At 38.8% G+C, this 113,509-nt stretch overlaps 7 protein-coding genes across 11 annotated transcripts; 1 reads left to right on the forward strand and 6 right to left on the reverse strand.

Annotated features, from left to right (window-relative positions):
• Nucleotides 1-3,828: 3,828 nt before the first annotated feature.
• LOC146329428 (butyrophilin subfamily 2 member A1-like) lies at nt 3,829-8,562 on the reverse strand. Its single transcript, XM_084712188.1, has 4 exons — nt 8,408-8,562; nt 5,800-6,114; nt 5,604-5,681; nt 3,829-4,018 (listed from the first exon to the last, which is right to left on the reverse strand). The coding sequence occupies exons 1-4, from the start codon at nt 8,463-8,465 to the stop codon at nt 3,846-3,848; spliced, it is 624 nt and encodes a 207-aa protein (XP_084568314.1). The 5' UTR covers nt 8,466-8,562; the 3' UTR covers nt 3,829-3,845.
• A 14,808-nt stretch (nt 8,563-23,370) lies between these two features.
• LOC146329429 (myelin-oligodendrocyte glycoprotein-like) lies at nt 23,371-26,855 on the reverse strand. The gene is made up of 2 exons (XM_084714424.1): nt 26,786-26,855; nt 23,371-23,741 (listed from the first exon to the last, which is right to left on the reverse strand). Exons 1-2 carry the CDS (start codon nt 26,853-26,855, stop codon nt 23,371-23,373), a joined length of 441 nt encoding a protein of 146 aa, XP_084570550.1.
• Nucleotides 26,856-41,738: 14,883 nt separating this feature from the next.
• Nucleotides 41,739-71,309, reverse strand: LOC146329430 (butyrophilin-like protein 2). Its single transcript, XM_084714425.1, has 12 exons — nt 71,161-71,309; nt 69,433-69,765; nt 69,235-69,324; nt 68,913-69,032; nt 67,822-67,920; nt 51,598-51,984; nt 51,360-51,440; nt 50,433-50,546; nt 49,351-49,461; nt 44,690-45,028; nt 43,159-43,239; nt 41,739-41,884 (listed from the first exon to the last, which is right to left on the reverse strand). The coding sequence occupies exons 1-12, from the start codon at nt 71,207-71,209 to the stop codon at nt 41,754-41,756; spliced, it is 1,935 nt and encodes a 644-aa protein (XP_084570551.1). The 5' UTR covers nt 71,210-71,309; the 3' UTR covers nt 41,739-41,753.
• LOC146329431 (uncharacterized) lies at nt 63,112-65,603 on the reverse strand. Of its 5 annotated transcripts, none has more exons than XR_014769815.1 (4): nt 65,448-65,603; nt 64,959-65,113; nt 64,287-64,709; nt 63,112-63,543 (listed from the first exon to the last, which is right to left on the reverse strand). XR_014769815.1 is itself a non-coding variant. In XM_084714686.1 (4 exons), exons 1-4 carry the CDS (start codon nt 63,872-63,874, stop codon nt 63,204-63,206), a joined length of 348 nt encoding a protein of 115 aa, XP_084570812.1. In that variant the 5' UTR covers nt 63,875-63,899; the 3' UTR covers nt 63,112-63,203. The 5 variants fall into 5 exon arrangements, 1 of the variants encoding a protein (XP_084570812.1); XR_014769814.1 differs by lacking the exon at nt 65,448-65,603 and adding an exon at nt 63,633-63,761 and having other exon boundaries at nt 64,612-64,709; nt 64,959-65,437; XR_014769813.1 differs by lacking the exon at nt 65,448-65,603 and having other exon boundaries at nt 64,287-64,433; nt 64,612-64,709; nt 64,959-65,437.
• A 6,492-nt stretch (nt 71,310-77,801) lies between the features above and the next one.
• wipf2a (WAS/WASL interacting protein family, member 2a) lies at nt 77,802-102,798 on the reverse strand. The gene is made up of 8 exons (XM_084714687.1): nt 102,301-102,798; nt 90,551-90,695; nt 89,068-89,200; nt 87,476-87,604; nt 85,337-86,008; nt 83,325-83,573; nt 79,594-79,695; nt 77,802-78,253 (listed from the first exon to the last, which is right to left on the reverse strand). Exons 2-8 carry the CDS (start codon nt 90,611-90,613, stop codon nt 78,210-78,212), a joined length of 1,392 nt encoding a protein of 463 aa, XP_084570813.1. The 5' UTR covers nt 90,614-90,695; nt 102,301-102,798; the 3' UTR covers nt 77,802-78,209.
• Nucleotides 102,799-104,211: 1,413 nt separating this feature from the next.
• Nucleotides 104,212-104,995, forward strand: mrpl21 (mitochondrial ribosomal protein L21). Its single transcript, XM_084714688.1, has one exon. It carries the CDS (start codon nt 104,249-104,251, stop codon nt 104,831-104,833), a length of 585 nt encoding a protein of 194 aa, XP_084570814.1. The 5' UTR covers nt 104,212-104,248; the 3' UTR covers nt 104,834-104,995.
• Nucleotides 104,996-108,550: 3,555 nt separating this feature from the next.
• On the reverse strand, nt 108,551-112,025 carry c3h6orf120 (chromosome 3 C6orf120 homolog). The gene is made up of 2 exons (XM_084714689.1): nt 111,897-112,025; nt 108,551-109,375 (listed from the first exon to the last, which is right to left on the reverse strand). The coding sequence occupies exon 2, from the start codon at nt 109,325-109,327 to the stop codon at nt 108,770-108,772; it is 558 nt and encodes a 185-aa protein (XP_084570815.1). The 5' UTR covers nt 109,328-109,375; nt 111,897-112,025; the 3' UTR covers nt 108,551-108,769.
• Nucleotides 112,026-113,509: the final 1,484 nt, after the last annotated feature.

Consider the following 113,509-nt stretch of genomic DNA (forward strand, 5'->3'; position numbering starts at 1 on the left):
CTTAAAATTCAAGTCTTCTGACTTCTGATGCATTTTTGAAGTGATGGGGGCCCGGTGGCTCGTTTGGTGGAGCATTCACCCCACTGCTGAGGCTGTGGGTTCGGCTCCTGCATGCGGCCCTTTGCCGCACATCGTTTCCTGTCGTATCTTCAGCTGTCCTATGAATTAAAGCTATAACAACCCCTAAAAATATTAAAAATAGAAATGTTTTTAAAGCTGCTCTCGTTGTGAGTCCAACCTCACAGGGAGGCTAAGGCTCTATGTTATCGGCAATATTAGAACAGCAGAGTAAGTTAAGTAATTAAAAGCAACATGCGCTTTGACTAGAGGCTGTATATATCTGTATTTATCAGTCGAGGTTTAGACTTTAAACCTGCTCCTGACTAGTTCTAAAGGTTTACATCCGGTCTTATGAAAAAGAAAGGTTAAGCCTAGATGGTGCAACCGACCCAACAATTAGGTTGGACTTAAAATGCCAAGTGAAGACTGGGGTTGGGCAACTGGATGAATATATGACCTATTCATTTTCAGTCCCAACATGGCGGCTCACACCTGACTCTCTGTAGAGACGCAGCACACGCTGCTAAAATTTCCATCTGTTTCAAGCCATGAGTATTTGGATCACAGCTCAACTAAAGAAAAACAAAGATATGAAACCAAACTACAGGTTTTGGGCACTTGCGATCGATATACAGCACCGCCACTGTATTTGAGTTATACATATAAGTTTTGTGTATTTTTGATCTGGATGGGTCGATAATGCTGCTGTTTAGGAGGTGACGGATAAGAAATTCTTCAGTCAAAGCAAAGGTAAGAACTATGAGGGGGGGGCTGAAAACGTCACAGGCTGACCATGATGCAACGATTGAATTTGATCAAATGTTTATTTTTCAACATAGTCTCCCTGCGGTCCACACATTTCTTCCGTCTGTGTTGCAGCTCTTGGATTCCTGTGGTATAGAAGCTCTTATCCTGATGCTCAAAAAAAGTCCTCAACAGCAGATACGCCCTCATCATCGGTCCGATGGTGCTTTGCAGCCAAGTGTTTTTTCATGTCGGGGAACAGAAAATAGATGGTGCCAAATCAGGAGAATATGGAGGTTGATCAACCAGTTCAAAGCCACAGTCACGCACAGCAGCCATCGCAACCACAGACTTTTGACTTGATTGCCTTTCGCAGCAGCCTCAGCATGTTGGCATAATGTTCTCCATTGATAGTTTGGCCTTTCTGAAGGTAGCCAATGAACACAATGCCCTTTGCATCCCAGAAGAGGCCATCACCTTCCCTGCCGACGGCACCACCTTGGCCTTCTTTGGAGGGGGAGGTGTTTCCACCACCGTTTGGTCTCTGGCTCAAAGTGGTGGACCCAGCATTCATCTTGGGTGAGGAAACGTTCCAGAAAACAACACCATGGTGCCAAATTTTATCCATATTCACGAAATGTCTGTAGTACTGCTTTTCAAAGTCCTGAATTACTTCTTCAGTGTGGGTTTATCTGGAAGGAAACAATGCAGTTAGTATCAGGAAATGTTGAATTTAGTACATGCCAAGTTTCATTGCTGTGGCATAACTCCTTCTCTAACATAATATCTCATGACATAAATCTAAACAAAACTTTTAATGGCACAAATCCAAAATCTCCTCCTTTCCGGGTTTTCTTTGTCAGACGGGATTCTGTAGAAACACAGCCCAGGTTTATCACCTCACCTCAGAGAACATTCAGTTCGTAAGCTGGTGGGCAGCTGAAGACAGCACTGTTTTGCCCATACAGACGTGACGTAACGTGAAAACTATAAATTGACGATGGGCTGAATACAGAATGGTGGAGAAAGTCAGAAGACTGACAGGTCTTGTTTCCATGTCTTTATTGGACATGTCCAGAGCTTATATAATGTTGGTGGACCATAGCTTCAGCACGTCACGGAGACGTGTTTCTGGTCCGCCCAAAAAGTCCTAATCACAGAAACATTATAGTTTTAAGGAGAAAAACTCCCTTTTTTCCTTCACAGACTTTAAGCTTGATTTTCTTGACTGGCACAGAAGATTTATTAAAAGTTCTTTTTTTATTACTGTGCATCTGGACCAAACGGACTCCATTATTATCTATTACTGCTGGTGTGTAGCACCGTCACTGGTCCATGTGGAGGTTTAACGGTTGTTTGTCTAGTAAATTCTTTAGTATAGTTGGTGACGCTAGTGTGGTTTGATTGAACAGCAGCCAGAAAGCCGACCATCACTCCACCTTGAAGACGATGTTTCTGCTCATCCTCGCTCATCCCCCTCTGTTGCTGCTGCTGCGGGGGGGTTCAGCTTCGCCAGTTTACACGATGCTTCGTCTGTGGTGCTTGTTCCTTTCTCCACCTGACACTCTTCGTTGTGGCCCTCTGAAAGAAGGAAAAGAAGTTTGTGACACTTGTTAAAGGATGTTGGAGGAAACAGAGGTAGAGAACAAACGGTTTCGCCTCTCACATCTCAGCAGCATGGGTGCAAACTTGATTTCCTCTGGTTTTCATAAAAGCAAAAAAGCCAGTGAGAACAGCAGGATGTTGTTAGAATTGATGGGTTCAAGTTCAAGAGTTCTTTATTCTTTTATCTGTATGAGCTGCAACATTTGATTAAACCACTCAGATGTATCAAAACGACCTCCTTCCTGCAGAGACTGTTCATCACTCCCAAACAGAAGTCTCAACTCATCTGTACCACTGCAGGAGCTGTGGAGAGGTCAAGTCTGACCACGCTTATGTCTTATGGTCGTACCACTGCGTTCAGACTTCCTGGAGGGAAGTCACAAAAATCATCTAGAAAATGTTCAATATTTGCACAACATTTGCAACCCTTTATCTTAGAAATAACCCTGACGGACCGAGTAAAAACATTTCCCTTCTAAAGATCTTGCTTGCAGTGAGCTAAATCTCCATCACGAAACACTGGCTCCAGAAAAATTACCCCACTACAGGCCTCTTTTATAATATTGTTAAACATTTACATATCTGTCCCTGTCTCCTCCTGTGTTCTGACCAACACAGAGACAGTCACATAGTGTTTCCAAAACCAGCTACGTAAAAAGAAAATCCTATGACAAGGGTCTACAACCTCCCGCTCCAGAGTTGCCTGTGGCCCTTCAGCTCCTCTCCAGTGGCTCCCTGTGACTTTGGCAATTAAAGAATAATATGGAATATATTCTTTTTTTTACATTTCAATTTTCATTTATCACCATTGAAGGTCTATCACTGTAAAAAATGAAAAAGTACATAAGGGCAAAATAGTGCAATAAAGTTTTGAGTTCTGAGCCAAACTCAAACTCAGAAGTTTTGAAAAAGTTTAACCAACTACAAATATTTTGTCGAGATAACTGACTTTTATTCTACTTAACTTCTCTAAGACCTCGTGTTTCAACAGTCACTCCCAATTTCACTGTTAAATCTGATACTATTATCACCATAAACTGCATGAATGCGGTGTGAGAACAGAAAACTTGGACGCCTGGTCTGAGGCAGTTTTAAATTTGTTTGCAAATTATAAAAAAAAAAAAATCAGGTAAAAAGAACCTTGATGAATCTCAGATTTGTGTGTAAAACATTCGTGCACATTGTTTAAACATAAATCTGCGCATGTTGTTGCATGTGGTCTGTTTACTCGAACCTTGTCTGAGGTTTTGTTTTGTTTCATTTTATTTCTTTTTTTCATTTTGTCAGTTTGTTGTTAAGATTGTGTGTCTTTGTTTTGTTTTTGTGTAAGGTGTTTCTTGTACATAATGAGAAATATAAATGAAAGCTTATGGACAGTTTGACAGTGGGAGCCCTGAGGCCCTCGGCTTCCTGAAAATAAGTCTGACCTCGCTTAATTAAACACCTCTGAGGACTTTAAATGTTGACAATAAAAAGCTTTGGAGCAGAAGTTTGTATTTTAACTTACGGATCATTCTTCTCCTCACAACCAGAACAGCAATGACCATGCAGGGAACAACGACAACAACGGGAATGACACCAGCACAGACAGCCCTCCAGTTCCCACCGTCTGAAAGAATATCAGTCACAGGAGACTTTTTACTACAGAATCACTTTTACTTTATTTTTATATATAGTATATTATATTTAATTTGCACGGCGTCCTTCAGCCACTGTGGGACGCTGCAGGATGAGACGACGGCCCTCGTGCGCACAATCCCCATGATGCATTGCAGACAGTTTGCAAAGGTTTGCTATTTTATGTTCCAAAATACAAACGTTACGTTTCAATGGCGATTTTAAGGTGCAGTAGTTATTTTCTGTTGGTGTTTGTTCACAAAATAGTGGTTAATGTTGGTCATTGTTATTTCTGTCAGTGAGAAGTCTCTTACATTTCAGCAATCAGCTCTCCAAACTCATGATACTGTAAAAGTATCTCAACGTAACACCATAATATTCCAATTTCTATAAGTATAGGGGTGCACAATCATTTATCAATCAGAAATTGATTAGGCTGCTGTGAGCTAGGAGTGGACAATACCAAAAACTTTACTTTTAATGTGACACCAAGTAAATTAAGGTCAAAATCACTGATACTTTTTATTATTAAAGCAATTATGTACTTCATGTATAGGAGGAGCAATGGGCCATTTATTATGAGGTGAATGTATTAAAAGGCTAAATATGCCTAAATGTAGGCATCCTTTCACTATTAAACAAAAAGGTTTATATTTCAGTCATTTTCATATTTCAGCTTTGAAATTATTTTTCAAAACAATTTCATTAAAATTAAGGAATTTATTTAGACAATATATTTCAGTGGGCTGGACATTTATTTTATTGTCTGATATTTAACTGCTCTGCTAAACAACAGCTATTGATGGGCAGTTAGCTTGAAAATGTAACATTAATCAATGCTGAAGGGTCTGAATGCAGAGGCCCCCCTCCTCCTCCTCCTCCTCTACCTCTTCCTCCTCCTCCTCCTCCTCCTCCTCCTCCTCCTCCTCCTCCTCTGTTGTGATGTTTTGTTTTGTGTTTGAACAAAGTTAGAACAAACTTCCTTCCCACACGTTTTCATTCACAGCTGTAAATTATCTCCAAATGAAGCTGCTCTTTCGTCCACCTGTCACTGTGGGAAGTATCAATATTTTGGGATCAATCTGCCTGCTGCCCCACTGTGAGCCAGACACAAATCCCTACTCTCTAATAACGTACTGGTCAGAAGTGTTCAGTATAGGTCACTTATACAGTTGATCACCCTTTCTGAATTGCCATGTGATGAATTTTTGGCTAATAATTTGTTGGCAATGTCTAAAACCTGGTTTTACAGTGAACCATACGTGCTGTTTAAAGGTTGCAGTGACAGCAGCCCCAAAAGTAGAAGAAGAGCAACAGAAACAACATGGATGTGCAGCACTGGGTGAATAAAGTCAGAGTAATATCATCATATCATCATATGAGCTGATGAGTAGAACTGAAAATGCAGTTTCTTGATGATTGCTTAAGAATTGCTAGGAATTGTTGAGTCAGAAGAGATTCCCCTTCAGAACTGGTTCTCGGTTCTGAACCCTCGTCAGATGATCTTGTGCTCAGAGAGAATTCAGGTTAAAAGCGAAACAAAACAGGTTTCATGAGAAACATTCAAAGATATTTACCGCGATCGTCCACCTCTTCAAGCGTAGGTCCAGTTGGGGTGGGATCACTCGTCTCTGTACCGCTTGTTTTCACTGCCTCTACGGACGGAGGTCTTATTTAGGCACAAAACTCTTCATTGTCTACAGTTTCATCATCATTTTTTGAATAAAAAATAAACTAAATTGATCTATGCAGTCTGAAACTGAACATGCTCACCCACAGTAAGGTCAATAACACAGCCAGTGCTTCGTTTTGGGACGTAGCACTTGTACGGTCCGCTGTCAGAGAGCTGTGCAGAGGAGATCTGCAGTTTGATGACTCCTCGCTTCAGGTCCTCGTGGTCGAGCGTCGTCCTGCCTCTGTACTGCTCTGTCTGTGCATCTGGCATGTCCCGTCCGTGTCGATATGTGTGGACGACATGCTTGTTGTCAGCTCTCTTCCAATCCACCGTCAAAGCAGACACGTCGACCGGAGGATCCAGGCGACACCGCAGAATCACATCATCACCTTCTGCTGCAGTGACACTCCCTCCTGATGAAACAAACGAGACGTTTGGATTGTTAAAATCCTCTGAAGTACAGCCATCTTTCCGCAGGCCCTCTTGATTTAAGATGTATTTTAAACCAGTGTGAAATTGGCTTTACTCATAGTTTAAATTTTCATTATTATCAGCTAAATGTACTGAAAGTAAAATTATTCATGTTGCAGTAAAATGTTCCTTATCAGTGTTATTATGTCTGATGTTTTCGGATCAATATTATTGCATTAATGTTGCTGCTGTAGATGTTTAAGGTTGATCTCACGTCAGCTACTTAGTCCTCTGCTGATTTGTTAATTTACAGCAATGCATCATGGTCAATAAGACCATCAAACGTCTGGAGTGTCACTGTCCTGTGAGAACCACAAATCTCTAAAAATACAAAAAAAAAAAGAAAAAAAAGAAAAAAGAAAAAGAAAAACGGCCTGTTTTCAGCTTTGTGGATTAATTAGAGCAGTATTTGCCTCTGAGATGTTGTGTGGTAGAATTATAAAGTTGAATAAAATTGAAATATTGAAGTAAACTACCTCAGTGTTTGATGTAAATGTACTCAGTTACAGTCCACCACTGATTACACTCTGGATTAAGATGGAAATTCATTGATTGACATTGACTGATTGATCAAATATTAAATTTAATTTAATTAACTGACTAATTACCAGGCAGCAGACCCAAACCTCAGTTTTAAGTTTTAGTAATTTCTACATCTTATATATTGTAACATTTATGTTAATGTTACAATTAACTGATCTTAAGATTCCAGACAATATATTTTATTTAAGGCTGTAACTAACAATTATTTTCATAGTCGATTATTTGATTAATAGTTGTTTGTTTTTAAAATCACAGAAAATGGTGAAAAATGTCAATCAGTGTGTCCCAAAGCCTAAGATGATTTCCTCAAATGTCTTGTTTTCATTCACAACCCAAAGAAATTCAGTTTACTGTCAATTATACAGTTTTAAGCGGACACCCTAAAGACAGGCATTCTGGGACAAAACATGAAACATGAAAAGTTAAGTGAAACAAACCCTGCAGATTAAACTACATAAAGAATCATTCTATTTTTTTCTTGTCCATCTTCAGCTGTATTATGAAGCAAAAACTCATTAATATCATTTTAGAGAAGATATAAAAGCTTACTTAATGTTTTTTTTTTTGTCTTCAACATAATGCATAAATGAATAAATAACTTCAAAACAACGTTGGCACACTTTTTTCTTAAACTAGAAATGTTAAGCTTTTAAATGAAATGCTGTTATTGACTTTAGAAGGCAGTACAATTTGAATGACTTTTTCTTTAAATTAATAAGTTCTTTGAAACTAACATAAACACGTAAATTCATGTTTGGTCACACAGAAAAAGGTCTAAACTTGTGTTTCTGCACAGATGGAAGTGATGTGAGGACAGTTAATCTCCATCATCACAGACGTCGCGAGTTTCACTTTGTTTTTGCGCATAAGAACGCAGGTTCACATGCAATATAATACAAAGTTCACAAATATACATTTTTCAATTATTTTAGTGATTAACAATGTTTTTATATGAGCAGAACTGTATCCATAGCAACGGTCTCTTATACAGAAATAACAGACGTTTTTCAAGCGGATGTGGCTGCAAATTCAGAAACAGACACGACCGAGCAACCCACGCTCTGCAAACTCTCATCAACTCATCAACTGAAATTAAACTTGACCTAAACTTCAGAGTTCATTTTTAATTTATAACTCTGCCAATAAGTAACGTCTCACAACGGACAGAAGTTTGGCTCGAGCCAAAACACGTGATGCACGTGGAGAAACTCGAAGTGTCTCAATGAATGACTTTCATTTCTAGCAACGGAAAGACAGTTGATGTTTTCACAACATCAACTACGCATCTGAACTGCAGTTTGTATGCGGCAAAAATAAAGACGAATTATACATTATTATTATTATTATTATTATTATTATTATTATTATTATTATTATTATACCGTAGAATTAAGATCAAAAACGGCGCGTAAAAGTGATGACTGGCTTCATAATCGCAGTGAGAATAAACGCTTAAATTCTGCAATATCTGCCGTTCAACTGGTTCAACAGGTTCAACCCACCAATCTCACCTCAAATAACCCACAATCACTGACTGGACCAAACTGACTGACGAGAGAAAACGTCGCCCATCTCAACTTCGTATTCTGACATTAAAATCATCTTCGGACTCCGTTTCGTCCATGAACGACTGTGTGCACGCGGATGAAGCCGTAAATAACATTAAAACAGCGAACAATCATAGAAACTCACCGGTGACCATTTCTGTAAGCGCTAAAATACTCAGGAGCTTCAGAAGAGCTGCTTCCATCGTTAAATCAACACAAGGAATCAGACACACAGCTGTCTGTGGCGTCTGTCCAACTGATCTGACACAACAAACCTGTCATATCCTGTGAGGCAACGACGTGAACAACGGTCCAACCACGTGGAGAGCAACAAGGAAACAAAAACTGACGTAGTGAAACAGGGGAGGACGGCTGCGTGTAGGGCTGCAACTAACAAATATTTTCATTATTAATTAATCTGTTGATCATTTTGCCAATTCGTCAAATGTTTGGTCCATAAAATGTCAGAAAATGTTGATCTCTGTTTCCCAAAGCCCGAGATGACGTCATCAGATGTTTTGTGGTTTTTCCACAACAAAAATATTCAGTTTACTGTCTGAGAGGACTAAAGAAAACTGGAAATATTCACGTTTGAGAAGCTGTAATCAAAGAAGTTGGACATTTTTTATTATATTAAGTAAAGAACAAACACCTTTAATGGAGTAAAAGAAGAAGATGAAGATGAAAGCAGAAGAGGACAACAGAAACAACAAAATAAAAATAAACGGGACTGCACCTACCGCTGCTGCTTTGAACCCTGAAGACTGAGAATGAAAGTGAAAATAATCTGAAAAAGTGATTGTTTCACTTTTCGCCCCTGCACACATGGAGCTTTGCATTTTATATATATATATACTTTTACTAACACATGCAATGAACCCTTCACCTGAGGAATAAGTGCAAAATCAAATCATCTTGCATCAGTATTTATCCCAGCTAGTATCTATCAGACAGCACCACTGGTTAATGGCTTAACTTGGCCGCCAAGGTGCCTAAAGATGAACAGTCTTTGTAGTCTGATCAGTAAATATGTGTGAAAACACCTCTGACGCAGCAGCATCAGGCCTGGATCCAGAACAAAATGACTGGGGGTGCATCTGAAATTAGGGGGGGGGGTGCACTTCTAGTATCTACAGCGCCGTCACTGACAGTAAGGAAAAATAGTAGGTGTTACAGTCTGACTGTGATCTCTGTGTCGCCAACAGATTTAGCAACTTTTCAGACCTTTTTAGTGACCCTTTTTAGCAACTTTACGCTAAATTTAGCATCTTATTCTGCAAACAGTGTAGGGTTCTCCCTCCTCCTCTTCTCCCCTTCCAGGCAGGTCAGCTATTGTTAGCTAACATTTTTACACAATATATTAATGTGATATAAAAGACAAACAAACAGGTCCAACTCCAAAATGGCATTTTGTGATTCAGTCAACAAGGATTTACTGACCATGCAAAATGCATGTTAATTATAATTGTTTTGACCACATACCAAAGCTGAAAGCTTGTGCACCTTCAAACATTTATAAACAACAGACCTGTTGCCTGTAAAATGACCAAAGTGAGCAATATTTCGATGCAACTACATGCCTAAAATGAAGGACAAACACACAACAGCTGAAAGCACAACGCACTGTAAACTGAAAACTGTTAGACCACCACATGAAAACTGAAGCTGATTTCTGCAGAAAACAGAGATAGAGAGACAAAAGGTGATTTCCCCCCTTCGTTCAGAGCGAGGTAAGGGGAAGTGTGTGAACACTCAGAATGACAGAAGTGTATTGTTTTCTGTGAACAAAAATGCTCAGGCGTTTTCCATGACCCTTCCTGACATTTCAGACTTTAAGGTATATGACTGTGAAAAAACAACTTACTAAAAGCTGGTGATAGAAGTCATTGTAGCTTATATGACATTGTCCAGCTTATAATGCTTTGTGTCTGATATGCAATGAGTTTCTTAGAAAAGTCTTACTGTGCTTAAATACTTATGGCCTATAGATTAATGAATACAGCTCTCGTCCACAGATTCTTGCTACAGAACCCACAGATACCAACGTATCGATTGGCTGAACAGAGATGATTTACAGACGTATCATGTGGCTATAAACTGCTTTTACAGTTGGCAGAAGTCATATCAAAATAAAGTCATATGTGAAATATTTTCATGATTCTATATCTAGTTATATTTCATTAATTAGCAAAGAGACCGAGGCTATAGAGCAGAAAATACAAGCCAATTATTTATTTTCTGACAGAGAACATTTTACTGCGACATGAATACTTTAATTTAAGTAAATTTATCTGATAATATTTACATACTTTTTCTTCAGCAAGGTTTTGTGAATGCAGGACTTTTACTTGCAGTCAAGTATTTTTACAGTGTGACAGTAGTATTTTTGCTTCAGTAAAGGATCTGAATACTTTTTACAGACCTGGTCACCACAGAGGAGTCACATCGTGTCCATATATTGTCTGGACAGACAGATGGACAGGCGGACAGACAGTGTGTGTGCTGCACATTGGCGGAAAGAGGGAACCAGTTACAGGAAGTCCGAGACATCTGTGACCAAGATGGTGAGAATCAAGATGATTTGAGTTGAGTTAAGGAGGAGCAGGTCAAACTCACAAACTCACAGCGTCACTGTTTCTGTGCAGATTGTGTGTCATAAGACTCCAGATGACAACAGGAGCAGCATCCGCTCGTGTAGTTTCACTGCCTTTGTACGTTTGTGGGTGGATGTGTGTGTGCAAGTGTGCATGCAGGTTCAGTATATGTGGTCGCCATTCTAACATGTAGCACCACGTAGTCTTTTGCATGAGTTTTCACAGTGTGAGACAGTGATCCCTCTGTTCAATTCCTGGATGCCTATAAAACTCCAGAGTAAAGTCTGACAGGGTGATGCAGGACTCGAATCGTCCTGAGGGGCTTCATTTAAAATACCGACCTGCTCACATCATCCTGCTTATTGCATGGTTTATTACAATATTAATTTTAAAATGATTTGATGGTTTTAGGATTTATTTTCTTGCTGTTTCAGAGTCTATGATGAGAACTGTGTCCATAGCAGCGGTCTGCTGTGCAGAAATAACAGACGTTGGAGTGCAGTAACTGACCAATTAGAATTGAGTATTTAACAAAGCCGTGTAATAAAACCTAATATCGCTGTTTGGCGTAACTTCAGACTCCACCAAATACATCAAAACAGTCTGTCAAAAGGCACTTTTTAGTCTCTCACTCTGGGAAAGTGGGAAATTTCTCCAAAAGTGTATCTCTGAATCTCTTTAACCAAATCACATATATTAAGGTTACTCAACTGAAATATTTTTTCACTTCCAGATATTTCAGCATCACCTTATATTATCTTGGAGTGTGTTATTGAAAAAAAAAATGAATGGGCCACTGTGTCGTTGTCTAACAGTCTGTACACTGTATGTATCGTGTCAGTGTCTCGTCCTCTGTCATACATGTTAATTAAAAAATGATTTAAAAAAATACGAGACAAAATAAGTGTATTTAGGTGGAATTGAAGGTTGAATTTCTTCCTCTAATCAGTGATGTGATATACACACTTTAAATACTTAGTAAAAGGTGCACTCTTGATATAAATCTTGAATTTGCTGAATTATTTCCCACATTATTTTATATATTTGGTGACCCAAATAAATTATGTAACGGTCCAACCCAGTGTTTGAGAATGACTCATTTAGAGAGTTGAATGCATGTCTATATGTGGAGTGTGGTGTGTGTGTGAGTGTGTGTGAGAGTGTGATGTGTGAGAGTGTGTGTGCGAGTGTGACCTTAAACCAGAAAACCTCAGGACGTTGGTTTGCAGTTACCGTTCTGTTGGCTGTTGAAAGACTTTTGAGGAACAGAGGTGACGAGCTGTGGGTTCTCACCTGAATGTTATTGTGTTCCGGTGTTGCATGTTCATACTAAAAAACTGCACACAAGATCTGTGACTCAGGAAACCGTGACGGTGGAAATCTCCAGAACCTTCTGTCTCTCATTAAACCAGCGTCATCCAGATACATATAAAGGTGTGACGACTCTGTGGTTCCTGTCAACCAGCTATTACCTCTGGGAAATAGATGTGTGTTTGATATGATTTCTTTACAGGAAAAATCCTTTTCTTGGTTTTCCTCTTGGTTGTTGACATTAATCACTGTAAAGAACAATTGATCAGCCAGTTTGTTACCAGTGATGGAAAGAAAACTGAAAATCTCTACTTAAATACAAGTACTGTTACATTACTACTCTAAGTGATGCTGTTTCATGCATCATTGATCATAGCATGCAAAGAGGTTTCTATTTCTCACACTCCTCAGTCACTCACTGATCACTACTCTGCTCCGTTGAGCTCTATGGTCACACTTTACAAACTTCTGTATGTCACGGTTTGCACCGACTCAGATGAAGAACATCCAACGTTCACACGGACACACTCACTTTTAGCGTCAAACACATTCTGGTGACTTCATACACATTCAGCTGTGGCTTTTCTGTGTCAACTTATAATGAAAATATCTTTCTTTCAAGGCTCAGGCACCAGGTGACAAGTCTATATGATGGGATATAATTCAGTAAGGCTCCTGAACAAGCGCGCACGTTTTCCAGGTGGACTGTGATTCATGAAGGGAACGTTTCCTTCAGGTGTGAGTATGAACAGTTTTTATCGATCTGATAATCTTTTGGCACATCAGCTTTAGTGTGCAAGTACTCTTTTTAAGAAATATCCTGCGCACTGTTTTTTTCCGTTTCCATGGTAACTGCGCCTGACTTACTGAGGGAAAACTTACGGATATTTCTTCTCTTCAGATCCAGAACAACGACGAGAACACAGGGAATGAAGGAAACGGTGGAGATGACGCCAGCCCTGACAGCCTCTGAAAGAAAATCAGAGAAGATTTTGAGTTTAGAAAAATGGACCTTTTTTTCTTTTTTTTAAATATGGAACTTTTTTTTTTTTTTTCTAGAAAAGATTCCTATTATTCTGAAAAGAGTTCTTTCTGGTCAAGAAATCTGAACTACCTGCACAGCGAGATGACAACAGGTGCATGTGTGAGTGCAGTTTCACCTGTGTTAATATACATTGAACGTTTAGACTTAAACTCGACATTTCGCACGATGCCTGTAAACATCATCTGACACTCAGAGAGAAAGAAAGGAAGGTGAAGTGAACTCAGAGATATTTATCAGAGACGTCCAGCTTGGTCACTTGCTGCGTTTGAGGTCTTGTTGTGTTTGGTGTATCCATCTTTGTCCCGTTCTTTTGGCCTCTTCTTACTGTTTAAAATGACAAAAACACTTTCAGAAAACACTGGCTAAGACATCTACTAGTAGTTAGACGAAGGGGGGACTCTTGGGAAAAATTGGTTGGCAAATATGTCTACTGGGCTACAGGTGACATGTTTCTCTGCATCTGAATCACAGAGAAGTAACTTCCTGGTGCTTACCAACACGGAGGTCAATGGTGCAACTGGCCGTCCAGTTTGGGACGTAGCATTTGTACTTTCCGCTGTCAGACGGTCGGACTGAGGTGATCTGGAGTGTCAGGGTTCCTTTTTTCATTGTTCTGCCTCTGTATTCACCAATCTGTGCATCAGGATTACGGATAATCGTAATTCATCTGCAACTTCATTATGACTATCTGTAATGACGAACCCCATACACATGAATGGGCAGAGTGACGTCATTTCTCCTGGTAAGAACGGCGTTGTGGATATCTGAAATGACAGCTGTGAACAGGAAGAACTGCAGCAATACAGATCCAGCTTAGCGATTAAATGTTAAAACAGTTTGCCATAGTGCTTAGGGGTATTAGTCAAAAAAAAACACACATTTTTTTTTACTTTTTAAATTTTTTTTTTTGTATTTCATCAACTTGGGCCATAAACAAAAATACCAAATACTCAATAACTGTTTTTTTTTTAACCCTTTAAATGCCATGCTTGTAATGTACACAAACCACATTTTTTTGATGCACAAAACACTTTTTTTCCCCCAATATACTACATAAAAATTGGTTTACTTATTTATTTATTTTTTTGATTTTTGCAAGCTAGCATATATCATTTAACAGCAACATTGGTTAATATGCATTATTAATTTTTGTACTAGGTCAAATATCCTAAAGTAAACTCAGTTATCAACCTGCTCAAAAAATGCACTCCTATAAATCAAGCCATTAAATATTACATATTGATTGATATTGATTTTTTGACTCTAATTGAATTTTGTTTTGTAAATCAAGGTCAGCCCTAATCATACATATCAAATACGCATTCATTTTACATTTTTTTAACCATTTAAATGCCATATTTTGATCATGTCACTATGTTTGTCGATGGAAAATACACAAAAAGATTTTTTTTTTCGAAATACATGAAAATTGGATTACTCTTTTTTTTTTTTTTTTTTTTCCAGGCTGGCATATGTCAATGATTAAGAACAACATTGGTTAATATGCATTATTTTTTGTACTAGGTCAAATATTCTAAAGTACTCACACCTATCAACCTTTGTGCATAAAATACACACCTATAAATCAAAGAGGATCAGCTAAAGCTTGTGAAAAATGTAACATTTTTAATAACAAAAATAAAACAATTACTAATTTGTCAACAAGAACAAGAACAAGGCACAACAACAACAAAAACTTCATTGAAAGCAGGAGCTGCAGACAGTGATGTAGTGCTCCCTGCAGACTGCCACTCCACATTTCCGGCAGGCGGAGACTACCTGCTTCCTGGTTGGGCACATTCTGCACCGCTTCCGTGACATCGTAAGCGGGGCACAATGAGGGGGGGTGGGGGGGGGATTGGACTTGTCGTGTGTTCGTGGTCTCATGGACACCAGTGGGGCAATGAGGCTCCTCCCCAGCTGCTCCAGGAAGAGCCGCCGGCGAAAGGATCTCTTCTGCTCCCAGGTTGGATTGATGGAGGTCCAGAGAACGAAGCCGTTGTAGGCACTGATGTCCAGCAGGTTGGAGAACAGCACCAGGGGCCAACGCCTGGTCCTCCTACGGCAGCTGTATGTAGCAACAAGCTGTAATATAAAAAAACAAAACAAAACACAAACACACAATGAATAAAAATGTTCTTTTCATCGTACACAATCACAGTTACAGAAAATGATGAATAGAAGACCTTTTAGACAAGCACATGAATTCAGAATAAAATAAAATAAAATACAGACACCTTATCCAAATTGTCTACAGCTCCTTTGCAGTGATTGTAGTCCAGGATTATCTTCGGCTTCCTCTTTGGATGGCTGCTCACCACCGGGTCCCGGTGCTTGGTGCTCAGGAGGAGCACGTTCTTCCCCAGCTTCGGCAAGTAGGACACCAAGGTGTGTGTCCGGGTGAATCCGAAGACGGAGGACAGAACGGCTCTCTTCTGCAGCTGCAGCAGGTGGGGGGGGAGGTCGGGTTTGCTCCGCCGGATCGTCCCGACGAGGGCGTTCTTCCTCTTTAGTAGCTCCTCAGCCAGGGCATATGAAGTAAAGAAATTGTCACAGGTGACAGTTACTCCTCTTAACCCCTCTGTCATCTCCAGGACAACTCTTTTCCCCTGGTTCCGCTCCGGCGGAGCCCCAGCCTCCTTCCCCGTGTACACCGACATCCGCCAGGCGTAGCTGGTGCCCACATCTGCTGTCACCCAGATCTTGAGGCCATACCTGGCTGGTTTTTTGGGCATGTATTGCCGAAATGAGCAGCGGCCCCGGTAAGGGACCAGCTGCTCATCCACGCAGACGTCAGTGCTGACGTTGAATAGCAGGGGGAGTCTCTCTGTCCACTTCTCCCACACCTCACGGATGGCCGCCAGCTTGTCTTCGCCACGACGCCGCGACCTGGATTGCCGGTCATCAAACTGGATCTTGGCGTTGATGAGCTGGAATCGCTTCAGTGACATGGTGGAGCGAAAAACGGACCGGCCGGTCCGTTCGTCCCACAAGCTGCGGGTTGCCTCGTTGCGGGAACGGTACACCCCCGCCAGCAGGAGGAGGCCGAAATACGCCCTCAACTCAATGGGGTCGGTGTTGGTCCAGTCCTTGATGAAGCGTTGTCCATGTTGGTTGGTGTAGTCCACGATCTTTTGGACTATCTCGTCAGTGAGATACAAGTTGAAACAGTCCTCCAGGTTGCTGACCCGGGCAACAGCATATCGGGTGGGTCCCGGGGTCATCCCGCTGGCCGCAGGAACGTAGCGTATGGTCTCATCATTGGAGGGGGCCCATTGAATCTCCCCACTCTTGGAGACCCATTCCCCGTGTGCCGCCGTCTCCTCATCCCCAGCGTCGGAGCACTCCATGGAGCTGGCAGATGACGACTCCGACGCTGGTGCCCAGTCCTTGTCGGCTGTGTCAGTGTCGTTGTCCACAGAATGGTTGTCGGAGTCGGTCTCCTCCTCCTTCAACACTTGCCGATCCGTCTCAGTGCTGACATCTCGCTCCATCTTGACAGGTAGGGATGCAAATTAATTAAGAAATGACCACTTCTCATCTGCTGCCCCTCTTCAGTCCCCGCTGCAGCCACAAAATCAGAGATTGTTTCGGTTTAGGTATGTACTCTGTGACTGTATGCTAAAGGTATATGTTGTGCCATTAAACAGGGGAACAGTAGTGGGGGAGGAGTGAGGAAAAAACACGCAGCTCTGTTGTTCACTCATCTGTATTGAATCATTCCTCACATAATGCATACAAAACTTATTTGCATTTAACCAGAGATACATTTCGTAAATTCAATATCAGTACCACAGGTATCATTAGAAATGTGTAACCTTTTAACTTCTCCTAAAATATTTAACTGATTTTTTAAACTTAAATTATTACATAACCAATGACTGGTGATATGTGTTTTTAGCGTATTAAGTTATTTCCACACGAACTATTCAAGAGTTAAACATTTATATCTCACTTTAAAAGCATTGCTGTAACAGTAGTTGGTTTAAAAGGGAAGACAGAAAAGGTAAACAGTCCAACATGGCCGCCGCACCGCAGTGTGGTCTGCAGGTCACACATCGTCTGAATTTACAAGAAGTCTTTCAACAATAAACCAGTGCAAAACATATCATTTCTTTCAGCTAACATCACAGTAACACAGAGCAAACTATTGCTAACGTGTTTTATAAAGTTAACCGTGGTTTGTGTGCGATACTTACCTTAAACAGGCGAACAGGAGTGAAGAAAACACACGAAGCTCCGTTTTTCCCTCGATGGTATTGATTGAGGAGGAGACTGATGTGTTGTTTGCGAACGAACCTTTGAAGCAGAAGAGGAGTTCCGACTCTCCAATCACACGCGAGGACAGGCTCGGATCATACCATTTTGTGAAGTAGGAAGGGGGGGCAGACGCTCTGAAGACCTGTAGTGGTACAGGCCAGGTACACAGAGCGACAGAGAGAGGGGTGCATCTGGAAAAAGTGAACTTTACTTTTCACTGATTTCTTCACTTAGTGAAATGAGCCAAAACCGAAAAAGAAGCAGCATCTGTCTGCATTTCAATGATATTAGAGACTTCAGAGCTGAGTGCAGAATTTGTAAACTGTGTGGTTGCTGTGGTTCTGTGTTCCGTTGTTCATTTAAAGGTTTGATTAAAACGTTTAACAATAGTAACTGTGTATTTTTTGTAACACAAAAAACGCGTAAAAATAAGGCTTTAAAAAAAAACACTGAATAAAAAATCGCTTATCAAAACACAAACCATTCATAATTGCTAAATTAGGCTAAAATAGGAGGCTCAGAGTGATACTAAGAGCCGGATCTCCTGAGGGAGCCAAGCCAAAAGAGCTGAATCGTTGAAAAGAGCTGGATTTCCCATCACTATTAGGAAGCAGAGCGCGTCTCCCTACTCGCCTCCCCGAGGCATTACAAACAGATCACTGAGCAATCGATCTACCGATCCACGGCTCTAAGGCATTACCAACAGAGCACAGAATAATCAACCTGAGGCTCTGCATCACCTGTCTTTGCTCGTCTACTTACCTGACAGGCTGCATACATAAACAACCATTGCTGGCCAAAAATATAATATAATGAATATAATGAATTGTGCACTAATATTTTGCTGGCAATGTCCAAAACTGGATGTTTTACAATGTATCATGCAGGCTGCATACAAGTTGCAATGACAGTAGCAGCAAAAGCAGAATTACCAATGAGCACAGCATTGACCCCTTTCAAAATAAAGGTCTGATAACAGTTTACTGGTTAGCAAAAATGCTACTAACTGTGTTTGCTGAATTTTTAATTTTTGGTACTTTCATGACGGCCTTGTGTGCCACGTGAAACCTTTCAGTGGGCCGCATTTTGTCCAGGCCTGGTGCAAATCATAACTGAGGTGCCACTGCCATCTGTATGATAATGTAGGAGAGCAGCACCATTCACACATGAGTTTTAGTACAATTTTTTAAATATTTGTACTTAAACATGGAAGGTTCTCTCCACCATTAGCCTCCCATTTTGTTCACTGGTAACGGTCCATTACACCCACAGTCATCTTCTGCTACTGACAGTTTAGCGCAGAACTTTTTTTCTGGGGAGCCACTTTTTAAAAATGACAAACCATCGTGACTCATTTCACAACTGGCTTTATCAATAAATCTTGGATAGAGTTAATCTGGGCAGAAATGAACATTCCTGGCCATTTTGCCTCATATTATCTTAAAGTGTGTTATTGAAAGACGTGTTTAATACTTACGTAATGCATTTAGGCTGAGTTAACAGATCATCTCATTGTTTTTTATTTCCTCTAGTCAGGAAAATAATATAGGAAAATTTCATAAAGGGGTCATTGTCTAACAGTGTGTACACTATATGTAGCATGTCAGTGCCTTGTTCTTTGTCATATATGTTAATTCAAAAATGCTAAAAGATAAAATAATACATGAGACAAAATGAGTGTATTTAGGTGGAATTAAAACTCTTATTTCTTCTTCTCTGATCAGTGATTTGATATACACATTTTTAAATAATTTATATAAGGTGTACTCTTGATATAAATCTTGAATTTGCTGAACTTTTTGGACTTGATAATAATGATATTAATGATGCTATAGTTTTTATCTTTGATTAAAGCAAACAAAATAAATGAATGAATAAATAAATAATAAGATGAAACACATGAGATATGGTTCTCAGGACTTTAAACCTGCTCATCATGATTAATTTTACTTTATATCTTAAAAAAGTTTTTTTTTAAATGATGAAGAATAATTTGTGAGAATAAATTTGTGCATAAATGAACGTTCCAGACCATTTTTACTGACATTTCTGCATCACCTTAAATGATCTTGACCCTCATTGTTTTATTTCCCCTCATCAGGGAAACAAAATGTGTTTATTTTAGCCTTCTTCATAAATGAGACAAAATAAGTGCATTTAGGCAGAATTAAAACAATCTAAACATTTCAAATACTTTATAATTATACCATGATGTATTACTGTGGGTAAAACATTATAAACAACATCATATAAACTTGGAAAAATGAGCTAAATCTTAAACATCTACAGAAGTGTAATGCAATGTACACATTAATGCAGCAGCAACATTAATCCAGTTATATTAAACGTTACATATAATAGTTAAACACTGACAGGAAATATTTTACTGCAACATGATACTTTTACTTTTCATACCTGAGTCTTATCTGAGTTTTATTTTGAAAGCAGGACTTTTGCTTGTAATGGAGTATTACATACATACATTATGTCATCACTGCATTTACTTTAAGTTTAATACTTTCTCCACAGTGTAGAATGATACAACAATGAATTTAAAACATAATTCCTGTGAAGCACAGACAGACATAAGTGGTTTACTTGGTTCCTTCTCCCAAAAATCCACTGTGAAAACATATCAAGTTCAAGAAAAGAAATGGTAGACCAAGTTAAACTAAACAAAAAATAGGAGTAAAAATAACATTTTACAAGGTAACATACAGACAAATAAAACAAAATACCCCATTGGCTGTGAACTGCTGCAAAAAACAGATTTATTGTGAATTTCCAGGCAGAGTTCACAGTAATCCATCCGACGCACAACTGACCAGCTGACCACTTGGCACGCGAGAGCAGCCCAGTCAGATTCAAAAGCAACTTAACTTACACAATAAAAGCACTGGTACTTTTGCAAAATAAAATAGTATTTTACAGAAAAATGCAGCTTAAATAAATTCTTAAATTAGTTCTGTTCATAGAAAAAGTAAACAAAATATACAACATAATGGCAACAATTACTAAAGAGTAACAGGGAAACTTAATATTATCACTAAATTCAGTTAATAGCGCTTATAGTACATGCTTTGCTTTGGCTGAAGTAGAAAATGAAATATAATACAGAGGTGGAGTGAGAAATCAGGGCCAGTTAATTATCTGCATGGACAGATACCATGTGAAGAAGGTGAGAAATTTGTTGTGATGCTTTTCTGATGATATGAATTAAATCTTTTAGTTCATGAAAATCCCACACAGCACTCCTGCTTCCTCTATCAGTTTAATAAATGAGCAGAGCCTTCACATTGTTGAATGTGTGTAGTTCAGCAGAGAGCTTTACTGTACTCTGACACGTCTGAGATACGTTTCACAGAAACCAGCTCGAGATTCAAGTTTTGATATGTTTTTTAAAGTGATGGAAAGCTGCTCTCATTATGTTTCCACTTTGACGTTAAGGTCACATATTATACAAAGTGCGCTTTTTCATGGCTTTTCACCCACATTCTCCGGCCTTTCTGACCTTTGTCTCAAGAAAAATCTAGGCACAGCCCTGTAAATGGAGTGGACGAAAGTTAGATTTCGTTAGATGTGCCTGATAAACTTGAGCGTAGGTGTCACTGAATCTATTTGTTCACCAATATAACTCCTCTTGTGGACATCAGAGCCCTTTATACAACAGAAAAATGGTTAGACATAATTTATATTTTGCTGTATCTGATTTGGTAAGGATATGCAGTTTCAAAGTTTCACTGCAGCGTGCTGAAGTACAATAATGACTGCAGTCAACCCTGGATTCTGATTGGTTAGAGGGTATAACGTGATGCCTGTGTCTGTTTGTTTAGTTTGAAAGCACACCAGTTGATTAATTATTTTGTTACCATCTGCAGAAGAAATTTATTTTGGTAAAACTGATGAAGCCAGTTAGATTTGGATTGATGATGTGATTAACGGCAGCCAGCGAACCGACCATCGCTTCACCGCTCAGACCATTTTTTCTGCAGGCCCCTCCAGGTCCTCACTCCCCTCTGCTGCTCCGGTGTTCAGCTTTTTCATTTCTTTTTGCTCCTTACACCGTCTGGGCCTCGTCCTACAAGCCTCTGAGAGAAAGGTAAGCAGATTGTGACACTTGATAAAGAAACAATGGTTAACTCAGGTTTTCGTCTTCACATAAAAAGGAGCGTTTGTTGCGGCATTTGACTCTTCTTCTGCACAAAGTGAAGTGTTCTGCTCACATGCATCGTGAGCAGAACACTTCAGTCAAGACGATCAAGTTATATATGTTTTTAGACTTTTTACCTACTGCAGCTTTAAGTACAGACATGAAAATATACTCATAAATGTACAAGTACCCAATAAAACTACTTAATTACAATAATTTGAGTGTTTGTAATTAGTTACTTTCACCTCTGTTCATTATAATGTATAAACAGTCATGGGTTGTTTTGCATTGATCATTAGGTTGAATATGGGCGTGTGGACACAACGAGAGGTTGATGAATCTGATTATCTTTTGGCACATGCCATTTTCAGCTTTAGTGTGCAAGTACACTACGTGCACTGTTTTATAAACGAGACCCAAGGCAAGTCTGAGGGATTTCTTTACAGTCAACCTTATTTAAACCTACTTAATGAAACAGTTTCCCCAAATAAGCCTGACTACTGAGAAAAACTCTTGCCCCATTTAACAGCCCTCAGGACATTAAAGGTTGTTAATATAAAGTTTGTATTTTAACTTACGGATATTTCTTCTCTTCAGAGTCAGAACAACAACGAGAACACAGAGAATTAAGGAAATTAAGGAAACACTGGAGATGATACCAGCCCTGACAGCCATCCTCTTTTCACCACCTGAAAGAAAATCAGAGAAGATTTGGAGTTTAGAAAAAAAAAAATTTAAGTGTGGTTCCTATTACTCTGAAAAGAGTTCTTTCCAGTCAAGAAATCTGAACTACCTGCACAGCGAGATGACAATAGATGCATGTGTGAGTGCGGTTTCACGTGTGTTAATTGTGTACAAACATAATTGCTCACATCAAACTTAAACTGAACATTTCACAGGACGCCTGTAAACATCATCTGACACTCAGAGAGAAAGAAAGGAAGGTGAAGTGAACTCAGAGATATTTACCAGAGACGTCCAGCTTGGTCACTTGCTGCGTTTGAGGTCTTGTTGTGTTTGGTGTTTCCATCTTTGTCCCGTTCTTTTGGCCTCTTCTTACTGTTTAAAATGACAAAAACACTTTCAGAAAACACTGGCTAAGACATCTACTAGTAGTTAGACGAAGGGGACCAGGCTTTGTCCACAGAGGCCATCTGCTAAGTGATGAGACGACACTGAGACAATAGTTTGATTGTTTTGACTTTCTGTGATCGATTTCCAGCGCCTTGACCAACACTGCAAAAAGTTTCAGATGCTTCACTTGCATTTTGGTAACTTTTAAAGAATGAAATCAAAAACATAATAACTACAAGGCAACAGCATTTTTATGGTAAATACTTTTAATTCTCAGGAAAGAATACAGAATAACGATGTGATGTGGACTTGGTTAGATCTCTTACATAAACTAATCTGAGTTACAGTTTTCTTTCATTTATGTTTTCATCCTGCTCCCAAAAGAAAATTGATGCAGCAGATTTGACAAAATGCATGTCCCTTTCCTGCACAAGTTTCCATAAGAAAGAGGAATACTTCTTAGTCTGGTTTGGTGTAGCTGTGCTGTCCAAGTGGAAACAATATACTTTCAGAGAAAAGATGAGAAAATAAATCATAAATCAGGAGAAACACAGGAGAATTTTGATTCCAGGAGGAAACAGGGAGAGGACAATGAAAAACTGGACTCTCTTGGGAAAAATTGGTTGGCAAATATGTCTACTGGACTACAGGTGACATGTTTCTCTGCATCTGAATCATAGAGAATGACCGTCATGGTGCTTACCAACACGGAGGTCAATGGTGCAACTGGCTGTCCAGTTTGGGACGTAGCATTTGTACTTTCCGCTGTCAGACGGTCGGACTGAGGTGATCTGGAGTGTCAGGGTTCCTTTTTTCAGGTCCTCGTGGTCGAGAGTTGTTCTGCCTCTGTATTCACTGATCTGTGCATCAGGATTGTCCTGCCTGTGTCGATAGGCGTGGACAATCCTGTTTCTGAGGTCAACTCTTTTCCAGTCGGCTGTAAAATTCTCCAGATTGACCCTGGGATCCAGGTGAGACTGAAAGGTCACATCATCACCTTCTTCTGCTTCGACTGTCTGAGTCGGGCAAATCGCACGATGCTCTCCTGGGAAAACAAACAGAACTTTTATTTAGATTGCTTTAAAGCTCCAAAAACAACAACTTGTCTCAGCTTTACTAAAAGTTTATGTGCATCGCACAGTTTTCACCCCCCCCATTCAAGAGGAATCAACTGCATAAACATATCTGTCGTCAAGTTTTGATTCCTTCCAGGCTCTTGTTATACTTCAGTGTCAATGCCACATTGTTATCAAAACAAAACAAACAAACAAACAAAAAAAAAAGCCTTTACAGTGTAATGCTTTTAATGTTAGATTGAGAAGGTGTGAGAGAAAGGTTTGGACTCATTCATCACTTTATTATTTTACATTTTTTTAATAATTTATAATTTATTTATTTATTTATAAGGGCTTACTGTATGGAGGTGGTGTATTGTATTAAATACACTGAAATAACAGCAGAGAAATGTGAGATTCATTCAGATCAATGACCATAAAAATAAAAAAATAAAAAGCAGAAAAATACAGCAGAAAACAGACCTTCAACAAAAGCCAGGTCAAAAGTCTTTTGTCTAAATATTGGCAGATATTAAAATTACATACATTACATACATTTACTTTAGTACAATTACAAATAAGCTACAATTTTGAGGTACTTGTGTATTTCCATGTTATTTTACTTTTTACAAGATATCTTCAACCCTCTCTTAATTCAAGATATCTACATTGTATTTTTTAGATATCTTCAATTGAGTTTTACCTAGTCAGGATAACACTGTAATTCAGATGTAGATATCTGCAGTGTAAGTTGTGGATATCTGCAACTTAATTATGTATTATCTGTAAAGACGAACTCCGTACACATGAAGGGGGGAAGTGACGTCATTTGTCCTAGTAGGAATGACGTTGTGGATATCTGAAATGTTATTTTTGAATAGGAAGAATTTAATTACGGATATCTTCAATACATTTCCAGACTAGATACGGCCATAGCTCTAACAGCCCTTGGTTTGGATAAAAAGAGTCTCAAACTGATGCTTCATTTAGTTTCTTCTTCTTCGCAGTAAAAACTAAATTTTAAATTTCAGATAATGTCAAGTGGTGAAATGTCTAAGCGCTGTCTTCTCCTGGTTTCAAAGGTTGCATTACAGTGAGGTGATGTACACTGTTCAAGCTGATATTTATCACGGTTATTTATTATGATTATCAAAAATATCAGTGTTAATATTTTGTGAGAGAACCAGTCAACATTCCAGCAAGTACACATCAATACGGAGGTGTTTGGTAAAAAACACAAAACAAACAAACAAAAACACTCACATGCTTCACATGCAGCCTCTGACCTGTCCAAACAATAAAGGACCCACAAATATATATTTATGTAAAAATAAAATGTGGGCGCGTTTATAAAAGCAACAATGAACAACAAAGTACTTACTCTACTTAAAATCAGGTTTATCCAGCCGCCAGTGTGTGTCTAAGAAACAAACTGACAGTAAAGATGAATGAACTTATAATGGAACATAAACTCACCCGAGATCATTTTAGTGAAAATAACCAGAAACACAAATATCCACCACATTATCAGGTCTGCTGAATCCGGAATGCGGTAAGTCTGTCTGTGCGCCCCTTTTTCTTCCTCTCTCTCTCTCTCTCACTCTCTCTCTCTCTCTCTCTCTCTCTCTCTCTCTCTCTCTCTCTCTCTCTCTCTCTCTCTCTCTCTCTCTCACTGTGTGTGTGTGTGTGTGTGTGTGTGTGTGTTTCATAGCGGGCGGACTTTATGCAAATTTCTCTCTCTCTCTCTCTCTCTCTCACTGTGTGTGTGTGTGTGTGTGTGTGTGTGTGTGTGTGTGTGTGTGTGTGTGTGTGTGTGTGTTTCATAGCGGGCGGACTTTATGCAAATTTCTCTCTCTCTCTCTCTCTCACTGTGTGTGTGTGTGTGTGTGTGTGTGTTTCATAGCGGGCGGACTTTATGCCAATTTCAACACAATTTGCATTTCATTTCCGGATTATTTTTGCCCAACTTCTTAAAATAAACTTTACTGTAAATACGTAAAAGAAAGTCGTGAGCTTTGAGTTGTAGATACTTAAAGATGTTACGACTAACTGGAGCCGAATATCATAACGTTGTGATCGGTGATCATTTTTCGCTGTTAAACAGCGGGACCTTCCCGGATCTCACACCGGGAGACAGACGCTGTTGTGCCGCGGGAAGCCCGACGTAGAGTCGGTAAGGAGGACTGGCCGAGTCGCAACTTTTCCACATGTAAGTTCGGGGATTTTTCTCATTAAAGTTGCTCAAAAACACTTCTTACACCACCGTCGTGGTAAACTAGAAAGACAATGTGATTTTTTTTTTTTTTTTTACTCGAAATCACATCAAATAATCACTAGCAGTAAACAGCGGGACCTACTCATCTCTCGCCGAGAGATGGTCGCTGTTTTCCGGTGTGAAGTGTGACGATGAGTCGGTATGAACGACTCAACTGGTCGCGACTTTTTTCACAGTGACAAGAAAAGTAGGTTTTCCTCTCTGTTTTCTAATGATTTTTTTTAATGTTTTTATTATACAAACTGGAAAATTAAAGTAAAACCTGTTTTAATATCATCACTTTTTAACATTAGGTGATGTGAGTGGGCGTCGCCCTCGTGCTCACAGCAACACTGATAACTTTATGGCAATGCATTCCCACGCATTGGGGGGGGGGGCGGCGACAAATTCACAAAATGCTATGTAATCTTTTAATTTTTTTCTTTTTTTTTTTTCAAATGTTTCTTGTTTCACCTATATTAATGCATGTCTAATATATGTATGTATATGTTTTATGATCTTAAGACTCTTCCTCTTGATATTCAAGAGGGAGAGGGAGAAGTGTTTAAAAGTTTAGACCCCAGGAAGTTTTTTTTTTGTTTTTTTTTTTACACTTTCAGAGTCCCTTTCGTCCATGCAAATTTTAAAAACTACATAAGTCCACCAGTAAATAACATCATATACCAGAGTAAAAGTTTGTCATCGTTCAAAGACAATGAGCACGTGGAACGTACGTAGAATATTAAACAGCAAGAATAAAACAAATAATAATAAACTTACCGGTAACTATTCCTGCAGTGATGGTGAGCCACAGTGAAACACTCAGGACCTTCACGAGACTCGCCTCCATTATCAAATGAATACAATGAGAATCTGGGCGGTTCTGACAGTTTCTGATCATTGAGAGTGACATTTGGCCCAACAGGTTTATTTTTTTTAAATCAGTCCTTAATGTTCCCTTACCGTAATGCCTATATATGTGCACCCCAAAACAAGTGAGGGCTAGATTGACCGTGTTTTTCGAAGTGGAGGCTGGCTTGATTGCAGCGGTCAACTGGAATATGATGCATGATTATGCTGATATATGCAAACGCAGTAGTGACGTATGGCGTGATGTGTGAACGTGAACTAAAACCGAAAACGAAACCCCCTCGTGACATTCAGACGGATAGAAACACAAATAAACAGTTAAAAATGGGTCAACAAAGCTGAAAATAGAGAAGTGAAATAGTAAAGGTCTGTTGTTTTTTTTACACCACAAAGACCGGATGTACATAAAAGTGACCAGCGCCGTACTTTATAATCACACTGTAAGTAACAAAGTAAAATCACAGTCTTGTTGATAAGCAGGTTTTGACATATAGCACGGAGTGGAGGTGAGATAGAGACACAGAGGGCAGCTCGTCTGTAAAAATATATTCCTCCACACTGCTCATCAGGTGTAATCCAAGTCTCCTAAAGCCCCGACATGCCAAGTTCACTTCACACACGTCATTTACACCATGTTTGTAGCCTGAAGCTTCATTGCAGATCCTTAACTTGGAGTCACGTTCAGGCGCACAGCATGCACAGAGCCGGTCCTGACCTCCACGGGCCCCGAGCAAAATTCTGCTAAGGGCCCCTTTTAACTGACCAGAGAGTCACACCTGACAGCCAAGCCCCTCCTCCTTTAAACCACTTTAAATCTGTCACTCTGAGAATAAGATCTATATAGAACAAAATGATGTACAAAAAAAAACACACAAAAAAAACCCCAACAACAACAATATTTATTGAATGGGATATTTTGTGTCGAGTGTTAAAATAAGTTAATATTGACATAAACAAAAATAAGAAATTTTAGCCAGTCAGTTTTAGTAAGTTACATCAAGTACTTTATTTATTTTGTACTTCACTTTAGTTCCATTTTATCCAACTCAATCCCTATTTATGATTGTTTTACATTTTTGGTTATTTTACATTTAATGATGCTTAATTTCAGGTTAGTTTACATTTTATTACACTTAATCTATTTTATTTTGTGCTTTTTGTTGTTGTTGTTGTTGAGGATGAAAAGTCCATGATATTTACATTAATGTTTGTACATTCCTCATTTGAACAATACTTAAAAACTTAAGGAACATGGCGGCAACATCAACGTAAAACATAAATGCCAATGTGGCGACTGTGTGTATATGTCTGTGGTCCTGAGCACACGTCTAACCAGCCAGATTAACTGAAACACCTGTGTGGGCGAACAGAGGGAACCATTTCCAGGAAGACTGACAGACGAACAGCTAAAAATGAGGATGTCAGTCTTAAAGGCTGAGTCATCTGTGACTAAGAATCAAGTTTATTGTCAGGTAGGATTTCACACACGAGGAACTCGTCTTGGTACTTTGGGGTGCACAAACATATTAAGCAGAAAAAAAAAAACATATGTAAGTACAAGAAGTATAAGCAGAAAAATTACAACAAAATAGGAAAAAATACTATAAAAATATGTAGTGTGTAAATAAAGGAGTTGCACAGATATTGTACTAAAGTTCATAATATGAAGTCGCCTATAAAATACACACACACAGTAAACTGAACACTGTGATAAATACACACATCAGATGTTTCTACACAAGACAAAGGCCACAAGAAGTGACTCAGCCAACAATTTACAGTTTCTTAACCTAAAGTTCAAAGTCACGTACACAAAACTATCGTTACGTAACCTTATTGAGTATTACTCAGATAATTTTCATGGTTTATAAGCAGCATGAGTCACAGATCCTTCAGCGGACTGCGATCAGTACAAACTTCAGAGAAAATATGGGCTGTGGTCAAACGATCTGTTGATCCTGTTTGAACTGTACCGTGAATCACACACACTGTAGAGAGATAAGTGTTAACATTTAATTGCTAGGATGGATATTGCAGATATCTGTAATTCAATTCTTCTTATTCAAAAATGACATTTCAGATATTCACAATGTTATTCTTACTAGGACAAATGATGTCACTTTTCCCCATTTATGTGTATGAGGTTCATCATTACAGACAGTCATAATGAAGTTGCAGATATATTGAATTACAACTATCCCTAATTCCATTTAGAGATATCTACAACATCATTTTGACTAGGCGTAATTCTAATTTCTAAAAAAGGCGAGGAACGACCAAAAACAATGAAGTTTGGTGGTTTGGTGTAAATTCTCTGACACATGGTTAAATTAAGCTTGACAGTTAACCTGCCACAGAGCAGGTTGGTCAAAAAAAACCAGGCTTTTCCTTTATCTACGGTGACTGAACAGCCTCAGCTGATAGGGAAAAAATCAAAACACACGTCAGAGTTTATGGAAACAGCACATTTAATAGAAAACATTAGAAAAGTGCTCCAGTGTTGTGGCAGTAAAAAAAAAGTTTATATACAGACAAACAGTAGAAAACAAAAACAGAGGTAAACCTGACACACACATGAACAGACATTCACTTAATTTAGATAATATCATGATCTGGTGTCCAGTAATGCCTGATATGTTCACCTACTATGTTCCACTGACAAAGTCGTTTCTAAATTAATTTATTGCAACACGTCAACATATAATAAAAATGGAGCGCTGCACTGATGATGTATTTCACCCTGAAGTTAGCGTCTCTCTGGTTCCCTCAACAAAACGCCACTGGGATTTTTCCATTGGATTAATGCAGAAAATAAAATTTGTGTTGAACAAAAGCTTTGTTCGGCAAGATAATCTTCACAAATTAACACTTGTGTTTTTTTTAAATGCAATCGGCAGAAGTAAAAAGCCACCACTATAAGGTCATCCCTGCTAAGTGGCGAGTGATTAGCGTGATGACGTTTAATGTCCACAACAAACACTGAAGACTCATTTAGCCACTCGTTAGCTTTAAAATTCACCAGTGGGGTTTTCACTTACATTTTACATTGTAGATCAAAGCTTGTTTTAACCACAGACCTTATTTCAAGCAAATTAAAAAAAACACTGACTGACTTGACTAAAGTGCTAATATGCTAACGCAAGGAAACCAAAAAAAAAAAAAAAAAAGAAGGAAAGGTCATTTCTAGAGACTTTAATGATAAATTGAATTAAAGATCTCAGGTCATTTTTATGCACCTGCTTCACATGTTATGACATGACACATCTGGTATCACTTGGTATGAGCAAAATCTTTTGGGTTTTTTTGTAATTATGATTAATTGATTGTTCATGTTGGCAATGGACAAATCGATTAAGGAAAGTGCTCACAATTTGCACCTCTGCTCATGACATCTCTCTACACCACGGTCTGGACGAATACCAGAATCGTGTGAAATTTATCTGCCACCCAACACGTAACCATAATAACACTAAAGAGCACGGCTGTCGAAGCTCACACCGCTTCCTAACTGGCCGGCGATGTGAACGAGTGAGCGAGGGAACGGCTGATTGGTTCAGTTTTTCTAAATGAGGGCAATAATTAAAGCCTAATAATGACAGACAGCTTTTAGTTCACCTCATCATATCCAGAACTAGTCAGAGGTCAAATCCCTGAGATTTCTGCACGGCTCTTGTTGTAGATTTTGGAGCCGCCTGTGGACAAAAGTGGCAGCAGATTGTTACGGTACCACCTGCATGTTGTTTTGCAGGCTGTTTGCAGCAGGTCCTTCACATCTTTGGTTGATTGTTCAGTCCCAAATGTTGCAGTTCAGTGCCGTTTCCACTTTCTCCTTTTCGCTCTCTCTGTCCTCTGAGGCACATCACACATTTATCTACAAGAACAGAAAAATCAGTTTTAACACCTCTGGAAACTCAAATCCATCACAGCCTTCAAACACTTAAAAACAACATTTTAGATGATTTTCAAAAAACTTGCTCTTGGTGTCATGTTGACAGGGAAACCGGCAGTTTGGGGTTGTAACATCAGAGTGTGCTGCTGTCTCCTTTGTTTCACCTCAGTGTGTGCTGTCACGTCCTTTCTGTTTACATTAGGGCCTGTTTTGTGGAGGATGATGAATGGCAAGAAAACATTTTAGTGACTGGCCTGATCAAGTTTAGCATCCACACTAGGGACGTGCCTGGTGACTCATTTCCCTGTCGATTAAACGCAAAATTTAATTTAGACTAGTCGACTAGTCTGACACTAAAAAAAACACTCAGGAAGCTGTTAAAATTAAGCAGCATTTATTAATTAAACACAGTCTACAATCAGCAAATCGTACTTTAAATTCTGCTGAAATGCGCGCTACTTCGCGCTGTGCAACACAAACATTACATATTAACCTACAAAACATGACAAGAACACACTAAATGCTTCAACCTTTCAGACCGAAGAGGATCACAGCGTCTGACCAGAGCTGATGCCAGTGTGGCTAAAGTTAGCAATGCTAGCAGCAGCAGCTGCTCTGCTTGCAAGTTAATGTCCAGTCGAGTGATTATATACCAGTTTATTTTGTCACAGTCTACGTTCAACATTGTTTCCATTTTCTAGATCGGTTTTATGAGCTGTCATCTGTCTGACTTTGCTGATATAAACATCTGGGGTTCCCTGGGCGATCGGGGCTTTTGTGCTTACAGTGTACAGCAAGAGGGGCTGCAGCCCTGAATAGTAGCGGGCCGCTGCATAACACCTTAGAGGCAACAGTTGCCTGGCATTGTGCATGAATGAAATATCAATAAATAGTCTCAACGACTAATATTTCTCATGCTGACTAGCGAGGTTGGCGACGTTTAATCATATAGTCGACTAACTGCGTGCATCCCTAATCCAGACTACATCAAAACAATCAAAGGATCTTTGACATCAGCTTTTACCAAACACACAGTACTGACTGCACATTGAAGTAAAACAACCCCGAGATAAATCCACAAACTACATGAACAGAAAGAGGAGACGCGTGTTCGACTTTCAACTCAAATGCAGTTTAAAGAACAAACCAAACATGCTGCTATAAGCATGATCTCAGTACATGTTTTGATATTGTGAAGTATTTGAGTTTGTATATCGACAGAATGGATGTTTTAAAACGACAAACGGACACAGAAAGACCAGTGATGGAAAAGAGACGAAAACATGCTGCTGAAAACTATTCAATAAAGATCAGCAATATCCAGGAGGAAACTGTCCACAGCAGCCTCATCGTTACAGTCTGCCTCGTCTTTACAACAGGATTTAAATGTATGGGAATTTTTATATGATATACGTTTTTTTTTTTTTTTAACTATACCAAAATGCTGGTCTGGATGCAGATTGTTTTGGTTTTAAAAATACCTGTGTACGTGAGGACGAGGCCTGAATCAACTCAACAACAAGGAACCTCAGACTCTTTTGACACAAACAGAAATTTTACTTTGCATAAATCAGTATCAGTTTAAGTGTACGCTATTTAAACCGCTTCATTTTGCCATCAGAAAGCCATTTATAACGGGAACTGAAGCCACCATCTGTGCTCTCCTCACAGTCACATGACTCATACAGTAACTTCACATCACAGGACATGAGATTTGCTGGTCTGCCGCTGCCTCGGGTAAAGCTGAACAATTTTGAAAAGATATCTAATTGTGATTATTTTGATTGATATTGCAACTACGATATGATTTGTGATATTGAGTGGGATGGCAACTTTTAAATAATTATTCTCATTTTCATTGAAAAAAACATTAAAATGATAATTGTGTAATTTCTGCAGGGATCTGTACCAAACAAAGATGTTTCCTTAAAGCCTGTATCACACTACATTACTTAACTTCTGTGTTGGTTGTTCTGTTTTTGAAACTGATTTCTAATAGTTATGGACTTTTTTCCAGTCAAATCTTTGTGGTTAATGAGAAACTAAAGTTTGATATTTTATATGCATTTTCACTATCTGAAGCCATATTTTCTGGCACCTTTAACACTTTTAGAGGAAGTTCATGTGGAAGGCTTGAATCATCCTGAAGGGGTTAATTTCACAATAATGACCTGCTTACTGCACATTATCCTGCTTATTACATGTTACCTAATAATTCAACACAAAATATTAATTTCAAAATGATTTTAGTGATCAACAATGTTTTTATTGTTTTTCCAGAGTCTCTGATCAGATCTGTGTCCATAGCAACGGTCTGTTCTTCATAGCAACAGTCTGTTATACAGAAACAACAGACCTTATATGCTGTAATTGACCAATCAGAATCGAGTATTTAACAAGCCATGTCATGAAAGAGTTTTTGTAACTTACGGATCCCTCCACATTTCCACATCAGAGCCAAGGCGAATCTAAAGAGAATGAAGAAAACGACGAGGACGATGAGAGTCAAAATGATGAGCGCCCATTTTCCAATACCTGAAAGAACATCAGAAGATATCAAGTTTAGAACAAGGACTCAATATGAACACAGTATTTTTCTGCCATAATAATGTTATTTATTCTACTGATCAGATTGAGTGTGCAGCTCACGGAGCCCCACATGACGCCCAACCTCACAGTTTTATTTGTCTTGACTTTGAAATAGTACAAAATGTCTCTGCAGCACTACAGTACTTCATTATAAAGCTTTAACACATTTTGTTTAACTAAACTTGGGTGTCAGTCCTATTGAAGCTTATGGGAGACGTACTGTATATTGTGCTATTTGGAAACAAACAGCAAATAAATGGAAGTGCAGAGTCACTCAAATCAGCCAGTATGTAATTCTCTGTGTGTTCCCTTTTATTTTTTTCCATGGGGACTTCTTTAAAGGTCATTCAGCGTGTGTAATTTCCAAGAAAGAAAACCAAAAAAAGAAGGAAGTACTCAAATGCTGTCCATTAAACCACAGGAAGTGGAGTCTCAATGTATAATTAATCACCTCTTCAGGTGATAATGTTAGATTATAAGACTGATCAGAGCTGAGAGACCGTGAGACTGTTTACAGAGTGTTAATTAAATCCTCTGCTGATGTTGTAATAAAGCTGTTATAACAGTCATCGTGACGACAGGATGCGTTGGTATTTGGGTTTTAATACATGTTTATGACAAAATGGTAACAGAACGTGTGCCAGTGTAAGAATGATAAGTCAGCAGGTTTAGTGATCATGTGGTGGCTGTGGTGTTTGTCACAACACACAAGCTCCTTTGGGAAATGAGCACCAACGACCAGCCAAGTGCTGGTGAAAGATGAAAGTGGTTATTTTAGACGTGAAAACACCCTCTGTTGTAGGGTGATATCAGAATATAAAAGCACAATAAAATAATACTTTTCTCTCCTCATTCTCATGATCCGCACACAGAGATCCAAGATTATACTGGAGAGAAAGCAGAAATCTCTCAACCGATATCTCAAAAACTCTACAGGTAAGAGGAAGAATATGCACTTTTGAATTTGGGGTGAACTGTACCTTTAAACTGCATATTTACACAAATCTCTGACAAAAATCTTATTGTACTCGGACATAAATAACCATTAGAAAAGCACAAAGTAATTAACATTAATTTACCGGGTTTGTTTGGCTCATCCAGTGGAGTTAAAGTTGTGCTGGAAACGTTTCCATTTGTCCCGTTCTGTTGGTCCTCGGTTACTGTTAAAAAAAAAAAAGACAAAAAGAAGAGACAAAAAGTCTTCAGAAAAACAAAAAACAATAAAGGGACCAGGTTGTGTTATTTACTCTGCCTGTGGCCAGAGGTTAAATACATCTGCAACATAAACACATCTTTTTAGACAAGAGAAAACTATAGGTGTGATTAGTATGTGTTATTTATTTTTAAAATCACATGATTGTATTTAAATAATGTCCTTTTAGAAAAGCAAAATATCCAGTTTAGAGCTGCAACAATTAATTGAAATTCATTATTAAATTAACTGCCAACTATTTTGATAATCAAGTAATCAGTTTGACTTGAAAAATATTTTTTTTGCTAGCTAACATTAGCTAAACAGTTAACAAAAACAATATATTTTTTTAAAGCTATTGTGTTAGTTAGCCATGAGGACTCAGCAGAGAAGATCTAACCTCTTCAAGACAGCCTTTATTTTTTCACAATACAGAAAAATAATTAAATGAAATAAAAAGATAAAATAAATGTGCATAAGATTTTATCTTAATTAGATGGAATTAATCTTATGTCTCAAAACTAGGTATGGACATAAGGCTCTTTTTCCATTTGACAAGATTGTGACAGGATTAATTAACTGAGAAAATAATCGACAGATTAATTGACAGGGAAAATTATAGTTAATTCAGCTGTTAAACTCAGATTCATAAATGTCTCCACTAGTTAGCGAGACAGTAGACAGTTTAATCAACATTGCACATCTTCTGCTTTTACAAATATTTATTTTTTTCTATATTGGGCATCTTTTAGCACAAGAAAATATTTCAGGATGAATAAAATAAAACCATCAGATCGGACTCCCCAGTATTAAGGACCGAAATCAGGGTCTGGGTTAAAAAAAAAAAAACAAAAACAAAAAAATCTTGATTGGAATAAACATTTTCATTAGTGTTACAGCTGGTCATTAACATCTGTAAGGTCCACTGTCACACAGCTGTACTGACAACAGCTGGAGTATACTACTGATATACCCAACAAGACTGACGCACATCTGGAACTCTCCATTCTGAACACATTTATATCATTTATATTGATAAACGGCTCTACGGCAGCTCTGATGGGACACGCTAGTGACACCACCTCAAATACTAAGGCCTTTTACATCATGATGTGACAGTTTGTGACGAGCTGCAGAGTAAAAGTCAAGTGCACATCTGTCCTGACTTCCGCTCCAACTCTGCGTTGAGATTTCCGTTATTATTACTTGAATATAAATGTAACAGCGACAGTAAAAACGCGTCTCACACTGATGTTTAGTTACATGTAGCCCGTGGATCACGTGTGTCCGTTTCCGTACGGGACACGAGACAAGCTGCTACTAAACTACTAACTAAACCTGTAAACATGGACTAGTCAACGCTGCAAACCTGTCGACATCAGCCAACAACATTATAACAATGTTATAAACCCAAAATATGCGAATGGACACAACTTCAGTTAAAGTTTTAAACCCGTGCTGTCAGTTTGCTGTCAGTTTGCTGTTAGCTAACTAACACAGGAGGCGTTAGAAACTTACCTGCTGCAAAGTTAACGCTCCACAGAAACAATAACGTCATCAGCAAACCCTTCGTCATCACTGCAAACGGTAAGGTGTAGTACTGCTGTAAACTGCGGGGTAAAAATAAATTATTGGTACAAAAGTTTCAAATGTTAGGATGAAATGTGAACTCTGCACGCGGGTGTTGTGTCTGGTGTTTAATTTACCTGGTTACTGTCGGTGTGTGTGTGTGTTCAGCAGCTGTCACCAGATTCGTCACACACAACACACGAAAATTGTTGTATAAGCGAGCACCACAAACCAGACACCTATGAAAACTCAGGTTTTAGAAAATATAATATTTGAAAGATCGCACTGGCGTCGATCTCACCAGAGGAAAGGTAATGACGTCTCCAGGTGCGCCGCTCTGCACCAGGAAGTAATGTACCACAACAGTCACTTGGTGGCGCATCAGCCCCACAAACTGAGGTCGACCTGCGTGTTGCTTTTTTGTTCTATAGTGCAGCCAAAGAACCACCAAAAACAATTAAATTCTCTGACACACATTTAAATTAAGCTTGACAGTTAACCTGCTACTGATCGGGCTGGTTCAGTGTTATCAGTTACCATGGTTACTGAACAGAGGAGCAGATCTTAAACTTAAATTAGCCAGACTTATCAAAACAAACCAGGCTTTTCCTTCATCCATGCTGACGGCACACCTTCAGCTGATAGGGACAAAATCAAAACACACGTCAGAGTTTATGAAAACGGCACATTTAATAGAAAACATTAGAAAAGTGCTCCAGTGTTGTGACAGTAAAAAAAACAAAACAGAGTTAATATATACAGACAAACAGTAGAAAGCAAAAACAGAGGTAAACCTGACACACACATGAACAGACATTCATTTAATTTAGATAATATCATGATCTGGTGTCCAGTAATGCCACTGGGATTTTTCCATCAGATTAATGTGGAAAAGAAGGAAAGGTCATTACTAGAGACTTTAATGATAAATTGAATTAAAAATTTTAATGCAAATTTTAATGCACACGCTTCACATGTTATGATATTCAATTATTCTGTATGTTTTATATATCGGCCTTAGCGTCTTTATGTTTCACAGGCTGTCAGAGAATGTGCAATATGTTGCTGAAGAAATAAAGTTTAAAAAAACACATCTGGTATGCTTTGGTATGAGCAAAATCTTTCGTTTTTTGTAATTATGATTAATTGATCATGTTGGCAATGGACGAATCGATTGAGGAAAGTGCTCACAATTTGCAACTCTGCTCCTTACATGTCTTTATACCACGGTCTGGGTGAATACTCTTCTCTGATTGGCTAGCAGGTGTGCATTAAAACCGTTCGGCTCAAGTTTAATCACTGTTTGAAATTCATTTGTTACCCAACATGGAACCATAATAACATTAAAAAGCACGGCTGGCGACGCTCTCATCGCTTCCTAACTGGAGGTGAGCGAGGGAACAGCTGATTGGTCAACAGTCCTTGAACTATATAGAAACAAGGCTGATTTAAGAAGATTACATTTGTTATGAATAAATAACTCAAGACACTTTATTTATTCATCTGCAGGGGGAGGAGTCTAAAGTGCACCGCTGTGATGTCGCTCAAATATTTGGACGGTTTTTCACTCACATCTCCTCTAGTTAAGAGGCGTTCAGCCAAGTTTGGTTGTAAAATTCACTAGAAGTATTCGTTGTCATGACAACAGTAAGCTCTTACTTCAAAACTTTCAATGTAGAGTGCAAAACTTTCAGCAAAAAAAGAAAAAAATTGGATGTTTTTATTTCATATTGTTGGTAGATGACCATGGTGTAAGGGAGGTAATGAACTTGTGTGTGTGTGTTAAACTGTGCAGACGGTTAAACACACACCTGCTCGATTATTCCTGACAAAGATCTCTGCTCAGCTTGGAGTCGGTTCTGTTGAAGCTCATGGGAGATGCACAGAGAGGCACACTAAAACCCAACATATCTACATTGTCTGACCTTTGTGCATCGCAAATTGTCTACAACATTTTTTTTTTCAATTTTGCTGTTCAAATAGGACGACTGACATGACATCTACCATGAGCTTCAACAGAGCTGATGCTGAAGTCTGGAGCAGAGTGTTTCCTTGATAATGACACCTACTAACATCAGAACAATAAAGGGCCTCATCCTCTGATCACCACGAGTTAATGATCTCCCAAACTATCATTTAAAAACCTGGATACTGATTTGGGGACACAGACCATGTATATATGCACAAAATATTCCAGTCGTTTTCCCTTATTCTGAAAAAACAACAGCATTTCTACTGAGCTGTTAACTTGGCACGAAATGAAAACGAATATTCCCGTTTTTGTGTCAGGTCCTGTTCATTAAATGCTGGTCTGGTTATGTCAGGTAACAACAGCTCCTCCAGTTATCATTTATAAGCATTTACAAAAATAGTTTGATAACCAGAGTTTAGCTGCCAGGACTGCACAATACGTTTAAAAAAAAAAAAAAAGACACATTAATTAACTATGATAATGTAACATTTGTCAGTCTGTACCAAACAAACATGGTTTCTTACACCAGAGGGCTGTACTCTACCAGGAAGTGAGGTTAATAAGTTAGTTAGGTATGTCAAGACTGAAGCCAGAGCCTTCAGTGTCACAAAGGTGGCTCTCTTAACCTGGCTTGATCACCATGGTAACTGATGCCGAGCTCATAACCTGGGCGTTAAATGATTCTTTTCCTGACGTTTTTTTTTTTTTTTAAATCAACGATAAAGATTCTCACGTGAGGTAAGATGTTATACATACACGTTACTAATGCCACAGAACAAATCCGATTACAGCAGTAATCCTGTCTACATCACGTTGTCATGGGAACCTCAGTTTGGTGACACAGGAAGTGGTTCTTTCCCCGTTTGTTTGAGGTACGTTTAAGTTTCCGTGTAATTTACATGCACACAGACAGAGCGAGGTCAGTGTGTTTCTCTCTCCCTGTCTGTCTGATCTGTTGACTTTCTTCACCAGCAGGATGTTCTATAAAGTCGCCCCAAAACAAAACTCACATTTTGTGTTTTTTTCTCTCCTTATACGTATATATTCACCTGCGATTCAGTTTTAACAGCAGCAGAGAAGCTGCACATGAAGGAGGCTTGTTGTTAATGACAGTTTATTAAAACAATTGAAATCAATGTGGTGCACCTGTAAGATTTTACAACACTAAAGTAAGTCTACACATTAGACAGAAGACTGTATGTTTCCTCTGTCATTCTCTCGAGCTGATTGAAATGCTGATTTAAATGCCAAAATTGGTGACAAACTTTACCTGGCTGTGAAGCACTGTGTGTGAAACATGAGGTAAGGGTTTGAATGTAAGGATTTACCACACATTCATTTATTTGTGGCAACCTGACACAATTAAAAAAAAAAAAAAAAGGTCTGCCACAAACAAATTTTCTATTTTTGTTCATGATTGATTTCGTCTTGAACGGAGATTGGCACCGATTGCTCTCGTGATCTTTTGCAGATCTGAGGTTCCTCTCTAGACACAACCCTCTCTATGCCTCTGTCTCTCATAAACTCCAGTGAAAAAAATTGAAAACGTGAGTTGTATTTTTGGGCGACTAGTCCATAAATTGACTATCATAACAGTCATTAGTTGCAGCCCTGTTGTCCAGCCAGCTCATGCAAACAAAGCCTGGTTGTGTCGAGCTTCCTTCATCATACAGCCCTCTGGAAAAGAAGATTTGTTGGCCAGCACCACAGTACTTACTATATATTACTTAACAATATAATACGATAACATTATTTACACACTCATTTCACCTTGATCAGAAAAAAATGGCAGCATCTTTGATCCGAATATTGCATTTGCCCATATTTCAATTGTATTACAATTAATTGTGCAGCCCTAAGCAGCAGAGAATATCTCTACTGAAGCACAGACTTTAAAGTTAACTGAACAATAGTATAAAGCCTAATAATGACAGACAGCTTTTAGTTCACCTCATCATATCCAGAACTAGTCAGAGGTCAAATCCCTGAGATTTCTGCACGGCTCTTGTTGTGCAGATTTTGGAGCCGCCTGTGGACAAAAGTGGCAGCAGATTGTTACGGTACCACCTGCATGTTGTTTTGCAGGCTGTTTGCAGCAGGTCCCTCCTGGTCCTTCACATCGTTGGTTGATTGTTGAGCTCCCAGATGTTGCAGTTCAGTGCCGTTTCCACTTTCTCCTTTTCTCTTCTTCCATCCTCTGAGGCACTTCACACATTTATCTACAAGAACAGAAAAAGAAGTTTTAACGCCTCTGGAAACTCAAATCCAGAATAGCCTTCAAACACTTAGAAACAACATTTTAGATTTTAGTTGCCTGGGCGATCAGGGCACACGCACTTAAAGCGTAGAGGAAGAGAGGCTGCCATCCAATGGGGCTGCAGCCCCGACTAGTGGCAGGCGGCTGCATAACACCTTAGAGGCAACAGTTGCCTGGCATTGTGCATGAATGAAATATCAATAAATAGTCTCAACGACTTGTATTTCTCGTGCCGATTAGCAAGGGTGGCGACAGTTAATCATGTAGTCGACTAATCCAGTCATACAGTAACTTCACATCACAGGACATGAGATTTGCTGGTCTGCCGCTGCCTCGGGTAAAGCTGAACAATTTTGAAAAGATATCTAATTGTGATTATTTTGATTGATATGGCAACTACGATATAATTTGTGATATTGAGTGGGATGGTAACTTTTAAATAATTATTCTCATTTTCATTGAAAAAAACATTAAAATGATAATTGTGTGATTTCTGCAGGGATCTGTACCAAACAAAGATGTTTCCTTAAAGCCTGTAGAATATGATGTGCAGGCCAGGACATCTCTGCAGCACACAAACAGTTTATTTTAAAATGATATTTTGACACACATTTCACCTCTATCAAATATTGCACCTCCTGCAATTTGAAAATTGCAACATACTGTGGCCATATTGTGATTTGGATAAAATTTGGATTAATTGTTCAGCCCTGGCATTGAGAGCTGACAAGTAACGTTAATGTGTCAATACAGCAAAGTCACACAGAATAACTATCTGAAGGAGACTCAGTCCAACAACTGCTGTGCTCTGTGAGGGCAAACTGTTTTTGTCATAGAGGTGTGGTGGATTTACATCCAGTAAAGCAGGAAGAATATTCTAAATAAAGCGCACACAAATATCTTTTTAGGTGTTTTCCCCTCAGATTCACTGTTGACCTCGTCTACAGCGCTTCATCACACTACATTACTTAACTTCTGTGTTGGTTGTTCGGTTTTTGAAACTGATTTCTAATAGTTATTGACTTTTTTTTCCAGTCAAATCTTTGTGGTTAATGAGAAACTAAAGTTTGATATTTTATATGCATTTTCACTATCTGAAGCCATATTTTCTGGCACCTTTAACACTTTTAGAGGAAGTTCATGTGGAAGGCTTGAATCATCCTGAAGGGGTTAATTTCACAATAATGACCTGCTTACTGCACATTATCCTGCTTATTACATGTTACCTAATAATTCAATACAAAATATTAATTTCAAAATAATTTTAGTGATCAACAATGTTTTTATTGTTTCTCCAGAGTCTCTGATCAGATCTGTGTCCATAGCAACGGTCTGTTCTTCATAGCAACAGTCTGTTATACAGAAACAACAGACCTTATATGCTGTAATTGACCAATCAAAATTGAGTATTTAACAAGCCATGTCATGAATAAGTTTTTGTAACTTACGGATCCCTCCACATTTCCACATCAGAACTCCAGTGGCAGTGATGATAACGAGGACAATGGCAGCGATGATGAAAGGCATCCAGGTTCCACCACCTGAAGTTTAGAACAAGGACTCAATATGAACACAGTATTTTTCTGCCATAATAATGTTATTTATTCTACTAATCAGATTGAGTGTGCAGCTCACGGAGCCCCACATGACGCCCAACCTCACAGTTCTATTTGTCTTGACTTTGAGATATCTGTCCACCCCAGTACAAAACATCTCTGCAACACTACAGTACTTCATTATAAAGCTGTTTGGTCACATTTTCTCTTTATTCACCATATTGTGATTTTGATAACAGTTGTACAGACCTTCTTTTAATGATGAACTGCTAAAATACACAAGATAAGACACAAGCACAACACAATTTGTTTAACTAAACTAGACTTTGGTGTAAATCCTATTGAAGCTTATGGGAGATGTACTGTATATTGTGCTGTCTGGAAACAAATACATGAATGTGCAGAGTCACTCAAATCAGTCAGTATGTAATTCTCTGTGTTTTCCCTTTTATTTTTTTTTTCCATGGGGACTTCTTTAAAGGTCATTCAGCATGTGTAATTTCCGAGGAAGAAAGAAGGAAGTGCTGCGTCTCAAACACTCTGTCCATTAAACGACAGGAAGTCTCGGTGCGTAGTTTCAGATCTGCTGCCATTTATAGCCTCTTCAGCCACATGTTAGATTATAAGACTGATCAGTGCAGGATGTGTTGGTATTTGTGTTTTATTATACATTTATGACACAATGGTGACAGAATGGTGTCAATGCAAGAATGACTGGGAGTGATTTCTGATGACTAAGGAGTCAGTGTCACCAGAAAATCAAGACACTGTTCTTCAAGAAAATCCACACACTTTGTTGTGAGCAGTTTCCTGTCTGAACTATTTTCTATCGTAGAAAGAAAATATCTCCAGAAGATTCCATCGCAGGGGGAGAAATTCTTTCTCACATAAAACTGCTCACAACAAGGTCTGGAGTTTTTTGAGTAACCAGGTCATGATTTCTCAAAAGAGAAACTGCTGTTAAGTTTTTCAAATGTAGTTGCGTGAAGCCGAGTGCCATCTACTTCCATTATATTGGAAAGACGGCAGAAATCTCTCAGCCGATATCTTTAAAACTCTACAACTCACATCAACACACAGATGACTTCCTCAGGTAAGAGGAAGAATATGCACTTTTGAATTTGGGGTGAGCTGTCCCTTTAAAATGCATATTTACACAAATCTGACAAAAATCTTATTGCACTCGAACATAAATAGCCATAAAACAACTGAATCTCAGGTTTCTGGGGAGCAGCACAAAGTAATTAACATTAATTTACCGGGTTCGTTTGGCTCATCCAGTGGAGTTAAAGTTGTGCTGGAAACGTTTCCATTTGTCCCGTTCTGTTGGTCCTTGATTACTGTTAAAAAAAAAAAAAAGACAAAAAGTCTTCAGAAAAACAAAACATTAAAAAAACTTCTAGTATTCAGAAGACAAAGGCACCAGGTTGTGTCATTTACTCTGCCTGTGGCCAGAGAGGTTGAACACATCTGCAAAACAAACATCTATTTAGACGAGAGAAAACTCTGAATGCAATTAAAAAAGTAAAAAAAACCCAACTTAATTTCATTTAAATAATGTCCTTTTAGAAAAGCAAAATATCCAATTTAGAGCTGCAACAATTAAGTGATCAGTTAATCAGTTTGGGTCATTTTTAAAGGAGAAAAAAAAAAGTCACAATTATCTCATTCCAGCATCTTACATGTGAAAAATTTTCTGGTTTCCTCTTCGACTTTGGGAAACACTGGTCTCTAAAATGGTGAAAATCTTCAAACAGGACAGACTTGCACGATAACTAAAAAGTTAAAACATTACATTGTTTGCTAGCTAATGTGAGCTAAGACGTTAACAAAAAGTTACATTATTTGCCAGCTAGAAGAAGATCGTCCTTTATCATTAATCCTTGGTTCAGCAATTATTTACACACATGTAGGTGTGAAGACACACATACAGATGTGAAAGAGGTGGCAGAGTGATGGATGCTGCTCAGAAACAGGCATCCAGCTGTTAAGGGGTTTGGCGTCTTGCTTAAGGAGAAGAACTGGCTGATCTCCAGCTATCAGTCCATAGTCTGGACTTTTGGTCTGAGCTGGACTTGACCTGATCACCCTCTGCTCCCTAAGCCAAGTCCTTATGTACCGAGCTACTGCTGCGAACATTAGCTAAACAGTTAACAAATACAATATTTTTTTAGCTGTGATGTCAGTTAGCCTCGTTAGCCTTTTCATGAGGACTCAGCAGAGAACCTCTTCTCCATTTAAAACTTATTTTGGCCAAATTAATGGAGGAATTAGATAATTTTACTCAACAATTTCATAAAGACAGCTTTTAATTTTTCGGAATAGAGAAAAATAATTAAATGAAATAAAACGCTAAAATAAATGTGCTTAAGGTTTTATCCAAATTAGATGGAATGAATGTTAAGTTTCAAAAAACAGATACAAATGTAGATCTATTTTTCAGTTGACAAGATTGTGACAGGATTAGTTAATCAATAAAATAATCAACAAATTAATTGACAATGAAATTACACTTAATTGCAGCCCGAATCCAGCTGTTAATCTTAAATTCATCAGCATCTCCACTGAAGAGTTTAACCAACATTGCAGATCTTCTGTTGTTTACATGCGTTTATTTTTTCTATATTGGGCTTCTTTTGGCACAAGAAAATCTTTCAACATGAATAAAATACAACCATCCGATCAGATTCCCCAGAATTAAGAACTGAAATCAGGGTCTGGGTTAAAAACTTGATCTGGATAAACCTTTTTATTACCAGAACAAAACTGTTTTAAATTCAGAGTACTTACCAACAGTGAGGACAGTGTTACAGCTGGTCGTTAGTTTTGAGACAAAACATCTGTAAGGTCCACTGTCAGACAGCTGTACTGACGACAGCTGGAGTGCCAGGTTTCCTCTGGTCAGGCCGTCATGGTTAACAGCTGCCCTGCCTCTGTACTGATCGATCTGTGCCTGCAGATTTTCTCTCTTATGACGATACGAGTAGACCACCTTGTTGAGGTCAACTCTTTTCCAGTCCACGGCATTATTCACCACGTTGGTGGGAGGATGCAGGTAACACTGGAGAACAATGTTCTCACCCTCCACTGCTTCAGTCGTTGGATTTGGGCAAACGGCATGAGGCACTCCTGGAAACAAACATTACAGGTACACAGCTCAAACACCTCTGAGAACAGCAATTGTCTCAAACAACAACAAAATTGATCTTTCTGGCAGTGCTTTAGATTTCAGTCCACATCGGTTGGCTGATGTCTACCAAACTGACATGTGAGGACGTCTGCAGCGAAACATCACCATGGATGAGAATATTGTTGCTCGGTCTGGAAGGGTCTTTGTTTCTGCACCACATGTCCATAACTTTGTGAACATGACATGGAGATGTAATTCAATGGCCAGCAGAAACAACTTTTCTCTTGCACACATCAAAATCACTTTTCAAACGACTCTACAGCAGCTCTGATGGGACACGCTAGTGACACCACCTCAAATACTAAAGCCTTCTAAATCATGATGTTACGATGGTAGATGTGTGTCAGACATGTTTTGGTCATGTTTACATTACTTCAAAATACACATGGAAAGTATTAAATCACCATCTGACCTTCTGTCATTCAAACAGACACTGCCCCGCTCAGATTAAGAATTAAATAACACGTTCTAGTGTCAATACTTTTGAATAAATGACATTTTTCTACTCCTACATGAATACACAAATTTATAGTAATGCTATCGCTTACTAATAGGGCTGCAATGGATCACAAAATGCTTGGTTTGGCTCGTACCAAGATCTTGAGTGATTTAATCATTTTTCAGATGAGGAAAAAAGAAAAGAGGTGGTTAAATTATTTTTAAAATGCACTTGGCTTTGATCTTTGTCTGTAGTCAACACCACTGTAATGTGATAATATTAACTGATATATAAATAACAAAAAAATACGTTATAATAATGATATACAGTTTACTTCGAATACTATTATACAATACTGTACTATGTATGTACTTATACAATAGTACTGTACTATGACTCAACTCGCAGCCATTGAGCACAGACACACTGACACAGACACACTGACACAGACACACTGACACAGAGAGTGAGTTGGTGAAGCTCTGCAGAAGTTAAGATAGGAAATATCACCAATGAGCTGCAGAGTAAAAGTTAAGTGCAACCTGTCCAGCCTTTCGCTGCAACTCTGCATCGAGATTTTGGGTATTATTACTTATAGAAAAGTGACATCGACAGTAAAACTGCGCGTCACAATATGATGGTTAACGTTTACATACATTCCGCGGATTGCATTGTAAACACTGACTAGTCAACGCTACAAACCTGTCAGCATCAGCCAACAGCACTGTATCAATGTTATAAACCCAAAATATGCTAATGGACACAACCATAGTTATAAACCCGTGTGATAGTTAGCCAACGCAGCTAACGCAGGAGGCGTTAGCAACTTAACCTACCTGCTGCAAAGTTAACGCTCCACAGAAAGATTAATGTTATCAGCAAACCCTTCATTATCACTGCAAACGAGCAGGATGCAGTATTGTTGTCAACCGCGGAGTAAAATAAGTTACTGTACTGTAATACGAGCAGGTCCAAAAGTTTCGTAACTTGAGTGTTATTTGTTCACGCCGGTCTAAATGAAAGAAAGTCCCACCTCAAAACACTAGCACGCTTGCCAGTTCGAGCTCGAGAAACGCCCAAAAACGGCCCAAATCATTTGGGTAATACAGAATGCAAATTAATTCATGAACGATAATAATATCCATATGGTTCATAACAATGTTTAAATATGGCATAATTAATCAATGTAAGTAGTCACACATGGGCTAGGAATGCAATTAGGAAGCTTCAATGCAACTATATAGGGCTATCAATATTATTTTAACAGTATTATCTATCGTAGGTTTTTTTTTAGGTTTCAGGGGGCCCAAGATTTCTGGCGGCGCCCCTGACTTTTTCCAATTCCACTGTCTTAAAAATAAAGAAAAATAAATAAAAGGGCAATGCAAATAACAGTAAATACTAGTGTTTCTCTAACTTTGTTAACGGCAACAAGCCTTGGCAGTACGTCCCCAGAGAGACGTTGACGCAATTCCATTCTGCGGAAAACCGCACAATCTGGCAACCCTGACAGCAGCCACCAGCGACGAGTGACGCATTCGTCATCGTCGACACGTCATTTGTGACATCATGCACAAGACGTGCATTTGATGTCCCAAAATAAGGCAAAATCATATTAAAGAGAATAAAAGAAACCAACGATTCAATCGAGTGTGTTATGCAGTATTAGAGATCTTAACGCTTTGTGTTACAGTTAATCTTAATGACACAGGATGAAAACTGAGATTCTTTCCAGCCAAATAATACACACAACCCCATTCACCGACATTACCTGAACACTGTGGTGAAACACTGTTGTACGTGTTTAAATCAATGCCAGACACTTCATATTTTGTGACACACAAAAGCAAAGAAATGATTTTTTTACCTGGTTCTGGAATTTCCGAAAAAAACCGGCGCGTCTTGACTCAGTGGGCGACTTCCCCTAAGGCTTCCTGGACTGCAGCTGCACGTGGCCTGTGTTCCGCTCAGTGCCCGCCCACTTTTAAGCGAATTTCGCGCCATTCGGCCTGTAGGGAACTCTGACGAGTGACGACACGAGACGACGACGACACGAGACGACGACGAGAGTTTTTCTTTTTCTTTTTCTTTTTTTTTAAAGACGACGATGGCGGCTGGAATAATGAAGTTTAACACTGATATGTACATCTAAGCACGTTGTTTGTACAGCAAACATCTGTACACGCAGATTGTTTACACAACCACTGGCTTGTATTGAGGTGGTACGAGCACAACACCAGCTGTAGGTACTGTATGGGAACTAACTGTAATTTGATTTGAATTGTTCTAATTCTGATTTTATGTACTCTTTATATTTATTTTGTAAGGGTCTGTCACCTGAGAGCTTCCAAAAGGTATGTGAGATATGTATATGTATAATTGTCTGTATATAATGATGTGTCTTTTTTGCAAATAAATCCTCTTCTCCTTTCATTCAGGTATTTATTTTTATAGGTAGTGAACGCCAGTACTAAATTGTTATTGTTTATAGCGACAGTTAAGTTAACAGCAGCAGTGTAAAAACTGTAGACCTGGATTTATTCCGTGTTAAGTGCAGTCATCATTGACACCAACATAACATAATTTGATTCACTTGACTTTGTGACTTCATGAAGATCCATGACGTCATGTTAAAATGGCTGGTGAAGTTTAACTGGCACCATCTAGTGGTGTTTTATAGGTCATGTATTGAATCTGCTCTCTTCTCTGATTGCTGGTACAGGCGGATAAAAATCACCTGAGCCATACTGTTAAAGGGATAGTTCACCCAAAAATGAAAATCAGCCTCATGCAGATTGAAGGTCAGGTTTAGCTTTTTATTCCACAAAACACAGCTGGAGTTTCACAGGAAAACAGTGTTGGAGTCTCCCAAACAATGGAAGTGAATGGTGACCAGTTTTCAGCCTTAAAAAAACAAAAGTGTAAAAACATAAAAATGCCTCCATACTGCTCACCTGGTTAAATAAGTCTCCTTTTAACAGCCTGAATATTCACTGTAGATCCTTCAGGTTGGAGCCACGTTCACGAGCACATGCTCACAGTCTGAACTGGGTGTGTGTGGTGTGACGGTGTGCAAACGGCATGTTGGGACTTGATTACACCAGACAAGCAGTATGGAGGCATTTTATGTTTTTTAGTGTGGCTGACAGGGTGATTGGTGTCCAACAGACCTCCATGGTGGATGTTTTTGACCAGCAGGAGTCCAGATCCATATCAGGGGACAAAACCCTTCCCTCAGACTGTAGATTTACTTTCCCTTGGTTCAGGTACAATCAGACTAAAAACTCCTCTGTCCCTTGTGCAAAAAAAAAAACTGCTAAATTTACACACATAATTTGATATTTTACTGAGTGTTGTGTGTTTTATTGTATTCTGTATATAACATGTATAGAAAGGAGTCATGTCTCTTTTTCTTGTCTGGACTTTGGTTGTTGGTACATGTTTTTATTCCTGTTGGGGTTTTTTCTGGTAATTGTTGCTCAGAATAAATTATCATCTTACAGTCAGAATCAGCTTTACTTTCAAGTATATGTACTCATACAAGGAATTACAAAATCTGACACTGATTTCTGATCACACACACACACACACACACACACAAATATATATATATTATTTAAACATAATAGATTAATTCAGTACAGTACAGTATAATTTAATTTCTCCAAAGAGGGATTAATAAGAGCATAAGAGCATAAAAGCTAACACACAAACAATCTGACAAAAACAATCAAACATAGATAAATAGACAGCCGTTCACACAACACAGTAACAGCTGAAGTATCATCATTGTGATGATGATGAATTGTTATCATATGAGGCCATTTTCTGCAGCGCTGTCCGGGTCTTCATCCTCCTCTGTTCTGGTCCTCAGGGTTTCCATCTCAGAAGCGTCCGGCTTCATCTCTTCTTGTTGTCTCTTCTTACAAACTCCTGTGAGAACATGAGAACCAGTTTGTGACTCCACATTTACAGAACTTAGGAAACTTTGTGTAAACTGCTAAGAATGTAGGTAGAAGAACCTGATAATGTAATATCACTGATATAATCACAGTAACATTAATATGTTCTGATATCAATAAGCTGAAGTTTTGTGCAGGAACAGATCTACTCGAAATGTTCAATAATATTTTCTCATATTTTTATTGACTTTACTCTTTATCTTTTTTCATCATGTGTTTTCTTGTGCACTAAAGTATCAGGTAAATTCCTTTAATGTCAAAACCTATTTGGTAATGCAGCTAATTTACCACATTACGGACAATTTATGGAAAATAATTACATGAAAAGGTGTTCAAGGCAACAAACTGTACGACAATGTAAAACTGTTCACATGCTTAAAGGAGCATTCTGTAATATATTTACTGAAATAAATCAAAATGACCAGGATACGTCATCAGAAATGAAGCTGATAGAGTTCAGACTGTAGAGTTGTTGCCTCTGTGACAACAACTCTACAGCCACGGTGTTCTCCTTTGAAATTTCTTTTCTGGTTTGTTTTTGTTTGTCTGTTTCACGTTAATTGGAGATCAAAATAATGTTGAATGATTAAGTATGAACTGAAAGTTTTCTGTTTGCATCAAATCCACAACTTCTGTGTCGTAATTATGAGTTCCATTTGAACGCAGCTTGTGTTCAGGACAACAGATTTAACTTTACATCAACAGACAAGTCAGTTATAATCAGCTGATCTACGGACAGTGGAGGACTCGTCCTCGCTTGTCAGTGTCAAGTTGATATCATCTTGTGCTCACATAGGTTCAGTTTCCCTCCAACCTGCCTGAGCTTCGACTTTCAGGGGGAAACAACTCGCTTCAACCACAGATTGTATATTTTGAACGCTGAAGTCTTGCTCCTTTAAGTATGATGCTGAATAAAGTTCTGTAGAAAAGTTTGTGACTTACGGATCTTTCCAAGTTTCACCAGGAGAGAAAAAACACCCACAGCAACAACAGCAAGAACGACACCAACAGCTCCACCAACAACTTTAAAACTGACAGCCTCCATCTCTGCAGCATCTGAAGGAATATCAGACAGAGTCGAGTTGAGAAGAAAGACTCCACAGGCAGATTATCTTTTACAAAGAGAGAATGTACAAAGTTTAGAAAACAGAGTCTCAAAATCACCACAAAACTAACTGTGATGGAAGCAGAAAATAATTGCAGGAATGTCTACTGTTTTCTGTCCTGTTATCACACCACTGTGAGTTTTTTTTTCTGACTTTGGTTCCAGCGCACTTTAAGGTAGTTAATTATATCATAATGAGTCAAACCATCAGTTAGTTGATGCTGAATTAATGTTAATATAAATATTACCTGGTTTCTTGTACATTGTACCTCTGAGTGATTTCAGTTTCTAATCCACATGAGACAAAATGATAATTTTCCTAGTTGTGGTTCAGAACATGTGGACTTATTCTTTGCTAATTTAACCTACTTACCTTGTGTTTTATATTCTGAGGCTCATAGTTCCAGAAATATATCAATATATTGTTAATATGTTGAAAATGCAGATATGAAACTATGTTACTGAAGACTAATACTATAATTTTATTTTCTCCTGTCTCCTTAAGAACCACACACACACACCTCCATACCCACATGTTCTCCTAAATATGTTCATCCCTGACCTGTAACTGTCCAACCAATGGTCATTAAAGTTTATTTGGACTGAACCTGCTCCTGCTCTCTGATCAGAGTCCCCGTCTTTAAAGGAGCCAGCAAGCAGCATCCCAGAGTCACCGACTCCATCACAACAGTGATACAAACAGGAGGAAGGTGATGAGCTGCAGCACACAAAGTGTCTGAGCGCATCTTAATGAATTAATTTACCTCGATCGTCGGGGCGAGTCACTGGTTTCACTGGAGGTCCAGATGTGCTGAAATCTCCTTTCTTTGTTCTGTTCTGTTGGTCTTTTTTCAAATGAGAAACAAAACTGTTGAGATCAGTTTTAAAATGATAAGATACAAACAAAAACATCAATTCATTATCTGCAGTTTCATCGTGAACATTTTGAATTTTAAAAAATTCCATAATTGATCTGTACAGTATTAAACTGAACATGCTCACCGACATGAACTTCAACTATACAACTGGCCTCCAGTTTTGGGACGTAACATCTGTACTGTCCGCTGTCAGACAGCTGTGCTGAAGAGATCTGCAGGGTCACGACTCCGTAGTCCAGGTCTTCATGGTTGAGAGTCGTCCTGCCTCTGTACTGAGGCGCCTGTTCAGCAGGGAGGTCATATTTACGTCGACAGGCGTGGACGACCTCGGTGGATCTCTTCCAATCGACTGTAAAAGCTGACAAGTCGACTGGGGGATCCAGACGACATTGTAGAAGGATGACATCACCTTCCACTGCTTCGATTGTTGGTTTGGGGCAGACGCCATGATACTGTCCTGAGAAAACACAAATGTACACAGAATAAACCTCTGAAGGAGACGCATCTTGTCAAGCATTTTAACACTGATAAGTTAAACAAATTGATCAGCTGTCAAGGTTTGATTCACTGTATCTTTTGACGTTTTTCAATTTTAACAGAGCAGCAATTTCAGATGTTTCCTCCAATGAAACAATAAAACTGAATAAACTGATCAACTGGCAAAGTTTGATACAAAATAACATCAGTGATCACATATAACTTGTGTTATAAAGATGGATGACAGCTGTGTGTCATCTATCTCTGGGTTTTCCATTCCAACAAGAAGCATCATCACCATCATCATGACCAGGGACTCAATATGATACAAACAAAATGGTGATACCCACAAGAAAAGTTTGATAATACAGTCACAAAAACAAATTATATTTTGTGGTGTAAAACTATTTACAGTACAACCACCCAACTCGAGTTATACAAGAATCTGCAGAAACACTGAATGATATTCAAATATGAGCTCTAAAGTATATCTGACCTGCCTAAATACCACTTTTTTCATTCCCTTCAAATCAGGCATTTCATTCCATCTAATTATCACCATTTCCTAAATCATCCTTCCAGCTCCCTGATTGGTTCTGTTCTCTCTTTAGATCTTGTCCAGAAGTGCCTCATCTCTGTTATTTGAAACTCCACTGGCACCCTTAACCCTAATCCAGCAGGTAACCCATCTGAAGCAGATATGGAAGCAGGAAATTGGTGTTTCAATAGCTGACAACCAGTGGAACCATCATCTTGACCTGGTGCTTTCTTCTTCTGTGTCCCAGACACAACTGGCAAAACTTTACCCAGATACCAGTAAAAGCTGCAACAGGTGCAAACAGTCACCCAGTGAGCAAACTCACAGGTTTGGTCCTCTCCAACATAAACTGCCCTCTGGTGTGAAATATTGAATATACTTGGGACAGTTTTTGGCTTGAACCTTAACCATGAACCTCTCATGGCCAGCACCTAATTTACAAATCCTAACTGTTGGCTAGATGCCTCATTTTATTTAAGTGGAAACATGCTCTTTTACAACACCTGGAGGGCCTTTATTGAATATCTCAATAAAGATATCATCCATCCAGATGACTCCCCCCTTGGTGTTTGTTTGCTGTGTTCTCTTTCTTTCAGTCCAAATTCAAATATTACAGATTACTGTGAGAGCCATGACTTGTGTCTTTTTAAATACATTTGACATGTTCAACACACTCTGTAGTTGAGTCAAGCTGGGCGACGTGGACAAAATCAAATGTCACAATATTTTTTACCAAACACCTTGATAGATAATTATATACACACATTAACAAGACTGTACGGATGACTATTGATGCTTTCACAAAATATATAAATACGATCAGATTTCTAATTACAAAAAAAAATCACCAGTAATGTGAATATAATGACTAAGTGTGTAAAGGCGAATGATAGAACAGCTAGAACAATCTGTTAATTACAACACTTTACTGTAATGCAGCCTTTAAAACCAGGAAAAGACAACACTTCTGCTTCATCATGATTCACAAATAGCCAAAATCTAAGACTATATCTAGTCTTGTATCACAATATCAAAATTACTCAGCCACAGCTTAAACTAACAATTGACTGACAAATGATTATTTTCTTGATTACTTGTCAGAAATGGTAAAATAATATCCACCACACTTCACTAGAGCTCAAAGACAGTGATATCCTCAAAGCTTAAAGAGCTTAAACTCCAACAGTTTACCACCACAGAGAACAAAAGGGAACCAGCAAGATTTGACAAGTATTGACTCATAATGAGCCACTGAGAATGTGGCATGTTCTGTGCAATTATGCTTTCAGTATGAATTTAGTGTGATATCTACCTTCAAACATCTGAGGCTCATCAGTGATGTCATCTCTTTATTCAGATATTGTTTCCACTATCATATTTCTTGGACTGTCATTTGTGGTGTTACACTGGATTGACTTTGTACAGGAAGTTTACCTGATGATAATTTCCACCTTCAGGACAGTAGGTCAAAATAACAAAGACAGACCAAACACTACAACACACTAAAGATAAAAACTTCAGAAAGAATTTGAAATGATGTCTCAGTGACTAAATCTGAACAATATCAAATAACAACCATTAAAAAGGCAGGTCTGATTAATATTATAGTGCTGAACCTCAAATATTCATATTACTTTTATAATTTGTGCTGCAGTAAATGCAAAAACACACAGGACACCATAAAAATAAACAGTCAACATGTCAAAAGTTTTACAAAGTACGAAAAAATTTGAATTAAGCAAACCAGACTCAGGTGAGGATTCACATTAATCACAAGTGATGCAGACGAAGAAGTCCCCAAAACAACAACAACAACAACAACAACAACAACAACAACAACAACAACAACAACAACAACGGAGCTTTAAAAATACCGACTTAACCCTCAGTGACTGTAATAATATTTGTTACACTCGTACCGTTAAGCGCAAAAAATGTGCTTTTTAAAAGCAAGCTATAAAAAATATTATACATTGATATTATATTCTACTTTCATTGAGCTATTTTTTTTTCACCTGCACGTGACCTAATTATTGATATCAAATAATAATTAATTTTTAAAGATTTTAACCCTTTAAATGCCATGTTTTTGTCATGATGCCACCATGTTTTTAGATGAAAAAAACAGAAAAAATGAATTATTTTCAATATACTACATGCAAAGTCAATTTTTTTGTGTTGAATTATTACAGCCTGGGATATGTCAATAATTACCAGCAACATTGATTTTTATGCATTATTATTTTTTGTGCAGTGTCAAATTGTTACACTCGTACCGTTAAGCGCAAAAAAATGTGCTTTTCATAAGATAGCTATGTAAAATATTATTCATTGATATTATATTCTACTTTCATTGAGCTAATTTTTTCACCTACATCTAACCTAAACGTTGATATAAAATAATAATTAATTTTTAAAGATTTTAACCCTTTAAATGCCAGGTTTTTGTCATGATGCCACCATGTTTTTAGATGAAAAAGCAGAAAAAATGAATTATTTTCAATATACTACATGCAAAGTGGACTTTTTTGTTTTGAATTATTACAGCCTGGGATATGTCAATAATTATCAGCAACATTGATTGTTATGCATTATTATTTTTTGTGCAATGTCAAATAGTTATACTCATACCACTAGCACATAAAATGCACTTTTTAAAAGCAAGCTATAAAAAAAAAAATTTGTGTTGACTTATTACAGGCTGGGATATGTCGATGATTAGCAGCAAGAGAGAGACTGTGTGTGTGTGTGTGTGTGTGTGTGTGTGTGTGTGTGTGTGTGTGTGAGTCAGATCAGATGAGACAGGCTGCAGACAACATGGCGGTGCACCTTGCAGGTTGGACAGCTCTCCCCCACATTTGCAGGAGCTGCGGACACTTTGCTCCTCAGACTCCGAGGTCGAGGCAGCCTGTCATCAAAATGCAGGCAGGTGTTGATTACCCTGAATGCGTTATGAATCGTGGTGGCCCGGATGATGGCCCGGTCGGTGTGTGTGGACATCCTTGAAGCTGCGCATTGACTCATATGCGCGAACGGTACACTGCAGCCTGCAGCAGCAGCAGCGCGATGTTTGCGCACGGGTCGGTGGCATCAATATTTTCAATATACTACATGCAAAGACATTTTTTTGTGTTGACTTATTACAGCCTGGGATATGTCGATGATTAGCAGCAAGAGAGAGACTGTGTGTGTATGTGTGTGTGAGGCAGAGGCTGCAGACAACATGGCGGTGCACCTTGCAGATTGGACAGCTCTTCCCCTCATTTTGCAGAAGCTGCGGACACGTTGCTCCTCAGACTCCGAGGTCGAGGCAGCATGTCATCAAAATGCAGGCAGGTGTTGATTAGCCTGAATGCGTTATGAATTGTGGTGGCCCGGATGTTGGCCCGGTCGGTGTGTGTGGACATCCCACAAGCTGTGTATTGACTGATATGCGCGAACTGTACACTGCAGCCTGCAGCAGCAGCGCGATGTTTGCTCACGTCGGTGACATCAATATCCTTGTTACGTCTCCCCTGCAATTTTGTGTGGTCTGTGACGAGCTTCAGACGTCATGTCATCGCTGATACATCGAAGCTGTCGACCAGGCTGCTGATTCTGGCGGTGGAGCAGCTGTGGAAACAACTCCGCGAAAAGCGACTTTGTCCTCTCGACGGCTGCATTTTTGATGTGGTTCAAAATGCCCGGTGTTTATATTTATTTGAAGCAGTGCATGCCTGTGTGTGTGGACGTTTGTGTAGATGTGTGTGGTGTGCATTTTTACGATCTAGTCTTTAGAGGAGCTTTGAATTTCTGCACAAAAACTACGCATGAAACAGTGAATGAAAACAGTGCCTCTTGAAAACCACTAGCACTTTGCTCATGATGTTATATGGTCATGCACACACATACACACACACACACACACACACACACACACGTACACGCAAATACACGCATACATGCACACACACTCACATACACACACACACCTCTCAGCGTTAAAGCTGAAGGGAGAGGGAGGGGGATATTGTGACAGTGCCACCTAGTGGAAATAACTTGTATTTTCTCCATATGCCAAATATGGTCAAAATGACGCCATCTGGTGGAGAGTAGTAAAAATGATCAATTCCAAGGCAAAAGTCCAGATTGACACCCAGAGATAATAAAATGCATGTATTATGCTTTAATGGAAGCAAGATCAAAAATTGCAGTTTGAATGGGTTTCAATGGTACATTTTTTGCGCTTAACAGTTCGAGTGTAACAATTGTTTCTACACAGTGTATTTTAGACTTTCTGCAGGAGCTGAGCTGGAAAATCCTGGCAAATTTCATGCCATATGCATGAACACAGCCAAAATTATCAAAAAATGAAGAATGAAAAGCGCGTAAAATGCGCTAAACAGTCACAGAGAGTTAATTTATTAATTCGACCAGAGTCGAAATGTCAAACTTACCCGCAGCAAACGATAAAACAGCCAGTAAAAAGAGGGCTGACAACATGATTGTTCTTCTTCTTCTTCTTCTTCGTGGTGTTTTATGGCGGTTGGCAAACAACGTTATGGTGCATTACCGCCACCAACTGGTATGGAGTGTGGATCGGGAATCTAATTTAACTCTACTAGCCCCCCCCCAAAAAAATAAAATAAAAATAATAAATAAATAAATAAATAAATAAATAAATAAATAAATAAATAAATAAATAAATAAAATAAAAATTAAAAAAGACATTGAAAGTTAGACAATTAAATACAACAGTTATATTCTCTTTATCAGATTTGTTCGTCTAAGGTACTGTAACAGTGCTTGATAACATTTCTCACTTGAACTTCTCTGTAAAATATCTCTTATGTCCAAATTCAACTTCATTTCTTTGAGGTTTGATATAAGTTCCCTTCTCTCACAATCATATTTTGGACAATGAATTATAACATGTTGAATAGTTTCCTCTTGACCACAAAAGTCACAGTTTCAGTTATGTTTGTTTATTTTCCAGAGTGTGCTATTAAAGGACCAGTGTGTAATAATTACAGGAATTTATGTACATAAATGAGATATATTATATATAAGTATGTTATTTATTATTATCAATCAACGTAAATTCATAATCGATATGTTCCCGTTACTTTAGAAATAACCATTTATAGTTACATACTGTCGGGTCGCCTTACGGAGATCATCATCCTGCGCCGTCTACGACAGCGCAGAGCGGACAAACTGCACTAACAGTGAGTCTTGGGAAGCCCATGGCGACCTTACGTAGACGCCGCAGCATAAACACGGAAGTAGACGGGGAGGATAGACGCGGGTGATCGCTGCCAGATCATTTAGCGTTGTGAACCTTGACTGGCACAGTTTTGACAAATGGAGGATCATACATACACTGTACCAGAACAAAAAGCAGCGGACAGTGAATCCCCGTCATCCAAGAAGCAGAGACACGAAGAAAGTAAACGCAAGCATGACAGGAAACGGCAAAAACACGAATCAACATCGGCATAGCGTTTACACGATGGAAATCGCAAATGGAGGACAAACGTTTTCACAGTGACGCCGAGGTTGCCTGCTTTCTGCTGGACAGGTAATTCATCCTACACACGTAATTGTAGTTTGTTGTGAGATAGCTTTCGCTCGCCATTTTGTCCGCTGACGGCCACCGTACTCTTGGTGAGAGAGGGGCGGTGTCGGGGTAAATCCTCTTAGTTGCAATCTAAGGTTTGAACGCTAGATGCCACTGGAAATCACACACTTCTCCTTTAAGTCCTGAATGGCCAAATCGTAATCTTGATATCAGAGTTTCCTCTCTGCGGGATCTTGAAGTTTTCCTCATCGCTCCTACTTTTCGTTGAATTCCATAAAGCCATCTGCCTGTTCTTTCTTCTTCCCATTGTTTTTGCCACCTTTCTTTTAACTTGTGCTTAATTATGGTCTTCATTTCTGATTTACTTAAAGGAACTAGTATATCGATGTCATTTTTTGTTGTTGCCTCCTTTGCACACATGTCAGCCATTTCATTCCCTCTCAGTCCTACATGAGCTGGTATCCATACCAATGTTATGCTCAGTCCCATCATTTTAATTCTGAATATTGTTTGTTGTATTTCTAATAAAATATCCTGTCTGCTGTCTGAGTGGCTGTTTTTCATGCTGATGACTGGTGAGCTGGAGTCAGAGCATATTATTGTTCTCAAAGGTCTCACCTCTTCAACCCACTGGACTGCTGCTAGTATAGCCATCATCTCCCCTGTGTGCACAGACAGCTCATTACTGATTCTCTTGCTTACTTTGATGTTAAATTTTGGAATTATAAATGAAATGCCAATTTTGTTATTTGAACTCTTGGAAGCATCTGTATATATTTGAATGAAATCATAATAGTTATTTCCTAAATAATCATTTATTAACTGTGGGTGTAAAATAAATCCCTTCTCTTTGTTCTTTTTGTTGAGCAGTGTGAGGTCAACACTGAGTTCTGGACGTATCCAAGGCTGTATTACTGAGAGTGGAACTGTTGGACTGATGTTTATTTCTGTTATGTCTAGTTCTTTTGCTTTTTCCTCTATTATCCACCCAAAGTATTTTGTTTCTCTCCTCTCTTTTTTTTCTCTGTTTCTCAGTGTAACTTGTGTTGGATGATCTTCATTATGTCCTTTTAAGTTAACCCAGTAACTCAGCTTTAACTGTACTCTCCTGAGTTCCAGTGTGGCATTTCCCCCATTTCAACTTGCAATGCTGATGTTGGAGTTGTTCTAATAGCACCTGTACACAATCTTAAAGCCTGATATTGAATATTGTCCAGTTTTTTTAAAGATGTATGTGCTGCAGATCCAAATGCGATACTCCCATAATCTAATACAGATCTTATTAGTCCTGTGTAAATGGTCTTTAATGCTGCTCTCTCTGACCCCCATTCACTTCCAACAAGACATCTCATCACATTTAAAACTTTCTTACATTTGTCAATTACTTTCTGAATATGTACTGACCATGTAATTTTCTCATCCAGCCACAATCCTAGAAATCTGAATTGCTTCACTCTTTCCAGCTCTTGATTATATAATTTCAGTTTTAAGTTACTGCCAACTCTTTTTCTTGTAAAGAACATTGTCTTTGTTTTCTCTACTGAGAATTTAAACCCCCATTTAAATGACCATTCTTCTATTTTAACAATAGACTCCTGTAACTTCTTCACAATAAATTCCAGGTTCCCACCTCTCTTCCAAATTGCCCCATCATCCGCAAACAGAGAGTATCCAATCCCACTCTCCAAACTCAAAAACACATCATTTATCATAATAGAGAATAACAAAGGACTTATTATACTGCCTTGAGGCGTTCCATTTTCAACAACAAAATTTCTTGAAAAACACTTGCCTATTCTTACTTGGATCGATCTTGTACATAAAAAGTCCTTGATCCACCTGTACATTGGGCCATTGATACCCAATTTACTCAATTTAATTAATAATCCCTCTTTCCACATCATGTCATATGCTTTTTCTATATCAAAAAAGACAGCCACTACACTTTCCTTACTAACTTGTGCTCTCCTTATTTCATGTTCCAAACATAAAGCAGGGTCCATGGTATTTCTGCCTTTCCTAAATCCACTCTGATATCTTGATATATACCCTTTGCTTTCTATATAATATATTAATCTTTCATTTATCATCCTCTCCATTACTTTGCAAATATTAGATGTTAGGGCAATAGGCCTATAATTTCCTGGGTTTGTGCTGTCCTTCCCTGGTTTAGGTATTGGCACAACCAGTGCTTCTTTCCAGTTCTGTGGTAATTTCCCTTTAACATGATTGTTATGACGCTGCGAATCTAATAACCCACGAACATATAGACGCATCCCGTCCTCCCTCCTTCCCGCCAAATTGTGATTCTGATGTCATGCACACTTGGGCAACGATAACCTCGCGAGATCGAGGCGGCCGCAGTTTGTAGAGCCAGGCGCCGCAGAGAGGGACCTGGCTGCAGGGAAGATGGCGGACAAGGGCGCCGCCATAGCTCTACTCCATAACGGAAGTCCAAACCGGAAGTCGGTCTTCTTCGTATATCTTGTCACTTATACGATGATACGAAGAGAGGCGGGTACTATTGTGGGGGCTGCGGTAACAGATGTTAAATGTGTCAAAAGGAGGATTTCTTCCATTTTAACGTCAATCAGCGATCAAGAACGCAGTTTATTTCTTCAGCTATGAGAATGACCTGCAGACTACAGGTAACCTACAGGTGATCTAACAGGATGTTCGTGTCTCTTCCTCTACTCTCTCGCAGGTCTGTTGAAAACCGCCCGACTTGACTGCAGACTTTCGTCTCCACCTCGCTGCCGCCTGATCTCATCTACTCTCCAGGCGAGGCGCAGTTCAACTCGAACGCACCTATTGATCCAGTTAATGATCAAGTCACCAAGACTGAAGCATTTGATGTCGCAAAATAAGGAACATATATATCTCATGCGCACTACATACAAATGGTAAATACTGTTGAATAAACTGAGTGTATACAGTGTGTGAGGATTTTAGCCCGGCTAAAATTTTTTGTTATGTTCCCACATGCACCATTTTTTATTTAAACAAGAAACATACAGCCTTCTTCTCTCAATACTATTGAGCACCACTACTACAAAACAGCAAAAAAATTAATCTTAGTCAAAATTTTGACTCATTCCAGCCAAATCATGCACACAACCATTTCACTAACGTTAACTGACCGGTGGTGTGAAACACTGTTGTACGAGTTTAAATCAACGCTGAAAACTTCACATTTTGTCAAACACAAAAGTAAATAAAGGTACTTTTACCTGATTCTGGAAATCCTGAACAGAGCCCCCATATTTTCACTCACTGTGCTGATACTCTTCTGCTCTTCCTTTTTTACTACAAATCTCCGCCCCCTTTCACCGATTTTCCCGCCATTCGGAGACTCTAGGAGCTCGCATTAGCTGACGAGCGCGCGAATGATTTCTTTTTTAAAATAACTTTATTTGAATCGACAAATTGACAAGAAATAGAATAGTATTGCTTCTTTTTCGGATGTCAAAGTCACGACATATTTATATTGACAGAGTTTTTTATAATAAGACGATGATGATGACTGAAATAATTAAGGTTAACTATGATATATAAATCTAAGCACGCTGTTGTATTGTAAACATGTATACACAGTTTTTTTTTTGTTTTTTTTTTTGTTTTTTGTTTTTTTCCAAAGCAAACTTTATTGTCATGTTGAAAACATACAATGTATACACGCAGGTTACACAACCACTGTACTGTACTGGGCCCCGTTTCCCAGAGCCTGTTATTTCTGTTATTATCTGTTATTTGATTCTAATGATTCTAATTTTGATTTAATGTACTCTTTATATTTATTTTCTAAGTGTCTGTAGTTCTGGTTGTGCGGCTGTTACACCCCAATTTCACCTGAGAGATTAACAAAGGTAGTCAAAAGTACCCGCCTGCAGGGAAGATGGCGGACAAGGGCGCCGCCATAGCTCTACTCCATACCGGAAGTCTAAACCGGAAGTTGATCTTTTTTTAAAAAGAAAACTTATTTAACGTATATAAAACGAGACGCGGATTGTTCACGCAACAATTCAACGTAAAAGCTCTACTCCATACCGGAAGTCCAAACCGGAAGTTGGTCTTTAAAAAACAAACAAACACTTTATTTAACGTATATAAAACGAGACAAGGGATTGTTCACACAACAATACAACGTAAAAGCTCTACTCCATACCGGAAGTCGGTCTTTAAAAAAAAAAAAAAAAGTCAGTGGTGGAAATATTACAGTCTTTATACAGTATGTAAAACTAAGATGTTAGCTAGTAGAAGCCTAAAATAATTACTAAGTGATAATATTAATGTTTCATTGATTTACAATTAATATTAAGACGTTATTAAACAACGTGAATACAATGTGTGTGTGTGTGTGTGTGTGTGGGGGGGGGGGGTTCTCACATCATTCACACTAGAACTGAACAATAATCACCTTCACATTAGCATGGTTAATGTAATTGTTATTTATGCTGAGTGTTAAAAAGGAGGCCAGCACTGTAAATAATTAGTGGTGATACGGTGTAAAGACTGTATTCCCCAGATATTATGCACGATCTTGTTTGCAGGAAGCTGGCATGCTCTCCCTACCTTTCCTGTATATGGCCCAGCCTGCCCACCAGATGATTCCTTCATTAAACACAGGACACACTCCCCACACATTATTTGCTCAAAAGCATAGGACAAAAGCTTAGCTAAATGATTTCAATCCTGCTGGTCGTTTCCTCACCCACTAGGGATCTTCCAGGATGAGAGAGGGGCATCATGAGCAACACAGTGGCCCCAGACAAGTGTAACTGCAACAGAACAGGGAGTTCCTGGGTCTGGAGAGGTGTTCATTTCCAGGTTTAACTATTAAATGAATGCAATAATTAGATTTTCCTATTGTCAGACTGTCAGTATTCTATTAATAATTAATAATTAATTTCTGAAATACAGTTAAACACATTACATTATCATGCTGACAACATTAAGAACTTGACTTGGACTTCTCTTTTTTGTGATAAAAGTTTTAATGCATTCATTTCCAAATCTTCCAAAATAGAAAAACAAACATACAAAGAAATAAAATCAAAAACAGGGGAAAAGTATGAACAACAATGGAGATGAGCAAATAAAACAGAACATGAAACAATGAAAAAACAAGACAAAACAATTAACAATAGAACAAAAACTAAATCAAGCTCCCACTGGCCATCATGATTTCTGCCTGCAGTCGGGTCATGCCTTCTTCTTCCAAGATTTTGATCAGCTTCTGAAAAACAGTTAAATGATCCAATCATACCTTGTGGTGCTCTAGAGAGTGCACTGTTTTGTTTATATGTTTTCCAAAGGAATAAAATATTGACCACAATAACCCAAAAATTCCCTTTCATTTCCCAAGCAAGCTAGATTGACCATCTTACCTCTGGGAGCATAACATCGAAGACAAAATCCAGGAGTCTTATCTCCCCTCTCTTTATTTGCGCTCCTACACATGTGACCTCCTCAATGACCCGCAGTAGCTCAAGGATCTATTGAAAAGAAAAGTACAAATCAATAAATTCATCTTTTATATGTTACATCTATGAGAAAACACACAACTGATGACATTTTAATTTACCCGCTGGTCACTAAAGTTCAGGGTCCTCAGTTTTAAGTGCCGTTTCAGATTAATTGAGGTGGATGGGTTCTGCCATAGGAACATCCTATTGGAACGGATCATTCCATTCATCAGATCATCGTGTAAGCTCTGAAACCAAAGGGTAAAGGGTGAACATGTAATCACTGATAAGACAATGTAATTACCAAGAACACAATCTATTTGAAAGTTACCTTGATCTCCCCCTCCTTGCTCAACAGCATCCATTATCCTGCAAAGATGGAAAAAAATGACTGCCAGCAGCTACTGCAGAATCATTTATCAGTAAGCATCTCCAGATTATAGACAGGAAGATACCTCCACCTGAAGTTCACCTGACATTTTGTGATAAAAATATTGTAATGCTTGTGGGTCAAAACTGTTATCTTCTTTAGAAAACTTTAAATTCTTTTGGGAACATTATGTTGGACATGGTTTTAGAGAGCAGACTTTTTTTTAACACTACCTGTGAAAACAGCTAATATTTGGGGTTAATAATTCCCCCCAAGCTGGCATTTTCTCATAGGGTTTAAATAAAGGTTCATTAAGCCTTTCTTTGAAAAGTGCAGGCTTAGTATGTCAGTGTTCATCTTTATTTTTGTGTGACACTACATACAGATATTTAAGTAGTAGTACCTTGCTCTGTCATTCATATCTGTGCATCCACAGTTGAATGAGTCATTGAGATGTTTATGGCACTTTCCGGCACAATCTTTGTGCAGCCAGACCTTGCACATTTGGCACTGCACCCATTCCAGAGACGCAGCATCTGGGTATAACAATCTAACCGCATAAAAGACTTTAACATTTTATGTTTGAAATTAAACACATACACTATCCAACTGTTATCCTTGTACAGTGCATGTGAAAGCATTTTCACAAATACAAAAGATAGTCACTTTCTTAAAAACAGTGAATAGGCCTTTAAGTGTTCAGTTCTTAAATTAACTTTTAAACCCACCTCTGTCCTGTGTTTTGTGATGTCTGGAAAACACAGAATGACTTTAGGTCAGCCATGTACAGTCGTTTGTTATCAGAGGCCGTCTCTGCCGTGGTTGCCTGAGCAAGTCAATTTGTAGAATTAGATCCATGCCTACCTGGCAAATATGTCATGAAAATTATAATCCAGATAATCTAGCATCAAGGACTCTAAAGACAACCGTGTGTTAAACTGCACTTTAAAGCAGTGCAACTCAATATAACACTGATTAAATTATGGCAAACTTATACATGCAAAAACACATTATCATTCAACATTACTGTTACATGTAAAATGATATGATCTCAGACAGATACTTATCATCATACCCTGGAAATGCACTGCATTTGCTGAGTGGTTTTCAAGGTTCCTCTGGATCACACTGTCAGTTTTAGTAATGAATTTGGGACAGAGAGGACAAACTCAGAGGATGACAAGACTGTGCGCTCCAGACTGGATTCTTTGGTTAAATAGAGGGGTGCATCTGAAAAAGGAGATGTCAAACAACATTGATATCTAGAAAACTTTACAGATCATAAGGTTAACACTACACGTGCTTCTTTTTGCTTATAATGTCCTCTCCTTCAGCGCTCGTTCTCACTACACGCTGTCCTGCTATCAATAAACGCAGGTGGCGATGTTGCACACTTTCTTTAGCTAAGCTAACGTTAGCACGGACCATCGAGTCGAGCGGAGAAACAACCTTCCCAACTCATGTCACTCATTACATACATTACATTTGTAGATAGCATAAAATTGTATCTTAGATCACACGCTATACGTTTTAGATAGAGGATAATTAACACTCTTTCGCTTACCTTTCTATCTCTTCGTATCTTCGTATCTACCGTCTGGACGCTCCGTCTTATAAGCGACAAGATATACGAAGAAGACCGACTTCCGGTTTGGACTTCCGGTATGGAGTAGAGCTATGGCGGCGCCCTTGTCCGCCATCTTCCCTGCAGCCAGGTCCCTCTCAAGGTAGTCAAAAGTAGTGTGTAAATGTATAAGTGTTTATATATATAATGGCATAATGTGACCCTTTCTTTGCATTTTTCGGCACAAAATGCTTCATTGTATTAATTTCTATAACTATTGACCTCCAATACTAAGCTAGTTATTGTTTATAGTAAATTACAATTCCAACAAAAAAGACTTAAGACTTAAAAAAGATAAAGATTTATGATAAAGCCTTACTTACACCATCTAGTGGTGAGCATCGGAAATTCTTTTAATGTATTAATTAAAGGCAGAGTTAACTTGTATCCTCACTAAGAATAAAAAATAATGACCACATGATGGGATCAAAAGTAGAGAGGGCAGAAATCCCCCCTTGGCAATTATCACTCAGAATAAATTATTATCTTATATCAGTCAGAATCACTTTATTGGCAGATATGTGTTCACATACAAGGAACTGAATTACATAATTTGGCTTTCATTTGCTCTCAGTACAGAAAGAAAGATAAAGACATAGTTTGTTTACACACATACACACACGCACACAAACAAATTAATAAATAAAATCAATTAAACAGGTACAAACTGTAGTTGGAATGTTGAAGCTTACAGTTAAAATGACCAAGAGTCACCTGAGGGCTGTACTACGAAGGAAGCTCAACACAGCCAGGCTTTCTTTGCATGATCTGGATCGACAAAACCTAAAACCTCAATCAGAGATAACGGGTATCATGATGGTGGTTATCAACTGACTTTGTTAATCAGGCTTTTGTCAAAATCATCAAGTTGCTATAATTATGAGCTGTGGAAAATATACTAAATACATTACAGCAAAAATCAACATTGTTGCTGCAAATAAAGCAGGAGAAGAAGAATGATGTCAGAAAACGACTGATGGACTAAATGTGGTCTAAATGCTGCCGTTTATTCTAACCTGAAAACTGCACATTAAACAATAAAACTCCATCCAGCAGATTTAAACATGATGAAGTCTGTCTGACTCTGTCCTTTGATGACAGAGACGAGGACATCACTGAAGTTTTTGACCAAACCAACGTAAAATGAGTGTAACTGATTTAAGATTGTCTGTGATAAATGATGATGAATTTTCTAATCAGTGATCTGAGCTGCAAAACCAGAGACAAAACAGATAACAGTAAAAAGTATTCAAAGTGTCTGTAGTTGTTTCATCATTATTTTAGTGTGTGGATTATATACGATGTCAATTTAAAGTGTTAATATGATCTGGAGCAAACAGGAAAAATGACTCTGCATCACCAAACAGAGGTTACCATGACAACATGATGCAGACAGTTTGTGCTGCTGTTACATTTTTACATTATATGGATTCGTTTGGTGATATAACGAACATACAGCTCAGCAGCTTTTCATTTTTAATGTCTTTCCTCAGCTTAAAAGCTATATTGCTCATAAACAACCTTGTTAGGTCCATAATTAGTTAAAGAACGGCGCGTTTTACAGACGATTTATTCTGAAACTCTGAACATAACCTGCTCTCGACCAGGTCATGAGTTTAGCATCAGTTACCATGGTGATCTAGCAGGTTAAAAGAGAGCCGCCTTTGTGACACTGAAAATCCTGGATTTAGACTCAACATAGCTCGCTAACCCATTAATCTTGCTTCGTAGTTACACCCCTCTGCAAACTGATTTTTAAAGTATTTTGTAATGAACTCCAGGTGCAAAGGAGGACATGACATTTCACAATAAGGGTTTTATAAATAAACAAACAGGTGAGTAGATCAAGCACCTCTGCCTGTAATCTAAAACTGATTAAAAATAAAGTTGCATCATCATGTCTCTTTCAGTGAATTCATCTATAAAATAATTATGTTATTACCACAACAGATTAATTTAGGTAGATTTAGTGTGTGGCTCTACAATATAATGTCTATATCAGGGTAAAGGATTTATATTAAATATTTATATTGAATCTGTATCACTGATGGTCTGTAGGAGGAAACTGTTCTTGTGTTAAAGCTTTAAAAAAGTGGTAGTAGTGCTGACAGTATAAAAGGTAACACACAAAAAACAAACATAGATATAAACACAGACAGCCATTCACACAACAATAACAACTGAAATGTACACAGACTGATAACTTGGTCCAATTTTAAAAAACATGCAGAATTATAGAATCACTGTAAATTCCTGTAGGGAAAAAGTAAAATATTCTTGATTCTGACATTTTGGTAAAGTGTTGCCTATAAACTGCTGTGTTGGTCTCCTCTGTTGTTCCGGGGCTCAGCTTTTCCCATCTTATAGTTGTTGTTGTTTGGCCTCATCTCTTCTCGTCTCCTCTTACAAACTCCTGTGAGAACATGGGAACCAGTTTGTGACTCCACATTTACACAACTTAGGAAACTTTGTGTAAACTGCTAAGAATGTAATAATAATCACAGTAACATTAAAATTGTCTGATATCAATAAGCAGCAGAGTTTTGTGCACTATACATGTTCAATAATATTTTATCAGATTTTTATTGACTTCACAGTACTTGCTTTTTATCATTTTTATTTTCTCTAACTGTGTTTTATTGTGCACCAAAGTATCAGGAAATTTCCTTTAATGTCAAAAATTTGGCAATACAGCTAATTCTGATTATTTACCACATTATGGACAATTTATGGAAAATAACTACATGAAAAGATGTTCAAAGCAATAAACTGTACGACACTATAAAACTGTTCACATGCTTAAAGGAGCAATCTGTAATATATTTACTGAAATAAATCAACATGACCAGGATACGTCATCAGAAATGAAGCTGATAGAGTTCAGACTGTAGAGTTGTTGTCACAGAGCCGCAGTGTTCTCCTTTGAAATTTCTTTTCTGGTTTGTTTTTGTTTGTCTGTTTCACGTTAATTGGAGATCAAATTAATGTTGAATGATTAAGTATGACACGACCTCGTGAACTGAAAGTTTTCTGTTTGCATCAAATCCACAACTTCTGTGTCATAATTATGAGTTCCATTTGAACGCAGCTTGTGTTCAGGACAACAGATTTAACTTTACATCAACAGACAAGTCAGTTATAATCAGCTAAGTTTAACGGTGAGCTTCTCTTGTGCTCGTGTCGGTTCAGTTTCCCTCCAACCTGCCTGAGCTTTGAGTTTCGGGGTGACAAAACTCGCTTCAACCACAGATTGTATATTTAATAGAGATTCAAACTATTTAACATCTATCTAACAACTATCTGTGCCTCCAACTCCCTATTTGGACTGCAGTCTTCATTTGTGAAACTCTTTGCTCCTTTAAGTATGATGCTGAATAAAATTCTGTAGAGAAGTTTGTGACTTACGGATCTTTCCAAGTTTCACCAGGATCAAAAGAACACCTCCAACAACAACAGCAACAGCAAGAACGGCACTAACAGCTCCACCAACAACTTTAAAACTGACAGCCTCCATCTCTGCAGCATCTGAAGGAATATCAGACAGAGTCGAGCTGAGAAGAAGGACGATGTGCTCATTTTTACAACGTTCATCTACGGTGTACTGCTCAGGATTTAAAGAAATAAAAAATTCACACAACTCCACAGTCAGATTATCTTGTACAAAGAGACAATGCAGAATGAAGTGTAACAAAGGCCGTTTTCTACAGAAATATTTAAAAACATTTACCTTGGTTGTCCGGGCGAGTCGCTTCCTCCACTGGAGGTCCAGATGTGTTGGAATCACTCGTCTTTGTCCTGTTCTGTTGGTCCTTTTTCACTGATTCAAATGAGAAACAAAACTGTTGAGGCCATTTTTCAAATAAAATACAAACAAAAAGATCAGACACAAAATTGATCCATACAGTATTAAACTGAACATGCTCACCAACAGTAACTTCAACTATACAACCGGCCTCCAGTTTTGGGACGTAACATCTGTATGGTCCGCTGTCAGACAGCTGTGCTGAGGAGATCAGCAGAGTCACGACTCCGTCGTCCAGGTCTTCATGGTTGAGACTCGTCCTGTTTCTGTACCGAGGCATCTGTGCATCAGGTTGGTCATATTTACGTCGACAGGCGTGGACGACCTTGTTGAATCTCTTCCAATCAACTGTCAAGGTTGACAAGTCGACCGGGGGATTCAGACGACATTGTAGACTGATGTCATCACCTTCCACTACCTCGATCGCTGGTTTGGGGCAGATGGCACGAAACTGTCCTGAGGAAACAAAGATTTACAGACTGAGCACCTCTGAAGGAGACGCTGACACAGCTGATGTCTTTCAATGTAATGCTGCTGACGCCTCAGGCCTTTCCCCGCAATAAATAATAAAGTTTAAAAAACATTGATCAGCTGTCAAGGTTTGATGCACCGAACATCTGTGATCCAGGATAACTGTTATTACAAAGATGGATAGCATCTGTCTGTTATATCTGGGTCTCCAGTCCATTTGAACTCATCAAAAGGTGAGACGAGAAATATAAGAAACGTTTATTTAACCATTAATTAAGAACAAATTTTTTATAGCATCTGCCTGGCAATGCAACCAGCTGTAGAAACTTGAGAAATGAGATCCAGATATTCAGAAGGTTACAGCTCCAGATAATCTGACAATCATAACTTCTGTCTACAGCTGCAAAGATGTATCGATGATCAGATTAATCACAAACTACTTTGATAATCGGTTTGAGTAATATTTAAATTAATTTCGGTATCTTTGGCCTGGGAGCAAAACAAAACATCTGAAGACGTCATCTTGGGCTTTGGGAAATATTGATCAACATTTTTTACCGTTTTCTAACACCAATTAATCGAGAAAATAATTGACCGGCTGACAATAAAAATATTCATTAGTTACAACACTACCTCTGTCTTCTGAAATAGCTTGTATTTGTCATTTTCAAGATGCTCAGTAGTCTAAAGTAAGGTTGCAACTAACCACAACTGTCATTATTAGAGCATCATAAAATTATTTTGTCAGAAAACAGCAAAACCATGTCTACCAAAGTGTACAGCCCAAGGTGACATCCTCTAATCACTTTTTGGACAAACACTTTAAAGCCACACATGATCAGATTACCAGCAGAGAAAACCTGCAAGAAGTCCTATTTATTTATTTATAAGAATATTTTTTGCTCTTTAAATCATCATTGTGTCTTTGGTGTGGTAACCTCGCCCGTCAGTATATAACAGTTACTGACACAGAACATGGCTGACATAACAAAGTTACAAAGATCCAGTGTACTACAATTACATATAAAATACCTGTGACAAATAATCAGGTTGTGAAGCTTGTAAGACACGTTATTACCTCTTGACACCCTGAGAAGTTGATTCTACTTATTTTTCTCGTGCCGCCCTTCGTGGTGTCATACTGGATTTATTTATGATATTTTATGTTACATAACTCCTTATTTTCACTCTCAGTACACCAAGTCAAAACAACAAGGATTGAACGCAAGACATTTGAACAAATATCTCATGAACAAAAAAACAAAACTACCGAACAAAAAGGCAGTAAGTGTGCATTCACCTGCTACATTATTTATCCTCTCAAAATGGCGATTGTGTAGCATTAGCTTTGTTTTAAAAACACTCAAAGTGTAAACTTACCCGCTACAAACGGTAAAATACAAAGTACTGTCACCAGTATCACGATCATTGTCACGGAAAGGTAGTAATTAAATGTGAGAACGTCGTTTTGACACCGATCCGGCGATTTAATGTTGTAGAAAGCTTTAAATTTTCCGCGAAAGAGTTACGTGAGAGGGAGGAGAATCCCAAACAGGAAGTCAAGAGGAAATGGGCGGGCTTTAATGCCGAACCAACACTAGGAGTTAGCGGCGTATAAGGTATTTAGTTGTTGTTCATTATAATAAAAAAAGGATCTACACATCAATGACAGGATATTATTATTATTATTATTAAACAAGGCATTTAACTTTGCACCGCTGTCTAGAAGGGAACCAGAGAAGGCTCTCGCGAGATTGATCATTTCAATCAAAAGCATGATCTTTACCTGATCTGAACCAAGGGTTTATTGTCCATAAAACTACCTAGAATTTAATCAGTTTTGTCGTTTTAAAATCAAACAGTTTGTTCAACGTTACAACAAAGAAATAACGCATACAAATCTCGCGAGAATTTCGCTAATCAAGGGTTCCCGTTTAAGACATGGCTGCAGAGCAGAGCCCACCTAGACCACACTGAACATCACCCTTTACTGATACGTTGCAACCCCCCCCCCCCCCATTTTTTCTGCTTTAATTCGTAATAATCTATTTTAATACATTTAGCGTTATTGTAAGATTAACTGGTTGCAGGTTTAGCTAGGCGAACCCAATAAACTTGAGTGCATTTATTAATCCCATTAAAATTTTGAATAATTTTTGGTAGCTCTATGACCCTGACGCTTGAAAATTCAGACAAATGGTCACTGAGGAAAATGAGACCTGAAAAACTGCAATACAACAAAAGGATAAAGTCTGCTTCAATACGGTTGTTTTTTCACCACTGCACATAACACCTCATCACATTTCCTGCACATGATGAATCTAAAGTTACTCCTGGACATATTATTTCCGACATAATTTGGTCACATGAAGCCTCCTTTGTAACAATCTTACAGAAAACTGCATACATCAGTATTTATAGTTTAACATTTAATTGAATAAATATTAAACACTTAAACTACGAGCACCATCCTCATTAGTCCAACAAATTAAGTAAAACCCTGCTGAACATTTGTTAAAATCCAAACCAAAACACTTAAGTTTAATTTAATTTAAAGATATAAGTTAGAATTTTACCCGATCGGAGACTTCCCAGTCCACATGCTGAAAGTTTGCAGTTTTGCAGTCACCAGATGTAGGTCAAACCCTCCTCGTGCGGAATTTAAAACGGTGACGAATTAGGTCACGTGATCCACTCAAGACTCCTCCCCTAACATTTTCCCGCGATTTGCGGGGCTTTCGCGCATTTCAGTGGCTGAAGACAACCGCGGGAGATTCAATAATGAACTTTTTGGCGGAATAATATTTCCCGCGAAATGTACTGTGTTTACTCCCGCACTTAAAGTAACGATCTTTCCACATTCTTTCATTTTAATGTACAGATGAGTCGAAAAAGAAAATAAGAAGGTCACCAGCCTGCAGAAAGTTATGACTGATTTGAGGTGAAACAGTTTCCAACTCTGATAAATATTAAAATAATTTTAATATGTGGGTCAGATTCAAAGTTTTAAAGAAGCCTGTTTTTCTACTACAGAAGTGTTTCTCAAACTCTGGAGAATGCCTCAGTGGCGAGGCATTAAGCCAGGTGGATGATCGGGGTAAAAATAGTGAAAGTAAGTTCAATGAATATGATTTATGAAGGGGTAATAAACAAACCTGCTCATGCAACCATGCTGACCTTTTTACTTTTATTTGCAGGGTGGGGAGTGAACTTTCTTTCAGTTTCTGAAGGGGGCAGGCCAGAAAAAGTTTAGGAACCAGTGAACTATCAGGACATCCATGAAAGATTATTAAGAGCACATGTGAAAAAAAGTGAGTTCTGAGTTTAAGGTAAGAATTTAGACTTTAAACTCAAGAATTTGATATAAATCAGGAGTTAATCAGGAGAACTGTGAAGAGGGGGTTTTCCCAGGAAGAATTCGTAGGAACGTCTCAGAGTCCACCAGGCTGACCGCACATCAATAAAATGTAATTAAGAAGAAAGTGGCATACTTTTTTCAAACCCCACTCAGAAAATTCTTTTTTCTTCACTCTGTTATTTATACACACCTGCATCCAGGTGTGCAGAGCAGTTAAAGGTCTTGCTGTCTTGTTCTGACTGACTGGTCTGTGCTGGACTTGAACTGGCCACTGTTCCCTACAGAGTGACCCCAGAAGATCACACTTTAACTCTTGTGCAGACATTTCCTCAACTTTAACGTAATATTTTAAAACTTTGACTTTGACTAAAACTTTTGCAACCAGAAAAACATCAAGTAACCAATTATTTTTACTCAAATATTGTATGAGAACAACTTTCGAAGACTGACACTTGATTATTTGCATTTTTTGTCCTGTAATTACCAGTTTAAGTTAAAATTTTTACACCAAAACACTGTAATGTAATGTAATGTAATGTAATGTAATGTAATGTAACGTCAAATTAAGATGCTCAGATGAAGTTTAACATTAACAGTAACACTCACATGCTACTTGTGTTTGTTAAACATCAACCTAAAATGACCATTATTGAGGCACAAGTTCACAAGTCGGGTAGAATTTAGCACTTTTATGTTGTTATATTGTTACTTTTACTTTATTTAATTATTTAAATTTGTTTTCTAATCACTGCCAGTGACAGACTCAGTCGAACTGGGGATGCACTGATCAGATACAATCAGTGTTGGTCTAATCCTGACTCAAAATCACTGGACTGGATGTTTGGGAAAACAAAAAAAGTACAATCGAATACAATCTATAAGCCTAAACTATTACGTAAACGTCCAGCGAAAGTTTGAGTGAAATGTTGTAAAGAAGACGGTCACAAATAAAAAATAAAAAAGTTTTAAATTTCATTTTGAATGTTTAAATGATGCTGATCGATCAGAAGTACATCTGCACAACTGCAGTAAAATCCCAACGTGGCCACGTGCAAAATCTCATTCTCCTGATGAAAGAAAACGTTTCTTTGGCGCAGACCTTTTTCAGTGAACATGAAAACTGAAATACAAAACTGAAAAAAAATGTAATTAAATATCGCAATTTCAGTCAAAATAATCGAAATCTGCAGAAATCAGAAAGGCAGCTAAAAGTTGTCGATGTGAAAAAGTTTAAATAAAAAGAAACATTCATGTTTGTGGGCGTTGTACTTCTTCCTTGATGGGAGCAGAATATTTGTTTCGAGTTTGATGTTTTTTAGACATTTAAGTTAAATAATATGTATCCATTTTTAGCTTAGTTGTTTAAGGGAGGGACAGAGATGTAATCAGATTTGTATCAGCAGATACTCATGTTGAATCATCGTTGTGTAAAACAGAATCAGAGCAGAAAGAGAAAACAAAAATGTCGTGCATCAGGTACCCTTTTTCCCCATATTTATTTGAAATTATTTCAAATGATAAAAACATGGTTGATTAACATGAAATGACCACAGGGTTTCTGCTCTTTAGAGTGGACAAGGTGAGAAGAGGAGGAGACAAATGTGTCGGGTCACCTGTGCGACAAGGTGAGCGTACATCCGTGACAGGAAGCGTTCTCCATTTTGTTGTTTTTGTGTCGTTGTCGACGTCATCCGCCAAGCCCGACCTGCCCTCACTACAGTACCCGATCTTCACAAAAGGATCCCCAAAATGTTGGCTCGTTGGTAAAACCTCACACGCATCCATTCAACTCATTCACCCTCATGGCCAAACATCCAGAGAAGTGCTACAGAGAGTCCGCTCTATCAGACCAAAGCTCACCGACTGGAACATCGTTATAATCATCTCTCTTTCCTATATTACAAGCTTTTTACAACATAAAAATAGATCATTAACTATGATTACCATATTCCTTAATGTAAATATACAATATTTATTGCATTTTCAAATAAACTTGTTTCTTATTTACTTTGTTGTCATCATCTCCCCCCTTAAAAACAAAAAAAAAAAACAAAAAAAAACAGAAAAAAACAAAAATCAAAGCACTGGTACCGATGAGAGTGACAACAGATTTGTGTAAGGCAAGGACCAGCAGGAGGCGCTGCATCACTGAGAATGAAGACTCTGACCTGAACAAGGATTTCAGTTTGTTCTGTTTTTTTCCTGCATGCCATCTTAGTTTGACTATGATGTAATTAGTGTTTTAAAGTCAAGCTTAAAGAAAAGTGTAGTAAAGAACCTCCATCTGCTTAATCTGGCACTTAAGTGTTCCTGTTTTTTTTTTTTTTTTTTTTTTGGTTAGCTGCTACCAACTACAATCTGTACAAACTGCTCCTTGCATAGCAATTAAACAATAAATCGTCTTTCTCTGGCCGCACAGTCCTTCTTAAGAAAAAAAAAACAAAAAAACAAAAACGGCCACCAGCAGCAAAAGTTAAATGATGGATTCAGAACAGAGCTGAGCTTTTTGACCGACTTCCCTGGAGAGAAAGTTTTGATAAATGATCCCTTATTAACACCTCCAAAAACTCTGCACTGCAAACCTGTAGCCGAGTCACATACACTTGGTCCAGTAAACATGATAATAATAATTTAGTGTTGGTCTCCACTGTGGAACCACAGGGAGTCTGGAGAAACATGCTGGCTGTGTGAACTACAGTTGGTCAGACACGTCAGGGAAAAAAAAGAGAAAACATAGGGATGAACCCTCTTAGTTTTTATAGTTTTTTTTTGTCACATTGATGTAATCCTTATCTCATAAGTGCATAAAAAAGCGCCATGCACAGTGTCTCGGTTTAGCAGTTAAAGGCATAGTTTGGATTATTTAAAGAGGGGTTGTATGAGGTACTCGTCCACAGTCGGTGTAGATGACGGACGACACGCCTACAGTTTGGAGAAGCAGCAGGAGAACTGGTCAGAGGGGAATTAGTGATTATTTTTATTTTGCGTCACTGTGTGCTGTCCTCCCAACATCAAACTGATTTTAACCTAAATGGAGCGGACAATGATGCACAGACAAGACGAGTCATTTGTGTATCCATCGGTGCATATTGTGCACGACAGACGTTACAAAACGAAAATGGCGTACAAGACTTGAAACAGGTGAGAGTTGACTGCAGAGGGAGGGTGAGGTTCAGCTTTGCACAGAAAAAGATGATAGAAATGTCCTTCAGATGGTTACCTTTAACTTCTTGAGCACATTTCAGACCCTGTAGTTTTTTGCTTTTACTTAAACAGAAACTGAATCAGCACTTCTAATTTTACCAGTCCTTTTTTTGGCACAAGCATCTGTTCTTCTACTTGAGAAAAGTGTGTGTGCTTTTGCCACCTCTGTAGGGGAGGGAAGCAATGTATGACTCCGGACAGGTTTGGAGAAAAACTTATTTCAGTCAACTAAAAATAACATCAGCAACAAAAAAACAATTTAAGTTCAAGCGTATAATTATGATATTTTCATTGCTGCACCTTGCTGTGAGACGGCCTTTATTGACAGGAGACAGCAGCCATAGAAGGCAAATATCATTCTCTCTAAACCAACCAAACTCCACAGGCGAAATCTGTAATTTTTCCTTGTAGAATACAGGAGTCACTGGTGTCGTGTTGCCTCCATTGATTAGTTTGTTGGTGTTATTGTCTGACTTTTGCGTTTTTAAAGGTTAGTTCAGATTCACAGAAGTCACACAATGACACAAACAAACTAGCAGATGGAGGCAGCGGTACACCAGCAGCTCCTGTGTAAAATTGCTGATTTTTCTTAAGGAGTCTGGTTAGTTTGGACAGAGTGAGATTTGCCTCATCAAACGGCAGTTCCTTGTCAAAAAAGGTTGTATGACGGCAAGGTGAGGCAGTGAAAACACTAAATATAGTGTACGCTTAACTGATATTGATCTTTTTAGGTGGTTAAAACATGTTTTGCTGCTGACGCTGTTCACAGCAGAACAACTGTTAGCTTCTTATACTCATACTCCTCCCGTTTCTCCAAAGTGAGGACATGTCGACTGCCATCTACACAGACTTTAGATAAGTACCTCATACAGCCCCACTTAAAAGAATCCAAACTATCCCTTTAAGCTGCCGTGCAACATTGCCTGAAGATGGAAATATAAAAACCCCCAGATAAAGGAAAATAGGAGTTATTAAAAAAAAGCAGGAAACAGTTCCACTCCAAATGTAAAAAATAAACAACCAGGCAAGGCTTCTGTCATCACTTGGCAAAACCTCCCAGTAATAAATTTTGTCCACGATCAATTGTATAAAGAACCTGTGTGGAAACTCTGTGCAGTTCACTTGACTCCACCCGCTTTTGGCACACTGACACAGAGATCTGATTCAAACGCACCCTCACCTGGCACTGCTGGAATGGCTATTCAAGACAAAAACTAACCAAAATAATAATATTAATAATAATAATAATAATAATAACAACTGTCAAAAAGCCCCACATTCATGGCATTATCAGTTCTGTGGGGAGTGTAATTCTCTCATCTGCTTCCATTGGTAGTGTTGAATTTTCCCCCACAAATTTATGCTGATACCAAAATAATAAAATCAAACAAAATAAAAAGATGTTATTCAGAATTATGAAAATCACCATTATTATCATGAATATGCATTTAAAAAAAAAAAACAAAACGATGGAATGCACAGATTTGGAAGTGTTCGGAGTTTGGTCCTGATATGTCAAACAGAAGCCTCTACGTGCAGACAGCAGAGGAGAAGTCGAGGTGGTCACAGTCAGAAAGGTCGAGTCTGTTTCTCGCCTCTGAGTGGTTTTTGTTCTCTTGTGCAAAGACAGAAGGTGACCGCTGAGTCGTGTCAAACCTGCGTGCTGTAGTAGTGTTTACTCTCGCCACTGTGCTTCCAGCTGGTGGTTTAGTGTTAGTGTGTCTGTGTGTCTGTGTGTGTGTGTGTGTGTGTGTGTGTGTTGTAGTGTGTTTGTGATTTGAGTGCTTCTTCACCACTCCCCCTCCACTCCCGCCGACCGTCCATCGAGTCGGCTGACTGAGAGTTCAAGTCCTGAGCTGAGGTATGTTCACCTCCCCACCGGCGGCGCTGGAGGAGCTCCTCTCATTGTGGCTGAGGGCAGAAGGAGAGACAGGGGTCATTACACGTCACTTTCTCCTCGTACAAAAACACACAGGTAGAAATGATTAACTCTGAAAAACGGGCTGTAAATTCCACACGGCTGCTGTGACACGAAAACCAGGGATGTTGTGGTTCACGGTCAATGTCCAGGAGATCCTGAGGGGTCTTTCACAGATTACCCCTCTTGGTTCATTTGTAAAAATCAGGGTTACTCACCCCACCCGACCCACAAATCACCAACTTTATACATAGCAGCACAACTGACCCTTGCTAAGCCTAAATAGCAACTGTCCAATCAGAGCTCAGCAACTGTAACTGGGGCTGTCAAACTTTCCATTTCTCTCCATGTTAAAGTTGTGCAGGAGGCTCAGAGAAGAGCGATACTCACGTCTTTTTTTAAAATTCTCTCAATTATGTGAAACACAACAGCACACGTGAGGTAAACGGACTACACTCTGTCTTCATCCACTCTAAAATAAGCTGTGAACGTTAGCGTGTTCGGCTAACTAACGCTAGCTTACTAGCTGCAGTAACTTTACCTCCTTGTTAGATCCCACTGCATCTGCATTTGTTTTGTGGGGGTTTGAGGAGGAGGATGTGGGCTGATGAAGAATCAAAGTGGGTCGACGACGATGCATCTCACTCTGGCTCGTTGTCTCAGGTCTAAGCTGAGTTAGCTTAGCTCTTATCCCGGCTGTCTTCTGCGATAGCTGTCATGTCATCTGGCTGAATGACCCGTCTCAAAATCCACTGCACTAATTGAGTCCCTGTGCTTCTTCTTCCCCACATTAATGAGCGTAGTTCTGTCATCTATCATGCAGATATACCTGCCGTATTTCACCATCTGACTAATCTAACTCACATCAGCTTTTGTTTATGTGTTTCAACAACAATAAAACCCAATTTCGATGTTAAATCTGCCACTGCTATCACCACAAACTGCATAAATGCAGTACGAGAATGAAAAGTTTTGCAGATGTAGCAACAGTAACTAAGGAGGGCGGTGCTTAGTGAAGGTCAAATGTCAGGGTCGTGCCGCACACGGTGGTTCAAACAGCTGAGAGGGTACAATACAAAATGTAACACGGCATGCAGCACAATAAGCTGCCCCACTGAGGCACCAAATCAAATAAAAACATAAATCATTAACTGGTCACCTGAAGATAATGACATGATTTTATTTTTCACACAGGGCAAATTAGCTGAACTTGTCTGACAACAACAGTGAGCAGTATGGAAATGTAAAAGTGCACGTAAGCAGCCAAGACAAGGAAAAGAACAAGTGAAAAGTGTGAAGAGCCGGAGACCGGTCTCCTCAGCTGCACTCGTACCCTTGTTGTTTTTGCTGGGGTAGACCTTGTTGAAATGCCTGTACTCCTCTGGAGGCGGAAGGTCCTCAATCGGGTGGAAGTTGAACTTGGATTCAAAATCATCTGAGGGAACAAGAAGAAGAAAAAACAGTGTTTTAAAATGAGCATTTACATGAAATTACTGGATTATTAGGCACACAAATCCAAACGCCACAGTCTACAATGAATGATGTTCACTTTTTGTTGACATTTCAACTACATGATTATTTTTAAGAGCGTTAGCTGGTGGTTGTGTACTGGACTGTTTTTTTTTTTTATCTGCGAAGCAACTTCAATATTCTGTGAACAGCGTAGTCAACGTCCATTTAAAACCAGTTATATTATTTAACCAAATATTAAAACTCCTAAAATATATATATTTTGCATCTTAAAGATACTTTAATACCAAGTATAAAGTAGCTTTCTGTCGCAGCGTCTGTCAAAACTTCTAAACCCCTAAACTACAAAAAATAACGACTAAAAACTACAAAAGCAACAGCTTTCCTCTGTACTCATTTTATCAATGTTTTCTTCAGATTTATCTGTCAATCTATATTTATTTATCATGAGAGAATCTGGTCATAATTCAAACAGTTTGGCAACAAAAAAGACAAACACAAAAGAACAAAATGCCTCCAAGTTTTATGCATTTTGTTGTTTGTGTGTTATACTGCAGTCAGAAAGCACGTTTGTTATACATCCACATCAGATAAACAGTGGAGGACCGAGAGGTGCAGTGAATCACAAAACTCACAGATCATACCACAGTTTTTTTTCCCACCTGTACAGATCATGGATCAACTACGCTCTGTTACACCGCTAGTTTTTCAGCCATTTTCAAAAGTAACTGGACACTTAAACAACCTAAATACAGTATTTATTTAGATTTTTCCTGTTTAACGGGATGGTTCACCCCAAAATCAAAAACCCACATTTTCCTCTTACCTACAGGTCTATTTATCTATCTAGATTTTGGGGGTTTGAGTTGCACAGTTTTTGAGATATCAGCTGTAGAGATGTCTGCCTTCTCTCCAGTATAATGGAACTATATGGCACTCGTCCTGTGGTGTCCAAAACCAGTGTCTCTTTCCAAAAATCGGACCCCATTATTCGAGATAATCCACAGACTTTGTTGTGAGCAGTTCCAGTAGATTCCTGAGGTAGTTTCGGTAGATTCTACTGCAGAGACAAAGTAGTTTTTCGTGAAACTTCTCACAACAAGGTCTGTGGATTATCCTGAGTAAAAGGGTTGATTTTTGCAGAGAGACGTTGCTGTTGAGTTTTTCCAAATGTACTTTTTAAGCACTTTGAGCTCCACAGCACTCGTGCCACCTAGTTCCATTACACTGGAAAGAAGGCAGACATCTCTACGTCGGATATTTCCAAAACTCTGCAACTCAAACCAAAATGATAAACAGCTCTACAGGCCAGAGGAAAAACCTATTTTTATATTCTGGGGTAAACTGTCCCTGAAAGTCCTTTGTGGGACAAAGAAATTCAGACTTTTGGCATCTTTCTTGATGATGAATGACATGCCTGCACTGCGGCCATCACTTCCTGTTTTGAACTCTTTTTGCCTTCCGTTTGATCTTCAGCAGTGAAACATGTGACCAGTTAGTCATGTGACTGACTGTGAACGCACCACTTGGTTACCTTGTCTGTCCTACACTGTCCACTGTACAGGAGGTAACAACCTAAAAACACCTTTAAAGCTCGAAATCAGGATTCTACCATCAAAGGTTTAGTGTTTAGTTTTCACTAAACATTCAACATGTTGACGTACACGAGACCAACACATCACTGTGGCAGTGTGTGTTCTTCTGCCTGAACAGGTACTACATGAACCTCAGACAGTAATCGAGGAACTGTTCCTCCCTTCCGGATTTGTTCCAGTACAACAGGAAAGAAAAAGGCTCATTTGCATGGCTGCAGTGGAATATTTGACTATCGACAGTCATTCATCATCATCACATCGAGATCAGCAACAAACCGCGTTAACAGCTCCTGTCGTTAAACGCACAGCTGAGGGCGATTAGAGAATAAATCTACAAATATACAAGCGTAAAAAGATAAGAGGCCGATGTTCAGCAGCAGTGTAACTGGTACATTTAAAAAGAAAACTTAGTGGTTTGCAGGGAGCTAAAATGTCAGGCGTCACAGCGTCTCATTTCATGCGGAAAACAGCAGCCAGTCCAACCCCTTAATTTTAAAAAGTCCGAACAGTTCGGGTTGTTTTATTTTCCCTCCGTCTCCTCACATTTGAAATCTTGTTCTGCCAGATTTTAGTTGTGGCACGTGCAAAATGCTGAAGAGTGGAAAGAAGTCTGGCTGCACAGTAACCCAGATATTTTGGGATATTTAAAGGGTCACTACACTGATTTTACACATCAAGTTCAGTTGATTCTAGAGCTGCAACAATTAATTGATTAAATCATTATTAAATTAATCACCAACTATTAGGATAATCGATTAATCAGTTTGAGAAATTTTTTAAAGAAATAATAGGTAAAATTTCTCATTTTATAGAGCAAACAACTATTAATCAAATAAACTAAATCCAATGTGCATTTACAGAGATTATTTTATCTTACAACATAAATGTAAAATCACTCACAAAATCCTCTACAGTTCAAACATATTTCAATATTTATATGATCATTTGTAAATCTGCATGCCATTCATATGGTTCTGGACTTCATGGCATAAAGGCCTATTTTAAGCCTTCTATTTATCGTGTAGCATTATTTATTCAATAATTATTTTAAAAAAATTTAACTACTCTTGACAACATTGTAGATTAAGTACAAAATATAAAGCAACTTAAGCTACAGCAATGTGACAAGATATTTGTACACAGAATTTTTAAAATCTGCCCATGTAGAAATGAACGGGATACTGTTATGATTTTAGCATCTAATTATTAGAAAATTTGTAGTGAAAGAGCAAGAAAGTAATGACAAATGAGAGCCTTTGTATTTTTAACAAAGGAAAATAAGAGAAACGTTCCTGTTTTTAAACAACCTTCATATTCATTCCAGTACAGATTTCTGAGTTAACAAGGTGTACTTGAATGCCGCGTCTGCACTCTGCTGTACAAAGTGTTGTATATTTCAGAGTTTATGAGATGCACCTGAATGCATCATGAAGTCCCTCTACCTGTGTGTGTGTGTGTGTGTGTTTGTGTGTGTGTGTGTGAAGACAGTGCAGCTCATCCCAGGTCTCCCAGGTCTTTGAACAGTTTTCTCCTTTGAACTGAGTGACTGTACTGTAATATGTCATGTAATTTTCTTTTCGTTAAAATGGATTTATAAAATTGGTATCAGAAAAAGTGTCGTTTGAGAACCAGTATCAAAATCAAGGTATTAATACTGATATGAAAAGATTTTGGAAAAATTATCCAGCCCTATATTTAACACTGTTAATCATATTAAAAAATAGTGTTAAAATATTTTTGTGCAATGATTCCTTCGGGAATTGTTGATGTTTGGACTTTTTTTTTTTTTTCCAGGAGCTTCGATCACATTTCAAACATTAGTCAACAACTGAATCAGTCATTCTGCTAACTATTTACACTTCTCTGCTCATTTGCAAATAGTCTCCATCCAATCTCAAATTGTCTGTAATCCCCTGAAAACTGTAGATGTTGATCCTAGTGATAAATAAAGTTGTCGATGGTGAAACCATGAATGGGGAGGAGGAACCCGATGACTCACCTATGATGGACTTGGAGGAGGAGATGGAGGAGTGGCCGTTCCGGATGGGTGGGGGCGGTGGAGGGGGTCCAGCCGGGGTTCGGGAGGAGGAGGATGATGATGAGACGGAGGAAGAGGAGGGAGGTGGAGGCGGTTTGCCCACTCGGCTGTGGGGCTCTGAGGTCGCGGAGCTGTGGACTCTGTACGGGGGTGGGGGAGGAGGGGCGTCCCGACCGCCGTTACGAGACCCAAGAGAGGGCGCCTGGGGAGCTGTGTAGGTAGACACACACACACACACACACACAGAGACACACACGATCAGGGTGACATGAAAGGTGTTACGCTCTATGTCAGACCTGGGCAAAATGTGGGTCATCATGGAAATTCCAAAAATTAAAAGTCTAACAAAGACAATAAGGATAATCAGGATCCCTACTTTCAGATGAAGTACACCACTTCTATGTGACACACACCGCTGACCTGCCATCACCCCCTAAAGATCCCCTGTTCCCCCTTTCAAAGAGAAAAAAAGGGTGTATGGTAGGGAGGGATGGAGTGAGGGGTGCTCTTTTATATTTATTTTTAAATGTCAGAAAATAAAAAAAAGCACATCAATCAACAGGGATGGCAACAAAGAAAGAAGCAGCAGACGTTTTGCAAACGTCTCGTAAAAGTAGTAGAGAAGCAGAGTGAGTGAAAGTGAAGAGGAATGCAGGAATATTCCACAGGGCTTCAGGAATGCAGAGAAACCAGGAGGCCTCGTGGCGAGTCGCTCCCTCGTCCAATCACAACACAGAGCTCTGGCTAACAAGTGCCTTCCTGTTTTGTGTGTTAACTCTGAATTCAAATTATGAATATGTTTCCAGTGAGCCATGAATGTGCTCCGGCCAGGAAATAAAATCATCATCTGGATTCATTTTATGAACCTACGGTATTAAATCCTCCAGTTTTCCTTTTTAGATCAACAAACACACACAGTGACCTCTAACTTTACACACTCGAACAACATGGAGGCATCTACTATGTGTCATCATCCACATATCATCTGCCCCATCAGGCTTACCAACAGAGAATACCTGCCCCACATGTTGAAATACTGTAATTTCCCGACTGTAGATCCAGTATTGGAAAAAAGAAACTCCTTTCCCAAAACACAGAAGCAGCTGTAGAAATCATAGGAAATAATAAACTACAGCATGTTATAAGCGTCTGTGCAGTCAGAGGAGGAGACAAACCACGTCCCTGCCCCCCCGTTCCACTTTCAGAAGCGACCTACAGCAAGGTGTGATCATGTGGTGCGAATGTTTCAGCGCAGTTTATTTCTTTCAGGCTGCGATGCACTTTGGAGGTTCAAAGATAACGAGTCAAAACTTGCTGTGGCCTCTGAATGAACATTCCTCCAGCTGATAGAGGAGATGGATGTTCTCTCCATCACTGGGACGGTTCGAATACTGAATCAGGTCACGCTTTCACATCAGAAAAAGAGGTGAGTTCAAGTTAAATAAATAATTAAAATAGACACCAGCTGCAGCAGCTCTGGGTCGGCTGGTCTCTAATCCAATCCCAGTTATATTGGTCTCAAGATATATGTTGTCCAATATGCACCAATATTAGAGCTGCAACATCTATTTGATTATTAAATTAATCACCAACTAAATTAATAATCAGTTTGAGTATTTTTTTTAATAAAAAAGTCAAAATTCTCTGATTTCAGCTTCTTCAATGTTAATATTTTCTAGTTTCTTTACTCCTCTGTTACAGTAAACTAAATATCTTTGGGTCATCTTAGGCATCTTTTGAAATAGTAATGAAATTGGCAGATTAATTGAAAATGAATATTTGCTACTTGCAGCCCTAATGGACATCGTCCGCCCGCTCAACCCTACGGCGTGACAGACTTCTTACGATACCAGAGTTTTAAACTTTGATCCGATCTTGATTTGTTTATCTTTTATTCATTTTGACGTGACCTCTGACCTTAAACAGACATGAATACCGATAGCTCTGCGCGTTTACAGTGCAGATGGTCGTACCTGCTCTGCGTCCAGGTGGCTCTCTGGCGGGTGGTGGTGGTCTGCCGCCCTGCTGGGAGGATGGAGACGATGAAGGAGGCGGGGGTGGAGCATGGCTGCGTCCTTGGCTGCCTCCTCCAGATGTGTGTTTTTTGTGCAGAGAGTTGTGCCTCTGTGGTAGCTCCGGAGCCCCGCCCCCATCTACGTGTGACGGCCCGTTGGAGACACCGCCTGACGTGTGCGGTCTGTATGGCGGGGGAGGTGGAGGAGCTGAAGAGCCGCCTGTCGGCGGTCTGCTGGAAGACTGAGGCGGCTTCACAGAGCTGGGAGGGGTGTGGCCTCTGTTAGGTGTCGGTGGGAGGGGCTTCTCTCTGCTGTGTGAGGAGGATGAGGAAGGTGCTTTTTGATTGGGGGTAGGTGGAGCGTTGCCACGGCCACCTCTGTTGAAGGGTGGAGGAGGAGGCGGGGCGGAGGTGCTGTGCTTCATCCCGCTGCCTGTGGAGGAGCTGCTGCTGCTGGAGGGGCGGGAGATATCAGGGAGCGACGGGCGGTGGGAGCGCTGCACCTCTGATGCAGACGGCTTGGTGGGTGGGGAGGGCGAGCTGGAGCGGCCCGTAGGGGGGCGAGGGGCCGCGGGCCGGGCCCCTGGGGGCCGCAGGGCGGATCTGCCCACCGAACCGCCGGCTGAACCATCTGGAAGGAGAACAGAGAGGTGGTGTTTAGAAGAAGAGACAAAAACAACGATTCATTTCATTATCAATTAATTTGTTAATATCAGTCAACTTATCGATAAATCCACTCATTGTTTCCTCTCTCATCAATTCTCTATCAAAGTGTGTAATATCAATGCATGATATGAATGCATGTGGTACAAAAATGGACATTTAATTTAATGAATTATTCTGATTACTTTGTTCACACAGCCGATGCAGAGTTCATCACAGGCTGCAGGACTCGACACAACCAGCAAAACAATCACTTTAGTCTTGTCTAGACTTAGAGATAAGATCATTACTACGCCACAGTACGGTTTTATAAATAACTACTTATACTTAATTCTCTTTAAGATCAGAATTGAGTCCAAGTCTGTTTTTTGAATGAGACTCCAAGTCAAAAATTAACTGTGATGGAAGGGGAGAAGGGTGACAGAAACGTCAGCTGTCGGCACAGAGACCCGCTGTGATTTTTATACCTGAGCCATGAGCAAGACGCACACTCTGACCGTGTGGAAATCTGATGTTTTCACTTCACACGTGACGAATACAGGCATTAAAACACGAGACTCACAGAGATTGATATCAGAATTTACTGTGGCACTGAACTGAAAACAAAAGGAACAAAGAGTCGAATCTTCATACTGAACAAATCCGATTCTACTGACAAAATTCCGACCTGGGTGCAGCCCTAAAAATCTGACTTCAACAAAGTAATACCATCTGATGTCATTACATCCAACCCTACTGCTCACTTATTGTTATTCATTTGACCCACATTATTCAAAACCTGACCGCTAAAAAGCTATTTTAAAAAAAATCACAGAATCAATAATCTGTTTTACATCTTCAACATTTAGCTTCTCACAACTGTATTAACGAGGTCGAAGGTCACAATTCACAGATTCTAACTATTAATATTTGATGTGTATAAAATAAGCAAGTTCTCGCCTTTCATTCATAATTCATATCACATGCTCCTCACTGCTTCAGCTCCGGCCTCCAGGACTGTACGTTTGGTCCAGATATATTCCAGATACGTAACTATGTTCGTACGTGGGTGATCCTACATTGTGGATGAATTTGTGATCTTTTTATAACAACAACATGATCATATAGAAACAGAAATAAAAGTAGAAAAAGCTTTCTTCTGCTTTCTCAGTTTATCTACTCTGTTTGTGTTCAGTTGTAGCTGAATAAACTACTGACAGATTATCAGTGACTGACGTAATATTAGACACGTTAGCTCACTCCCTTCGGAGGTGGACTTTGACTTCATATCAGGTTCTCGCTCTGGTTTATTTATTTACACACATGATAAGGACACAAAATGATGCAGCCTTTACACAAAGTATGCAAATTTGTGGCCAAACACTTTCAAACAAAAAGAATCACATTAGAAATAAAAAGATGATAAACAATAAATAAAACATAAAAATGTTTTTACCTCCAACTGGGCGTAATTTTGGCACACCTCCTTGGAAAAGGCCTCCCATTCCCATTGGCCCTCCGCCTCCAAAACCTCCACCACCACCTCCGCCTCCTCCTCCGCCCCCGCCGCCACCTCCTCCTGCCTCTGATGAAAAGATGAGACCCAAGTCAACATAGACAAATATGAAAGCAGAGCTAGAAATACATTTTAATATTCAAATATTTGAAGAGAACAGGAGTTATTTAACATCATGGTAGATGGAGCTGGACAGGTGTGCAGAAAAAGGGTGGATCACCTTTTACCAACAACATTTAAATCTGAGTTTATCAAGGAGGAAACGTGTTAAAATATCACTAAGAAAGCAGTGTGTGGAATTACTTCCTCCTTTCTATGCAAACATTCATACTTCCTTTTTTTATATATATAAAATTATATAAAAGCGACCGATGACCGGGACACGGAGTGCATGCAAGACCACAGCTCATTCCCAGCCAATTTTTCAAAATAATTTTTATCTTTATGATGTTACAATAATATCTCCATATTCAAATACCTGTCTTTTTGTTGAATCAAACACTTTTACTAATTAGAATAAGACTTTAAACTCGCCACCCTTTAATAAATCTTATTAAATCAGCAAAAGTCATTACAAACATTTCTTTACTGAAGATTAGCGAGCATTTTTAAAATATAACAAAAAGAAAGAAAATGATAAATGACAAAAAAAAAAAAAAAAAAAAAAAAAAGTAGAATTATTTAAAAAAAAAAATAATTTTAATCCAGTGGTCACTGACTGGCTCTTTCAGCTGCATCTTAAAGGCTGTGTCCACCAAAGCATGTCCAGGTCAGCGTATAAAAATTGTTCACAATGATAACGGTTTGTATTTACAGTCTCTTACAAACGGCAGCAGCATGACAAAGTGGTGAAAGTCTGTTTTATTGTGAAGAATTTACACGAAAAAGGGTTTTACAGCCACTAGACCGCTGACGTGCTGAATCAAATCGAGTCAAGTAAAGCCAGTACACGTGTTGGAAAAGGGGTAATCGATGCCATGTCCGTCCTCTCTCTCTCTCCCTCCCTTCCCTTCCCTTCATCAAGAACAAGAACCATAGTAAGTACTTTACATGGTGCCGACATGTTTACATTCAGCAGCCTATTTGTTGATAAAGTAAACTATCTGGGATATTAGGTGTTTACATGTAAGTTAACTGTTACTTCCTACATATTCTGTATCACAGCAGTAAAAGAGTGCCTGGCATTTTCCGCTGGGACACAACATTTTGGTAAACATTCCCTTACAGTCGTCATCAGCAGACACAGTTTGCTCAGTTGTTTCCAGCTTGTTGAAGACCATGAAATGCAGGTGAAAGCTCCTGCAAAAGCTAACCGGTGGACCCTGAGTTAAGTTTATTTTTGTCAGACCAAAATTTGAATGAACTTTTAAACTCAATTTGCAGAATAATTTGTTCAGCCGGTGCCTTATTTCAAAAACACATGAAATAATCACTGCTACTGACATATCAATAGTTGCGTTTCTCTGAATAAGCTCGCTCGCTGCCGTGTGTGTGTTCGTGTGTGTGCATGAAGTGAACTTTGTGTGACTCACTCTCTAGAATCGGAGCGCTCCGGTCATTGACCGCGGCGACCTTCTTGAGCCTGGTGCCTTTGCAGATGTCCGACAGCAGCGCTCCTCTGCCTTTCACCTCAGAGGAGCTCAGTTTGGGAGGAGTCGTGTTCGCCTGCGGAGGAGGTTCACAAATATGCAATCACACCTTCAGTTCCTCTGGTCTGAACCACAGCGGGGAGGTCTGTGGACTTTTGGGTTCATGCTGCACACTTAAAGAGGACCACGGCTTGTCAACAAAAGTCACATGACACAGTAGCTGAATTACTGAACAGCAGGTTAGAGAGATTTTGGCAGATTTTGACTCCAGTTCTTGAAACTACATATTTTGCTATAATTATCCTTCTCTGATGACACAACCAGGGGAACATGATCATCGTACCAGACTTCAGGTTGGACTCAGTTCAAGAATACGTAACTCCACTACAGATCTCGTAGACTAAGTATTTGATTCCATTTCTCCTCCTGGCTAAACAAATCAAACATGTCTCTGTAAGTGACTGTGCACTTCTCTCCTCCTATCTACACTAATCCAGCAAAACCACATTTACTATAGTGATTATAATCAGGTCTTTGCAAAACTGAGTCAAAGAACAGGCAGCTGCTCAGCTGTAATCTTCTACGGGTTCTGATTGGTACATTGAAGAAGTATGAAAGGAAACACAAAGAACTGACTCAACTACGTGTTAAACAGCATGAATGCAGGATTTAGTGCAGGGCTTTTGTATATATTATACAGGTGAAACTAATACCGTAGAAGCTGGTGTATATTTACAAGGGGTGTCAAAATTCTCATAATCCACAATTTGATTTGACTGTCAATTCTTTTAGCACTGACGATTGGACTAAGGTTGCAAATTTTGCGTGTTTTTCTTATTAGATAGTTAAAAACATTAATTAATAACCACTTAATCTTAATAAGTTAATATTAAGGTACAAAACATGTCTGTTCTCAGTTTAAGTTTCACATTAACATTAATTGCTGAAGGACAAACAATTTAAATGAACAGAATAATAACAACTGCTGCTCTCGTCCACCTGTCCTTATCAATAAATATCCCACCAAAGAAAAAAAAATACTGTGTCAGATTACCGCCTCTTCTGGACTAACAAGGCAAATCAAACCCTGTGAGAACTGGGAGCTCTGGAAAATACATTACCAGTTAATGCATTTCAGTTTATAATTTTTTTTCCTCTGCTCCTTTTTCGATCATAGAAAATGTATTATATTAGTGTACCATCTGTTTTGTGACACTAGTGATGAAAATACACTGAAATTAGCAAAATAAACAAAAACTTTTAATCACTTATGTTACACACGTCTCAACTGTAAGAATTTAACAGTCCTGTAGAAGAGATCAGCTACACCAAACTCCAAAATCCAACAAAATCTCCCACTTTCTGCACCTAAGTGATAAAATATTTGCAGTGTGATGTGCTGCGTGTTTTCAGTCTGGTCACTGACCTCACTGAAGGTGGGGGGAGGCGGGGGTCCTGGGGGAGGCGGGGGAGGGGGAGGAATAGGCATCCTGTCCCTCTGTTGGCACCTCTCTGTGTGGGGTAAGGACCGGTGACTTCACCGTCTCAGCTGGGACGACACACACTGACTCCTGCAAAACATTTCAGCCGATCAGACTCGATGATCTTTCAGATACGAGAACATCTGTAACAGTTCGGCCTCACTGCTGCGAAGCTTCACGCTGGAGGTCAGGTGTAAAAAATCCTGTTACCAATGAAGCAGCCACACGTGAATTATGAAATGTACACACTGCTGTGGCCAGCAAATATAAATAACTCATTTCTTGGACATAATAAACACTTTAATGAACTCACAACATTACAAGTTGAAACACTCTTTGGCATCAGTATCTCCGTAAGAAGATAACAAGAAAAAACCTTTTTCAAAAGATGTGTCTTTGTTTGCTTGGTCTCATTTTCATGGGCATTTTGGTCCTTTTTCACTGTGGAAGCTTTGCACTATACTATGACACATAAACACTCAATTTCTTCTACCAGCATCTATCATAACCTATAAAGAAAACTACATGTAAATGTATACACAGGGTTGCGCCAACAATCAAGCATCTGTCTTCTTTCTTTGTTGTTTTCTTGTGTGGGTCCAAAGGAGAACAAAACTTTGGTGGGCTTCTTATTAGATGTGTCTTAGTTAGAAAATAGTACATGTAGAGCTGTGCAGATAATGTAAAACTTGTCTTCTTTCTGTGTGAATGTGTTCTGAATAAACAGCCATGGTGAGAAACGTCTTCCCCAGTGGGAAAACACACCTTTGCACACAAGCAGCTCTCTATGAAGTGGTTCTCCACTGCTGCAGCTTGGTAATGAGGAAGTGTAGGCTACCACATGAAATGCATACTTATTTTTACAGAGACAGTTGAAGATACAGCCAGTGTGGTTAATTCTCATTGGTTAACAGTGCAAATTAGGCGTAATTTAGACAAAAAGTACAAGGCCCAGTTATATTCTCACAGAGCTCCAGCTGTCTGAGCAGTAAGGCAGGGTATCAAACCTTCAGCCCTGACAGTAGCTGCATTTTCATCCATGTTTTTATGCACATTTTCAATTTACACAAAAGAGTAGGAACTGTAAAAAATCCAAAAGCAAAAAACCCTCTCAGAATATCTGAAAAAACTGTTCATGCTTGGCTGAGGTGAAAAAAAAAAAGGTTTATCAATTAAAGGAAAATGCAACAAAGTGCAATGGAAACAAACGTGGCGAATTAATAATGACGTATATGAAGCACGTGCTTTAAATGGAGTGGAGAAAAAAATGTCAGCAGATGAAAACATCAGATCTGTACGGTGCACCGAGGAGACCAATCTTCCTCACATTAATACAACATGTTTTCTACATTTTTTTTCTCTGCAACTTGAGGTATGACTGGATTTGTTTTAATAATGTCATCTATTGAGCAAAGGTATACCAGCACCTGGTATAGTGCCACTTCCAACAAACCAACTCCTAATATCTGCATAATACCAGTGGATGGCATAAATTTGCACTTTCCTGGAGAGGAGACGACATCGGGACCAAATCGATGCCAAAATTTAGAAAACTGTCGGTACTCTTTGTTTTTTTCTTCTGGACATGACAGCATAAACTCAAGTGCTGTAGTCTGCTGTTAAATGCCAAAGGAAGAAGAAGAACATCTACCAGCACTGAACAACAACAACATGTCTAAGATAACAGCTCCGCTTCGACTCATCCAAAAGGAAAAGTAGTGATGCATGGTAGGTCTGCACCAATTAATTGATTATCCATCAATTATCAAATTAATCACCAACTATTTTGATAATCAATTAATCATTTTGAGTCATTTAAAAAAAAAGTAAAAACTCTCCCATTTCAGCTTTGGGAAATACTGATAGACATTTGTCAATATTCTCTGGCATTTTATTGATAACAAACAAACAACTATTAATTGATTAATTGGGAAAATAATTGATCAAAATAATTAATTCACTATGAAAATAATTCTCATTTGTGCCATAAAAAGTTTGGGAACCACTGAGCTAAACCTTGAAACTATGAACTCCTTTCTTTTCCGACACTGTGCAGACAAACTAACCTGACACATCAAGAACCATCTAAGAAGAACAGAGAGCAGGAACTTTTGTAAGAAACACTTGGCAGGTGATTGGATGAGCCAACTGTCACGTCTAACACGGGCTAACTTCAACCAATCAGATCAACTCACTAAACCGAAGCATCGTTAAAAGCCTTCGGTGTCGTTTTTTTTGCTGTCTAGTTCTGATATGACTGACGCTATCACAGCAGCTACGCTAACATGTTCAGGAGCCGCCATTGTTCGTGTGAGATGAGTAATTTCCATGGAAGCTTCTCTCTGTCGGCGCACCTGAAACCACACCCCCAGCTGCCAGCAGTCCCTCTGAGGACGCCGACTGGCTCGCAACACCTCTGATGCAGACACAAACGGATAGTTTGAAGCCTGGCAAAATGGATTCTGACGTGATCTCGCAAATCCAGCTGCCTCGCAAGGTAGCAGAGGAACACCAGGTGAAAAATAAAATACAGTTTAGACCTACACGTGTGTACTACTATTCTGTTAAAATTACTTGTTAAAATATAAGAGCAAATAAGAAAGAAAAAGCAACCAACTTAATATCTGAGCAGAAATCACTTTTGTATTACTTTTCAGACAGTGATTTGTGGCTGGTTCAGTAAATCTCCTACTCAGTCTTTTGACCTAAAAAGACTTTTTATTTCAGGTGTCAAAGAAAAACAACAGCTGCATTTGGTTCTTGTTCTTGTCTTTACCATGGTAATGAATTAAGTATTGAGAATCGCAGAAATTCATGACCACTGGTCTCAACTCCTACAGCTGTGGTATCGTCATGTCCTTAATATGGCACTTCATCACAGTGAGGTTTGTTATAGTAAAGTATGCAATTTTAGTTCCCTGTCCAGTGTTGACTCTATTCACTAGGAGATTTAAAGCCTTTGAATTTAACCAGTTTGGTTTTTTTTGTGAACCACTTCATTACTGCCTCCAGTAACAAGGACTGAGGGACATAAGCCGCTGTATTAGAGAGGCAGAATGAAAGTGCATTACTGTGCAGAGCACAATATTAAAGGGCTTTTAATTTTGATTCCTGTGGCAAAGGAACACACACTGTCTAATAAAAAAAGACTGTAACAGCGCCCAGGATGATTCACATGAATTGTGATGGGACTAATATGAATCATGACTCAGATGAGAGTAAAAGCTCTGACAGAAAACTGCAGAAGACGTCAAAATAACTCATTAAAACAAAAAATATCTCTAGATTTACCATGAATAAGACAATCCTCGCTGTGATGGAGTGTGTGACGGTGGACATTCTCAGCTAAATCTAATGTGTGGTGTCGTAACATGATCATTACTCATTTTGATTCAATTGTCAACTTGGTTTAATGAGGCTTAAGGTGAGGAAACTCACCCCACCTATTTTCAAACCTGAACATGTAAAAACACGAGATCACCAGGATTAGCTGAAAGTTTTTTTTTCTGCTCACGTGAATGTCATGTGAAAGAGAAAACAAGACGACGAGCTGGATGCCGACACGTTTCATTCTGCTCCTTCGCGGTGGAAAAACAAATGGCCGTTAAAGACGACATTCTTGGGAGGAGGAAGCAGTTGCTGAAGCAGCTCCGGGGGACACATCAGCGAGGCGGGGAGAGAGGATGAGCGTTTCGACAAAGATCCTCAGTGTCACAACGAGGGCCGAGAGAGAGGGGCCTCGAGTGTTTTAAGATCTCAGCTTTATAGCGACAGTAGAACGAGACGGTGGTGTTGGCGTGTTGATCCTGAACTTTGTGACACCTCTAAACCTCTGTGTTATCACTCATTTTGAATGTCACACAATATTAGGCGCTGCCATTAAAGGATAAGTTCAAAATTTTATACACAATGCTGACATGCTAACAGGGCTGACTAAAATGCTTCAAAACTTCAAAGCTTTTAGTTCTGTCACGGTAATTAAAATACCTCTTATGTTATGTATTCTATACATTCTTATTTTATCCTTATTTATCTTACTTTCATCCAGTGGGTTTTATCCATGAGAAGATGCATTCTATGTATTTTACTCTCATCTAATCTTATTCTTACATGTCTGTTTTATGATGTTGATTCGATGTCTTTTTTATGTGAAGCACTTGATGCGTGTAATTTCTTTGTCATAAAGCACTTTGGGCTGCATTTCTAGTATGACAGGTGCTATGCAAATAAAGTTCACTATTATTAACTGTCGCACAGTTTTTCATATTCTGCACCTGCAACATGGAACAACACGCAGAACAATTCAAAACTTTCCCCATTTTTATCCATCATATTTTACTTCCAGATGTTCATGTTTTAGCTGATTCATATGCTTTAAATTTTGACCGTTTTTTATTTAATCTTACAGGCTTTTATTTATTTATTTATTTATTTATTTATTTATTTATTCAACTTCTTGTTGCCACTTTTATGTGAGCTTCTCATTAGTGTTCTTTGTATCTCTGAGTTTTTATTTAATTGCTTTAATCAGCTACATTTTAAATGAGGTCTCTACTTCTATGTGTTTCCGAGTTAAAATAAAGGCTGAATGAAAATCAGTGTTCAAATGCTTAATTTTCTATTTTTTTTTCTTAGAGAGGAAGAAGACGTTGCATCAACTGACCAGAGAGAGAAGAAAAGCACTCATAAAGAGCGAGAAAAGGAGCCCCTGTATGACATTTAGCTTCAAAACTCACACATAAAACTAACGCACATAAAAACCAGGTGCAAACACACAAAGTGCACAGAATAGTATCCATGAGCAGATAAGCATCCTTGCAAGGGAGCAAGTCTGCTCCGTGTGCACAATGATGTCCCATGAGCACATGGCTGTGACTCTGAAGTTGACTTTAGAGCCTTTGGAGGCAGGGATGGCAGGGTCGATGCCAGTCCATTTCAAGCTGCCAGTTTACTCCTCACCTGGTGTAAGCATTGGTGAACTCATTAAAGTAATAACTGTGTGTAGTTTATAGCGGGGAACTTAGAAACTTGACTTGGGTCTTGACAAATTCTGACAAATTCTGACACTCACTGCACTGCTATCTTACTTGCTGATGAAGGAAATCAGCTCCGAAGTTGGTCACAACTTCTGGACTGGCCTTTACAGGGACAGTTCATCCCAGAATCAAAAGTACATATTTCTCCTCTTACCTGTAGCGTTATCTATCCATTTAAATACTTTTGGTGTGAGTTGCAGAGTTTTGGAGATATCAGCTTTAGAGATTAGAGTTTCAGGTCTGCCTTCTCACCAATCTAATTGGACTAAATGGCACGTTGTGCTCAAAGAGACAAAAAATACATTTGGAAAAACTCAACACCAGTGTCTCTTTTCCAGAAATCAAAACCTTGTTACTCAAAATAATCCACAGACTTTGTTGTGAGCAGTTTCATGTAGGAACTACTTTCTTCCAGTAGTTGAATCCAGCTGAACTACTTTCTTTCTGCTAGAAGGAAAATAGTTCCTACATGAAACTGCTCACAACAAGGTGTCTGGATTATCTTGAGTAGCTGCTTCATTATTTCTAAATAAAGACTTTGCTGGTAAGTTTTTCAAATGCATTTTTGGCTCTTTGACTACCACAAGCTGAGTGCCATCTAGTGCCACTATAGGAGAGAAGAACGATATCTCAAACAGTCTTTAAGGTGGAATAGGTCAAATATAATCATTTCAGTGACAAGCTGCTGCTCTGAGTTTTGCTGAGCACTTACAGTACAGTAATAGTGTAATACAGTCTAAAGCAAATTAACATGTATATGTCCTGATGTTGCCTGTAATTCCTCTTGTACGCTTTCTAATTTACTGTTTTCTTATTCTCAACACATTATTCTTCCTCTCTAGGTTTCTCTATTTATCTGTACTTTGTCATTGTGCTGCTGTAACACCTGAATTTCAGGTCTGGCAGATCAATAAAGGAATATCTTATCTCATCTCTACTTTCAGCATGAAATTCCACCTTTGTGTTTCCATGGACAGCGTTTCCTTCCTGAGTAACCACGGGATGACAGTGACACAAAGTCAGAGATTTGTACCAAAAATATGACTGCTGTGGCTTCATGTCAGCTTTGGCTGATATCTGCAATGCATTTTTACAAAGAATGCGGACTGTGGATTTTGTACCAAATCACTTTTTATTGATCTTTTTATCCAATAAAATTCAGATTGCTGCTGTTTTTTCTCTTTAAATGCACAATGATTTTAACTATCTTGACAATTTATTAATCAAAACCAAAACAAATGGTTATTTCTTCTGTATATATGATGAATATTTCCTCAATGAATTTGTTTTTTCTCATTTTAACTTAACTAAAAGTTGCTTCTCTCATCGATCAAAGGGGAAGACAACCTAGCTGAGTTTGTATTTACTCAAACCAAAAAACAAGTTATGTCAAACGTTCCTATATATACCTACACCTGAAACTGCTCTAAATGTGTCAGCTCTCCACACAATGTCTGAGGTCACTGGATCTCCCCAAACCAGTTAGCTGTCTGGGCCCATTGTTGGCTCATGCAGGCAGCATTGGCTCCTCACCCCACCCTCACCCTCCGCCACTGCTGCTGCTGCTCCATTCCTCAGGCTGCCTGGTTGAGTGTTTGGGGCAAGTTTTTTTTTTTTAACCGAGGGAAACCAAAGGAATCTCACCGAGCGAGCTCGCCAGTCAGTCAGTCAGTCAGTGACGTGGTTTAAACGGAAAGACACGGCGGCAGAGACAGAAACTGAGAGTGGGGGGTTATCTGTCCACTGGTGGAAAAAGAAATGTTTCAAGATCTGCTGAGTGAACAAAGACGGAAGCCAAACACATAAAGAGACCAGTTTAAGGTTATTATCCCACTAATAATCAGAACAATTATTCAGCCGCTCTTCATCTCACATGACGTCATTCTGTTTGAAATTGAGACGTATAAACCTATAACCCATCTGACAGCTAAAGCCACATCATGTACATGTTTCTGGATTACTTTTAGTGCTAAAACAGTAAAAAAAAAACACTGTCGGCCCTTCTGTTAGGCTACTTCCTCAGGCGTTCTTGTATTCACTCTTCAGTATCGTCTGATAAGCAAAGAATCGATATTGAGAAGGAAAATATGGTTTTGTTTTAAAGCTATTTTGGATTCACTGAAGTCACACAAGAAGGATGGTAATATTTGACCTACATAACAGCAGTTTCCTGTCGGAGAAAGCTGTCTGACAGCAAGGTAAAGTTGTGAAATTATTCTAGATATAACATGCACTAACAGTTATATTGATTTTTTTTATGTGGGCCATTTTTTAAGTGGCGAAAATACTAAGTTTACTGTCATGAGATGACTAAAGAAAGAAGAAAATACTCACATTTGAGAAGCTGAAGCTCTTAAAATTACTCAAAATTATTAATTGATTATCAAAATATTTGGTGATTAATTTAATTATCGATCAATAAACGACTAATTGATTAATTTAGATACACCTTTATTTTGAAATTCCCATGGCATGTCTGTGACACATATGTTTGGAAGTACCTTATACAACCCCACCTTAAAAAAAACTGAACTATCCCTTTAATCAGTCAGCTTAGTTGATCAACTGCTCAACACATGAGCAGAAAGAATACCATCAAAGACAATTTTGATCAATTAATCTTTGAAGACGATTATTAAGTAAAAACACCAAATACCAAAGTTTGATTTACTACATAAACATGTACTGGGACATCAGTGAGGACTCTGGTAACATGTGATGGGAATTTTCCATTACAACGACATCTTACACACTACTTAGATTAATGGACATTAAAAATAGTGGCTTGTTGCAGCCAGCATTACTTTCTATTTTTGGAGTAGAAACATTCCTCTATTCTGAATTACTGCTGACAAAAACGCTTCTCTTGCTGACACAAGTATTTTGCAAAAACATTAACAGATGTAAGATGTTACTGAGCATCTTAAAGTGATCATAAAATAAAAGTCTCTAGATACAAAACACTCAGGGTTAGGTTTTGTCCTCTGTTTGTCTTCTGTCCTCTGGTAACTGCAAGAGTAAACTTTTTTGTCAAAACTGTTACTTCAGTGAGCCATAATGTTATCTAAATGTTTTGTGGGACACATTTAAAGGCTTGATTTTTCAGAAAGATAAAAACCACTGGCTGTACCAACTTGAATTATCTGCTGATAATTGATTCATCTATAAAATTGCACAAACGCCTGTCACAAGTTCCCAGTGCTTGTGGTGCCTGACAGACAAGAAAATAGCAGCAAACTTCATATTTGAGAAGCTGGAAACAGTAAATCTTTTAAAGTAACTCTAAGTAACTTCAAAATTAACTATTATGATTATAAGTGATTGTTTATCAAAACGGTTTCTGATTAATTTCCTGCCAATAGACATAAATTAATGAAAAATTCCAACCATTGAGAGCAAGTTAGAGATTTTATGGGCTAAAATCAACTAGAAATGTTCGTGCTGGCATTAAATAATCTTTATATATTGAACTACAGTATTGAATTGAATTATTTTAATAATCAAAAGCAGAGCTTACACTTAGAAAAGTACGCCACTGAGGTATTGTTCAGTTGTTCATATCTAATTCAAGTACAGTATTGCCACAAATATGCCAAAGGCTTTATAAGATATTCAGCATTTTACCATGAGACGTGAAATCTGCCACGTCTCTCTTCATGATGTAAAAAAGTTAAAGAAAACTCTATATAAGATGAATAAGGGAATTTATATGTACATATGAGAGGTTGATCGATTATCAGATCCAATACTCAAGTTGCTGAAGAGATAAACTGTAATCAGGTTGAAAAGTCATACTTTACTTAAACATTTGCTTAAAGGCATTTCAGTAAAATTTCAGAACAAATTTCACTTTGACTGGTTTTAGTTATTTTTGCTTTATGATTTACAAAACCTTGAGGAGCTATTTTGTTTGTTTATTTATTACTTGTTTCAGTTAATTTAAAGAAAAGTGACACGAAGCTCTTGGCACTTTTTGTTATAAGAAAATATTGTAATGTTTCATTTTAATTACAGGAGCAATATGGAGCAATTGTGCCTGTAAAAATGAGCACCGCAGTCCAAATAACAAGTTGGCCTCATTGTCTGCATACTGAGTATGTTGAAATCCTATGTAATATAAGATATATGGTTGAAGCAAGATGTTTCCTCCTTTCCAGACTCAGGGAGGCTCAGGCAGGCTGCAGGAGCTCTGCAGGAGCGCAGGATGCATGTAACATCGTAAACTGACAAGAACAAGCAGCGATGAGTCCTCCACTGTACGTTGATCAGCTGTTTATATCTGTCACATGTCTGTCAATGTTAAGTCAAATCCATGATCCTGAAAACAAAAAGCTGCTCTGAAAATACACAGTCTGGACTTTGAGTAAATCGGCTGCCTCTCTCTCTGCCTCCCAGACTCATTAACAAATTACTCAATTAACCCTTAAAAGCATCTACACCTTCAAGATTATTGATGATTTCTTACAATTCATGAGCAGCGAACACTTGTCATTAATTTTAACACGACTTAACGTGAAACGGGCAAACAAAAAGTTATTCCAGCCCAGAACAGAAATGTGAAAGGGAGAGAGCACGGCTGGAGCATTGTCATATTAACATATTGAGGTCATGTCCTGATTTAACACAATAAACATATTACACTTTTCTCCTTTAAACATATGCTTGAAGGTATTTCAATGCAGTCTTGAGTTGGGAGTTTTTGTTATTCTAAATTTTGTCACCATGATTTTAATTTTACTGCAAATGTATAACGGTTCCAAATATCTGTGTCCGTGATTATTAAGAATTTCTACTGGCCCTGAAAAAAATTCTTGGTCAACACCTACTACATATATACAGGAGGATTTATGAGGTACCGCATATTTAAATTCTTAATAACTATGACAGTTTAACAATATTCAAAATCCCATATCAGTCTCTGCTCAATGCTATGATATAACAGCTTTCAGAAAAGCTGATTAAACATTTTTCTTATCCAGCACTGATTGTTACCTCTGCCGAATATATATTTATGAAAACACAAGCAAAACTGACAGCTATACACCGATATAACCAACAGGTCCTGACCTTTGACCCCTATAATCTGACTAATCCTTTCCATTCAAGATCAAAGTAAAGCGAGGTCCAAAGTAGGTCATGATCGCTGAGGTTTGGTCTCCACGAAGCTTTTCACCCAAACAGCTGATAAACAGCCGTTTAACAGAGAGAAGTTTGCCCGCATCAAAACTCTGACGCTGCACAGAGAAATACAACCATGGAGGGTGGAGGGGTGGGGGGGCTGTATGAGGAAGTCAGATGCTTTTGCGGTCAAGGAAATAAACTCAGCTACAGGCCTGTGGCTGTGTGTGTGTTTCTAGGCTTTTTGGAGCACTGACAGCCCAAAATTGCCAGTAACATTGCCTGCTTTTTGTACTCATCCACTTCCAGGACAGATTCCACCATTACAACACTGTCTTTGGCTAACATGTTTAACACCATATAGTTATCTCGGTTTTCCCTAAAGCTAGAGAAGTACATTGTAAAACAATGAATGTTGAACTTTGGTTTATGAATGTGCATTTTAAAAAACAGAAACATTTAGAACATCTGATGTACTCTTGTCTGTACTGAGTAATAATTTAATTTTGCCAGCCCTGCCTTTAATAATATCAGATTTGGTTTCATAAAGGAGGACAGATAATTTCAATTTAAAAACAAAAACAACAACAACAACAACCTTACTACCTTATTTCTATATGACTATTTTGTCAGCTGTGTCATTTAACTGCACCCCAATCAGAGGATGAAATTAATGTATTTTATGTCATATCTTATGTTAGAGCCCAAGAGACACATCAGGCTCCATCTATCAGTATCAGCACATGTTGTCTGATTTGCACCTGTATGAAAACCTTTTTTTCAAACAGAACATGATGCAAATTGTTTTTATTTGTTAACTTTGTGGGCAGCATCAGATGTATGTTTAGCCATTACAGTTACTTATAATTATTGAAAACAGCATTGAAAGTTGCATTGCCCTGGTATAATTTTGGACAACAAAGTTTATTGTTCAACTGTAAAATATTCTGCTTCCACTGCATGTGTGTTTGAAGGGCCACTTTTGAGGGATCTGTGCAAAATAAAAGTGCATTTATGTAACATACATTCTAAGCTGTATTTAGTATATGATATTCTGCATAAGGAATACTGACCAATATATTGATATGATACTAATACTGGTATCGACCCCAAATATCCAATATCGGTCAGGCCCTATTCTATGCATTTTATTTTCTATTTTTCTTACTTTCTATGTTTGCTAAATTTTCATCTTGACTGTATTTGCTGTCTTAAATAGATGTTTCTTGGAATTTATTATGCCTGTTCAACTTAAATTCTGCAATCAAGACTAGAAAATAACTTGTTTGAGAGTGTGGCAAGCACGCATTTACATATTCAGATATTAACCTAGAAATCATACATGTAGTTTCACGTATTGAGGGAAAAAAAACACATACAAAGCGAGTCACATACAGCTCAGTAAAACAGGATTTGTCAGGCCTTGGCAGGCAGGTTGTTTAGCCGCTCCCAGGTAAAGATCCACTGGAACAAATCTACCTGGCACTAGCTTGAAGTTAGGTGGGGTGAAGTTAGCTTCAACAGCCTCACAGTTTACTCACCCTGGCTCGAACAAGAGATGGTTTGACAGTCTCGTCCTCCTAAACAACATGAATGGAAAGTGTCGTTGTGGCAATCCGTCGTCGGAGCAGTTTGACAAAAATTAGGATGGGAGGGTGCTGGCAAGTCCTGGTGATGTAACTTAACGCCACCGAAAACACTCACAGGTTAGCCGGCTAACGTTAGCTTGCTGTCGACGGTTTACCAGCTCGGCTAGTGGCGGCTACTGTGGAGCTAGCTGCAGTTAGCAGGTTAGCATCGAGCTGTTTACTTTGCAGCTGTCAGTGTCAGCGCAGTCCGGCTGCCTGTAAATTCTGTCACACTGAGTCTCTTTGCGACAACAAAGTGCACAAAACAAACAGCTGAACGCGTTTAAGAGTCACTTTTCACAGTTTCACGTAGCAACGGAAAACTTTACCCGCACTCCTGACCTGCGAGCAGAGCCATACTCCCCGTTGACACAGTTTTATCGGTCCCTTCTCAGAAACCCGGAAACGGGCTGAAACACAAAATGGAGGCAGATATGTTGCGTTCATGTGCTGTCGTAAATTACCAATTTTTTCTTTAGTTTTTAAAAATGTCATTTAGAAAACACAATTATGTAGTATAACTGCGTGTGCACAAAAACTGTCCTTATGAGGAGTACACATACAACTTTACAAGAGAGCTAGAGGAAAAAAGAAAAAGAAAAAGTAGTATAAATTGAAAATAATGTATAAATTCAAAAATGCATAAAAATGGCATAACAACACAAATTAAAGATAAAATCTAATAGGCAAACAACTCAAAAAGAGAAGTCCTAACTGGAGTCACTCAGCAGTGGTTTAACCAACTTGTTAGGGGCCCATATCAAGCCACTTAAACTCATTTTGCCCAATGTCCCTGAACTCCCACACTGGAATAACAACCCTGCTCCAGGTTTGCCTTAAGTGAGTGATTTAATTTGACTAAAGACACATTTGTTTAAGAATATGGAGAACATCAACTGAAAACAGAATTAAAAGTTAATAAAAGCTCTTTTATAAATTGATTATTAATTAACTGTTTTGAGTTTTTTAAGTAAAAAATGTCCAAATTCTGATTTCTGCTCATCACATGTGAATATTTTCTGGTTTCTTTAGTCCAGTAAACTGAATATATTCGTTTATATGGACATAACAAGACATTTGGGTATGAAGTCATCAACATTTTTCATATTTTCTGACATTTTATGGACCAAACCACTATCAATTAATCAGGAAAATAATCAACAGATTAATCAATGAGGAACATCAGTTAGTTGCAGCCCTAAACCCCATTAGTTTAGTTTTTTGGACACTGGTTCTGGTTCAGATCTGCACAGGGACATGGTATGTTATCACCTGTTATCACCAGTTAACAGTGGCTGTCAAATAAATTGTTATCTGAAAATAAATAAATCAATAATTGAATAAGGCAAAACTGCCCCAAATAAACAAATTGATTCTATCACATGGCCCTCTACAGGACAAGGCTTGAGGATTAAAAGGGACAGATCTCCCCCAAATCAAAAATACATTTTTTTTTCTCTCACTTGTAGTGCATATTATCCATTTAGATAGTTACATAATCTACTGACCTTATTGGTGATACTTTCCAGTACTGAGCAACATGTAATAACCAAACTAGCCTGACTCTCTAGCACATTAAAATGTAAAGGTTGATCTCAAAATGAAAAAATAAATAAATATGTGAAACGTTGTTATATATATATAAAAAAAAGCCCCTCGTTTGTTTTCTTTTCTTGTCTCATTTATTAAAATATTTCGTAATTCATTTTATTTTATTTATTTTTATTCATTTCTGACCCGTAATTGTCTTGAGTTTGCTCGCTCAGGTGCTATGTTGAGCTCTGTGAAAGTGACGCATGCGCACATGTATGTGAAGACATGTTACGCATGCGCAGTACAATCTGAAGCATTTCCTGTCAAGATGGCGCTGAGCATAGGAGTGGGATTGTGGAGGACATGCAGCAGGTTGTTACCCAGACAGCCCCTCCTGTCTCTCGCTCCTGTTCGGACACAGAGCTCGGTGAGCGGGGACTTGGTGCCCCGCACCTCCCTGTCCAGGCCGCTGTGGTCGGAGCAGACGACCCTGGTCTCGGAGGAGGAGGAGCGGAGCCGACACGCCGCGGTCGTCAGCACCGTGAACCGACAGATCCAGCAGCAGGACTTCGGCCGCCTCTTCGCCGTGGTGCACTTCGCCGGCCGTCAGTGGAAGGTCACCAACGAAGACCTGATCCTGATCGAGAACCACATCGAAGCGGAGTGCGGGGATCGGATCCGGATGGAGAAGGTGCTGCTGGTCGGCGCGGAGGACTTCACCCTGATCGGCAGGCCTCTGCTGGGGAAGGAACTGGTCAGGGTCGAGGCCACCGTGATCGAAAAGACCGAGTCCTGGCCCAAAGTCCACATGAGGTTCTGGAAGAGACACCGGTACCAGCGTAAGAAGATCATCATCCAGCCGCAGACGGTGCTGAGGATCAACAGCATCCAGCTTGCCGCCGCACTCACATGATGAAGATGATGAGGATGAAGATGGACTGCTTCACACAGACTGAGAGTTTATTATAAACATGTAAACAAACAGGAGAGACTTTGACTTTAATATTTAGAGAAACAAACGTGACTCTGTTCCTGTCGACTGTTTATTTCTGTAAATAAAGCTTCATCTTTTTCAGATGGCTGGTATTTAAATATTCTGTTTATCAGTTGTTTTTAAAAGGGGCTTTGTAGGGCTGCAATTAATGATTGTTGATTAATTACCATTTTTATGATTAATCGTTTAGTTGTTTGGTCCATAAATTGTCAGAGAATAATAATCAGTGTTTCAGTCTTTTCGAGGTCCAAGATGACGTCCTCAAATTTGTTGTTTTGTCCAGAACTCAAAGATGTTCAGTTTATTGTCAGAGAGGAGTAAAAAAAACAGAAAATATTATATGAGGAGCTGAAATCAGAGAATTTGGACAATTTTCTTTAAAAAAGTAGTTGCCAAGTAATTTCATAGTTGACAACTAATCAATTAATCAAGAAATCATTGCAGTTCTTTAAATGTTTTTCAGTGAAAATGCAATATCAGTAAAAAATAATCACAATCAGATATTTTTCCAAAACCAGTCAGCCCTACAATTCACCGCAGGAGAGACTCAATGTTCTCTGACATTAGATGGAAACAAAGAATATATCGGTACCTGCAATCTGACAAAACCGAGTTGGGAAATATCGGCCAATCAGATTTGGATAAGAGTCTAATATTGTGCATCCCTTCTTAAAACACACGTTTTCTCTGCCAAACTGTCCAACATTTTGCAGACTAATCTTACCCCAAAATATACGATCCATTAATTGTTGCAGCCATGTTGAAAAGCTGCAGTTGTGTGTCACAGTATCAGTCTGAAGACTTATTTTTCACAGCAGCCATATTAATAAGATATAGTAATGTAAACACAGGTGTCTCCAATGATACTAACTGGGGTCCTGTTCCATTTAGTGTTGCAGAGCTTTTCCAGTCAGCCAAGATGCACAGTAACAGCACTCTGATTCTGTTTAACTGGAATGGACTGAAACCTTGATCACTTCAATTAGTGACACCTGTTTACTCTATTTCATGTCAAAATGGCTGCTGTGTTTGACACAATACATTGAAGATGATTACACTCTTCATCACTGTGATATCAGAGCCTCTTTTTAAAGGAATAGTTCACCCCAAAATTTAAAAATGCACATTTTCCCTGTTCAAATCAGTTTATTTTAGCTATTTGAGCATCACAAGCTGAGTGCCCTCTAGCTGCATTATATTAGAGAGAATGCTGATATCTCAAGAACTCTGCAGCTCACACCAAAACTATCTAGATGGTTAAACAGTACTACAGGCCAGAGGAGTGACATGTATTTTAAATTTTGGGGCCAACTGTCCCTTTAAGAAGTGAAGAGGATTTTCCCAGCTTCTCCTCAAACTCAAACCGTCAACCTTCTGGTAACGAGATCTATCATCTGAGCACCAGGTTCCACTTCCATCAAACCTGAAACAAAAAGATCCACGAGACAAAAGATTTTAACAGTCAAGTTGCAAAACAACTGCTTTATTTAGAAACCTGAATGAATCGTCTCTGGAAACAGGAAAACTGCTCGGCCGTTCACCCTGCAGAGGACTGATCTTGAAGGCACTGTTGAACATTTCTGCTCAGTGGTCGCAAGTTTTTACTCGTAACTGAACTCCAACGCCGGAGGTGATGTTTTAAATCAGGAGCTTGTCCAACAGGCAAAAAAAACAACCAAAGTGAGTGATCAAACCAAGTGAAACGTTGCTACTAATGTTTACAGGTCGGTAGCGACATCTTCATAAATCAGCAAATGAAAACAGAGAATCATGACGGCATATTCAGCAGCGTCTTTACCTTCACTCACGTCTCCATGAACTAAATGATCTGCTTTGGTGAAAATCACACGCTCATGTAGCACGACCAAGTATGGTTTCCAGCTAAATCTGTCCTGTGGGAACCTCGTGTACATCTCAAAATGGCTGACGATGACTGTATTGCTAAGTTTTGCGTGATGTTTTAAACCCACACACGTCCTGTGTGGCGCTGATATGCAGAGTTAAGACAAGCGGTTTCATTCATTCACAGGCCGAGGTGAGACTCGGCCACAACAGTTATCTCTGTTTGATGCTAAATTTGATTTGAAGATTTTATGCTCAAGTTAAAAGGACAGGTTCAGCCCATCTTAAAGGGTAATTCTGGTGTTTTTAAACCTGGTCCCTGCTTCTTTAAAACATATTTTGGGGTCTATATGACTAATTGGTACAAAAAGTTTTGTGTGCTTGTTTTTGCTGCTGACTTTGGTGTTTTAACGTGTTAGTTCAGATCCAAACTTTGTGACACAGATACCAGTATGGAAAGAAAATACATATAATTATTATTTAACAGCTGTATACTACTATCACTGTTGTATGACCCGGCTCAGGTCAACAAACATGGCACGAATGATGCAGCTTGGAAGTATCAGGGTCCCATTTCAGGACTAATAAATTTTGTGAAATCAGATTGGTGCATACACTTACTTACTCGCCGATGCCTGGTCCAGCATTTTAGGTTGTAGCAGAGGTATTTTTGATACTGGTACCAGTGCTGGAACAAACGCCAAACTCACATAATAACACAAACTAACCGATCGAGGCAGCGGTAGACCAGCAACTCACATTTTTTGCGAGGTAAAATTAAAGTTTTTGTCAAAGGAGGCTGGCTGCTTTGAAGAGAATGATATAATGGATTCAGTTCCCTGAAGGAAAAGTCTGTTCTGAGAAACTCTCTCTCACTCTCTGTAGGGATCCTTTCCATAACATCAGACACTTAGAGTTACAATCCGCGCCTGTCAGTGACACAACAAGCACTTTTAGTGGACGTACTTTGACAACACGGCTGCACAAGTGATCAAAATATTATTGAAACTGCAATATGGCCAAATGGGATATCTAAATCACAAAAGCTGCAAAAATGTGTCAAAAAGCACTATAATGAAGTACTGTGGTGAGGCAGAGATGCTCTGGTTTACAAATCTTGTTCTCCACATGTAAGAAAACATGTTTGTTTGGTTCAGACCCCAACAAATGTCACAATGGCCTGATTTGAATATTTTTTTTCCAGTGACAATGAAAACTATGACACAAAAAAGATCATTCTCACCAATTGTGAGTCATATCGCAATATTTGCAGCCCTGTTTTGCCGCAAAGGATTATATTGCAGCCTGTTTCATGGCTGCTGCTTGCTGAGGCGATCTACCAGACCAATTCGAAAACTTTTTGTACCTATTAGTCATTTAGACCTCAAAATATGTAAAAAAAATAATAATAATAATAGGGCACAGGTTTCAAAATACCAGAAAAACACTTAACACAACACTGACATGCCTCATGCACACTGTGAGAGGTACGGGTCAGAGAAATCGTTCCTCTTTTCCATAAAGATATTTCAAAATTCAACTGTTAAACTGAGGCTTCAGCAGGTGAAGCGTCCTCGCTACAAACCTACATGTGACCAACAGGACGTGTCTCAGCCACATGAGTGTTGTATTAAGATAAAGTTGGAAAAAAAACAAACCTATCCTTTAAGATTCCAGAAATATTACCCTCTTGCCCCTTTGGTTGAGCTGCAGTTGAATACAGGAAATCCCAAAGGCTCAATGCGCCTGTACTTCACCTTAATACCCTTCATTCTGTCCGTCTTTCTATGAACGGACACCAAAGCAAGATCTGCTAAATCTGACAGGCTAATGCTCGTCTGTTCATCACCAAACATACAGATCTTTTAAAACTGATTCATACTGTTTTGATCAAGTGTGTCTGATCACGAGGAAAGAAACTTAAAATTCTGACTGGAATTTGGTGCGACATTTTCTCATCCTTACAGAATGAAAGAAAATCTTTTCTTCTTCAACGTATAAAGGAAACCATTTTCAAAACAAAATCTCTAGTATAATCTTCAAAAGTCCAATTAGAATTGTCCAAAAGATCGACTCCTCTTCCTGAAAGTCCTCCTCTGCTGCCTGAGGGAATTTCTTTTGCTTATGTCCGTCTTCTGACGTGTATGAGCCCTTATCAAACGGATCCTGGAGAACCGTCTGATCATAAAACACCCGCATTTCAAACTCGCTCTCCTTGTGCGACGGGTGGCCATAAATACCGATGCCCACGGGCCTGGCGAAGTCCCCCGGCACCACCACCACATCCTGGCCGCAGGTGGCCGACTGCAGCTTGTATGTGTCAAAGCTCGGCCGCAGGGTTTTATCCGACACGTAGAGGTCGGCGTCTCCCTTGAGGCTTTGCATGTGCAGGATGATTCTTCCATCGTGGTTGAGGCGCAGGTAGCTGTAGTTTCCGGCCCCGATGTGGCCCTGCACCACGTGAAGCAGCACCCACTCTTCGGGGATGTTGTCGTCCTCTGAGGGGCCCAGGAAGCCTCTGACCTGGGACAGCAGGAGGCCGACGACCAGAGCGCTGCAGCTCAGCATCATGATGAAGGCATCGGTCAGTCAGTCACCGCCTGGACGACACCAGACAGCCTGACAAGAGGACGAGAAGCATTATTAAGCATCCAGTCATACAAAATAGTAATACAGTGATACATTTAATATGAAAACATTTAACTATGGCTGCAACTAATGGTTATCTAACTATAAAGGAAAGAATCTCCGTCCGTATGTCGTCCATTCATGAGAATGGGGACAAATCATGTCCTATGACAAAACTTTAAGGGTTTAGTAAGTTTTAGATAAACTTTATATAAACTACAAGTTAAACGAACTTCGTTTTAAAATAGAAAAATGTGAAACTGTCAGTTATCTTATCAGTATCAGCCAGGTAATTATCATTTATTGTATCAGCTGAAAAAAAAATCCATAACCTGCATTCCTACGTCCTATGGTCCATTCTTAGGGACCAGTTTGTTGGGTTTTCATACCCACCAAACAGGCTAAAAAACCACTACATCCTCAGTGTGTCCATATAAAAATGCTTTGTTGGGTTTCACAAATGCAGACAGACTAAATGTGTAGAGAAAAGCCTTATTATACTAATAATAACAGAAGTAATCATTAACAGTGACTTTTGAAACAAACATGAAACAGTCCAAACAAACTGTGTTAGTGTGATGTTGTGTTGACGCCCTGACTGACTGATCTGAGCAACACTGATACACCGATAGACTGACAGAGTAAATCAGTGGAGTTAATCATTAATTGGTGTTTTTGACAGGTCATCTATTTGTTCGGACATGCTCAACATTAAAGGAGACTGTAGGCTAAGCCAAGTCCTGCTATCAAACGGGAAAATAAACAAAAGGAAACGATCATTTTAAAAGGTAGAAACAGTAGGATTTGTCCGCGCTGTTCATAAATGCATCAGAAAGATATCTTATTGTTGTGTCTCATGTTGCATTCAAATGGAACTCAGGAAGTACGATGTTCATGTGGACTCATAAACACTGACAACACAACTCCATTTGAACACAGCATCATTCCCACCGCACAGGGCTGCGTGTTGGCAAACATCTGGTCATCCGATGGCCTATAGATTAATGAATATATAGGAGAGAAAAGACCCAGTGTTGCCGCAAATACCAAAACATCATTTGGCTGAACGGAGATGATTTACAGATGTATCATTTTGGGCATTGATAAACTGCTTTTATAGTTGGAAGAAGTCATGTCAAAATAAAGTTATATGTGGCAATATTATCATGATTCCATATCTAGTTATATTTAAAAGACTATAGAGCAGAAATGACAAGCCAATTATTTCTTTTCTTTCTTTTTTTTTTTTTTACCTCCAAATAATTCTTCTGTTGGCTAAAGTCCCTACTGCAGTTAATTTCATTTCATTTTTATTTTCCATCAATAAATTAAAAACCCCCAGCAACTTATGTGTTTCGGGTTACTTTATTCACAATGACAGTATAGAAATCACACCTTTGTGATTTCTAAATACCCTGGTGTATTGTAATACCTTGATACCACCCAAGCTTAAGTATCACAAAACATAATATCACAGTACTTACTGTACTGATATTTTCTTACACTCAAGTCAAATGTTGGGTAAGTAAAGTATTCCCAGAGCAGCAAAACCATTAAAATAATGAGAAATACAGGCAGGGGGCAGAATCTCTGCAGAGACAAGCACCACCACTCACTTTTGACAAGTGAAAGAAATTATATTTCTGAATCTATACATTATGTTTTAGGACAATGCTGCATATTATGCCTGCAAATAAACAGCTGCAAATTAAATAATAAAGTAGGTTAGTTAGCTTGACATCTTCATCCAGACACCTGCAGTTTTTTACAAAACAGAAATGATCTCCGTGGGTTTCCTGCTAACGAGTAAAACACATTAACCTGTGAAAACCTGATCTGCTAACGAACTCTGCACCTTCTCACAGTCCAGTGAAAGCTGAGTGTGACACAAAGTGACTGAAAGCCCCTCAGCACAGCTAAAAATAAACCGATAGGTCTCATCTCCACCGGTCAGTCTGACCTTTGATACGAAGAAAAACCGTCTGTCACTAACGTTAACACCGGATGTTCACTCTAACGTTCAGCTTCGTGCCTTTCAAACCAGACACGTGTGAGAAGTGCGACATTAAAATAGTCCTGGTTTATATGAGCGACAAATAAACACATGATCCTCGATAAGTGGAGTTTGATGCTAACCTGCTAACACGACACCTGCCAACAGCGGTAAATAAATAACAGAAAAATACGTGTTCCTATATATAAATATATATATATCTGTAAAGCTGTTAGCTCACACTCTGGTCAGCAGAAATAATGCTGTCAGCTCAGCTAGTTTCTTACTTATTAAACGTTAACTAGGTTAGTTAGCTTCTTCACACAGTTCAGTTCAGTTCAGTTAGGCTAGTTCTCACGCAGCTAACGCTGCTGCTAGCTTGTTCAGTTTGCGCTGAATCCGCTCAAGTTTCCAGAGAAACGAGGCGCCAGAATGACTGAAAACTTCATAATTAACTTACAATTTGATAATTACACGTGTATTAATAAACAGTATTAACACTCTACTCGGTTTACTTACGCAGCTGTCATTTCCTAAACAGCATCTTCGTCCAAACACACAGCAACCTGCTGGACACCAAGTTCACTTCTTCGCTTCCTTGAACTATGACTCAACACCGTGAGGCGTTCACTGTCACCACCAACAGGTGGCATGTGGTAACTACACTCATCAGGAGACAATTAAAGGTCCGGTGTGAAACAGACAACAGGATTTATGTTCCGGAGGTGAAATTCACATTCATTCAATCCACTGATGTTTCAGACAATCCTTGAAAAAAGAGCTTTAAGTCCGTAACTAAACAACCAACCACAAAATGAATCATGAGCATTAAACATTTGATTCGGAGGAAACCAGGGCAACAAAGAGAGTTGGAAAGACTAGTTTTACGCAATTAAAGGGAAAATTCACCACTTTTCACGTGGATGTCCAGTCAGTATTGACGGAAAATTACTTTGTTGACCAAAACATAGCATTGTTAATGTATACATACTTAGACACCACTGTACATCAATGTAGCCGCCATATTGGATCAGGCAAGACTGACCTGTGAACAAATACAAGTAACTGGAGGAGCTGCATTTTCTGGATAAAAAACAAATACTATAACGTTGATAACGTTATAGTTAAAGCTAATTTTTATATTATTCATAGTATTATAAAAAGCAGAGCTGCTAGAGATAGATAATTGATTAAATCATTTTGAGACATCTATTTAAAGACAAAAAACTCAAATGTGACTATTTTCTGCTTTTTTTTTTTTTTTTTACTCCTCTCTGACAGTAAACTGACTATCTTTGGATTGTGGACAAAATGAGACATCAGAAGACATCACTTTGGAGTTTGGGAAACATTTCTCACCATTTTCTGACATTTTATGGACAAAACAACTAATCGATGAATGAAGAAAATGATCAACGGATTCAATGATAATGAAAATAATCATTACTTACAGCCCTAGAAAAGTTTTTTCCTAACTTACTCCACGTAGATCACAAACCCTTGAATATAAAAACCAAAAACATACAGCTCCTCTGTTTAAATGGATTTGTGTGCAGCCAGTCTTGATCTGTCCAATATGACGCTGATGTATGAGCCAACAAAAAAAGACAGTGTGGTGTCTATTTACATACAGCACCAGTTAAGAGTTTGGACACACTTCTCATTTAATGTTTTTTTTCTTTATTTTTATATGAAAAGGTTCAGATTTAACCAACAGTATGCAAAAGGTCACTACCCTGACGAATCTAAAATATCAAAGAGCAAAAAACTTTTGCACATGTGTAGGTCGACTGTACAAAGCAAAACAACTTTTGCACACCGTCTTCTGCACATGCAATCAAAGATTTAATAACAGTTATTATATAATTAAATAACACTTTGCCTTAGTTTCATTTTTTGCTTATTACATAATTCCATATTTCATAGTTTTGATGTTTCAGTATTAATCTACAACGTACCAAAATAATAAAACTACAGACAGAACACACTGAATGAGAAGATCTGCCCAAACCTTTGACTAATGCTGTATGTTCATGTTTAAGTGACAGGAGACAATAAAAATCCAAGCTGAAATATCCTGTAGTTCTTCCTTACACTGTAAAATAAACAAACAAACAAACAGCTGAGACAAC

The sequence above is a fragment of the Lutjanus erythropterus genome, chromosome 3 (assembly GCF_056507025.1).
Source record: "Lutjanus erythropterus isolate fLutEry1 chromosome 3, fLutEry1.hap2, whole genome shotgun sequence".
Taxonomy (NCBI): Eukaryota; Metazoa; Chordata; class Actinopteri; order Lutjaniformes; family Lutjanidae; genus Lutjanus; species Lutjanus erythropterus.

What these genes read in the sequence shown, in the direction of transcription:
- LOC146329428 (XM_084712188.1), bottom strand. Translation starts at nt 8,465, where the DNA reads ATGGAAGCAGCTCTTCTGAAGCTCCTGAGTATTTTAGCGCTTACAGAA. An exon ending in TGTTATTGACCTTACTGTGG is followed by an intron (nt 5,682 to 5,799) that starts GTGAGCATGTTC and finishes CTCCGTCCGTAG; the next exon opens with AGGCAGTGAAAACAAGCGGT. An exon ending in TGAAGAGGTGGACGATCGCG is followed by an intron (nt 4,019 to 5,603) that starts GTAAATATCTTT and finishes ATATTCTTTCAG; the next exon opens with ACGGTGGGAACTGGAGGGCT.
- LOC146329429 (XM_084714424.1), bottom strand. Translation starts at nt 26,855, where the DNA reads ATGGAGGCGAGTCTCGTGAAGGTCCTGAGTGTTTCACTGTGGCTCACC. An exon ending in CACTGCAGGAATAGTTACCG is followed by an intron (nt 23,742 to 26,785) that starts GTAAGTTTATTA and finishes TTGTTTTCCCAG; the next exon opens with GAGAGCATCGTGCGATTTGC.
- LOC146329431 (XM_084714686.1), bottom strand. Translation starts at nt 63,874, where the DNA reads ATGCTGTTGAGCAAGGAGGGGGAGATCAAG. An exon ending in GCAAGGAGGGGGAGATCAAG is followed by an intron (nt 63,762 to 63,844) that starts GTAACTTTCAAA and finishes CTTTGGTTTCAG; the next exon opens with AGCTTACACGATGATCTGAT. An exon ending in TGAACTTTAGTGACCAGCGG is followed by an intron (nt 63,544 to 63,632) that starts GTAAATTAAAAT and finishes TCTTTTCAATAG; the next exon opens with ATCCTTGAGCTACTGCGGGT.
- LOC146329430 (XM_084714425.1), bottom strand. Translation starts at nt 71,209, where the DNA reads ATGATCGTGATACTGGTGACAGTACTTTGTATTTTACCGTTTGTAGCG. An exon ending in GGTGAAACTTGGAAAGATCC is followed by an intron (nt 49,462 to 50,432) that starts GTAAGTCACAAA and finishes ATGTTCTCACAG; the next exon opens with GAGTTTGTAAGAAGAGACAA. An exon ending in GGATGAGCCAAACGAACCCG is followed by an intron (nt 41,885 to 43,158) that starts GTAAATTAATGT and finishes TCTAAACTTCAG; the next exon opens with GTGGTGGAACCTGGATGCCT.
- wipf2a (XM_084714687.1), bottom strand. Translation starts at nt 90,613, where the DNA reads ATGCCTATTCCTCCCCCTCCCCCGCCTCCCCCAGGACCCCCGCCTCCC. An exon ending in GAGCGCTCCGATTCTAGAGA is followed by an intron (nt 87,605 to 89,067) that starts GTGAGTCACACA and finishes TCTTTTCATCAG; the next exon opens with AGGCAGGAGGAGGTGGCGGC. An exon ending in GCCACCTGGACGCAGAGCAG is followed by an intron (nt 83,574 to 85,336) that starts GTACGACCATCT and finishes CTACCTACACAG; the next exon opens with CTCCCCAGGCGCCCTCTCTT.
- mrpl21 (XM_084714688.1), top strand. Translation starts at nt 104,249, where the DNA reads ATGGCGCTGAGCATAGGAGTGGGATTGTGGAGGACATGCAGCAGGTTG.
- c3h6orf120 (XM_084714689.1), bottom strand. Translation starts at nt 109,327, where the DNA reads ATGATGCTGAGCTGCAGCGCTCTGGTCGTCGGCCTCCTGCTGTCCCAG.